General features: G+C 45.3%; 5 protein-coding genes across 7 annotated transcripts in view; 3 read left to right on the top strand and 2 right to left on the bottom strand.

Moving 5' to 3' along the window:
• adarb1b (adenosine deaminase RNA specific B1b) overlaps window positions 1–22609 on the top strand; it is a 148557-nt gene extending 125948 nt beyond the window's left edge. Inside the window, exons 5-12 of the mRNA XM_084451624.1 lie at window positions 5115–6034; window positions 10383–10497; window positions 11177–11345; window positions 11681–11832; window positions 12970–13138; window positions 18200–18381; window positions 20847–21025; window positions 21978–22609. Coding sequence (XP_084307750.1) covers window positions 5115–6034; window positions 10383–10497; window positions 11177–11345; window positions 11681–11832; window positions 12970–13138; window positions 18200–18381; window positions 20847–21025; window positions 21978–22154 — 2063 coding nt within the window. The 3' untranslated portion in view covers window positions 22155–22609. The remainder of the gene's footprint in view (window positions 1–5114; window positions 6035–10382; window positions 10498–11176; window positions 11346–11680; window positions 11833–12969; window positions 13139–18199; window positions 18382–20846; window positions 21026–21977) is intronic.
• Window positions 22610–62681: 40072 nt separating this feature from the next.
• LOC311328749 (putative rRNA-processing protein EBP2) lies at window positions 62682–65983 on the bottom strand. Its single transcript, XM_084461315.1, has 9 exons — window positions 65806–65983; window positions 65581–65664; window positions 64971–65143; window positions 64723–64846; window positions 64492–64581; window positions 64300–64375; window positions 64102–64213; window positions 63628–63808; window positions 62682–63500 (listed from the first exon to the last, which is right to left on the bottom strand). Exons 1-9 carry the CDS (start codon window positions 65899–65901, stop codon window positions 63453–63455), a joined length of 984 nt encoding a protein of 327 aa, XP_084317441.1. The 5' UTR covers window positions 65902–65983; the 3' UTR covers window positions 62682–63452.
• A 3209-nt stretch (window positions 65984–69192) lies between these two features.
• On the bottom strand, window positions 69193–73728 carry agr1 (anterior gradient 1; the record flags this gene model as incomplete). The annotated part of the gene is made up of 7 exons (XM_084461446.1): window positions 69193–69242; window positions 70813–70896; window positions 71742–71805; window positions 72140–72216; window positions 72860–72912; window positions 73408–73471; window positions 73632–73728. 7 exons carry the CDS (start codon window positions 73726–73728, stop codon window positions 69193–69195), a joined length of 489 nt encoding a protein of 162 aa, XP_084317572.1.
• A 5005-nt stretch (window positions 73729–78733) lies between these two features.
• traf3ip1 (TNF receptor-associated factor 3 interacting protein 1) lies at window positions 78734–110127 on the top strand. Of its 3 annotated transcripts, none has more exons than XM_084461254.1 (16): window positions 78734–78955; window positions 80665–80733; window positions 85007–85168; window positions 88936–89064; window positions 89571–89963; window positions 90149–90220; window positions 90299–90322; window positions 90698–90773; window positions 91813–91833; window positions 92302–92386; window positions 93611–93703; window positions 94266–94401; window positions 94889–94925; window positions 95211–95287; window positions 107057–107280; window positions 108364–110127. In XM_084461254.1, exons 1-16 carry the CDS (start codon window positions 78833–78835, stop codon window positions 108524–108526), a joined length of 1884 nt encoding a protein of 627 aa, XP_084317380.1. In that variant the 5' UTR covers window positions 78734–78832; the 3' UTR covers window positions 108527–110127. The 3 variants fall into 3 exon arrangements, with proteins under 3 accessions (XP_084317380.1, XP_084317381.1, XP_084317382.1); XM_084461256.1 differs by having other exon boundaries at window positions 78880–78955; window positions 80644–80733; XM_084461255.1 differs by lacking the exon at window positions 90299–90322.
• Window positions 110128–111529: 1402 nt separating this feature from the next.
• asb1 (ankyrin repeat and SOCS box containing 1) lies at window positions 111530–120309 on the top strand. The gene is made up of 5 exons (XM_084452177.1): window positions 111530–111713; window positions 111994–112135; window positions 112456–112758; window positions 116831–117213; window positions 119071–120309. The coding sequence occupies exons 1-5, from the start codon at window positions 111608–111610 to the stop codon at window positions 119199–119201; spliced, it is 1065 nt and encodes a 354-aa protein (XP_084308303.1). The 5' UTR covers window positions 111530–111607; the 3' UTR covers window positions 119202–120309.
• The last annotated feature ends 9691 nt before the right edge of the window (window positions 120310–130000 follow it).

Genomic DNA, 130000 nt, shown 5'->3' with positions numbered 1-130000 from the left:
ACTGACTGGCAATGTGCTCCCGTTCCTCTCAATGTCTCTGGCTTGAACACTTTCTCTCTACTCACTCAACACACACACACACGCGTACACACACGCGCACACACGCACACACACACACCTTTTCAGAGGCCCCCTACCTTAAAAACTCTAAGTCAAATCCTTCATGTCCAATTTTATTGCTCTTTTCCACATCCCCTTTTGAAAATCTCATGCTCACAGACACATTAAAATTTAATTGGAGCTTTTTGGTTAAATTCAAACGCAGAGTTTGAGGTGCCACTCATGTGAAAGGCCACCTTCTCCCTTCCCTCAAATCCGTCACTCGGAACAGACATTAAAAGATTGCTGCCCGTTCTAGTGGCCCCTTGTCCTGGGCTAGACCAGTAGACCATTGCAGTGTCACTCTCCAGCTTCACATATTATTGAGCACTGCTGATGTGAGGTTAGTTCTTTTGCAACTTCTCAGATATGACATCAGTCTGATTCCTACTTTCCCACAGAATTTAAGATTTGTTATTCTGTTTGTTTTCGAAGTTTAATGTTTTCAAAAATAGATTAATTGCAGCAATTTATTATGTAACTATAATGTGTTTTTTTTTCTCAAATCCCAACACCAAGTGAAGATACTGACTGTGTTCCTGTGTCAGGGCTTGATGGGGACTGTGTAATGTTACTTACACACGCACTTTGCAGTCATTTTGATTCTAACTTAAATTAAGACTAGCTCCTTCAAAGCTATAAAAATGATCAGATACAGTACATACCATGGTTGTCTGTCCCCAAGTATGTTTCTTTGTCCATCGTGTTTGTCTCTGTCATCTAAATACAGTACGGTATACGCACAGTAGACAGTAGGCCTACATTGCATACAGCGCATGTGTGAGCTGTTTCTTTGATACTTATTAACCACACAGTATCTGTATCAGTCATCTCACTCTTCTCTCTGCTCAAATACATGAAAATTGATACACACATTACAAGTCTCAATATAAGTCTCAGCCATACCCCTCAGTAGAATGAAAATGTATTCATCCACTACTAAGAAGGGCCTCTTTTATTATTATTATTATTATTAACAATATTATTACTATTATTATTATTATTACTAACTATTATTACTATTATTAATGTTATTATTATTATTATTCTAGTTATTATTATTATTGTCACCAGTCTTACCCTCAGCTGTCAGTGTCTGTTACTTTTGAATTTCAGTCATGACTACAGCCAATATTGTAGTGTTTGAAGGTCTTCTGGTGTGTTCTAACCAGCCCTACCAGCCCCGTTGAGGGCTCCCTCTGCTTGGCTTGTGCATGGCTTCCTCTCAGCTCTGTACCTCGTAGCGCTCAGACTGTCTGCACACTCAAAACACTGCTGTCAGTTTGTACCTCGCCTTCAAACACATTTGAGGGCCCAGCATGTAGGTAGATGTGCCACTGATGATCAGGGATGCACAGACCGAGAATAGAGTTGAGACACGTTAAATCAAAATGTGTTTTGTTTGTTATGTTTTGAGATGCAGCCTTTGTTTGTTATGCTTTTGGGATGCAGCCTTTATTTTAAGATGCAGACGTTTGATGCCTCAGCAGTGTCTGTAAACCATGATTATAATGTGGCTGTTGGACTTGGATGTGTGAGCTTTGTTCTGAGGTTGTTGCGGTGTTGGACTGTGTCAGAAGCCCATCGCTTCTTCAAGGGTTTGGTTTTGATTTTGCTCATTTTCAGTAAAGCTCCACAATGTTTCTGATATTCCAATGAAAGCCCAGATTTGGACCTGATCAGCGATGGCATCTGGCATTTTGTTGAATGGTCTTGCAGAATGTGTCCTCGTCCTCTGTTTTCTCTTCTGCCTGCCTGCCTCTGAGATACCCTGCTGCTTCTACCCTACCCTCCTCTACCTCTCTATACCTCCCTCCATCCCTTCATCCCTTCACCCTCCTCTACCCCTCTATACCTCAATCCATGCCTTCATCCCTTTACCCTCCTCTACCTCTCTATACCTCCCTCCATCCCTTCATCCCTTTACCCTCCTCTACCTCTCTATACCTCCCTCCATCCCTTCATCCCTTTACCCTCCTCTACCTCTCTATACCTCCCTCCATCCCTTCTACCCTCCTCTACCTCTCTATACCTCCCTCCATCCCTCTATCCCTTTACCCTCCTCTACCTCTCTATATCTCCCTCCATTCCTCCATCCCTTTACCCTCCTCTACCTCTCTATACCTCCCTCCATCCCTCCGTCCCTTCTACCCTCCTCTACCTCTCTATACCTCCCTCCATCCCTTTACCCTCCTCTACCTCTCTATACCTCCCTTCATCCCTTTATCCTCCTCTACCTCTCTATACCTCCCACCATCCCTTCATCCCTTTACCCTCCTCTACCTCTCTATACCTCCCTCCATCCCTTCATCCCTTTACCCTCCTCTACCTCTCTATACCTCCCTCCATCCCTTCTACCCTCCTCTACCTCTCTATACATCCCTCCATCCCTTCATCCCTTTACCCTCCTCTACCTCTCTATACCTCCCTCCATCCCTTTACCCTCTTCTACCTCTCTATACCTCCCTCCATCCCTTCTACCCTCCTCTACCTCTCTATCCCTCCCTCCATCCCTTCTACCCTCTCCTCTACCTCTCTATACTGTACCTCCCTCTATCCCTTCTACCCTCCTCTACCTCTTTATACCTCCCTCCATCCCTTCTACCCTCTTCCACCTCTCTATCCGTCCCTCCATCCCTTCTACCCTCCTCTACCTCTCTATACCTCCCTCCATCCCTTCATCCCTTTACCCTCCTCTACCTCTATCCCTCCCTCCATCCCTTCTACCCTCCTCTACCTCTGTATACCTCCCTCCATCCCTTCTACCCTCCTCTACCTCTCTATACCTCCCACCATCCCTTCATCCCTTTACCCTCCTCTACCTCTCTATACCTCCCTCCATCCCTTCATCCCTTTACCCTCCTCTACCTCTCTATACCTCCCTCCATCCCTTCTACCCTCCTCTACCTCTCTATACATCCCTCTATCCCTTCATCCCTTTACCCTCCTCTACCTCTCTATACCTCCCTCCATCCCTTTACCCTCTTCTACCTCTCTATACCTCCCTCCATCCCTTCTACCCTCCTCTACCTCTCTATCCCTCCCTCCATCCCTTCTACCCTCTCCTCTACCTCTCTATACTGTACCTCCCTCTATCCCTTCTACCCTCCTCTACCTCTTTATACCTCCCTCCATCCCTTCTACCCTCCTCCACCTCTCTATCCGTCCCTCCATCCCTTCTACCCTCCTCTACCTCTCTATACCTCCCTCCATCCCTTCATCCCTTTACCCTCCTCTACCTCTATCCCTCCCTCCATCCCTTCTACCCTCCTCTACCTCTGTATACCTCCCTCCATCCCTTCTACCCTCCTCTACCTCTCTATACCTCCCTCCATCCCTTCATCCCTTTACCCTCCTCTACCTCTCTATACCTCCCTCCATCCCTTCATCCCTTTACCCTCCTCTACCTCTCTATACCTCCCTCCATCCCTTCTACCCTCCTCTACCTCTCTATACATCCCTCCATCCCTTCATCCCTTTACCCTCCTCTACCTCTCTATACCTCCCTCCATCCCTTTACCCTCTTCTACCTCTCTATACCTCCCTCCATCCCTTCTACCCTCCTCTACCTCTCTATCCCTCCCTCCATCCCTTCTACCCTCTCCTCTACCTCTCTATACTGTACCTCCCTCTATCCCTTCTACCCTCCTCTACCTCTTTATACCTCCCTCCATCCCTTCTACCCTCCTCCACCTCTCTATCCGTCCCTCCATCCCTTCTACCCTCCTCTACCTCTCTATACCTCCCTCCATCCCTTCATCCCTTTACCCTCCTCTACCTCTATCCCTCCCTCCATCCCTTCTACCCTCCTCTACCTCTGTATACCTCCCTCCATCCCTTCTACCCTCCTCTACCTCTCTATACCTCCCTCCATCCCTTCATCCCTTTACCCTCCTCTACCTCTCTATACCTCCCTCCATCCCTTCATCCCTTTACCCTCCTCTACCTCTCTATACCTCCCTCCATCCCTTCTACCCTCCTCTACCTCTCTATACCTCCCTCCATCTCTTCTACCCTGCCCTCCTCTTCCTCTCTATACCTCCCTCCATCCCTTCTACCTCTCTCCATCCCTTCTACCTCTCTATACCTCCCTCCATCCCTTCCTCCGAACATACTCTCATTACACTGTTGATTCTCTCTCCCCTGAGTACCGCAAGGAGTAACCTATCAAGCCTTTGCTGGAGGATGTTATAAATGAAAATTTTGCCAACATTCCATCCACTTTGCTAACAGGACCTGGTGATGTGTGTTCCTTGGACTGTCTCAGAGAGTGACAAACCTTCACAACACGACGATGGCTCTCACGCCAGCTCAACACTAATTAGCAGCATCTGAACCATCATCATTAAAATCATTAAAACTGCCAGCAAAGGGAAGATCGTTAAAAGACTGTGTGTGTGTGTGTCTGTGTTTGTGCACGTTTGTGTATAAAACTCTTGATCTCACAATGTGAAATGTGTAGATACTGTAACTACACTACAAGTCTGCATATTTCCCCCTCTGTTAGCTGACACACGTGTGGAGATCCCTCCATGCCTTCACTAATACAGCACTTGATCATGCTAGCCTTTACCTCATTGCCCCTTACTGAACATTCAATCTCATTCATATAAAAACACAACAGTTCATGTTATCTATGATGGATGTACAGTATAGGATATTAATTCAGGTTCCTATAAATATGCAATGAGTTCAGACCACTCTTTGAGGCTTTCATAAATGTTCTGTCAATACAACTGCTGAATTATGAATATTTGCTTCCATACCGATCACTTATTCTTATGAGAAGCAATGAATGATTCAGTGAATGAAATTTCTTATTACTGTATGTATATATATATATATATATATATATATATATATTTATATATATATAAGTTCAGCCTAAATAAACGTAGTAAAAGGAACACACATCACTGGCCCAGTTCCAAATAGTGATAAAGGAATCTATCAATTTTGCATTTACAAGATCCTGCGACGAAGGCGTTGTAAGTTACTCTTTCTGGGCACCGCAGGTTCAAGCAGCACCGACGTAAAGGAAAACCGCAACCTGGACAACGTGTCCTCCAAAGAGGGGGCAGGTGTGGCCGAGCAGCTCCCTAACGGCAGTGGCGGGGGTGGCAGAAAGCGCCCCCTAGAGGAGGGCAATAATGCACACTCAAAGTTTCGAGCCAAGAAGCGTAAGAAAACGCCGGGGCCGGTCTTACCCAAGAACGCGCTGATGCAGCTGAACGAGATCAAGCCGGGGCTGCAGTACAAGCTGCTGTCCCAGACCGGCCCGGTCCACGCGCCCGTGTTTGTCATGACCGTGGAGGTCAACGGACAGTCGTTTGAAGGCACAGGCCCCACCAAGAAGAAGGCCAAGCTCAACGCAGCTGAAAAGGCACTGCGTTCCTTCGTCCAGTTCCCTAACGCCTCCGAGGCGCACCTAGCCATGGGCCGGACACTGACGGTCAACACGGACTTCACCTCCGATCAGGCCGATTTCCCAGACATGCTCTTCAACGGGTTTGAGACGCCCGCCGTGCCCGAGGACTCTTTCTACCTGGGCTCCAACGGCAGCGGGCCCTTGAACTCACTGGGGGAGTACCCCCTGCCCGCCCCGCCAGGGAGCACCCTGGTCCAGGCCCCCTTGCCCCCGCCGGCCTCCTTCAGCTCCCCCTCCAGCGGGAAGAACCCGGTCATGATCCTCAACGAGCTGCGGCCGGGCCTGAAGTACGACTTCGTGTCGGAGAGCGGCGAGAGCCACGCCAAGAACTTTGTGATGTCGGTGACGGTGGACGCGCAGATGTTCGAGGGCTCGGGACGCAACAAGAAGCTGGCGAAGGCTCGGGCAGCGCAGGCGGCGCTGGCGGCGCTCTTCAACATGCAGCTGGACCAGACGCCCTCGCGCCAGCCCATCCCCAGTGAGGGCCTGCAGCTGCACCTGCCTCAGGTAACCATCCGCCCCCTGAACACCCGTATCCCCCTGTACACCCATACATGTTCTCATACATGTGGTACTTCTACTACTTTTAAAAGTGGTTCCTTGTGCAATTCTCACTTGGAACATTTCATGCCTCTCCGTCATCACTGTGTGAATTATTGAATATTGAAATGAAAACTGAAGAATAATAGAAGATGAAATGATAATAATAATAATAATAATACACTTATAAAGCGCTTTTCAAAACAAAGTTACAAAGTGCTTTACAATGTCAGGATAAAAATGCAATCAGGTAGATAAGTAAGGCAAGGCAAGGCAAGTTTATTTATATAGCACATTTCAGCCACAGGGCAATTCAAGGTGCTTTACATGAGACATTAAAAGCATTAAAACAAAAAGCAAGACATTATAGACATTTAAAACAAAAGGCAGGACAAATTAAAAGCATTAAAACAAAAAGCAAGTCATTATAGACATTTAAACAAAAAGCAGGACAAATAGAATACAGGAATAAAAGTTACAGTGCAGTATACTGATAAACATAGCTCCTCTTAGAAAGCAGTGGCAAAAAGAAGTCTTCAGGCTTGTTTTAAAAGAACCAAGAGTTGCAGCAGACCTGCAGTTTTCTGGAAGTTTGTTCCAGATATGTGGAGCATAAAAATTGAATGCTGCTTCTCCATGTTTTGTTTTAACTCTGGGGACAGAAAGCAGACCTGTGCCGGACGACCTGAGGGGTCTGGATGGTTCATAGCATATGAGCAGATCAGAAATATATTTTGGCCCTAGACCATTCAGTGCTTTATAAACCAACAGCAGTATTTTAAAGTCAATTCTTTGACAGACAGGAAGCCAGTGTAAAGACCTTAGTACTGGTGTGATATGCTCCACTTTCTTAGTCTTAGTGAGGACTCGAGCAGCAGCGTTCTGAATCAGCTGCAGCTGTCTGATCGATTTTTTAGAGAGACCTGTATACATGCCGTTACAGTAGTCGAGTCTACTGAAGATAAACGCATGGACAAGTTTTTCCAAATCCTTCTGGGACATAAATCCTTTGATCCTTGATATATTCTTCAGGTGATAGTAGGCTGACTTTGTAATTGACTTAATGTGGCTGTTGAAATTCAGGTCTGAGTCCATGACTACACCAAGATTTCTGGCTTCGTTTGTGGTTTTTAGCATTACTGATTGAAGTTGAGCACTGACTTTTAATTGTTCTTCTTTGGCTCCAAAGACAATTACTTCAGTTTTATTTTTGTTTAGTTGGAGAAAGTTCTGGCACATCCAATCATTGATTTGTTGAATGCACTTACTCAGCGCTTGTATGGGATTATAGTCTCCTGGTGATATAGTGATATAAATTTGTGTGTCATCTGCTTAGCTATGGTAACATATTTTGTTGTTTTCCATAATTTGAGTTAGTGGGAGCATGTAAATGTTGAACAGAAGAGGCCCCAGGATGGAGCCTTGGGGAACTCCACAGGTCATTTTTGTCAGCTCAGATTTGTAATTGCCTATAGACACAAAATAATCCCTGTCCTTTAAGTAGGATTCAAACCAATCTAACACTGTACCAGAAATTCCCAACCAATTTTCCAGTCGGCCTAGTAGTATGTTGTGGTCTACCGTGTCGAACGCAGCGCTGAGATCCAGTAATACTAAGACTGAGATTTTGCCATTATCTGTGTTTAAATGGATGTCATTAAATATCTTAAAGTAACAACAATCAATAACAAATTACAAAAGCAATTTCAACAAAGAATTTCAACAAAACCAACGAAAGAAAAAAATAACGTAAAGATAACAATAAAAATAGGACAATCGAGAATCAGAAGGAAGGATGAAAAAGATGGAAAGGGTAGACACTACAGGAAGGCCTTGGAAAACAGATGTTCTTTTAAATCAGAAGGGATTTAAAAGAAGATAGCGAGGCTGATAGCCTCAGGTTCTCAGGCTCATTCCATGGCTTAGGTGCCTGGGCTCAAAAGGCACGGTCTCCCTTGGTGACAAGTCGAGTCTTTGGAACAGTAAGGAGAGCCCCGCCTGAGGATCTGAGGCAGTTACAGTAACATTAAAATCTTAAAATCAACCCTACACTTGACAGGTAACCAGTGTAGAGAGGCCAGGATAGGTGTAATATGGACACTCCTTCTAGACTGTGTTAAAAGCCTGACTGCTTTTAGTAAAGGGAGTAAAGGGAGTTGCAGTAAGCGAGAAGAAATGAAGGCATGAATGACCTTTTCAAGGTCACTAAAAGATAGAAATGACTTAATTTTGGAGATATTTCTAAGCTGGAGAAAGCAGGACTGTACCACTTTGGTAACCTGACCATCAAAGGACAGGTCGGGGTCAAACAGGCCTAGGTTGCGGGCAGAGGACTTGACATTAGTAGACAGGTTGCCATGATGGAGGTAGGGTACAGCTGGAAGAAAAGTTAGGCAAGTATCCTGCTCATCTGTGATGTCTGTGTCCGAGACATCTATTTACACATCTGCTAATCATGCTCCCATAATCCCTTGCAGTGATAACACAGAAGCTAAAGCCGTCTCTGTATCTTAATTAACATCTGCTGTCCACCTGGAAAGTCCAAGCAAGTACTACAGATGTGAGATAGTGGTTTCAACAGAATCTACTGTACTTTGGAAAAGTTAGCATTTCATTTCATTTCAAACCTTTATTTAAACTCGTGGGGCAATTGAGGTTTCCCTCATTTCCAATGCCGACGAGCTCACAAGCAAACACAAACATTAACAAAACATAAGCTATTTACAACAATAATACTATTAAAATCCAAATCAGTGACAAGTTGAGGAAAAAATGTCTAGAGCCATGGCTCTGAACTCCGTATCGGAGGGAAGCAGCTCTAGCTTCAATGTCTGTTGGAGAGAGTTCCAGGTATACGGAGCATCATAACTGAATGCAGTCCGTCCAAGTTCTGTACGAGAACGAGGGACCTTAAAAACAAGAAGGTAATTCGATCCAGTCTGATGAGTGCCGACACTCAAAACCAGCAGAGATTGCTTGCTACGCCTGCTCAGATTTAGCAGCACCCTTATACTGTAGTTTCTGGAAAACTATCTGGGAGTCTGGTAAGTTGGATTTGGGCTTTAATCAGTGGCGAGGTCTAAGATCTAAAGATTTCTCAAGATATGCGCATAAAAGCTTTGAACTCAAAACTTTGATCTTAGTACCTCGCCACAGATTAAAGCTCAAATCCAACTCTTTCCTCACTCCCAGATCAAATCCAACTCTTTCCCCACTCCCAGATAGTTTTTCCAGAAACGACAGTACCGTGCTCCAGTTCTTTCCCAGAAAGGTTCCAACTCTTTCACCTTTCATAGACCTGGCTTTACATAGACATCAGTAAAGCTTTGGTATGTTTGAGTAGAGACGTGGGTTACAGGAATTTACCTTTGAGTCCGTTACTGAAGAAGTGACTGTCAAAGACATGCAGGTGTTTGAAGAGAGAGAGAGAGAGAGAGAGAGAGAGCAGCCTGTGAAGATAAGCAGCAGCGTTCTCAGTCAACAGCTCACAACGTCTCCTCTAAGAAAATTGTCTAGCTTTTTAAATGATTATTCTTTGCCCTGTCTCAACCTGTCGGTCTGCCTCACCGCTGACCGCCTTGTGCACCCGCTAATTGGTCTATTAATTCCCTGTCCGTTAATATTTATTAAATTTACCTTCAGCGGTGCTTGCACGTCTCCTCCATCTGGACAAGGCTAATGAGAACATCTCTGAAACATTAGCGATGGCATACTGTGAGTTTGTGTAGCCTGTGTAAAATATGATGTTATGTGAGACGGGTGGGTTTGAATAGCTATACTGTACGTCTCCACCGCAACTGACTCCCAACATTCACAAGTCAAATTATCCCATTATAACCGAGCAGCTTTGAAGTAGCGGGGGAAGTAATATTGGACTAATCTCTTTAATTTGTGACCACTCAGCCATCGCCTCTGCTTGGCTGTAATCATTTTCTACCATATTAGCACTGGATAAAAGCCTGTGATGGAAAGGCAGTTGACAGGGAAGAGAGATGTGTGTGAAGTTCATTTGAGGTTTCCACTGCAAAAGCCTAAAGCGATGCATTTCTAACGGGGGAGCGCGAAATACTTGAAAGGCACCGTACTTCAAAGAGTACAAATACCAGTGTCTTAATCCAGATTTTAGTTTTGTCTTTGAAATTCTCATCTGTTGATTTATGGTGAAACCTGTCAGAGGTCTGTGGTGGGGGTGTTCTACCTCGGCTGTGCATGGGAGCAACGTGACAGGCTTGTGCTGTATTTGCATGCTGGCATGTCTTATGTCTTATCCCTATTATTGAATCCTGTGCGTGTGTGTGTGTGTGCGGGGGGGCAGGTTTTGGCAGACGCGGTCTCTCGTCTGGTCGTGGACAAGTTCAGCGAGCTGACGGACAACTTCTCCTCCCCCCACGCACGGCGGAAAGTTCTGGCGGGGGTAGTCATGACAACAGGTACGCTCTATCATCCCGTTTAATGTGAAAGCTGCATTCTCCGTCTCTGAAACTGAGCAAACCAAACGGCACATCGCTCAACCATAAAATACGCACCGGGCTGTCCACAAGAGACAAACACATTGTGTTGATGGGAGTCAGTGAAGCTTCTCAAACAGGAAGAGTTAGAGTAGCTGCTTTCAATCATGCCCTGTCCACATCCAGAGACTCGATATCCTTCAGAGTTTTTATCTTATCTTTTATCTTTTTATCTTTGCTCCCTGAACTCCTTTACCTACAGGTGAGGTAGTGATGTATAGTTTTCATTTCTGTTTCTGCATGTATGGTACAAGTACAGTATGTCCAAGAATCGATCAGTTAAAAGGCTGTAGGCTCACAGCTTGTTTTTCATCTAATTTGGAGTGCACTAACCAGTGTGAAATCGATATACTGTACATCATATTTTTCCTGCATCTAGAATTGTCCACCTGTCCTGTTTGACCTCTGTTCTGTCAACCGGTCCTGTTTGACCGTTCTTTCAACCTGTCCTGTTTGATCATTCTCTCAACCTGTCCTGTTTGACCTCTGTTCTGTCAACCGGTCCTGTTTGACCGTTCTTTCAACCTGTCCTGTTTGACCTCTGTTCGGTCCTGTTTGACCGTTCTTTCAACCTGTCCTGTTTGACCATTCTTTCAACCAGGCACGGACGTGAAAGAGGCCCAGGTCATCTGCGTCTCCACAGGGACCAAGTGCATCAACGGGGAGTACATGAGCGACCGCGGCCTGGCGCTCAACGACTGCCACGCCGAGATCATCGCTCGCCGCTCGCTCATCAGATACCTGTACACCCAGCTGGAGTTCTTCCTGAGGTGAGAGGTCAAAGGGTCAGGAGGAACATGGAGGTGAACTCAGTAGGTTGACAGTGATGACGGTCTTATGTTAATGAAAATAGGCTGGCCAGACAAATGCATGTAGTTTCGGCTTCGGAAAAAGAAAAAAAACATCTTGTAAGATTTTGATATCCCGATACTGCAGCTTTTGTAAAGCCTCATGAATTAATACATGTTTAGATGTTGTATATGAATTAATACATGTTTAGATGTTGTATATAATGAATTAATACATGTTTAGATGTTGTATAGAATGTCAGAGCGTTTCACAGTTTGAGTGTGATGTTTTTATTTCACCTCGCTCTTCCCCGCAGTAACAATAAAGAGGAGCATCAGAAGTCCATGTTTGTGCGCTGTGACAAGCGAGGGTTCCGGCTAAAAGACAACGTCCAGTTTCACCTCTACATCAGTACCTCGCCCTGCGGAGACGCACGCATCTTCTCCCCGCATGAGGCTGGTGTGGAAGGTACGGGATGAGACACACACATGCTCGCTCGCTCACTCACTCACTCACTCACTCACTCACTCACTCTCGCTCGCTCGCTCGCTCACTCACTCACTCACTCGCTTACTCGTAAATTAACCAATCACATCTGTGAAAACAGTGGCTATCTCTGGTTCTTCAACTCAACCAGGGTACGGGTCACTTTTCCATTCTCACAGATTAGATGTGTTTGTTCATGGCGGTGACTCTAAAATGAGCACTTATGCTAATCTCACAGGAAAAGCTTTTCTATTAGCAGAAGAGGTCACATGACTGTCCCTTCTGACAGCCAGACTCAATCTACTCCTCCGTTTGAGTCCTCTGTCCTCTTTCTTAGCCACGCTTTTCATTTAATCTTACGCTTGTTGAGAATTCAATATCTGCACTTGTTTATTTTATTCAATTAACTTTGAGTGTTTTCCTCTTATGCTTGGTTTCATTTAATTAGAATCTCACTCACATGTCCAAATGTGTGTTACAAACACATTTCAACAAAGCCAATAATCTCTCTCGCTCTCTCTCTCTCTCTCTCTCTCTCTCGCTCTTTCTGATTAACCACTCTCTTTGTATGTGACATAAATTATTTTGCCAAATGTACAGTACAGGGAAATACAATATAAATAGTGTTGTGCAGTTAATCAGTGGAATGATGGCTGTTGACTTGTACATTTGAAAATGTAAAGAAATTACGTACATTTCCTATATTCCTTAACCAATTTCCTTAAACTACTGTATATGTTATATTTATAATTTTTTTCCATCAAACATCTATATTAGCAAATTAATCATAACCCTACAGATTTAACATATAAAGGGATAATCCAGGAACTCCAGCAAATATATCAACGAGGAAGGAAAAATAGAAAGCCTTTATTGTAGTGGCTAAATCATTAAAAAGCCAACATGTTTGGACCACTGAAGGTCTTCTTCAGGCCATTAAACCCTGGAGGTTGAACCTGGTTAATTTGCTAATATAGATATGAGGAGGAAACCATGTAGCACCTTTATTACAGGTAGCACCTTTAATGACCCAGGGTTTAAACATCAGTGCCTGATCTACCCCCCCCCCCCCCCCACACACACACACACACCTACCCCACCCCCGTCTCCCTCACACAGACCAGGGAGACAGACACCCCAACCGGAAGGCCCGGGGGCAGCTGAGGACCAAGATCGAGTCGGGGGAGGGGACCATCCCCGTGAGGACCAGCAACACCCTCCAGACCTGGGACGGGGTTCTGCAGGGGGAGAGGCTGCTCACCATGTCCTGCAGCGACAAGATCGCCAGGTAACCTGACCGCTACGGCACGGGCTAGGACCTGAACACAGGGCTAGGACCTGACCACAGGGCTAGGACCTGAACACAGGGCTAGGACCTGACCACAGGGCTAGGATGGACCTGACCACAGGGCTAGGACCTGACCACAGGGCTAGGACCTGACCACAGGGCTAGGACCTGAACACAGGGCTAGGACCTGAACACAGGGCTAGGACCTGACCACAGGGCTAGGACCTGACCACAGGGCTAGGACCTGACCACAGGGCTAGGACCTGAACACAGGGCTAGGACCTGACCACAGGGCTAGGACATGACCACAGGGCTAGGACATGACCACAGGGAGGACGGGCTAGGACCTGACCACAGGGACCTTACCGCTACGGCACGGGCTACGACCTGACCACAGGGCTAGGACCTGACCACAGGGCTAGGACCTGACCACAGGGACCTGACCGCTACGGCACGGGCTACGACCTGACCACAGGGCTAGGACCTGACCACAGGGCTAGGACCTGACCACAGGGCTAGGACCTGAACACAGGGCTAGGACCTGACCACAGGGACCAGACCACAGGGAGGACGGGCTAGGACCTGACCACAGGGCTAGGACCTGACCACAGGGACCAGACCACAGGGAGGACGGGCTAGGACCTGACCACAGGGCTAGGACCTGACCACAGGGACCAGACCACAGGGAGGACGGGCTAGGACCTGACCACAGGGCTAGGACCTGACCACAGGGCTAGGACCTGACCACAGGGACCAGACCACAGGGAGGACGGGCTAGGACCTGACCACAGGGACCTGACTGCTACGGCACAGGCTATGATCTGACCACAGGGAGGAGGGAGGAGGGGTGAGGGAAGGAAGGAGGAGGGAAGGAAGGAGGAGGGGAGGAAGGATGAGGGGAGGAGGGATGAGGGAAGGAGGGAGGAGGGAAGGATGAGGGGAGGAGGGATGAGGGAAGGAGGGGTGAGAGAAGGAAGGGTGAGGGGAGGAGGGATGAGGGAAGGAGGGGTGAGGGAAGGAAGGATGAGGGGAGGAGGGATGAGGGAAGGAAGGATGAGGGGAGGAGGGAGGAAGAAGGATAGGAGGAAGGATGAGGGAGGAGGGATGAGGGAAGGAGGGGTGAGGGGAGGAAGGATGAGGGGAGGAGGGATGAGGGAAGGAAGGATGAGGGGAGGAGGGATGAGGGAAGGAAGGAGGAGGGAGGAAGGAGGAGGGGAGGAAGGATGAGGGAAGGAGGGAGGGAGGGTTGAGGGGAGGAGCTGAAGACCAAAACATGCCCTCTGAACGTTTACAATGCGTTTACTATTACCTCGGGCCAGCATTCAAGTTATCAGCCGTTGAGACGTTTCCTCAAACCACTTGCTGAGGTGGTCTGGTGGTGCCCACATATCTTTAGTAGTCTAAACGCTAATGCATCCACCCTCCCTGAATAAGACGTAACAGGAAAACTCGTCAACAACGCAGGATAATATTTCTCCTTTTTGGCCTTATCCTGCGCTCTTATGCACGTTGCAAATGACTTTGTCCTGTTAATCGGAATGTTTGGAATAGTCCTATTATGTACATTAGTTCTTCAAACATCTTCTGTTGCTTTCACGCACACGTTTTAAAAATCTACATGGAACAGCTGTGTGACACGCATGCAGACAGGAGTGAGTGAGTTACTATGGTTACTGTATGAACACAAGTGGTCATCTGGACACGTTTGAAGATGCATGATTGACAGGTGTAAATGATAGACAGGTGTAAATGATAGACAGGTGTAAATGATAGACGGGTGTAAATGGCCATGTGTTTCTCTGTCCACGCTGCCCTAAACGCATTCTAAAACGTCTAAACAGCGTCTCTGAATGGTCTTGCAGCTGGTGTTCTTAATACAGGGCGGGGTTCTGTTCTTCTTTTTTTTTTATTATTATTATTATTTTTAGACCTTTATTGAACCAGGTAAGCTTATTGAGATAAAGAATCTCTTTTTCAAAAGCGACCTGGCCAAGAGGCAGCAAATTACAATACAAAAGGTTACAATACAAATAGCATGCATTCAATAAATAAAATAAGCTCAAGTTAGAAGTATAACAACTGATTTAAAAGCAGTGACAAACCCTAATGCCTTCAAGTTCCTTATCCTTGAGAATGTCAACAAAGCTGTCAAATGGGATCAGTTCAGACAATTTTAAGTCAGCTTGCAAGGAATTCCATGCAGAGGGAGCAGCATAGCGAAATGCCTTTTTCCCCAGTTCTGTGAACACTCGAGGGACAGTCAGTGTAAAGAAGTCAGATGATCATAAGATGTAATGTCCTTGATTCCTAATTGGGTAGTTTCCCAGATAGGACGGGACAACACCAAGGAGAGCTTTATGAATAAAAGTCAACCAATGAGTGTATCGCCTATCAATCAAAGATGACCATTCTGCTTTTTTATACAAAGTGCAATGAAGGGTCAGATTTTTACAACCAGTGACAAACCGCAAAGCACAGTGATACACAGTGTCCAGTTCTGAGCAGTATCTATTCAATTGGCAGGCCTGGCTTGACTTGCAGTAAATATGCAGACCGGAGCAGCGCATTGTGAAAGAACAGGCAGCCCCGGATCTTAAAATGAGCCAAGAAGATGTAAATTAATTAAAAATCCGCCCCCATCAGCGTCTGCCCGGGATACGTGCCGGTCCACATGCCAGAGATGAACGCTGTCAGCCCAACGCTGTCCGGGGAAACAGATCTACGTCTGTTATTTATGTGTTAGCATGGCCTAGAGCACAGTTCATAATTGTATAGTTTAGAACCTCGATAAAAATACATAGAGAGTGTTCCAACATTGTGAGTACATCAGCCATAAAACTGCTGTGTTTTATATACTGGTCCTCCTCCTCCATCATAGCTCCTATCTATAGGTCAAGTGGGCGGTATTTTATCCAGGCATTGTCAAGGACAGCAGAATGATGGCGGCCCACAATCCCGCTCACCGTCCATGTTCAACACAAAGCCATTCCTCCCTCGTGATGTAGTGGATGAGGGCTCTGGACCATAACTCTCTACTCCTTTAGCACCAGAACCTTTCACTGCTTCCCCGTCAACAAGAGGTGTCGCACAGCCAGATAGGGACATTTTGAATAACCCATTCTGATTAACATTGACAGTCTGGAAGAAGAGGCGTTGTGGAGCAGAGGTCAGTGGCCAGGTGGACAGTGACAGGGGATCATACTAATCCTAGCCCCAACACTAACCCTAGCCCCAACACTAGTCCTCACCCTCACCTGGACATACATTTCATGGCTGTCTCTGGAGCAGCGCGTTCGAAGGCTCGAGGTCTGCTGCTCTTTCAATGTCGCGTGGCTCGCCTTTTATCGGCACTGAGAAGTTGAAAATATTTCTATTTCTGTGCGGATTACGGAGGAAGTGATCTGCGACCGTTGTGTTCTGTTACTTGGCAAAGCAAAGCGTCGGGACCTGGGTGGGACCTGGGTGGGACTACGCTTCCTTATCAGCCGTGGGAACGCAGCCAAATGCACTTAGTGTGAAAATGACTGAAGACACTGAGGGTTTTCAAATGGTTCAAACAACTTTCACATTTTTTAAATTTTTGACATTACAGCACATGATTGTGTATGGATGGAGATGAGCTCCACGTGCCGGTCGGCCCTGTAGAGTGTTTGTCCTCAGCCCTCACCTCTCTGAACAAAGTGAACTACAACAGGACTCAGCATCCTGGCTTCAGTCAGCCTCTCCCAACATGGCCGCCATCCAGGTGGAGAAACCTCCCAGCGCGTGTTCCCAGAATGAATGATCATTAGCTTCAGGGCGCTATTTAGCAGAGTTTGTTTGTGCTGTTGGATTGAGCCCCTGTGTGTTCCTTCCCCCATAGTTACACAGTTCTCCTTTGATTAGGCTACTTGCCCTGCGGCACCGAAGTACAAATAGGGGCCTGGCTGACACCTCCCTCCCGTTCCCCGGCTTCTTAAACACCCTCATTAGGGCTGCTACCCTCTTTACGCTTGTTTTCAAAGAGCTGCTGATTGTGAAGCCCAATCACTTCAGCTCGCCATGCTCAGTACAAGTACGCCATCACACGTGTGTGCGCGCGTGTCTGTGTGTGTGAGAGAGAGGGACAGAGAGAAAGTGACAAAGAGTGTGTTCTGGAGGTGGAGAAGTGTGTGTGTGTGTGTGTGCGCGCATGTGCATGGATGTGTGCGTGCTCATAGCTCAGAAATGTATGATGTGTAGATTGATTGGGCCCTTTGATTATGCGCCGAAGGCGGACTGTAGCCCCGGTAGGAGATGTCTGAGGTTCATGTTGAGCTGAATCACAGCCAGGACTGAGCACCAGTAATGATCTGCCTCGCCTCTCCACGGCCCCCTCCTGCCTCTCTCTCTCCACTCCTGCTGCATATGGACGCCATCATCACCGGAGGTAGCCAGAGGTCCTCTACCCTCTTTCCATTCTGGTCCCATTCGGCCTTAATTTCACACACTCTCACACACACTGCCCGAGGTCAAGAGAGAGACTAGAGCAAGCGTGCGCTAGCAGAGCTGTTTGTCAGAGTCTTGTTTCTGTCGTCCCGGTAATGGTCTTTTAACCGCGCGTCTCTCTCTCGCCCTGGTGCCTTCTGGGATGTCCTGTCAGAGACGGAGAAGTGCGCCAGAGGACATGAACATGGAGACGCTAATATAACAGGAATCAGGAAATGACATTGAAGAAATGAAATTGGATAGTTTCAGTGCTCATCACTGTTATTGTGTGTGTGTGCGTGTGTGTGCGTGTGTGTGCGTGTGTGTGTGTGCGTGCAAGCGCGCGTGCGTGCTCATGCCTGTGTGTGTACAGTAGATGTTTGTGTGTGTTTGTGTTTGTTTGCAAACGCGCGTGTGTGTGCCCATGCCTGTGTGTGCAGATGTTTGTGTGTGTGTGTGTGTGTGTGTGTGTACTCAAAGTACTACCTTTGCAATGCTTAGATTTGAGGGTCGCTGTATTCACACTGTGTGTGTGTCTAAATGCAAACACGGTTGGTCTATAAAGTGTGTGTGTGTCTGTGTGCGTGTGTGTGCGTGCGTGTTCCTCCTCTGCAGATGGAACGTGGTGGGCATCCAGGGCTCCCTGATGAGCTACTTCTCTGAGCCCATCTACTTCTCCAGCATCATCCTGGGCAGCCTGTACCACGGCGACCACCTGTCCCGCGCCATGTACCAGCGCATCGCCGACATCGAGGACCTGCCGCAGCAGTTCAGCCTCAACAAACCTCTGCTCAGCGGTCAGTGCCTCTCATGACTTCAACATTGAAGCTTTAAAACCTCACACAAGCAACAGGGGTTTATTTCTGCTCTTCTAAGGCAGTGGTTCTCAACCTGGGGGGTCGGGACCCCTGTGGGGGTCGCAGTTTGTTTTTTTCCTCACTGATGCCGTGATGTACCAAAAATTGTAGGTTTAGCTTCGGGACCCCTCCCTCTCGATTCGTGATTGAAATACATTTCTCCCATACCAATGATGTACAGTATAGAGTCAATATTGCCTATTCTTTTAAAAACATTTGAGAAAGTGAAATGAGCGTGCGCGCCTGCGGAGGCCGCCAAAACGTGTTCTGAGTCTGAGGGCCGCACTGCTAGGCTTGCCTGACCTGCTGAGCGATGACGGCTAACGCTACTCGCATTCTCCGTTTACTAACGAATATCAACTGTCTGATCACGGAGCGGTGGCTCCTCAAAAAAGGTTTGTCAAAAAATGCAGACCAAGAAGAGGTGTGTAGGTAGGCCTACGCCCGCTGAAACTAACCTGGCAACCGAAAAACGCAAAGCAACTGAGGACCCGAAAGAGACTGGCCTCCACCAAGCGAAGGAAATATCACCCTGACTTCCTGCAGTATGGATTTACGGGCCTTATTAAATGAAAGAAGATATTGCTAATCATCTCAGAAGCTTGCTGGGCCATTTCAACAGGTACTTCCCAGAAGACGACACCCCAGAGAGAAATGACTGGATACCTCAGCCTTTCACCAACTCCACTGGCCAACACCTTCCATCTGAGCTCCAGGATGCACTTTTAGACCTCTCCTCTGACCGCAGTTTACAAGCTACCTTTGCGCTTCGCACGCTGGAGGAGTTTTGGTTATCAGTGGCTGCAGAATACACAGGACTGTCGGAGGCTGCGATGGATATTTTTATTCCTGTTGGAAGCTCAATATCTGTGCGAGAAGACCTTCTCCTCACTGACATTTATCAAGAACAAAAACAGATCATGACTCATCAGAGTTGAAGATGATCTTCGTGTCGCAGTCTCAAACATCAAACCAAGAATACAGCTACTTTGTTCAAAGAAACAGGCCCAGCCATCCCACTAACTTAAGTAAGTGTCCCACTTACCAACCAACCCACCCACCAACCAACCAACCAACCCACCAACCAACCAACCAACCAACCAACCAACCAACCCACCAACCCACCAACCAACCCACCAACCAACCCACCCACCAACCAACCCACCCACCAACCAACCAACCAACCCGCCAACCAACCAACCCACCAACCAACCCACCCACCCACCCACCCACCAACCCACCCACCCACCAACCAACCAACCAACCCACCAACCAACCCACCCACCCACCCACCAACCAACCAACCCACCCACCAACCCACCAACCCACCCACCCACCAACCAACCAACCCACCAACCAACCCACCCACCAACCAACCAGCCAACCCGCCAACCCGCCAACCAACCAACCAACCCACCCACCAACCCACCCACCAACCCACCCACCAACCCACCCACCAACCCACCCACCCACCAACCAACCCACCAACCCACCCACCCACCCACCAACCAACCCACCAACCCACCAACCCACCCACCAACCAACCAACCAACCCACCAACCAACCCACCCACCCACCCACCAACCAACCAACCAACCAACCAACCCACCCACCCACCCACCCACCCACCCACCAACCAACCCGCCAACCAACCAACCCACCCACCCACCCACCCACCCACCCACCCACCCACCAACCAACCCACCAACCCACCAACCAACCCACCCACCCACCCACCCACCAACCCACCAACCAACCCACCCACCCACCCACCAACCCACCAACCAACCCGCCAACCAACCAACCCACCCACCCACCAACCCACCAACCAACCCACCCACCCACCAACCAACCAACCCACCAACCAACCAACCCACCCACCCACCAACCCACCAACCAACCCACCCACCAACCAACCAACCCACCAACCCACCCACCCACCCACCCGCTTTAGGGGGTTTTGCGGCGGAGGTTTTTCCACGCGGCCGTTCAGCGCTAAATCATAATCCCACCCGACCCCCCGCTGTGCTGCCACATGGAACCAAGGACTTTAACACCACCACCAACACACACACACACACACACACACTCACACACACACACACACAGACTGGACTTGCACTCGGGCAGAAATTAGACTCATCAACTGGTGCATGTTTGGTGGGCGTTGAGCTGTAACATTTTACCATTTTTATAAAAGTTGCTTTTGCTTTGCCATCCATTGTGTAGTGAAGCTGGATTACAGTGAACTGCGTCGACAATTAATAGTTTCCTGTGATGTGTAATGATGTCCTGAATAGGTTCATTTTGATTTCAGTCAGGAAGACGACCTGGGGGAGTGGGCAGGGTTTATACCGGGACGACTGTGTGAGTGAACAAACTTGTGTTTGTGATTCTGACATCAGGTATCAGCAACGCAGAAGCGAGGCAGCCGGGCAAGGCGCCCAACTTCAGTGTGAACTGGGCAGTGGGTGACCAGGCCCTGGAGGTCATCAACGCCACTACAGGCAAAGACGACATGAGCCGGGCCTCGCGCCTCTGCAAGCACGCCCTCTACAGCCGCTGGGGGCGACTGTACACCAAGGTAGGGGATGGGCTCAGCTCACAGACACTCGCTCGCTCGCTCGCACACACACACACACACATTTGATTGTTGGCTTATACACTGGCATTCTCATTCACATGCATGTGCAGACTTTTTTTAAATAGAAATTACCCCAACCTTGACAAGCAGATCTTTTTCGCTCGCCATGGCTCCCTGACTAGTTAATAAAGATGACAGACAGTATGTTAGTGTCCTAAAGTATGTTTCTGGTATTTGTTTATGGCGTCCCCATACACAAATGAGTGCACTAGCTCCTCTTTCAGTGATACTACGTTTCATATCTCTAGAGGACTTGTGCATGAAAGGTGCCCTATAAACTATGGCTGCCAACATTACTGCAATAACGCGTTAATGCTCGCGATTAAACTGGAAACTTTAACACGTAAAAAAAAAAAGAAGAAGTTAATTAATCATATTACCAAATTTGAACCCAACTTCCTCCCACAATTCCCAACGCGCGTGTTTACCTGGCTGAATTACTGGAAGGCCTTTCATGAGCACAGAAAATTTTGTTTGAAAAAGCTTCCAGATTGTAGTTTAGATAAAACCGAAGTTGTGTGCACATATGTCAGTGATGTCGGCTACTCTGTCTTTCCCCCGAAGCAAGTTGAGTAGAAACCAGGCCAGGTCCAGCCTGGCTTATGGCTGATGGGCATACATACAGCTGTTCTTTTGATAGTTCTAACCACTTTGTCATGCATTTCTTTTTTCTAACATCACAAATATGCCTAATTGTTTTATTTCCCCAAAAAAATACAAGTAAATACTAGTATTTTAAGCTTGTGATTAATCATAATTAATCACAGCCTATTATTGTGATGAACTCAATTCATTTTTTAAATCGATTGGCAACACTAACAAACACTTAAAATGACTGTTGATATTTGTGAGCCAGTATTGGTGGTTGACCCTTCTCCCTTACTCCACTCAGCTCTCGTCCACACTGAGGATCAAGGTGTCCAAGCCCAGCTCGTACCACGAAGCCAAGCAGGCAGCGCTGGAGTACCACTCAGCCAAGCAGAGCCTGATCAAGGCCTTTCACAAGGCCGGTCTGGGGGCCTGGGTCAAGAAGCCCAGTGAGCAGGACCAGTTCACCCTCAACTCCTGAGGGGGGGGAGGAGACCCCGCCTAATCCAGAGAGACCCTCCCCGAACAACAAAACCCACCAGCCACTGAGACTTCACTTCTCTCTGTCTGTATGCGTGCATGTGTGTGTGAATGTGTGTTTGTGTGAATGTGTGTTTGTGTAAATGTGGGTGTGAGAAATTGCGATGTGGTTTCCGGTCACCTCCCTACCGTCCTCATCGTTTCCTGTTCATTCCTGGGTTTTTTCTCATGCCGTTGTTCATTTTGTCATTCTTTTCGTCTCTTTGAATCAACAGTAGTGGGACTTAGTCTCCCTTTCATGAAGATTGACTATGGAATCATTTGGTTTTATCAACCATTCATGTTTTATCCCTAATACAAATAGAATGTTTATTGGATTGATTTTGATCTATATATCAGGTTGATGCAGGACCATAGTGAGTAGAATAGTTCAACTGAATTATGGACCTACCATATAGACAGAATTGTAAATGCAAACATGATTATGATTATGAACATGTAAAATGTATATTATAGTTTACATTTTTATTGGATTTTATTCAATCTACTGTAACTGAAACTGATGAAGCGCCGGCATAGCCTACCATGGGGCCCTGACTGAAAAAAATCTTATTATTATTATATATTTACAAATTTGTTTCCCCCTGTATTAAAAGATACAACATGACTAAGATTCTACACACCTTATTCAATTTGACCGCTGATTAAGTGTTGGCTACTGTCCTAAAGCTGAAGTAGAGCAGTTTGATTGGAAATTCTCTCAAATTGAACATGTCAGCCATATAACTGTATTCGTACAGTAGGTGGGACTTTTTTGTCATTCCCATTCCTTCATGAACTAGGGGCCATATTGAAGCGAGGCACAAGTGTCCCTTCTGGTCCGTCTGCTGGAGGGTTGTGGGGGCGTTTGGTGGTGCTGGAGGGTTGTGGGGGCGTTTGGTGGTGCTGGAGGGTTGTGGGGGCGTTTGGTGGTGCTGGAGGGTTATGGGGGCGTTTGGTGGTGCTGGAGGGTTGTGGGGGCGTTTGGTGGTGCTGGAGGGTTGTGGGGGCGTTTGGTGGTGCTGGAGGGTTATGGGGGCGTTTGGTGGTGCTGCACGTTTTTCCTTACTGACCTAAGCCATGGCTTTGCATGGGAACTGTTTCTGACGTCTGCAGAGCCGATTGGGACTAGCCAGGTCGTCTTCAAGTGAATTTTGAATGAATGCCAGCATCTTCCTGCACAGGCAGCTTTTAATCATGTTTAAATTTTCTGTACTTTTGATATTTACTTTAGGTCAACATTAGGTCTTCGGGATTGGGGATAACACAATTCCAATAGAGACAGCACTTAAATGTATGGCAACATGTCAACTTATGGCTGTTTATAAAGGTGCAATGTAGTCTGCAAACTTCCAGGGGAATCCAAAGAGGTGCATGCTTTTTGGATGTTTTGAAGTTTTGAGTTTGGTACCCAAGTGACCAATATATGCTCGCTCTAAATCCAGAGGATGAGTTAATCTGGGTCTGCCCTCAACCCGTCTCCTCACTATCCTGTGTGTGCTGGTTTTCTACTTCTATTACATGGTGAATACTGGACACCAGTCTGACAACCTGCTACTGTAACTGTGTTTTCCTGTAGCCTGGTCATATGTAAAATCAGCTGTGTGAGTTCTCTGTTTTTGACCTCTGCACTCTGGTAAATGACCAACCATTGTCAGCTGTCTCACTGCAAAGACTTGGTTATTCTAGATATCTGACTTGATCTATTTTGATATCTGATATTTGGTCATACATGTAAATACCAGGTGAAAGAGCATAGTTTTTGTGTCCCAACAATGTGTTTTGTGTGTGTGTCTGTGTTTGTGTGTGTCTGTGTCTGTCTGTGTGTGCGCGTGCGTGCGTGCGTTGGAGAGATATACGTGTGAAGTTTTGCGATCCCCTACAGCAGAGGTCATGCAGACACATGGCAAAAGGACACTGGAGATCGCTGGGAAATCTTCACCAAAGATGATGTCCTCACAGTATATGTTTCCTACTCTTTACTTTATCAAGCAAAAAAAGAACATATTTTTTCAAACCTGTGTTTCTCGTGCACAGATTGCTGGGTATTACAATTTGTCAATTTATTGTTTTTCTGTTGTATTTTTCTGTTGTAGATCTGTTAATGTATTATTTTCTATTTGTACATAAGATGGTGTGTGTTCAGTTGTATTCCAGCTTTCATGATGGAATTTGTGTCAGGCTAATTCAGTATCTGTAGCGGTTGACTACCAGGTGTACAGTAAATATTGTGAAACCTCTCTAATATTATTGCTAAGGTAACTGCATATACAGTAATGCCAATGACATTCAACAACTCCTGTACAATGATTTCTCCTTCAGGAACACAGACTAAGTTATTATCCACTCCTTACCCATCAAACTGCTGGGATATAATGTAGGCTACTTATTAGTTTATCATGATTGATTTTTTACCCACTGATTGAAAATGTTGTTCTTTCACCAAACCAAGGGATTTGCAGGGATGTGGTCATTGTTGAGCAGCAGTCAAGGGGGCAACTCGTCACGCTCTGAAGCATGTCCCTGGAAAACCTCGACCACAAAAAGGACAGTGGTCATTGTGGTCAGTAACTCAGTCTGCAGGATAAAGACCTGAGTTTCTTAGTCGTCCAGTACATGCTTGTAACGGTCCCCTCCTCCAGCGGTGGGTGGGAGTCCGTCCTGGGGTCAGTGATGGAGGGAAGGAACGCACTTCTGGGCCTCCTTCAGCGAAGACAACCTGACCCAAGTCATGAGCAATACCCCCAATGCCCCCTTTAACGAAGCCCTAACAGGAAGAGGAGTAGAGAGGAGGATTTCCCTCCTCAATCTGTTCCTCCCCTGGTCAACTCTTTTAAACTGTCTGAATCTTTGTTTTTCTAAAGACTGCCTGCTTATTCTAGTTTGTTTTTTTGACTGCACACTAAAGATGTCAACTGATGATGTCATGATACAAAACCGTCTCCCTAAATGGACTAGATGGAACAATATAGCAAGAACTAAACCACTTCCCTTAAGAGTGATCCCAATCATTAATCCCATAGTTGGACTACTGACTACGATGTATCTGACTGTTGTGTGGTCTGGGTCCGGCCTGCTGCGGTTCAGAACCCTCCAGGCCCGTCTCATGAGCGGTCCGCTGTGATGTCGCCACCTGACCCCTCTTGCATGTGCTCCACACCGAAGCTGCTCCCAGCATGAAGACTCACCTCTTAAGGACTTGTATGTAGAAACAGATCTAATAAAATATATATAAAATGAACAAAAATGATTAAAGAATATCTTAGTTTACTTTTTCAGAGGGATCTGGTTCTTTGTGATGTGATGATTGTGTTTGTATGTGTGTGCGTGTGACTGCTAAATTGTATAATATAAACTTTTCCTATGTAGAAATTAAAATCGATTTGAAACTGATACAGTATGCATAGCTTCAAATAACCACCATACATGGTAGAGAAATGGGAGGAATGAAGTGGGAATCCTGTAGCATTCCCATGCAAATGTTTTACATTCAAACATACTTTTATAGCACTTGTACAGCAGGCTATTTAGAAAAGATTGGATAAAATAGATATATCAAATATATAAAATGACCACAAAAAGACCTTAGTTACTTTTGCGGTTGGTAGTGGTTCTTTCTGATTCAGTGATTATGTGAGTACGTGTGTACTAAAATGTTAACCATTAATAATTTTTCTCATGTCAAAATCATACAATATGTTTGACACTGAAATGAATATCCTCATGCAACTGGGTAGAGCAAATTATTTATGGAGCTCCTAAACTATGCATGAATCCCAAACTTACAGGCCAGGCCATTTCCCCAAAGTCTGAAAGAAACATTTGGGCCACAGATACAACTAGGACACACACTTGTTTCCAGCATCCTCTCCTCATACCTGCCCGTGCCAAGGCCAGACCTTGACGAGCTGCCAAGCTCAGCTTTGCACGCCAGATACAGTTTCTTGTTTTGTTAGGAATCGGGGGAAGGTAAACCCAGGACGATTTTCTGTCACGACAAACACAAGTTTTCTGAATCTTAATCTGAAACATCAATACCTACTTAACAGATCCAGGGACTGATAGCACTGCCCCACAATAATCTTTCCTACTGACTCCAATTACTACCACTGTATACGACTAATAATAATAACATTCCCATATGCTCTTGTAGACAGCCGTAACATTTGCATGTAACATCTGCCACAAAACTATGGGGTTCATTCGGGTAGTTTTAGACAACGTCCAGAATTTCTCAAGCCAGGCTAATCCCAAAGGTGAACAGAGCCGTGAAACTAACTTCCAAATTGATGCAAACTGCATGGAAGAACATAGCGGTTAGACAGCCACCATCCTTGCAGTCTATAAGAACAGACTTCCCTAAGGCCAGCCGATGGGCGAGTTACTGACCCACCCATGTTTGTTTTTTCTGCTTGTCTATAGGTGTTTTCAGGAACCTTACTGTATGTTTTTATTCACTAACATCTTTGGATGTTTTTATATGTGGAATGTTTGTCTTTTATATCTGTCGCATGGGTGAAAGCCCAAGCCAAATTATCTACTTTGTGGAGAAATAATCTTGAATCTTGAATAGTACCTGTTTAGCCTACTCGAGCCTTCAATTAAAGTTCAAAAGTTATTTACCTGAGACCCCTCCTTAAAGTTGTCTGAAGTCTTAGCCATGAACCCCCCCCCCCCCCCCCAACACAGATACATATACTGTACAAGGTCACTTGGCATGCTGGACATGAATAACCGCGAGACGAATCTGACCGCAGTGGAGAGTGGGCTCGCGCTGTGATTCGCCACATACATCAACTCTGCTGAGCAGAAAATTGAAATGGAAATGTGGGCCTTGAATGAGTGCGAGTTCCATTCTGAAGATTTATCATGTCTCTCCGGAGCACCAGCTCGCTCCCTCTGCCACGTTCAATACACTGCAACTCTAGAGGGCGCCTGGGGTGTCCCCTATGGAAGTGTGTTGGTGTCTTTATTCAAATGGCAATGCATTTTTCAATTGGCAATTAAATGTTCTATTTTGTCATGCAATTTGAAAATGCAAATTGGAATTGCATTTTCATTTTCAACTTCTGCGTGCATTATTTCACTCAATATTCAAATTAAAATGCAATTGTGTAATTTGCATTTACATTTTCATGTACCTGCATGTATTGAAGTTTGAAATGCAATAAGGGATTGCAAATGAAAAAGCCTTTAATAATGTTAATTGGTCTACCCAAAGGAGGTCAAAGTAACAAATGTACCCTTGCCATAATCTATACCTACAGTATTCCATGACTCAGTTTAATTCACAATTCTGCCACAGCTGAACAACAATCAATGGATATATTTTAAATAAATAAATACATAAGGTACTTCCTCCAGTAACATAGCTAATTTATCCCCTAAATTGGTCACCTGTCTATTTTCCTGGGCCCAGTGTCAGACGTCTCTCTACACAAGTTCATTTTTGAAGAAGACTTCCGAAACGGAGGTAAGTTCATAGGCTACTGTATTAATACCTGCATGTTATATCTAACATAACAATACTGTATTAATACCCGCATGTTATATCTAACATAACAATACTGTATTAATACCCGCATGTTATATCTAACATAACAATACTGTATTAATACCCGCATGTTATATCTAACATTTTTTGTTTTGTTTTGTTATATCTAACAAGTGCAAAGTGAAATGGTTGTCCCCCACTCAAGATGCATGTCGTCAGTATGTACAGTTACTGAATGAAATGTTAAAAGCAAATTCTCAGCTAATGAGTGGATCTCCAGGAGAGGAAGCAGACGGCCTCTTGGGTAGAATAGACTATACTTTACTGAGACACCAACATATTGTCTTTGTACAAAGAAAAATGTACTTGGCAATGGGAAAAATGAATTGTGGCGACCGCCCCTCGGCGGTGAGCTCTGGTACATGTGTGTTGTGCGCATACACGCACGTACCGAACTTCAGTGTTGCCAGTTGGAAGACAATAATCAAATCTAATTATATAACCATCTTCTCTATGATCCATCCCTCACACTGATGTCTGTAGCCTAGCTGTTGGCTGTAGCCAGAGAGAAAATATCCCCATGGGCGATGGGCTCGGTGGGAGAACACGTGAGGTCTGTCTGAGAACACGTGAGGTCTGTCTGAGAACACGTGAGGTCTGGTTGAGAACACGTGCAGGTCTGGTTGAGAACACGTGAGGTCTGTCTGAGAACACGTGAGGTCTGTCTGAGAACACGTGAGGTCTGTCTGAGAACATGTGAGGTCTGGTTGAGAACACGTGAGGTCTGGTTGAGAACACGTGAGGTCTGGTTGAGAACACATGAGGTCTGGTTGAGAACACGTGAGGTCTGGTTGAGAACACGTGAGGTCTGTCTGAGAACACGTGAGGTCTGTCAGAGAACACGTGAGGTCTGTCTGAGAACATGTGAGGTCTGGTTGAGAACACGTGAGGTCTGTCTGAGAACACGTGAGGTCTGTCTGAGAACATGTGAGGTCTGGTTGAGAACACGTGAGGTCTGGTTGAGAACACGTGAGGTCTGGTTGAGAACACGTGAGGTCTGGTTGAGAACACGTGAGGTCTGGTTGAGAACATGTGAGGTCTGGTTGAGAACACGTGAGGTCTGTCTGAGAACACGTGAGGTCTGGTTGAGAACATGTGAGGTCTGGTTGAGAACACGTGAGGTCTGGTTGAGGAACAGGTGAGGTCTGTCTGAGAACATGTGAGGTCTGTCAGAACACGTGAGGTCTGGTTGAGAACACATGAGGTCTGTCTGAGAACACGTGAGGTCTGGTTGAGAACACGTGCAGGTCTGGTTGAGATTCTGGTAGTCTGCTTATTATTGCGTTGATTGAAGTACGGTAACCAATAGTGTTTTTTCATGTAAGCACCATTTTTGCCTGTTTTGCTATTGTTATCAATGGAGGTATGCCACCTCAGCACAGCGGTACTGTAGGTTAACCTCTGGCCAGGCGCTCACATTTTTATGAGAACTAAATCTTCTTCCCAAAAAGCTTTAATGACCACGGCCTTCCCCAATATCAGCCACACACACCTTCATCCACAGTGGACATAATCGTAATTGTCAGTGCTCTCCCTTTACACTCTGCTAACAAACGCTAATTTACTTTGAGGTGAGGCTCCTCGGCTAAATGGCAGTTTGTGAGCAAAGGGGGATTGTGGAGGAGGGGTGGGTGTGGACATTTCTGTCACACAGTATTGTTCAGGAGAGATTCGAAGCCAACATTCAAATTTAATGTTTATTACACGCAAGCAGCACAGTAGCCACATATAATACATACAAACACCCCCAATACCCCGTCTAGAGAAGGGGACAGTCAAATCTAATTCCGTTGCTTCATGCACACAGCAGTCTGCAATGTGAGAAATGGCGGCCCAGATCTGCGGTTACAGTCAATATTTATACAGTCAAAGAGAGAAACCGTGGTGTCTGAGTTACTTCTCAGCCCCCGCTCCCCACTGCCCAGTCTAGCTGGATTCCTATTTTGTCGACAGAGAGGGTTGGTGGCGAGGACCGTGTGAGCGAAGACAATCAAGGCGCTTAGTTCTACAAGATAGTAGATGCACAATATTCTGTCTGTGCAAGGAACGAGAGGCCAGCTCTAACTGACCAAAACAACACAGTCTGTTAAATTACTTCAACTAAGGTCTAATAATACAGAATTTCCATTACAGGGGAAGACAGAGTCAGAGGAAAAACAGATATTGTTTATTGTAGAACTCCAGCCATCTTCACAGCTGGTTCTTACCAGGATTCTTTGAGCATGACTGAATAATTAACAATGCCAAGCCCTGTTCTCTGCGCTCGTTAGGGGAGAGGATAGGGGAGGTGAGGTGAGTATGAAAGAGCTGACCTTTTCGATATGATCTTATTTCCTTCGGGCCATCGTTACTCATCAAACTATCCTTTCTGGAAGATTCATGGCATATAACCCATTCACCTGCTCATTACAAACAGTTCCTGGTGAACAGAACAGGGTTATTTGAATAGCTAAATTGCCCCAGCGCTGTGGAAACGAGCTCTAATGGCCCTCTGTCCTTGGCCCCGGCTGCAGGGTGTCAATGTCAGACGGGAGAACTGAGGCCCTGTAGCTGGGAACCACATCTCGCCAATTTCAACAATGAGGAAATATTCTATCAATCAATCAATCAAAGCTTTATTTATATAGCGCATTTCATACCCAGAGGCAACACAATGCGCTTTACAGAGAACAAGGGAGGTGGGCAGACATCCCACCCCTACATATTCCAGAGGGAAGCAAAAAAACAGTAATCACCCGGGGGCCAGATAAGTGAGCTGTAAAAATTCTTCCCTGACCCCTCTCAACGAGGCGATCGAGCAAGCTCCTGGAGTATGTTTGTCTACCGGCTAAGAACATTTATAGAGCAATAAATAACATTAAATTACATTTTCAGAGTAAGAGAGGCTAATAACATCATAGGAGAGACATGGCAAACATTGGTGTATGTCTGTGTGTGCATAAATGTGCCTGGGCCCAGATAGAGGCAGGGTCAGGGGTAGGATCGGGGTAGGAAAAGGATACGGACCCGGGTTAGGGTGAGGGGAAGGGGATCTGAGCCCAGGACTGGTGTCTGTCAGTGTGTGTGTGAGTGTGCCTGGGTCCAGGTAGAGGCAGGGGTCAGGGGTAGGGTGGGGGTAGGAAGAGGATACGGACCCGGGTTAGGGTGAGGGGAAGGGGGTACTGGGCCCAGGCCTAAGGCCGGAAGTGGACTGTTGTATGTCTGTGTGTGCGTGTGTGTGTGTTAACTAATTTGCTACGACATCTGCAGCAGACACAGGGGTATCTATCGGACTCAGGGTGGTCTACTGGTGACAGTGGGGCATCCACTGGACCTGGTTAGAAGATAGGAGGGAGAGAGAGAGGTACTAGGGAGAGGGGAGGCAGAACAGGGTTAGTAGCACACGGAGCCATATATAGAGCAATACATTACGTCAAACTACATTTTCAGAGCAAGAAAGGCTAAGAGCATCATGGGAGAGGTTCTACCCATGAGGATAAGCACACAAGTTAGGAACTGAATACAAATAGAACCCGTACAGAAAACAACACAGCAGATCCTTGTTTTGGTTGCTCTCTGCCACTTAGGTTATAACATAAACACACCTATATTGCAGCAAGATGCTGCTCGTAATATTTTCATTATTAGGGGCCAGGCAGCGTAGCTGCCGGAACCCTATTGTATTTGTCTATATTATTATTATTTATATTCTCCATCTCCTTCTGAAGTCTGACTTCCCATGGACAAAAAATCACCAAACTTTGCACATAGCTCCAGTACTATACCCAAAGTCCTCAACCTGCATTGTAAGTCAATAAACCTGAAGGTGGCGCTACAGCAAGTCTAAAATGTAAAACTTAAAAAAAAATCATAACAAATCATCCATAGGTTCTATCACTGTAAAACCACCATGTGAATGTAGTCCCAAGTGAGACAAAACTTTCCTACATTCTGACCTTGCAGGAATTTTGATTTCACTCTGATTTTCAAGCCTATCTCCTCCCACATTTTTTGTTCAATTGACACCAAAATTGATATACTGTATCTTCAGACTGTCCTTACCAAACAATCCTCACAGATTTTTGAAATATGAAAAATTGAGCCCACAGCGCATCAAAAGGTTTTACTGTTAACAGTTCTGTATACAGTTCCTACGAATTCTTGCCAAATCAATGTCTGATCATCCTCATAAAAAGTGACAACGTCGGCAACATATCCAAGATGTAGTGTGATTTATTTCAGAATTTTATGTAAAAAAAGTTTTTTTTTTGTTTTTTTTACAGTATTCTGAATTATACCCTCAAATGGTCAATAGAAAAGAACATATCTAAACCTAACTCCTCCCACATTTTGTTTTCAATTGCAACCAAAATGGACACACTCCCATCATCAGACAGCCCACACCAAATGATCCTGACAGATTTTTGAAATATCAAAAACTGAGCACATGATGCATCAAAATGTTTTACTATTAGCAATACTGTACATTTACTACAAATTCTTGCTCAATAAATGTCCAATGTTCATGAAAAATCAGGGCAAAATTGTCATGACATGGTAGGTGTAGTGTGATTTTTTTCAGAATTGTATGTGAAAAAAATGAATTCTGTCCTCTGAAACCAACACTTTATACTGAGAAAACTACACTACCCACAATCCAACGCAAGCTCCACCAACCTCCAGAGACATCGCTGTTGGCAACCCTACCCAGCCCCCGCCGAGGATTACAATGACTAAATTCATTGATTGGCCACTGACAGAGCACACAGCTTCTGAAGTTAATGTTTAATTATGAAGAAAAGCAAACAAATCCTGTAAAAATGAATAAACATATCTCATCTCACATTTTTCAATCAATTAACACCAAACTTGCTACACTGGATCTGCAGACTGTCATTCACAAACTCATTGACCAAATTGTTGAATTATCAAAATTGAACTTACAATGCATCAAAATGTTTTACAATACACAGCACTGTCAACAGCTTTCTCTTTCCTTTGTTGTATATTATGAGACTCTGATCACTTCAGCCACTCATCCACATTTTGAAGGGCATAGCATCATTATATGACACAACTTCTATTGTTATATCCTTTGTTTCAGTGTGTATACTTTAATCAACAAACATCTTTTCGTGGGCTTTTACATATACCACCCGTTCAGTGTTTTATCTTATCATGCACCCTGGTGACTGGCTTAGTCAATTTGTGAAGCCAAATGTGAGTTGTTGCTAATTAGCTCAGTGAGATAGAGGATGTTGCTTGGTGTCAGAGGTTCCAAATTCAATCCTCAACTAATGCAAAATGAACATTGGAATGTCAACTTTCTTGTTGTCTTCCTATTCTCTCGCTTATTGCTCCTAAATTTGCCTAAACTTGCCTTGCCCCGCCTCATCGCTGCGTAGCAGCTTTCATTTTTTTTAGTTTAAAAATATATATATTTTTGTATAATTTTGTTCAGTTCTAAATATTGTTCTCAGATATGACTGTATTTGTCACATTTCAGGAGAAAGTGCTTTTTTGCCTTCATCTCATCTACAGTGACCACATGTAGCATGGTCCACCTTAGAACTCGGTCCACCTTAGAACTCATTCAATTATGGAGCAGGTCCGAATCACGGGGCGGGTCCCCGCGCCGCCCAAAAACGGCCGGCCATTCAGCTCCATTCATTTTTTGGACTTGGTCTCAGGAGCAAAAAATTCCCCACATTGACAATGAATGGATTGAAACAGCCTTTATCTGGACATGGGAAGGTCACAGAGACAGGGTTTGGACTGGCATATGGGAAGGTCACAGAGACGGGGTTTGGACTGGCATATGGGAAGGTCACAGAGACGAGGTTTGGACTGGCATATGGGAAGGTCACAGAGACGGGGTTTGGACTGGCATATGGGAAGGTCACAGAGATGAGGTTTGGACTGGCATATGGGAAGCTCACAGAGACGGGGTTTGGACTGGCATATGGGAAGGTCACAGAGACGGGGTTTGGACTGGCATATGGGAAGGTCACAGAGATGGGGTTTGGACTGGCAGAAAGCTCTCCACAAATGCAGCAATACCAACCAGGTTCTACGTGCAGAGCTACGAAATGCATTCATGGGCAGAGGTCTGTGCTCACCGAGCACCAATTCTAATTCTAATTGTTGTTTGCAGTGGAATGCATTACATTTACTGTACACATTACATGCAAAATAATGTGTTAGTCTCAGAGCCAGCTGGCTATGGGGACTCTTTTCAGGGTTATAAGAGTTTTGAAGTGCAGCATTTCTTCAGGAATCCTAGGTGGTCTCTATCTATGCTTTTCCCACCTAGTGTAGCCATGACGACTGAGTGGGTCCCATACTTCACTGTAACACACATCACTGACCCTTCGCTAAAACCCTCCCCCTCTCCCCACTTTCTCTTTCACTTTCAACTCCGTTACTGACATTGTGTGATTAACAGCCTGTACTTTGCATAAAGTCAGTCTTGTGAGACAATATAACTCTCCAACTATCTGCTGTTCTCTCACCTTCTTAAACTGACCTTCAGAGTGTGTGCTTCTCCAGACTAGTGGATCTGGACTAAATCAGCCCTGAGCAGCTGAAAGGTGCTCTGTTACCAAATATGAGCCATTGTCAGCTCACCTCAAAAAGCCATTTGTCCAAGGTTGAAACAAAGTTGGAAGATTTACTGTAGAAAATTCCAGAGAAATGTGGCTTCCAGGTTTCAGCGGGGGAGGAATAACCTGACCTTCATGATGAAGAGAGAGAGAGAATGTGTTCTATGAATGCAAAGGCATGTGCATTCTGTGTGTGTGTGTGTGTGTGTGTGTGTGTGTGTGTGTGTGTGTGTGTGTGTGAGAGAGAGAGAGACACGTATAATGTGTGCACCAGCTTGGGGATGGAGTGAAATGGCCCTGAAAATGTTGAGAGATCTCTAAAAGAGGAAGGACAAAATACAACCATATTTTTCACATATCCAATATCTCCTACCTGAACATCATATCAATTGAATACACACTGAATGTGTATATATAAGAATATATATATGAATATTAAATTCTTCAGCCTCCTCAATATTCTGGACCTGATGGTGTACTGTAAGCCGATGCATTGGTTTGTTTTGTAATGTCTCATTCCACATATTAAAGGCTTTTTTTTCTTTTTCATTTGCAAACCCATATATATATATATATATACACAGACGTGGACAAAATTGTTGGTACCCTTCCGTTAAAGAAAGAAAACCCCACAATGGTCACTGAAATAACTTGAAACTGACAAAAGTAATAATAAATAAAAATGACTGAAAATTAACTAATGAAAATCAGACATTGCTTTTGAATTGTGTTTCAACAGAATCGTAAAAAAAAAAACAATGAATCTTGCCTGGGCACAAATGATGGTACTGCTAGAAAAGATAATAATAATTTGACCATAGGGACATGATAAACTAAGGTGTGTCCTCTAATTAGCATCACAGGTGTCTTCAAACGTGTAATCAGTCAGTCTGCCTATTTAAAGAGTGAAAAGTAGTCACTGTGCTGTTTGGTATCATGGCATTTACCACACTCAACATGGACCACAGAAAGCTAAGGAGAGTTGTCTCAGGAGATTAGAAAGAAAATTATACACAAGCATGTTAAAGGTAAAGGATTTAAGACCATCTCCAAGCAGTATGATGTTCCTGTGACTACAGTTGCAGATTATTCAGAAGTTTGAAGTCCATGGGACTGTAGCCAACCTCCCTGGACGTGGCCGCAAGAGGAAAACTGATGACAAATTGAAGAGACGGATAATACGAATGGTTTATCCAAAAGCCAAATTTGAGGACACATTTTCTCATTATGATTAATGTGGCCACAGGTTTGTGTGCACTTTTATTGATTTGTGGAAGTACACTGATAACTGTTCCCACTGTCAGTCTCACAAGATAACAATGTTCAATGTTTTAATGAGCTTTTCTGTGGCAACATGGTGCATCAAATATGAGCTGGTTAAAACATGGGAGGTGAAGGCCAGATCAGGGAAGAATATTATAGTGTTTGTGAAACAGTAATGTTTGTGAATATGGTAAACCTGTGTGTGTGTGGATATTTATGTTTTCATGTGCACAGGCAGGTTTTCAAAGGGGAGTTTCCATAAAGCATCCAGCATTTTTTTTGTCTTTTCAGTATCAAGCCATGGATGATGTTTAGCCTACTGCATATGTAGGCTACTGTGAGCTACACAATGCTTCTTAGTCTCTTACAGTACCACGGAGCATTTGTTTTATATGGTGCCACCTAGTGGATAAAACACCTTATGCCTTATCCCGTAGAACAATTTAGTCAACTGACTTATGAAATGTACCAATACTTCATAATGCTAGTCCTATCAACTTGCAGTAGTGACCATAATTTCCTTCAAGATGTTTTACTTGTTACTCCTTTACACTGGTATAATGATGTATCTATCTATCTGGGCATTTAGCAGCGGAAGAGGAAGAGATGACAAATGACAAATGACAAATACAGTAGGACAACATTAAAACACCTTTACCACATGTCAGGCCTTGAAGAGAAACAAGCAAGTCACTGACTTTTAGAAAAACAGTTTAAGGCAAATGTGTTGTGTGTTATAACGAAACATAATACGAAAAATAACGATACACAATCCAGACATAACACAACGAAGACGCATATTACCGTGTACACAAGTGCGTTGCGCAGTCTCTATAAGCTGCAGGCCAGTCAACACGAGCACTCGTTTCTTTAGGCCGACAGAGGCTCTACTATCAGGGCCACCACTACAGGTGCCTTATAGGAGCACCTGATACTGTATATACTAAATGTACTCGACAAGGCACTGTAGTATGTACTATCTGTTAAAGGCACTGTAGTATGTACTATCTGTTAAAGGCACTGTAGTATGTACTATCTGTTAAAGGCACTGTAGTATGTACTATCTGTTAAAGGCACTGTAGTATGTACCATCTGTTAAAGGCACTGTAGTATGTACTATATGTTAAAGGTACTGTAGTATGTACTATCTGTTAAAGGTACTGTAGTATGTACTATCTGTTAAAGGCACTGTAGTATGTACTATTTGTTAAATGCACTGTAGTATGTACTATCTGTTAAAGGTACTGTAGTATGTACTATCTGTTAAAGGCACTGTAGTATGTACTATCTGTTAAATGTACTGTAGTATGTACTATCTGTTAAAGGTACTGTAGTATGTACTATCTGTTAAAGGTACTGTAGTATGTACCATCTGTTAAAGGCACTGTAGTATGTACCATCTGTTAAAGGCACTGTAGTATGTACTATCTGTTAAAGGCACTGTAGTATGTACTATCTGTTAAAGGCACTGTAGTATGTACTATCTGTTAAATGTACTGTAGTATGTACTATCTGTTAAATGTACTGTAGTATGTACTATCTGTTAAATGTACTGTAGTATGTACTATCTGTTAAAGGCACTGTAGTATGTACCATCTGTTAAAGGCACTGTAGTATGTACTATCTGTTAAAGGCACTGTAGTATGTACTATCTGTTAAAGGGACTGTAGTATGTACTATCTGTTAAAGGCACTGTAGTATGTACTATCTGTTAAAGGCACTGTAGTATGTACTATCTGTTAAAGGTACTGTAGTATGTACCATCTGTTAAAGGCACTGTAGTATGTACTATCTGTTAAAGGAACTGTAGTATGTACTATTTGTTAAAGGCACTGTAGTATGTACTATCGGTTAAAGGTACTGTAGTAAATTATGGAACAGTCTACTGCTTCCAGTAATGTCCCACTTATCACTTTTTTACAAATCACCCCTAATCCACCCCTGGCTGTCTGGTGATGCCTTCTGCCCTGAGCTGGGCCACATCTCAATGCTTTTCAGTCCTTGAGCTGGGCCACATCTCAATGCTTTTCAGTCCTTGAGCTGGGCCACATCTCAATGCTCGTTCTGTCCCTGAGCTGGGCCACATCTCAATGCTCTTTCTGTCCCCGAGCTGGGCCACATCTCAATGCTCTTTCTGTCCTGCCTGTTTTTGCTGTATGTTTGTGTTGCACACCATGTATATTTATGGATGTTTTTAGTTAATGTTTTTACTGTAACACCTACCTGCCTATGGGACTGCTGACATAAATTAGCCTTTGGCTACACTCAGGCATACTGTACTTACATTTCTTGTCCAATGTTAATTAATATGCACTGACCCCACTTACAGACAAATAAATTAATAAATTAATAATGCACTGCTGTTGAGAGCAGACCTCTCCCAGCCTGTACAGAAATGCTAATAAAAATAAAAGTAGTCAAGTAAAGTGTGGGCCAGATCCAAAATTGAATTTATTTTAAAATGTACAAAACATTAAGAGTATATTATAACTTAAAGAAAGAAAACTGTACAAAGAACAGCTCAACATAACAAAAACCCAATTATAAACAATATCAGTATTGATAAGCTGCAGGCCACAGAAAATTGTATATTCCCCAGCTCTGGGACTGGTGTGTGTGTGGGGGAGGGGGCTAGGGGCAGTGTGTCCACAGCTCGCTGGCCCAGGAGCGGTTGAGTCTGAGCCAGCGCTGGGCTGAGAGGGTCTGCACAGTGAACAGCTGCTCCTGTGAGGAGCTGACCGCCTGGTAGCGGACTGTGAGCGCTGGTCTGAGGATGACCGCTGCAGAAAGAAGACTACTACCAGCTGACAGGTACTCACTCTCAGAGTCACAAGTCCTGCAGAGAGAGAGAGAGAGAGACGGAGAGGGAGGGGGAGAGAGAGGGAGGGAGAGGGGGAGAGATAGAGAGAGAGGCAGCAAAGTTTACTACAAGTCCAGGACTTGAGTCCTAATTTTCACGTCTTGTTACTCGACTTGGACTACTAGTTGGACTACGAGTACTTCTTATTCATCGCGTGGGTACGTTGTTGTCGTCCTCTCCCCCCTGGGCCGAGGGGCTATCCTTTTACCACCCCGAGCCTGGGTGAAAGGTCACCCGGGCTATATATCCGGGCACACATCCAGGAGCCATGTCACCGTTTCGTCATCCACAACCGTCAGGCAACGCATTCCGCTGGGAGTCCGATATATCGGACAGTCCTGGATGACGTGGTCTGCAGGTTTGCTCCTCAGCGCCACACTTGCACGCCGCACAGGATGCCAAGCCCCATCTGTGTATTGATGAGCGGAAGTGTCCGACGCTGGTCCGGAGGCGATTAAGCCCCACCCACGCCGGTCTGGGTAAATCCATCCCGGGAGGGGAAGGACCGGTGGCCGTGATGAAATGACGGAGTCTGGAGGTGTTTGCCTCCCACTCCGCATGCAAGGTGTGATCCGCCCATCCTGCCTCGCTGATATATCTCTGCACTGCTGCAGGAGATCTCGTGCGGCACAAAACGGTGTCACGACTTGAGACGCCAGGGAGGCTCTGCTGTTGCAATGAGCCTGTCGTGGAGCAGGTGGGTTATAGCCTGGTACGACAATCCCGTTCTCGCGAGCTCACATTCTGTTTCACTAACGCATAACGGTCTGGCCTTCGCCTCCTCCAGAGCAAATGTGCCAAAATCCAGACCAGACCGGGTCAATCAGGGACTGCGTTTTAACTGCTGTCCCGCCCCACAGTGGAAAGCAGCCCCTGATTGGTTTCGTGTCCCTGCCGCTCACTAAACAAACATGGTGGCTCCCGAAGCCGAGTGGTAACGTTAACGTTAGAAGAATAAACGCATAAGTGCAGTTATTGCAGAAATAGACTTAATCACAACACTTAAACGAGAACAAGAGTATGCACTAGCGGAGTTTCTCGGTGGAAAAGACGTCTGCCGTTCTTCTGACTGGATTTGGCAAAAGTTTGCTGAACGCTCATTGTCTGAAGGTGTTTCTCTGTCAAGGCAAGTACCCCCTCCCACATAATCGCTCTCTATGGGGCGAAGGCCAGACCGATATTGCGGAGCGAAGCAGTGAGCTCGCTAGATGGGGATGGTCATACCAGGCTAGGTGGGTTAGGCTCCACGGCCCGGCAGGCGAGATGTGCTGTGGTTCCTGTGAGGCGGAGGCCAGTGGGCTGAATGCCTGCAAAGATGGGAAGGTTGTCCACAGGAGTGGGACGCAGGCATCCTGTCACGATTCTATTCTATGCTTTTCCCACCTAGCGTAGCCATGACCACTGAGTGGGTCCCATACTTCACTGTAACACACTTCACTGACCCTTCGCTAAAACCTCTCCCCTCTTTCACTTTCAACTCCATTACTGTCATTGTGTGATTAACAGCCTGTACTTTGCATAAAGTCAGTCTTGTGAGACAATATAACTCTCTGACTATCTGCTGTTCTCTCACCTTCTTAAACTGTCCTTCAGAGTGTGTGCTGCACCAGACTACTGGAGCCTTGAGCAGCTGAAAGGTGCTCTGTTACCAAATATGAGCCATCGGCCACGTTTGACTTCCTTGTTGTTAAGGTGGAAGGCCGCCGAGCTTCAATCTCCATTTCCGGAGGTATGCTGCTAGTGTCTGCATGTCCTGGCTCAGTGTCTCCTCCACGGCCTGCCAGTCTCCAGCTGAGTACACCAGCGCAAGGTCATACTTCCTGGAGACTGTGTTCGGCAGGTCGTAGGTGTACCTACGAGTACTGATGACTTAATTGACAAAAACAGACTTTTTTGTATTAGGCCCTAATAATTTAGCATAATATCTTGATAGCCATGGACCGCGGAACACACTCAAAGTAGGTCGGGCCCAACCTCAAGTTAGTTTAGAGATTTTTTTTTTTTTTTTTTAAATTGGTCGTCGTTCATACTAATAAAGTTAGCTAACGTTTAGTTCTTGGCTACTCTTTGATGAAGTGAATTACAGGTCACACACAGGTCATGACGTAGCCTATAGCCAATACATTTTTGTGTGAAAGTTTGTGTAAAATAACGAGGCAGGAGATGAGCATAATCTACTGTGCGTATGTACTGTATATTGTAACTCTGCGCATGGACATCACATATAGGCTACCGCCACTTCTCAATACTGCTGGGACGTACCATTGCAACGTAACTATATAGGGGGGTCTAATACAACAGTCCCATAACAATAACTGCATTTATCGCTTCCACTATGTAGCCTACACAGCGGCTAGAAATTGAGTTCCGTTTCCCCCCCCCCCCCCCGTTGATGTACTTTTTAACGAACATTTCATGCTTTTATGTACTTTTCATGCTCAAAAGTAGGTAGGGCCTGGGCCCTACCGGTTCCGCAGTTCATGTTGATAGCTATATTAATACCGTAACATTATTCAATTTCGTGCAAGCGCAGGCACGTGTTCCACCTCCATGAGGACTGATTCACAGGCTTACCCTTGTGTTCAGTTTGTGCTGAAATGACCACAAGCCAATCAAACCGAGGAGGGCATGCGAAAACCAATCAAATCTTTTCACCGCTGCATAATGGGCCACAACACTGAATATGCCTAAAGAGATGCCCAGAATCAAGCATTTACTTGACTTTACTATAAATTCCAGCAAGAGTGCTGCTAGATGTTCGATGTAGACTATTTTGAGGAGAAGACAGGGGCAACCTCAAACTTCAACATCTGTCAAGGATGCACCCAGAAAAGTAAGTGAGATGCAATCAGTTGATGACTGATTTGATGATGACTAGTTAGTGATTAACTAGCGCCAATACTTGCAAGTGCATTCGTTTGGCTATTGTGTCATGATGAAAGTAAATAAATCTCCCCCCTCTGACTTTGTCCTTTTTGCACTAATTGCACATAACTACTGACCGTACCTTACTGTACGTACTGTAGGCTCGCACTGCACACACATATTACAACAGCTCACACGTTGTATATATAAAAGCATCGCACTCACATTAACACTCTGTACACACTGCATATACACACACGATACACCATGCTGTGTCTTGTATTTTGTACTGTTCATTTACACTGTCTCGTCTCGTCCTTGCACCCTGTCTAATGTCCACTCATCAGTGTTACAGAACGCACCAACTGAACAGAACAGATTCCTACATTAGTACAGCATGTGTGAAAACTACCTGGCAATAAAACTGATTCTGATTCTTTGAAATGGTGATGGTTGTGTCCCTTTTGTTTAATGTAGACCTTTTTAATCAGTATTCAGCTCTGATTGTCATAATGGAGCACTGGAGATCACCATGGAGCTGATTCAGACTCAACCTTGATGACTCTGACTAGGCTGATGAGGACTCAACTCTGACCTGAACACAGGGGACTTCACACTCCACTCTGACTAGGCTGATGAGGACTCAACTCTGACCTGAACACAGGGGACTTCACACTCCACTCTGACCAAGGTAACGGGGCTTGACTCAGGACTCTTATTTTGCGACTCAGACTCGAACACCGGGTCATCTCGACTTGGTCTCGATATTTAAAGACTGGACTACAACACTGGGTAGAGTGTGAGGATCTCACATCGATGGCCGCAGCTAAACATGTCATTATTTATGATCATGTACAGGGTTGACATGAGCACTGGTCCGCTGCTGTCTTGAGCATCTCTGACCCAGTAAATAAGGCTTTTCAATGGCCCGCTCGGGCCAGAGCAAATATAACTGAGATAATATATATACCAGCTTATAATAGTCTTCTAATAATAAAACACATTTTTGAGATTCGCGGCTACGAATGGTTTTGGGAGAATAGGCAGGCACAGCGGCTGCTGTCACATTCCACAAACAAGGCACCTTTTAACATTTGCTACATTTTGTCGGGGCTGAAGTTCAACTCGCCCTAGCTGTAAGCTTTGCGTGACATAAAAACAAACCTCCGAGCCTTTGCTCTGATTGGCCGCGGTAACGCGCCAGCGCGAGAACTTGAATGTGAAGACAAGCAGTCGAATACCTTGTACATAGCCGCTAACCAATAACCGCTCATAAAGATTTCTGAAGCCACCTGCTGCCGGCCAAAAACCTGGCAAAAAAAACAAGTGAAAAAAGAAACCACCTTTCACCAGAAGCACTGCGTGATAATGACAGGGAGTATGAGAAAAAACGAAAGAGTTTTCCAGCCTCACTGGCCAGATCGCTGGCCTTGGCTAGGGTATGAGGAGGAGAAGGGAGAAGTATTTTGAAAGCTTTGCCGATCTATGCCAGCGTATGCAGACAAGTGAGTGAAAACATTAGACAGCTCTTAAGTGAAATAGCTCGCTAACTTGCTTGAAGGTTTAGTTCTTAGTAATTGCTGACTAGATCCCATCATCACAAACATTGACTTTACATGAACTTGTATCATGTCCTTCTTCTGAGGCATGATGATGATCAACCACTTGTAGAAGCACTCTTCACTCAGTGACAAACCACTGATATCCGATTCTAGAAAATGCTTGCCATGTATGTCCTGTTTAAGCTTTATTGTTATTTATTTATAATTTGGCTATATCTTCCAGGCTAGTGATACAACATTGGGTCAGTAACTTTGAGAAAATTCAACTATGTCAAGCCCTGATGTATATATGAGAAATATGCAATTTCTTTACACACAAGCTGTCCCACAGAGCAGAACAGTCAAGTGTATACCTCACCTCTTGAGTGTGATGCCAAGACAGGCAGTTTTGTCTGTGGTGTTGAGTACAGCAGCAGCGTTGACGGAGATGAACATCTCGAGGGCCAGAGCCAGCTCCGTCTCTCCCAGACAGGGGACAGTCAGGTCCAGGGAGCCTGGGGGGGCCCACACACCGGGGTAGTAGCCCACACACAGCGCACCTGGAACACACACACACTAGGGATGTAACGACAACCGGTATGATAAACCGTGATAAAAATCGATTCATTTTGTGGTGATAAAATTATCATTAAAACAGTTTGATTTCCACACTTTTAAAAACTCACTGTAAATACTGTCCATCAAAGTCAGCAACAGTCTCCAAGATTCATTCTTTTAATGTTTATGCAAACAAAAAGTGCACAGTGCTGCAAATTGTATTTGTGGTTTTCAATATAGAACTTGGTGAAACAATTTCAGTGTCTATATCAGTAGTTTTTGAACATTTTCAGCACATTTTTTAATACCGCAATAATACCGATAACGTTGATCATTTTGGTAACTATAATCATGTGAAATTTTCAAACCGTTACATCTCTAACACACACTTTTGTCAAGTCCATATTCACACTGTAAACACAAGCTAACAAGGCTCTGACATCTGTTCACAGCAGCTGGTGAAAGCAAAGTGTTCAAGCGTACGTTTGAAGAGGGCCCGTGCCCTCAGCCAGTTGTTGGTCTTGCCCAGCTTGTGCAGCAGCGTGTGTAGGAGAGGAGGGTCCGGGGACAGGGCCTTGGACAGCATGAAGTCCAGGGTGTCCGCAGCCACGGTCAGGGTCTGTCTCTCCACACACGCCTGCAGGTGGTCGTTGAACAGGGCCGCGTACCGGGACGCATCTGCAACGTCTGAAACCGCCGAGCAGGGGAAGGTTAGACACACGCACGCACGCACGCACACACACACGCACACACACACGCACACACACACACACGCACACACACCATAGACTTAGTATGAAGGCGGGCGGGTGTGTGTGTGTGTGTGTGTGTGTGTGTCTGACCGGTGGGATCCTTCAGTCCAGGCAGGTTGGTGAGGACCTCCAGCGTGTCTCTGTGGGACGTTTTCTCAGCCAGACAGACCAACATGCTGCTCCTCTCAGCCACGTCAGCGGCCTCGCAAGGCCATGAACTGGAGCTCAGGAACCACTCGTTATCTAGGACACACATACACCCGCAAACGTTTAGGGACCACAGCGCTTTGGCCTGGGCCGGGGACCGGGGGGGGTTACCTCGGAGTGTATTGAGTTACCTCGGAGTGTGTCGAGTTACCTCGGAGTGTGTCGAGTTACCTCGGAGTGTGTCGAGTTACCTCGGAGTGTGTCGAGTTACCTCGGAGTGTGTCGAGTTACCTCGGAGTGTGTCGAGTTACCTCGGAGTGTGTTGAGTTACCTCGGAGTGTGTCGAGTTACCTCGGAGTGTGTTGAGAGCCCCCTCCACACTCCCGCTGTGGACGAAGAGCTCGGCCGCCAGCGTGACCAGGCGGCAGCGCGACGCCCCGTCCTCGTTACCCAGCAGGCCGTTCAGCGTGGAGTAGTTCACCTTCAGCCTGGACAGCACCTCCACCACCTTACGACCCTGCGTACACGATCACCCCCCCCCGGTCAGTCTCCCGCTCTCCTTCGCCGGCCCGTGGACCCCGAAAACCCCACGCTCCCAGAGGGTTACCTTGGCCCACTGCTGGGTCTGGTGGTATCTGGACATCAGGGAGACTCCGATCCTGCCCAGGAACGCCATGACCACGGCATCCTCACAGGCCCCCTGACTCACTGAGACACAGGACAGTTACGCGTTAGTAATAATTACTGACTGATAAAAACCATCTCAACAGTCAGGTAAATCCCGTCTGTCTGACTCACCTGTCTGTCTGACTCACCAGTCTGTCTGACTCACCAGTCTGTCTGACTCACCCGTCTGTCTGTCTGTCTGTCTGACTCGCCCGTCTGTCTGTCTGACTCGCCCGTCTGTCTGTCTGACTCGCCCGTCTGTCTGTCTGACTCGCCCTTCTGTCTGACTCGCCCGTCTGTCTGTCTGACTCGCCCGTCTGACTCGCCCGTCTGTCTGTCTGACTCGCCCGTCTGTCTGACTCGCCCGTCTGTCTGACTCACCCGTCTGTCTGACTCACCCGTCTGTCTGACTCACCCGTCTGTCTGACTCACCTGTCTCAGAGAAGGTGGCAAAAGGCAGCACCAGCCTGTCTTTGGTTTCCGGGAGCAACGCTCTGGCAACGCAGCCGCTGAAGTGCTGTAATTGGCCAACCCCTCTGTGGGAGTGGCCGACTGACAGGAAGACGGCTCCCATCCGGGCCCAGTCCTCCTGCTCCGTACACAGCTGAGGAAGAGGACAGAGAGCAGCATGGAGGAAGGCTGGATCAAAGGGGAGGGGCCTCGGTCAGGGAGGTGACCAAGAACCCCATGGTCGCTCTGACAGAACTCCAGCGTTCCTCTGTGGAGATGGGAGAACCTTCCAGAGGGACAACCATCTCTGCAGCGCTCCACCAATCAGGCCTTTATGGTGGAGGGACCAGACGGAAGCCTCTCCTCAGTAAAAGGCACAAGACTTGGAGGCTTGGAGTTCGCCAAAAGGCACCTAAAGGATCTTGGGATATTGTCTATGCACCCATGGATCCATTGATTGTCTTAGCGGCGACAGGCTATATCTCGAGAATGCACCGTTTAACAAAACTTTGATATCGGCCATTGTTTATGATCGTAAATAACCTTTTAACCTGGCTTATAATGCTAAATTCCAAACCTGTTCTTTAACATTACAGCCTTGTTCCAGTACTACATCCTTCATTGAGAGCCAGAGTTACATCTTTCCTCAATGTATAACTTGAACCAAAAACTATACATTTGGTTTTGGATATATTTAGCACTAATTGTGTTGTTTTCAACCCACACAGTCAAGTTCATTCTTTAGAGCACAATTTAGTTCAATACTATAAAGTGGAATCGTTCGCATACCCAGTCATGACGGCCCGATTCAGAGAGCCAATGGTAGGTCATTTGTAAAAAGTGAAAATAGTAATGGGCCTAGGCACTTTTTTTCTTTGATATATTCAATTTCTTAAAATTGTATCTAGGTCTTCTGTAATTTATCCAATCAATAGGATCTTTAGATATGGAAGCTGACAATTTTAAATAATCTTGCTGAGTCAGTTTTTCATAATTTATTGTCAATCCAAGGAGCAGAATTGCCTCGAACAGTGAACTTTCTGAGAAGAGCATCTTCATTAATTACTTTCAATAGCATATCTGTAAACAATGTCAGTGCAAAATCACCATCCTTAATGACACAGACCGGCTCCCAATTCAACTCAACTCAAATCATGGTTAGATGGGAGACACTGACCTCCACCTCCAGGATGGCATGGGCCACATTCAGGGGCTCTGCCTTGGGGGTCTTCATAGATGGAGACCTGCAGGGATTGGACACGTCACTCAACCACCCACCCACCAAACCAACCAACCACCCACCCACCCAACCAACCAGCCAACCACCCAACCACCCAACCACCCACCCACCCACCCAACCAACCAACCAACCACCCACCCACCCAACCAACCACCCACCCAACCAACCACCCACCCACCCAACCAACCACACACCCAACCAACCACCCACCCACCCACCCAACCAACCACGCACCCAACCAACCAACCACCCAACCAACCAACCACCCACCCACCCAACCAACCACCCAACCAACCACCCACCCACCCACCCACCCAACCAACCAACCACCCACCCAACCAACCACCCAACCAGTCAAGTTACTTGACTTGACCCACCCAACCAACCACACAACCACCCACCCAACCAACCACCCACCCACCCACCCAATGAACCAACCAACCACACACCCAACCAACCAGCCACCCAACCAACCACCCATCCAACCAACCACCTACCCACCCACCCAACCAACCAACTACCCACCCACCCAAACAACCAACCAACCAATCCCTCATCACTTTTTTGTATGCTGTGTTGTTTTTTTAACCTGCAACCTACTGTAATTGCCCTCGAGGATTACAATACACTGAACTGGACACCTGACGTGCATCTCAATAGTCTTTGAATCTCATCCTTTCCACCATTACTTTCCACAAACCCTTGACCTGTCACTGTTGGGTCTCCTTGACAGGTCCTTGATGAGGGACCATGGCGCTGGGCGAGAGCGTTCTACTCACCGGAGGTCAGCGGACGCAGGGACGAGGGCGTCCAACTGAGACGCCTTGTGGAAGTCCAGACTGTGAAGGACACGCTCACAGTAATCCACACTCAACACCAGGCCTGCCTCCACCATCTGCAAACAGAAGAAAACCTCAAGTCCAAGACCGCTCGGTACAGTCCGGCGAGGGCGCTGACATCTCTTCCCTACAACGAGATGACCCAACCCCTCTCAGGATCCTCACAGTACCTCCCTACAGGGAGATGACCCAGAACCTCCCTACAGAGAGATGACCCAGAACCTCCCTACAGGGAGATGACCCAGTACCTCCCTACAGAGAGATGACCCAGAACCTCCCTACAGAGAGATGACCCAGAACCTCCCTACAGAGAGATGACCCAGTACCTCCCTACAGAGAGATGACCCAGAACCTCCCTACAGAGAGATGACCCAGTACCTCCCTACAGAGAGATGACCCAGAACCTCCCTACAGAGAGATGACCCAGAACCTCCCTACAGAGAGATGACCCAGTACCTCCCTACAGAGAGATGACCCAGTACCTCCCTACAGAGAGATGACCCAGTACCTCCCCACAGAGAGATGACCCAGAACCTCCCTACAGAGAGATGACCCAGTACCGCCCTACAGAGAGATGACCCAGTACCTCCCTACAGAGCGATTACCCAGTACCTCCCTACAGGGAGATGACCCAGAACCTCTCAGTATCCTCACAGTACCTTAGATGTGAGCTGCATGAGCTCGGGCACGGGGGAGCGCAGGCCGTTCTGCCTCACGTAGTCAAACAGAGTCAGGAGGAAGTTCGGATTGGGCTGGGGGGGGGTGCAGAGAGAAACAGGGGGGGATATTGAAAGGATATCCAAAGAGTAATAATGGTTAAAGGACCATACCGGTCTAAATATGATGTGATCTCCTAAAACTACTCACCCAACGTTTAATTAACTGGGACGAGTGTGTCAGCGCAACGAGGGAACAATTTAAAAATAAGTTTTAAAGCCATCATGTTCAACTTTTGAAATGTAAGTAAAACACGAAAATGCAAACATCTTTTAACATGAGCTTTACTTCGGAAAATGGATTGCGGTAATGCGATATACTGTACGTTGGGTGACTAGTTTAAGGAGATCAAATCCTTTTTAGCGTATGTTCCTTTAAGTTTACAACAGTGTGTCAAGCGTGTGCACGGTGCAGAGGCGAGGTCCCACCAGGATCTTGTGCGCGACGCTGACGTTGAGGACAGCCATGATGTCGGAGACGAAGCCCGCATTCAGCAGTGCGGCTAGCAGGGAGTTCAGCACCAGGGGGGTGAAGTGCTCCCCCGGTGGGCTGCTCCGGTAGTAGCCTGTAAACACAGCCACTGCACGCACACAGAAGGACGGAGGAATGAGAATATGGGGGGAGGGGAAGGGAGGTGAGGGAAGTGGTAGTCAGAGAAAGATAAGAGGAGGGAGTACACTCCGTTTGGGTGTCCCAGGTGAAATATAGGGGGGGGGGGCAGTCAAGAACAGTTTACTGAAGTATGTATCAACAAATAGAAAGCACCCGTGCACATCCAAAGTGGGAGGTGCTGATCGAAACGAGCAAAGTCAAAAACAGAGTTAAAGGTATAACAGCAATTTTCACTTTATTTTAGTTTGTACGTGCTATTTGAATAATTGAATAGTTGCAATCTCTCTCAATGACCACCTCTAATTTTAATATATTTTGTGCATACATTTTATAACTGTATTTGTGGTAGTCATACAAATTGGGAGGTTTTTACCATGATCTCCATCTTTGATTAGTATCAAACCTAGCTAATGTTAGATAAACTAACCATTACGTTAGCTGTAATTGGCAACAGTTTTTAAATAGCTGTCTGATCCAGCTAGCTATTTGTCTTTATCCAGCATGTTAACGTTAGCTAGCCTAAAGTTAGGTACGTTAGCTAGCTGTGTTAGTTATCCTAGCATGCTAACGCTAGCTCTCAATGCATTTGCTTTTGGTAACGTTAGCCCTCCTGTGCAATGGCAAAAACACAGCGCACCATACTGTACCCTTCCTGGCATTAAACACAGAATAAATCAGGTGCAAACTGCTGTAAGGTTTCCGAAGTGATAGTCAAAGTTGGTTAGAAGTCAGTTTGTCTCCTCAAGAATCTCCCGATTGTTATCTCTCGCTCAACCTACATTCGATATATACTGTAGACTTACTGACAAATAGCCTATTGTTGTGATTTATGCTGTTTTGTATATGCAAAATAACGATGCTATTACTAATCGCTTTTATAATTTGTCCCCTTTTCTTGTAGCCCGATCACTAACTACATTTCGAATACTGGGACTCGGGAGGTCCAGGTCCCGCGCTTCAGGGCTCTGGAGGTGTGCAGGTCCTGGAGGGCAGGTTGCAGCCAATGTCATCTAATGATATTATAAATATGTTACAACACCCCCCTGTTTTATGAGAAAGTATCCTATTCATTTAATGTCTTGTTGATGCGCAACAATTACCTCGGAAAATAAAGACGTAGGCAAACAGTACCAGTGCAGTTTTTTGTCATGTATTTATTCTAGAAAGCATAGCCTATTCTCACAATGAGATCTTCACTTGATCAAACACATGTGTACTGAATCGTTTGTCCTAAGGCCTTGTATTGCAGCGTTGTGCTGCGCGTATAGAGGCTATTGTGATAAAATTATTACTACATTTTGGGGTGGGGGGGAGGTGAAGATATTAAGTCAAGTTATTATTTTCGTTTCGTAATTTACAGTATAACGTTAGTCTAATAGCCCAAGCCTCCAAACTTGCGTGGCCGGCTGCAGGGTGCTTTTCCTCGGTGTCGTGGGGGAGACGCACCATCGTTATAACTTTATCGTACTTTTTCCAAATAATGCAAATTCGAGGATATGGCCTGTTAGGGAGCGTGTATCTTTATATTGTTTGGGGTTTAAAAGGTAGTGTGACATTTTATGTTTCTTATATTAAGGACTTTGTAAATGCCTGTACACTTCCTGGTGTCGAGGTAACTATGGTTACCAACAACAGATGTGTGGAAGTTGGGGCCGCGGCCTGTCAATCATTTCTGACTGACGCCCTATTTGACACGCCCACAAAACGAGGAGAGGGGGAAATTTGGGCACATAAAAAGGGTGTTTTATAGTACTTAAAAATGACGGAATAACAACACTTATGGACATATTCACTTTGATTTTACCTAAAGATAACTGGCATGTGTCATGTTCAACCACTGTGTTATTCATTTAGGGTTTCCCTGGATTCAATGGAAGGGACACACCCAAAACCCACACCATGGACTGACTTGCTTCAAGCGCACAGCTCATCAATTAATCAATTGGTAAAATAGTTACGCAAAGACCAAATATAGAAAATGTAGCCCAAGTGTTAAGCAGTAGACAGGGCTGTATAATATAAATACATAGATTAAAAACATATCGTTAGAGAAAACCTTCAATAGGCAATAATCAGTGACCCTCATTTACTAAGCGACAGAAAACTGGGCGCATGGTCATTTCCACGCCAAGTTCAACATTTAACAATTTGGACGTGAGCGGAGATTGGGACCAAATCTCATGTCATGTCTCAGACCTGTAGCAAGTTGGAGAATATGAGACTGATTCTGACTGGCATCCAAGTGCAGCACAGCCACTCCTATTCATCACTTCAAAATATTTAGGCTACCCCATGGCAAAATATTACATTTTGTAAAGCCCTCTTCTGTGTCATGTACCTCTAACATAAATGGGTATTTTCCAATTTCCAACGGGGTAAACAGGTTTTGGTGTAAGAATAATTTCACTTTCATTTTGAGCCTACTTAGACTATGCAGCCTTACAATTTCACATTCATTTTAATTACAATTAGGGCTGCACAATATCATGTATGCATCGCCATCACAATGTGCACATGCACAATAATCACATCGCAAGGGCCTGCAATGTTCTTCTCTTTTTCCCCCTGCTATGTTAACTCAAAACATGTCATGCTACAAACTTTTTTCTCAATTTTTAATTTTGATGACTGTCAAAAACTAAGAGACGCATTATTAGTAGGCGTTTTGGAACACAGTCAAGACACTGGCTACCGGTGTAAGCAAACGCGAGGATCACTGTTTAGTTCTAACCTCATATAGGACATAGGCCTGTGTGTTTACAAGTTTGCTTATTTCTGTTTTAAACAAACAAAATATATTGCAATATATATCGCAAAAAATTGCATCGCTGCAATGTATGTTTTTGTCAATATCGCCCAGCCCTAATTACAATTATTAAAACTGGTGACATAATTACTAGCAATCAAAATTAACAAATGAAAAGCAATGGGTAGGCTTCAGTCACTTATTTAAATAAGAGCTCTGACAGTCATATGGGTAATGCCATGCTCTGTAAAAGACCCATGCACGTCCTATCGAGGTGAGAGGAGAGGGCGAGCAAGGTAGGCTATTAACCGCCTGATTGATATTTTACATTCACACAGGTGTTACCTCTAATTTGAGATTTTGTTACTTTGTAATTCATTGTCACAATAATATTTTTTTCTGTATGGACGGTAAAATAAAGTATTATTACAATTATTATTATTATTATAAATGCTCAAATTGACAGCAATGTGCAATGGTTTTTGTATAGGCTACACAATTAAACAAGGAAGCTGCCGAGCTCGAGCTCGTCTGATTGTGTTAACGACCCCTTAAAGGAGGGTTCAAAAACATGTTCAACTCTCCATTTCAAAGACAAGAAGCTCACCGAGGGTGTAATTGGTGTCTGTTGGTGTTCTGACATCAAATTTGCCGCAAAGTATGAATCCTGTAGGGTTTTATTGATCATTTTATGAAATCCATTGACTTGTATTGACGCGACCGTTGTAGATATGTAGATCAATCCGCAGAGGGGATTCAGGAAGCCGAACTACTTACGGTAGCTATTGTTATTGTTTATGTTGCTAGGCTACCTAGTTTGCGGATGTTTACACACGTATGTGCTGCGACTAAATCGTTCTATGCTAAATATTTTAAAAAGCCTTTCCAGATGAACTAGAATCTTACTTTATGGCGAATTATATGTCAGAACACCAACTAACACCTAGGTGAGTTTCTTGTCTTTGAAATCGAGAGTTTAACATGTTTTTGAATGATTTTTCAAGATGCCCATCCACATCCATTGTATGACCAAAACGGTGGTAGAGCAATTATCAACTTTCTCGAAAGTGCTAGTTTTGTCAACGTTTTGATCTGAACCATTGTATATGATCATAAGTAACCTTAAAACAGGGCTAAACATGCATTTTCCATTTACTACTTTACCTTTAAAATAAAATTGTAAAATGCAAGATGGGTTTCGGGAATCCTTCCATGGAGAGTGAAGAGTTATTGGACGAGAGTCAGATAAACTTCTAGTTTTGGCCGTATTTCGTATCTCCATGCCGTTAACGACATGGGCGAGGCCAGAATATGTAGGGTTAGGGTTATATGTAGGGGCGTGGTATTTAAATGACGATTGTTTCCATCAATCCAAGCCACATTTATTAGCGGCCGATCATTCATACGATGGGATTGGCGGCATACGAATGTTTGATAAATCATGTGGACGCTGGCCTACCATCATTTCTGCGCTCAGATCTGCGCTCCTTTGATAAATGAGGTTCCAATGACACTTCCCTCAAGGAGAAATGCACCTCATGAAGCCCTGGTGAACGCATCGTCCAGCTGGTATTAACATGCATCACTGAAGCAAGTCAGTGTATAGCGTTGGTTTTTGGTGTGCTGCCCCATTCAATGAATCCAGAGGTTAAACTCTTGTTTTTACACATCAACAAATATTCACAATTCCGAATGTAGGAATGCAATAAGAATGAACTCACTGAAACGTCATTAAGCTTACAGACTCACCAGCTTTTTGCAGGACCGACAGACTCTGATAATTACTGAACCTCAGCACAGTGTCCACACACAACTACAGGGGAGAAACAACATCTTAAAACCTCAAGTCACCAGCAGAGGGCGCTGTTACATCTGACATGGACCGAAAACCTCTCAGCAAAAGCTCAGAAAAATACAGTTGACTGAGTGTAGCGAAAGTAAACATGTCGAGCAAACTGCAGCGATCAAGTAGGGGAGTGAGCTCTTCTCTCTGAACGTACCTTCTCGTCTCCCTCCCTGGGCAGGTGCAGGAACCAGCAGTTCTGGTAAAAGCAGGTGCTGTTCGCTTTGAAGTAGTACCTGCAGTACTGCAGAGACCGGGACAGGGGGTTTGGACCAGGCCTGGTCAACCCAGCTTTCCCAAGAATTAAAAAGCTGTTGACGGCACCTAACACTTACTTCACTGGACTTCTGTGTTGTGTCTCGAATAGCTCCACTGGGGTTCTTGCGCCGAGATGCTCGCTCTATGAAACGGAGCAGCATGAAATCTATCTCCTTACAGAGCAGCCAGTGTGTCATTCAGCCTGTCAATATCTGTGTGTGTACATGTTCTGAGCCTCACCATCACACCCATCCATAGGCATCTGACAAGGAATGGTGCTGTTGGAGGAGTTCAGGGTCTGGATGTCCAGGGTCCTACAACACACACACACACACACACACACACACACACACACAACACACAACACACAACACACACACACACACACACACACACACACACGCTGTGAGTGGGTGGAGTGTAGTCTTATCTCTGAGGGTTCTAGAATAATGCTGAGTGGAGGGAGTGTAGTGTTATCTCTGAGGGTTCTAGAATAATGCTGAGTGGAGGGAGTGTAGTCTGAGGGTTCTAGAATAATGCTGAGTGGAGGGAGTGTAGTCTGTTGTCTGAGGGTTCTAGAAAAATGCTGAGTGGAGGGAGTGTAGTCTGTTGTCTGAGGGTTCTAGAATAATGCTGAGTGGAGGGAGTGTAGTCTGAGGGTTCTAGAATAATTCTGAGTGGAGGGAGTGTAGTCTATTGTCTGAGGGTTCTAGAATAATGCTGAGTGGAGGGAGTGTAGTCTATTGTCTGAGGGTTCTAGAATAATGCTGAGTGGAGGGAGTGTACAGTAGTCTGAGGGTTCTAGAATAATGCTGAGTGGAGGGAGTGTAGTCTTACCTCTCAGAGGGTTCTTTAACTCTGTTGTTGTTGTTGCTGTCCAGTTGGTCCTGAGCAAACACACAAGGGGATATGTCACAGTGTAGGATAGGGAGGCCCACCTGTCATATTCCATGACTTTTGCAGTGGCTTCTCTAAAAAATGGCGGACCTGAGCGCATACCTTGGTGTCCACAGGAGGCCGGCTGTTGCTGTGCTTTAGAGAGGGGTGGGAACTTGACTCATCTGCAAAATACACCAACATTATCACATGGATGTCATGTAATACCTTTGAAAATGGATTATCTACAACTGGAAGCAGCATTCTAAGTGTGTGGGTGTGTGCAACGCGAATACCCATCCACAATACAAACCATTGAAACGGATCACTTTTCTTTGATTAGTCTTGGCACCATTGATCTCTATGGCATCAGTGGTCAAACTATGAGACAAAACACAGGAAAAAATAAACTTCTATATAATAAAAGACATTGTATACTGTACAAAAAAATATAATTAAATGCTGTCAGTATGTTAAAACCAATGTACCTTTTCTTGGTCGCACATAAGGGTCCACCACTCCTGAACGAGGGGGCTATCACCTCTCTAGTGGTCCTGCCTCCAGGCACCCCTGCTCCTCTTGTAGGGCCCAGGCCCAGCACACTCATCTCAGGCAGGTTTCCAAACAGCTCTGGGTCATCCTGAACACACACCACCAGGATGTCCTGCTCATAGGCGGTGAACTCATCCAAGAGTTCAACACTGGGGTCCCCAACCGACCCCGACTCCGACCCCTGATCTCCGGAGGAGGAAGGTTGAGATTCACCATACACGTCCTCCTCACTGCCCTCCTCTTCACCCGAGTAGCTCCGAGTTTGAAGGAGCTCCCTCTCTACTTGGGTTAAAAAGAGGGAGGATTTAGATGAATGAAAGGAGTCCTCCGGTGAGTGCAGATGGGAATCGGGAGGAGGAGAGGAGCTAGAGTCTGTTTCGCTGTAGTCGCCTGAAGGGTTGAAATCTGAGGCAGCGTCTGCCTCATCCCCGTGTTCGGAGGCAGGCGACGAGGACGAAGGTGACGGTGTGGAGGTCGTTCCTCGGGTCACGTCTTTGTTTGGGGAGGGTGAAGCAGAAGAGGGTGCGAGGCCGTGGATGTTGTCAGGTGTGGAGGTGGTCAGCCTGGGAGAGGAGGCCGTGGCGATGTCCGTGTCACTGAGGCCGACGGCTGAGGGGGTAGGGGCCGGGTCAGCTGACCGCTCAACAGGCCGCGCTGGGAGTGTTTCGTTGCCGTCACGCACATATGTCACCGACGGCGAATGGAGGAAGGGCCAGGACATGGCTGTGCGAGCGCAGGACAGCTGTGGTCGTTTCACACGGGGAATCACCCTCTGACAGGGAAGCAGATCTTCAGACCCGCTGTTGTCCGGTGTGGAAGAGAACAGCACGGGGGTCAAGGCCGTGGCGGAGGCCGGGTCACTGAGGCCCACGGCGGTGGGGGTAGAGGCCGGGTCACTGAGGCCCACGGCGGTGGGGGTAGAGGCCGGGTCACTGAGGCCCACGGCGGTGGGGGTAGAGGCCGGGTCACTGAGGCCCACGGCGGTGGGGGTAGAGGCCGGGTCACTGAGGCCCACGGGGGTGGGGGTAGAGGCCGGGTCACTGAGGCCCACGGGGGTGGGGGTAGAGGCCGGGTCACTGAGGCCCACGGCCTGGTCTGGGGCGACGTCCATCTCGGCTCCGTCTTTGAGCGGAGAGAGGATGGCGGCGGCGTCCGCATCCGTTTCCAGGAGGTCTTTGGTTGGGGAGGGGGCGTCGGTTTTGGCTACGGGAGGAAACAAGGACGTAGCCTTGCTTGGTCTGTCAGAAAAGGGCGAGGGCGGCTTCTTCTCCCCACCTTCGTCCATCTCATCCCCACCTTCGTCCATCTCACTCACACCTCCCTCCTCTTCGTCTCCCTCTGTAACGTCACTCTTCTTCCGATTATTCCCTTCTCTCTGTGGAGAGCGACGATGGCTTGTACTTGGGGTAGTGTCTGTAGCTCCATGAGTGGGGATGACAGTTGTTCTCTCTGCTGAAACGGATGAGTCTCTGTCTCTACTACCCAGAACGCAGTTGACAGTGTCAGCTGACGAGTCAACCGGCCGGGCTGGGTGTGTTTCGTTACTGTCATGCGCACACATCACAGACGGAGGACCGCTCTTGGGGAAGGGCCAGGTGATGTAGGTGCGAGCGCAGGACTGCTGTAGTCGTTTTACATGGGGAGTCACCCTCTGACAGGAAGACACATTTTCAGACTCGCTTCCCGAGTCGTGTCCGATCTTGTTCTCATCCGGGCCGAGGGAGCACAGTCCGCTCTCAGACGACTCCTGGGATGCGTCACTTCCTCCAGGGTCTTTCCTCTGGCCATTGGCTTGTCTTACTGAGCCATGCGTTCTCACATGAGTGTCTGAAGCATCACTAGAACCGTTTCCAGTGTCTAAACATGATTGGCTATCGCTGGACACCACAGACCCCCCCCCTCCCCCTCCAGGCATGCTCATTCCAGTAGGCCATTCTAAGTCAGTGACACTAGAACTGTCTTGATTTGGGCCCAGAGACGCAGTTTCTTCTCTGCCACTTCTGACCAGCCTTATCCTCTTAGCACCCCACTTCTCTGTGGCTATGCAGTCATTTCCTGCTCCACAGTCTTCCTCAACGTCTCTGTTCAACATGGCTGCTCCGCTAACCCACCTAACCCGCAAGTGAGAAGCAGAGTGATTGGTCGGATCTTCACTCGTCCCGCCCTCCGGGGAGAGAGAAGCTGTGGGATTGGTGGTAGCTGCCTTAGCTATGTGTTCCCCTGTGGGGGTTTGTCGATGGACTGTCCGCCTCTGAGGATCGCTGGTCCCTAAATCTCGTTTGAAGCAGCGAATCACCTTGGTTGTCAGCCCAAACGACAGCACACAGCAAAGATCCTGCCCTGAGACGTCACATGCACATTTAGCTAGGTTACAAAGCTTGACCATGGGATACATTCCTGTCCATATGGTCAACTTCTTTGGGGCCGTATTGATTGAGTTGGTCGTCCTGGTCTTAACCCTAACTTTGGGCTGCTCAGGCCCTGTGCTTCTGCTCTTGGCCTGAACCCGATTCTTCCTTTTTGGAGGGGTGTATCTGATATCTCCACAGAGAGCACAGAAAGAGGGCTTCACTCTTCTTCTTGCAGAATTCCCTAATTTGACGAGCAAGTTGGGTCTGGGGCAGTTTGGTGCAACGTTGGCCCTCTGATCTGCAAGTGGAAATAGACAGGCCAGTTCATGTCAAAACACTTAACAATTATTTCAGGATTAAGTCTTACAACTTCAACTCACTATGCTGCTAATTAAACTGTTTTGCAATTAGTTCCTTCGAGATTCATCGAACATGACAGCAAGTAAATAATTCTTGACCGTCTGCTAAACGTGTTCTACTGAACACGTGTTAACATTACGTAGCTAACATTACGTAGCTAGCTATATACATATGTCCAATAACTGAATATGTTAATAATATGTATTCATGTTACAAAACTGAGGATCTAGAAATGAACATGGTCTATAGCCTAGTTCATCATGTAGTTGGCCTAGTTAACGACCAGCCTACATTTGGTTAAGCAAGCCTTGCTGACATGACCGAGCCGCATGGTCAGCTAACGTTTGCTAGCCAGGCGGTGAGCCATTTAGCCATCTAGCTAAATGACTTTAGCAAGCCTACTCTGACGATCTAACGTTAGCTAAAGTTAGCGGCTGGTCAAGTAAGCTGTTGTTGCTGACTTTAATAGTTAGTCATCAAATGTCAATAAATCCATCTTACTTGAAACTGTGTGCTTCTCTATGTAGCCGTTACCATCTGGTCCAGAACGGGGAGCAGGCCCGCGGAGCTCTGATACACTCAGGCCCGGTGGAGCATGTCTGATCTGTCCCTCTAACTTCACCCTATCCCCTCTCTCCAACTTCACGCTGGCCTTACTGTTTATTTTCCGTGGCCGAAGGTTATAGACCTTATAAACCTTATGAGGTTTTCGACGGACACGTGTGTTAACGTTACTATTCTTGTCCATGGCCGTATGCGAGTAGTGCGCTGCCATGTCCGCACAATAAAGTTTGTGACTGTTACTTTTGTTCAGTCGAGGAGCGTCGTCTCGGTCTCTTCTGATCGGCAAGAGCGCACAAACGCGATTTTTCACACTATCGTTATGATTTCTAGCTGGAGAGAAACAATATGCTTTTTTTGTATGTCGGACTGCGCCATGCCTTCATAATGGCTCACAGCTGACGGACTTTTCCCCCAATAGTTGTCCTGAAGTCGGAAACCTGAAGCTTTTCTCTACACCAGAGAGTGCAACATGCACTGCACTTCACTTACATATGGGAGTTCTGCTCGTTAATCGAGTATAACGGTAGAGGCACCTCCGTCTTGGCAGTCCATTACAATCTTTGAACGTATCTCGGTTTAATTTCACCTTCCTAGGTGCTACCGCGCTATATCCTGGTAACTTCGGCCTACTCGGCGACAGGTGGATGGGTCAAGTGTATGGCGGGACAAACGCGCAACAGCACAACAACGTCTGCTTCCTCAATTTGAATTAAATGAAACGCAAACCTAATTAAGTCACGAAAGGAAGAGGGAGCTGACGAAAAAACACCACATGGGCAACAGAGATTATGTGCTTCCAACTAGTTTAGTGACTCTCTTGCTATAGCCTAAGTCAGGGTTTTTCTTTCGACGCAAAGGCTAGCCTACTGTATTTATGCATGCAAAATGTCGAAATTCTCAAAGCTATGTCAAGATTCAAGATCTGTTTATTAGCCATGTAGCCTATGATTTACACATACTAGGAATTTTACTAGGGTTGTACGCTGTTGCAGACCACATGTAGTGTATGCACTCTTAACAAAGATGTGTCAATATCAGCACAACTCGTGTTAAATTCCTACACATTAATGCACACAAAGTGGGTCAAGGGCATTAACACAGTGACTGTGTCAGGTGGATGGGTTAACACAGAGATGTGTAATGATGTGTAAATACTAACACAGGCTGTGTGTTGATGTATAATGCGCAAATATTAACACATTCATGTGTTGTTCACAAATCTCACTCCATCCAACACAAAACATGTTACACTACAGAAATTGTTAAATACAATGAATAAAATGCCACTGAATTATTTAAATACATTATTAATTCTAAGTACTTAAAATACATTATCAACGGTTCATGTAAACAAATGCATTTTGTCAAAATTGTATAAACAAATTAAAATTACTTTTTTTATTTTATTTACAAAACCATATACCTCAGATTGATATAGATCTCATTTCTTTTAAAACGTGAAAATCAAGTTGTCTAAAATAAGCCAAATCACCAGGAATCTGTATAAGTTCTGTATAGTTTGAACTCATCAGCCCTTTTAACTGAATAAGCATAAAAGTGGTCCTCAAACAATTGACATTCACTACCTGTACAAAAGCTAGAGCAGTGCCTTTGTCCTTTGTAATTATTTCTCCAAAGACTGGGTCATCAGCTTTAGTAGCCATCTATTATAACAGCCCGTTATGCATGTCTGTCCACACAAAGTCACCATGTGAGAAACACATTGGACCTCATTCCTGAACATTTTCTTAAGTCTTCTAAATGTCTTCTTACGAACTTCGTAAACCCTAAGGCCGGAGACACACTGGCAGCTTGCACACGTCTTCGACACGTTTTCGACACGTCTTCGAATCTCAGGTTTTTTCGATGCCGTGTTATCCAACGGGGCTGTTCACAGTGCCTTCGTACGAAGGACGTTTCTGAAGTCTTTGTACGTCCCCAGCTCCATCTTTTCGTACTGAATTGGTTCTGATCGATTTTTTCTCGTTTCGTATGCCCGTGAACCAAGCGAAATTATTAGAAAATGCATTGTTTTCAATAATAAATCACAATCATGATACAAAATCTATGATTATTACTGCATTGACTTTTCAAGTCTGTGCTGTGACAATGTAGGCTACTTTTCATGGCTGGCTGAGTTGCCAACTGTAAATTAAAGCGAAATTAATAAGAAATGCATTGCTTTCAGTAATAAATCACAGTCATGATACAAAATCAATGATGATTGCATTGACTTTTCAAGTAGGCTATGTTCTGTGACAAACTACTTTTCATGGCTTTGGCTGAGTTTCCAACTCTGATTGGTAGTTTAAGCGGACCTGGCAAACTGACAAATTAATTAAGGCGTTGTTGTTGTCGTAGTTGTTGGGTCAATTTCTGGAACAGCGAACATGTCGCACACATTGCGCACGGTGTCGCGCACGATTCATTAAAGAAGTGGAAAAATAGAGTTGTAGGCTACGATGCATCACTCACTACCTCAAAACTCAGAAATAGAAGAAAATATCGGCATAATGCGGAAATTGGGGGATTAGAGTGTAAGTTATCGGCCATCTGTAGGCCTACTATATTGTCTGACTTTTATGCATATTTCCCCCCTTCCATAGGACGACGCTGAAGTTAGAACCCGTTTCTCAGAACCCGTTTGGAATTATGCGGTCCACCTTAAAAAACGGTTCAAATCGGGATTGAATCAAGATTAAAAGAAAACTACCCAAAATGTCACGGGTTCTATACAACACAGTGGTAGTAGACCCCCTCCCGGTCTGACTCGTGGAGATTCACGAGATTCTGATGTGGCATTTCAAAATAAAAGCCTTCTAAAGTCTCAAAAACTGCTTAAATCAGGATTAAAAGAAAACTACCCAAAATGCCACGGGTTAATGTAAAAAGTGAAGCTCGAGGTGGAGAAGTAGGCTCTAATGGCGCGTTCCAGGCATGGATGTATTATATAAACTGGATACAGCCACTCCATTCACTGGCCGCTATCAACAATGAAGCCCTATTGAACCGCGCCATCTTGGCAAAATTTGTAGTCATTTGACTATTTCCGGTTACTTTTGACTTGCGCAGTTGTGCTTTTCTGGCCTTCCGGTTACTTTTGACTTGCGCAGTTGAGCTTCTCTGGCCGACGCGCGTCCACGAAAAAGTTCACATTTTTTAATGAAAATGACCACAAGACAACCTCCTGTGCATAGTTGAAATGGTAGTGGGATACGGTGATAAACTGGAGTGATCATTTGACAGCAATGATTAGCCTTTTCCAGGAATGGACAGAAATGGGATATTTTTAGAATAACAGGAATTTATTCACATACAATGTAAAGGAGTTGATGTGTAGCATGAAGATGAAACGATACACTGAGTTTGGGTGTTTTCAGTCAACGTTGGCGTTGACCGCTTCCAGCTATCGAATGGCCGACTGGTGTAAAATGGATAGCCTAACGTTAGAGAGATAAATGTAGGCTATGGTTATGTTAATAAAGCTAACAATGATGTTGTAACATGCATGCAGCACTGCCGATCTGATCTGAACGATTGATTCATTATTACCATGGATCGGTATTGGGATTGATCAAGGGCGAGTGTGAAATAGCAGCCACGAACTCAGCGGGTTTTCCGAGATGCGGTAGCCGCGGCCAGAGCTCCTGCTGGCGGGGAGTGAAGCTCTTCAACTCGCCTGTCACTGGCTCCCTGGAGGAATTTAGCCTGGCTGCAATAACGTTATCGCGAACGGAATGAATACCATCTACTAGCAAACAAAACATGTTCAATTAAAACTAAGATGCCAGGATCAAAAAATAATTTCTCCAATTGATATATTTGACAAAAACAGGTTAATATGCAAGCCGGTTTTCATTGCTAAATCAAAGCGGGGAGAGCCGGGAACGCGCGTCTACATTTCAGAGAAATGTGAACTTTTTCGTGGACGCGCGTCGGCCAGAGAAGCTCAACTGCGCAAGTCAAAAGTAACCGGAAATAGCCAAGTGACTACAAATCTAGCCAAGATGGCGCGGTTCAATAGGCCTTCACTTTAGATTTCGATTCCTGGGGGCTTGGGTTCCAGGCAACCCGTAACTCGTGTTTTCCGACCTCCTACACGTGAAAATGCTCTGGAATGGCAGTCAAACCCGTAACTTCCCACCCGTGAACTCGTACAGATCGATGTACTCCCAGTTGCCGGGTGGGAAGTTAGGGGTATCTCGCTCGACATTAGAGTAACAAAGAAATGAAACGTGACAGTAGGCTACAGCCTACAGGCAACATGTAGGTCTACATACAGTTGTTTTTATTCACAGTAGGGTACAGTACTGTAATGAAAATCCCACCAGTAACCAGATAGCAGGCAAAAAAAACAAAAAACGTTTTTTAAGCCTGTCCGGTAGACCGGGAGGTTCGGATCTCTGAGGCTCGGATGAGTGGGGTCCTACTGTACATGAAATCTGAGGGAATGTTCGATAGCTATGTTAGCCGAACACATTTGTCTCAACACCAACGGATGTGATTGGCGTGGTGATATTCAAATGTAGCTGATCATTGAAAATATACATTTCACCTTGACATTTTTTATTTATATGTGAACTTGAGTACCTTTAGATATAAAAAATAACTAGCTTCGAAAATTACCAAACTTTTATTTCATTTTTTTCTTAACATTTGGCAGTACCACTGCCTCCACGGCCCACTGGATGGCGCTCTGTGAACCACCGGTGGGCCCGCTGTTTGAGAATGGCTGTTCTAGACAATGATTGTGTTTCCACCAGATGCGCTGCGGCACGTTTCAGAAGCATCCCAGAGCCGGCTCTCCGTGGAAATCCAGTAGTAATAGACAGCAGGCCTATTTTTGGCGGATGCTGAATCTGGGATGCATCAAATAGTAGTAGAAGAAATGGGTAGTAAAGTCCCACCCCCAGACGGCCTGTCAAAATATCAAACAATATGCTCGCTCCTGAAACGTAACCGGGGAGAGTTGAGAGTTGAAGCTGTGAGGAGGACGGAGGAGGAGTCAGTGGAATTGAGACGTGAGTGGAACATCTGCACGGCGGAACCTTCCAGAGCCAGGCTGTTACGACTGCCCCTTCATCTTCTTGCGTACTGCCTTGCCTGGTCTTTTCTGAGGGTCATAAGCAAGAAGTGCAACATGAGAAGTGTACCTTGTCCGTTTTCATTTGTTGACAACATTTTAAAATGGAGTACAAAACTCATTTGTTCATTCTAAACGGCAGGTGGTTGGGACTTACGTTAGGCTTCTGTTTGCCTCCTTTAGCCCCGCCCCTCCCTCCTTTGCCTCCTTTCCCATGAGCCACCTTGGAGCGGAACCCTGAGACGTCGTTGTGGCTCTCCTTGGTGTTCCACTTCTTCCCGGTCTTCTTTCCGCCGAAGCCAAACTTCTGGTCCTTAAATTTCCTCTTGGCATTAGGGCTGTGGAGAAGATTTCAAATGACTTCCCTGACACGTGCCACGCAAATCGCACGGAACACGCGCGCGCACAGCTGGCCCGCCACACACAACGTTTACAGAACATTCACCAGGAGTCTCACACACACAAGAGTAGAGAACTACCTTCCAATTTCTTGTGTTAAGAACCAGGATATTTACATCCAGTCACTGAGATCCACTTTTTTGAGATGTAAACAAACAGCTGGTGGAAGAACACTGAATATAATTGACAAAGTAACACTCCTGTGTATTATACTGTGTCTACAGGGACTTACCCTTTTTTGTTCACTGCGTTTTTAGGTGTCTGTGCAGAACCTTTTTTAGGTGTCTGTGCAGCTCCTTTAGTCTTCTGATCCCCTTCCAGGAAATCCAGTTTGTCAGTCATTCCTACGAGGGACGAGGAGGAGCATGAAGGGAAATTCAACAGATAAGAGTGGGAATGAGTGGCGATGGGATCAGCTGTTGGAACCCACCTTGTTGATACTTCTTTACAGCAGTCATCATTGCCTTCTTCTCCTTCTGTCTCTTCTGTATGACCTCCACTTGCACCTGGAACAAGGGGAGACCAAGATGAGGAAAACCACTGAGTAGATCATTTTAGACAGTGATATCCACAAGTGCACCAACACTGCTGTCGTCAGGAAATGCATTAAGGCAGAACCAACCTTCTTTCCAAACTTCCTCTGTTCTCTCAGCTTCTTGGCCTTTTCTGATTTCTCCAACATGTCCTGTTTTGTGATCAACTTTTTCCTGATCTAAAAGGCAGGGGAGATTTAATAAAACATGAAGTTGCACAGGTTTAATAAATGTCAAACTAACATTTTACATATGAAGATGAGTACTAAAATGATTTTAAGACTGACAGTGGAATATCTTTCCTAGTAAATGCATTTTACCTTCTGCATCTGTTGATCTGACTTGGCCATTTCTGCAAAGTAGTCCTCCGGTCTCTTGGTGGCGATCTTGAGTTTCTTTAGGCGGGGGAGTGCTTCAAGAACAGCTGCTTGAGCTTGGCGATAGCTGAAAGACATCAAACAAGATTGCATTAGTGTCATGAGTGAATGGCTGCTTAATGCTAGGTGTAGACTAGGATTTTACGCCCGATTTTGAACCTGAACTATTCTGAACCTGTATGGACACTCACAAGAACATCTCCCTCTGGAAGTCATCATCTGCGTTCATCTCTCCACTGGCCTTGTTGGTCAGCGTGCCCTCCGCCTTTGCAACAATGTCATCTGCAGGGAGGTTGACCAGGTCCAACCTTTCCACCCAGGGAAGGGTCTTACGGAAGTCAGCAAGGCACTGTTTCATGGCCTCCTGAGCAAGCATTGACACATGCAAGTGGTTAAAGACACTGAGCTGGCGTGTGAAACAAATGACAGGGTTCCCACTCTAAAGTCAAATTCCCTGTCTTTCAATGACTAATAAGCTGAATTTAAATGACCTATAATGTGCGGAATAACGGTTGACGAGCAGGAAGGAGGAAAATGGGCGCTGAAAAATCAAGTAACCATAAACTACAAACAAAATTCCCTGACATTCCATGACATCGTTCCAAAATGATCAAATCCCCTGACTTTACATGTCTGGAACTTTGGATAGATATTTAGAAAACAAGTTTTAACTCCATGACCAGTGGGAACCCTGACATGAAATTGGCGTTAATTTCCACTAACGTTAATATCCATTTTGGTTATTTTCTATAACAGACTACAAATAGATAGCTGGTAAGATAGCTTTAAGTTCACACTTACCTCATTGTTGGCCAGTTTCTTTGGTTTGTCGGTGGGAATGTTCAAACCAGGTTTTAACAGGCCTTTGGCGAAGGCTTCTTGGAGCTAATAGGAATAAGTGTAAGCAAATATGGTTTGGTTAATCGTATGGCAGAAAGGTAAGTGCTAAGGATGCACGGATAATTAGGATAGCAATCTGGCTTCCTCTCTAGCTAATGTTAGCACTAGCTAGCTGGCAGCACTTACCTCTCTATCAGACAATTCGCTGTTTTCTTCCTCGGATTCTTCACCTAACTGAATATCCTCGTCAGAAGACTCCATTATATTATCTACTACAAGCATAAGAAACAAATAACTTAAAAATATATAGGGGTATAGGGTTAACCAGTTCGCTGACTGTAATGTGCTTGTTCTCGTTCACATGGATGAGACACGAGAAGGAAGTGATCGTAGTAAACGTTCCGTCAGACATAACTTCCGGTAGAACCACAATCATAACATTGATAGGTTCCTATCATGGAGCTTTTAGGTTCCTATCCAGCCTTTTAACCCAAGAAACACTACTACCTCCATGAGTAGGACGCGTGGAAACAACGATGAGCGGGTTGTGGCTACAGCTGGGATACAGCTAAGGTCTGTGTAGAAGGCTAGAAGCCAAAGGCCTGATTCATAGTCGACGTAAACAACGCAAGCTACGTTGTGAACGCAAGCTCCAACATGACTCGAGAGCTTGCGTTCTGTGTTTTGTTTTGTGGAAACGCAAGGAATTGCACTATTGCTTGCGTCAAGTGACAAATTTCGGCATGACACACGCAAGGACGCAACGAGATCTTGCGTGGCGTCGAATATGAATCCGGCCTAACTCTAACCTAAACCCTAAATGGCCCCTGCGTCTATGGGAACTAGCCTTTACCATCCCTCTACACCGACCATAGCTGTTCTGTCCTTTCTAGCCACGAGCAAATGAGCAGCTATCTCTCATCTGTAATGAGGAGGCTAAAGCAGAGTAGTCGTCGAGTAGTGAAACTCACTCCCAAAGAGTGTCTGTGTGTATCCATTTTTCTGAATTGAGTTTCACTAAAAGCTCAATGTTGTTAGGCTGATAATCAATTCTCTCTGCAGAAGGATATTTTGAATAAATGCTTAATTGAGAAACAAGGCTCTTCCTCAGTCTTTCTGACTTTCCATTTGTAGCCTATGTAGTTAAGAAAACTATTTTTCCACAACACTATCTCCCCCATCTCTCTCCTCCCCCATCTCTCTATCCACCCCCATATCCTCCCCCATCTCTCTCCTCCCTGTGTGTTGCAGGTCCGTTCCTGGGCTCAGTGACTCTCTCTAATACACCTCTCCTCCCCTCTCCTGTCCTCTCCAGACTGTGAGGAGTGTGAGTCATCTTCATGGAGGAGTGTGAGCTCCACCCCGGTGTTCTGTGACTGACCCTCCCATCTGGCCTGGAGGTCAGGGGGTCAAGGATACCCGGGGTGGTTTCCAAGGGAACCCACTACGGCCCCTATGAGGGGAAGATTATGGACAAGTAGGAGGTCATCAAGAGCAGATACTCCTGGGTGGTGAGTATGAGGGGGGTGGTGGTGCGTGTGTGTGTGTGAGTTTTTTTTTTTTGATGACCCTCATGAACTAATGTTTTATTTAAAAAAAATTGATCTCAGGAGTTTTTTTTTTTCTTTCTCTGTGTCAAATCTACAAGAGCAAAAACTGTGACAACGAGTACATTGATGCCAAAAGAGAGACGCACTCCAACTGGATGAGGTGAGAAACCGAGTAAAGTGGCCTCTATCTACTTCGCTCCTCTCTCTATCACTCCAAATAAACCATCTCTACAGTCTTGAGAACCCTTTTATATATCTTTCTCTCCTCTCCTCATTCTGAAGTCGTGGTGTGGTTTTGTCACCCCCCCCCACCCCACTAGCTAGATATAATCACCCTACATTTGAACTTGTACTACAGGTGTGAGATTCCTTTTTATGTTCACAATCACTTCCTATCACCACCTCCAACACCCCCCTCACCCCAGCTCCCGCCTGGAGACGAGGACATGGACAATCCAAGACAATCCAAGACAAATCCAATTCAATCCTGTGACCAGCGTGGTAAGAACTTCACTCGTTCAGGAGACAAGAAACATTAGCATGTTCATACAGGAGAGACACTATACCAGTGTGACCTTCATCAGAAAGGACAATCTCAGGACACACCAACGTGTTCATACAGGAGAGAAGCTGTACCACTGACAACTGTGGAAAGAGCTTCAATCGAGAGTCTAATCTCAGGACACACCAGCGTGTTCATACAGGAAAGAAGCCGTACCACTGTGACCAGTGTGGAAAGAACTTCAGTCAGTTAGGAGAATTAAAGAGACACCAGTGTGTTCATACAGTTCACCCAAGAGCTTCACAGAGTTCACTGAGGCCTGCCTCAACAAGGATCCTGTCTTTGTAAGTAGTAGTATGTCTGTGTGTGTGTGTTAGGGATGCAAACAATTAATCGAAAATCAATTCATAGATCGTTAAGGATTTGTTTGAGCACGTGAAATTTACTCGATCTACTATCAAACCACGTGGTAGTGAAGCAGCCATCTCGGGAGAAATGCAGAGAAATCAACAGCAGCATATTTTGAAAAATGAAGTGGGCCAAGCAAAACATTGTGTGGGACCACTTCGAAAAGTTTGTCCGTAATAAAGCGTTGATTAAGAAAAAAAAGCGCTTTTGGTGTTTTGGAAATGTCTGTATTTTAAAACCAATTAATCGATTGATTGATTGTTAACATTACCAATGATCGATTCAGGGACGTGCCTACAATTTGCAACCCTAGTGTGTGTGCGTGTGTGTGTGAGAGGGAGGTATGTGTATGTGTGTGTGTGTGAGAGGGAGGAGTGTGTATGTGTGTGTGTGTGTGTGTGTGTGTGAGAGAGAGAGAGAGAGAGGGACAGAGAGAGAGCACTGGTGCTGCCCCCTGGTGGATTAATTGATATCAAATTGTATTTTATAGTCCAGAGAAGTCAGTCAGCTTTATTTATATAGCACTGTTCATACAAACAAATGTTGCACACTGTGCTTTACAGAATAATGAAAAACAGTTAAAATAGTAGATAAAAATTAGAGAATAAAACACGACAGATAATATATGGTAAAAGGGAATAGAAAGTAAGATACTGTAATAGAAAGTAAGTAAAAAAGTTAAACGTATGTAAAAAAAAAAAAAAGAAGAAAAAAAAAGAATATAGGTAAAACTACATGATGAAAGCAAGATTAAGGTAAGTCTTTAGATCTTGCTTAAAAGTTCCCACAATGATCTTTATTGTTTATATTCTGAAGATCTTTATTGTCCCTGAGGGGTAACTAGACACTAGACCGTACAACTACACATACTGCACATTCGGAACATTCAACAGCTGTTCTTGTTGTAGCCTATATGACTTGAGCAGAGGAGTTGCATAGACAAATTAAAATATGGCAACTGCTCATACCACTTTAATGATCATCTATATATTTGTATGTAAAAAAAGAAAAGAAAAACAAGTCTGAGACCTGAAAAGGCAGCCTGGTTTCATATTGGTGCAGTGACTAGGTGCAGGTTCCAGAGCAGTAACATCAGGGTCAGAGGTTATGAGGTCACAGTTCAGTGTGCAGCAGCAGCATGGCTCTCCTCATGTTCTTGGCCACTGGGGAGAGATGAGTACAGTCAACGTACTACCTACAACATACTACTGCTGAGTATCCCAATGCCCCCCCCCCCTCCCTCTGTCACACACAAATACACACACACATGCACACATACACACTCCAATGTGTGCTCCAATGGAATCTGAAAGCAATGGCAAAAGATTTGTACAGTCAATTAATTGCCAACACCTGCTGCTGTGCAATTTGGAAGTAAGGTGATTTTGTGCACTGCACAGAACTATCTGCTCTAGTAGAACCAGAACTATCTGCTCTAGTAGACCCAGAACAATCTGCTCTAGTAGAACCAGAACTATCTGCTCTAGTAGAAGCAGAACTATCTGCTCTAGTATCTGCTTGACTATAATTAATACTATAGCAGTGCCTTTGCTACTACAGGACAGTACTGTATATCCAAATAGACTACTGAAGTCATGTGCGTATGGTGCGTTCGTTTGTGGTCGGAGGTGGAAAGTCGCAAGTGGCAAAATACCTACCTCCGACCTGTGTGCATTCGAGCTATATACCATTATATCACAGTTACCTAGTTATATCTAGTGCATTCGAGCAACTGGGGGCTGAGAAACATATCCAAATTTGCGACGAGGAAGTGCGAGTTCATGCGGTGTTTTATTTAATAATTCCTAGTAGCAAGTCGCAATTTGCCACCTCCCAGTTATACACGAACGCACCATTAGTGTAACAAACAGTTTGAATTGTCTTTTAAAGGGTTAGTTCGGAATTTTGGACATAGAACGTCATTTATGACATAGATATAGAGCCTCATTTATGACATAGACATAGAGCCTCATTTATGACATAGACATAGACCCTCATTTATGATAAGCCCAGTTCACATACAAGATTTGCAACGCGATGAAACCGTTTTAGAATGTTGCAGAGGAAAATTGCAGCGGTGTGAATTACCCCACCGCAGGTCGGCTGAAGCCGGCTGATTGAGTCTCAAGAGACTCGACTTGTCCAATTGCAAGCTTTTACAATGTACCATAATGTCAGGGCCTTTGTTACGATTTTTTAACCAATCAGCGACTGAACAATTAGTGCCCGTGTGCTGGCACGAGCGTGTGTCAGGCTCTCTGGCTTCACACAAGGGCTAGTAGGCTACCGGCTAGTTAGTAACCAGTAACGGCCAGTTCACGTTAACGAGAGGCTACTTTACATTGATTTTAGAACAGAAAAGGCAGACGATCGATCGCAGAATAGACTAAACAAATGCGGACAAAATATAATAATAACGGGTTGCTGGATAAGGTTGAGTGACGAGCCGTTGTTAAGGAAACGGTAAACGGTCTCCGCTCGTTGCTTTGGTGTGAATAGTTCAGTTGTAGAATGTTGCAAAGCACAGTTTTGGGTTACTGTTGCAGGTGGTTGCAAGTTGCAACCAGTCTCGTTGCGAATCTTGTATGTGAACTGGGCTTTATGAGCTATAATGTTGTTGATTGATGGAGAACATTTTTAGCTGATTCCATGCTGTCCTTCATTCGGGTGGTCATGGCATGCTAATGCTAATACTCTCCTAAGACCTTATTAGGGAAAAAGAGAGCTACTCACAGTTTGCAATATCGCTGGGCGTGTAGGTGTAGAGATGATTGGAGTACTTGCCAACGATATCTGTACGCACAGTCATGGATGGATCTATGGGAGTTGATGGAAAGATATGTGTGTGTGTGTGTGTGTGTGTGAGAGAGAGAGAGAGAGTGTGTGTGTGTGTGTGTGACAGTGGTGGGCATAAGGGGAGAGGGGATACATGTGAAATTAGCCAGACTTAGCTGGTGAGAACTGTTTTATAGTGATGAAAATCTAGTCCAAATATTCCAAATGATGAAATTGCATACAGATGTGTGATTTTACAGAAATGGTGCAAATTGAGGAAATAAGAATAAAACAATAAAACATGAAAATAGACAATAAATTGTGCATATACTTATAGATATATAATATAATAGATATATTTCACCATTCTTATCTCCATTCTAATCAAATAATATTTTGAATAGGCCAACATACAATATCAATGTTTACTGTACAAGGGGTGGTATGGCAATATCAATGAGGATGTGATTGTCCCTTTAAAAAAAATGACTGTTCTCTTAAAAAGATTAACTCAAGATGAACTAAACTACTTTCAATACCAAACACATTATTTTTCAAAGACAGTCAAGTTTGGTTTTCAGGGCCGTAGTGAAAATCTATCCAGAGAGATGATTGTAAGCCATGAACTACAGTAACTCTGGTAATTACTTTATGACCAATTTTCCCAATTACCAAAGTCTTCAAATCTGATGCATTTTTATTTTATTTTATTTATTTCAATATGGACATGTATGCATATTTTATGACAATTGTGATTTTTTGTATTTTGTAAAGATAATTATTTACTTTTAAAACATGAATAATCTAGATACAAAGTGGTTATGTAAGTGTGAATACAACACAGTGCAAGAGGTACAGTATATGAAAAGTGATGTTGAAAAACATACCAACAAACAGGATTCTTGGAGCATAGGCGCCATCTGGTTTTAGATTCTTGTCAGTGGTCTCATGCTGATGACAACAACATAGTTGCATTATATACTGTATACATATACCGTAGTTGCATTGAACAACTGTGCTCAGACCTTCTAATGCCAAATGCCAAATGGATATTACTTAATTCAATTGTATGAGTATGTCATGCCAGTATTAGGAAATTAGGCACCAGAATGCGTTTAAATACTTGTAATTGGACCATACTGTATATATATATATATATACAAACACACACCACACCTTATGCATGTAAAGTATTTGGGTATACACATGGCATAATGTACATGACAACATTTCATTCCTCAACAAAAGTGAAAAGTTTTCAAAACATCAACAATGTATCTATTACCATGAGATTGAGCATGATGAAATCCTCTTTTGCCATTTTCTGGATGGCCTTGTGAATTGCAAACACTGCTTTTAGAGCTGTGGAAATGATTTGACATGAATGTACTGGTATATTGTATAATGTAATATTTTGTGATATTATATTATGTATTACTGTACATTTGTAATGCAATTGATCCTTTTTAAAGGAGGTGACTGTTTCATAGAGGGAAATACATATTTCTCAGTAAGAACATGAGAAAAATAAAAGAGGGTTAGGGAATAAGAGTCCAGATGTAAAGTGAAAGAGCACAGATATAAAGTAAAGGTGTACAGATATAAAGTTGTCTATAGCTGTGTATAAAGTATACATTTTACTTATTGTGTAATTTGTAAATTTGTAACTTGTAAATTTGTAATTTGTAAATTGTGTATTGGAGTCTATCTGTTATAGAGCATAATCTTAGAGTCGGCAGCAGCATTTCACTGTGACTGCACACGTACATTGTGACAAATAAAGACATCTTGATCTTGATCTAAAGTGAAAGAGTACAGACTACAGAATATAAAGTGCAGGGCAAGGGAGCAGACATGTATTTTCTTTGGCAATGCCTTTATCAAGATATTTCACCAGGAATGCAATGAGGAACTATCTCAAACTGAATTGCTTCAGCTGTTGGGTGATAATGTTTGGACAGTGTTACTAAAGGAAATATGCGATTTGAAAGGACAGGATTATGACCTTGACTGTAGGGGCATTCTGCCAGGTGATGGATGACCATCAGTGGCTTCTTTCTGTGGGAACATAGAGATACACAAACCCTGAATACATTCCACAGCTCAATAGGTGCAATACTGTAGGTACAATAGTTGTGTGTGTAAATATGGCAAAGCACAACATACAGTATTTAACCAGGCTATACTGTCATAACTGAGTTATATATATTTCTCTCCTATGGCATGTTTATGACAACACTAACTCACATTGGGTATGTACTATGTACAAGACACAATTCCACTAATGGGTTATAACGTGTCAACATAATAATTAAGACAAAATAGTGTGCCTAATCATTCTAGCTGGTTTTGACCACGAATTGGTAATGGAATGCAGGTCGCTGGCTGCAAACACGTTGTAGTCCCATCCATCCTTCCCAGCCTACAGTACCACCATGCTGTTTCTACTCATTATACAGCCTGCAACCTGCTAGAATATCTACTGAATTAAAAAATAATAATGTCCAATTCCAAATTCCACTAACTAAATGTATAAGAATTAGACAAAGTTACCTGTCAACCATTTTCGTAAGGCCTTCCTCATAGGTTTGGACCCAATCGATGTCATCTCCCCATCCTGACAAAGATGTTTATATGTGAACATGGGATTGGGTGTTATAGTATCTTATCAAATACCCTGTTATAATGGATTCTTTATAAAGACCCAAGAACCAATGAGAATCAAACAGATACACGTGGTATATGTCAGAATACAAGGACTAGCCTTGTTCACATACCTCTAGAGAGAGTCTGAGGGGGCTGTGGTGCTTTTTCTAGTAAGGAGACGTACACACATGATGCCAAGACCAGAGTGTACAGAGACCAGTGATGCATTGTCATCAGTTCTAAGAGAGTGTACAAATTCAAGTTAATTGTCATTTTGTCAAACAGAAATTACTGCCAAAATGTAAAGACAATGATCAAACATGGTCAGTAAATAAAACTGTTTTCAAAGGGTTCCCTTACAGGGACAACCGAATAACCTTCAATTGTTGAAGTTAGCACTTTTTTCTAAGATTTTAAGCAACATACTGTAGTATTTTTGACAGTTTTAGTAGACTATTGATTGTGTTTATTAATGTTTTTCTAGAAAATAAAACCAAGACATCAGTCTGCAGAGCGCCATCCAGTGGGCCGCAGAGGCAGTGATAGCCTACTGCCAAATGGTTAGAAAAAAATGTAATATAAGTTTAGTAATTTACAAAGTTAGTTGTTTTATATCTAAATGTACTCAAGAATTCACATATAAATAAAATATGTAAAAATGTATTATTTCAATGATCAGTTCCGTTTGAATATCACCACGCCAATCACATCTGTTGGTGTTGAGACAAATATGTTCAGCTAACGTAGCTAGCGAACATTCCCTCAGATCTCATGTATTTTGGAAGGTGGTCCTTGGATTTTTTTTTATCAATCAAAAGTGGGCCTTAAGTTATAAAAGGTTGAGAACCCCTGTCTTAAGTTATACATGATAAACTCCTGTTTTATTTATCAGCACTCAAGTTATTCCATTAGGTTACATTTGCCAAAATTAATTGTTCTGGAACTAGGCCAATATTAAACCAAAGGCAAAGAATGTGCCCCAATGTTGCAGAAAACAAGGTACCTATCAAATGTTCACGATGTGAACGTATAAATGTGCTACTCAGGAAAAAAATGATTAAATCAGTATAAATTAAATTAATATCATATAGATGTCTTACCTAATGAAACAGGCTGTAAGGAGCAGCTGTAGCCTACTTCCAAAGCACACTAACTTTTCTTGCAAGGAAACAGAACTCACCAAACGGGTCGAGCTGTGGTGCGTCATACGACCTAATTTGCATAAGAATTAATGGTCTACATGCATGCACGCACGCACGCACACACACACACACACACACACTCCACCCCACAGGGCTCGCTCCTATTGGCCTAGGCAGAGCAGAGCGATCCGCACAATGTACTCTTACTGAACCTACTTCGTCAAGTAGGTCAGCCTGGTCCAAGGCCAAGACCCAAAAGTACAGCAAGCACACTCAAGGGTGGTATGTACTCGGTATCCTGCCCACTCGCCACCTTTAATCAACCAGGCCAGGTCCAGCCTGGCTTATGTGCGTGGCTGGCTAGTTTCTGTTCAGGACTGGTAGGACAGAAGCTAGTCACGCCACTGAAATAGCTGTGAATTGAAATGACATGAAATAATGTCTGATCAATTAAGATAGGTCTTGTCGCCTGGACACATCAGTTCCAATGCTTCCAATGCTAATCCAGCACAATAAGAGCGAGACAGCCAGTTAGCTCATGAGCTCACAACAACTAGCAGCAGCTTCGATAACATTAATGGTAGCAGTCAGGGACCAAACCGGAAGGCAAGAGGAGTCATAGGTAAAGTTTAGAAAACTAGGGTTTTTATTTACCCAAAAACATAACAAGAATGAGACAAAGTGCTGGTCCCATAAAAGCGGTCAAATTAATCAAAGGGTTGCCACAAACAGAATATAACAGACCTCCTAAACTGAAGACAAAGGGGAACTTATATACTGGCTGATCAGACCATTAAGAAACAATAGGGGTTAACCAATAGACAAATATACAACCTAACCCACAAATAACCAAAATAAGGCAACTATGAAAAAGGATTCACATAATTACAATATACTATAAATCATAACAAAAGATCCAAATACAAAGATCCAAAGAAATAACTGAAATACTCAGACTAAACATAACACTCCCCCCACAATGCAGCAACATTTGGACTCGGCCAAATTGGCCGCCTCCTCTATTTAAGGGTGGAGACTGGCGGGGCGTGTCCTTTTTGTTCCCGTCTGGCATGTCGTCCCTCCACAGCACTGGTAACTCCAAACAAACACAAATTAGACACCATACCTAAGATCTTAACATAGCCTATTGAACTGTACAAAAGTAACTAAATGTGCATGCTACAAATAGAACTAATGTACTGTCAAACTGCTAAATAAAGATAGTGTAATGTATGAACAAAACCTGTGTCATGTGATTTGTTTGTTTGACCATGTGGTGTGCCTGCAACAAAGGAAACTTCTCAATAATAACTAAATGACTGAATATAAAGTGAGTTAATGTACTGTCAGAGGGTTACCAGACCAGTTGTGTGGCTGTGGTGTGGCTGTGGATGCGGCCATCACAGTAGCGCAGTGGCTAAAGCAGTTACACTGATAACTTTAAAGTCATCCCCACCGGGTCTTGAACCTCAGTCTCCGGGCGGGAGTCCAATGCTCTGACCACTACTCTACTTGTGCAGTGGAGATTGGAGGGTTGGTTTTGGTGTTGTCCTTCCAGTCCCGAGTGTGGGTTGGGGTTAGAATAAAGGTTGGGGTTGGGACAGGATCTGACCTATAAGGCAAGGGGTAAAGGTTGGAGTGAAAGGATGAACGTGTGGAGGTTTGGGTATAGTCCCATTAAGTCATCCCCACCGGGTCTTGAACCTCAGTCTCCCGGGTGGGAGTCCAATGCTCTGACCACTATACTTGTGCAGTGGAGATCGACAGGTTGATTTTGGTGTGCTGGGACTACTGCCTCTTGTGGTGTCAACAGAGAGATGCAGGCCAACATTGTCTAGAGTAAGGGAGGGAGTGATAACCGGACAAACGCTATACTAGGTGCGCTGGCTTATAGCCACGCACAAAAAAGAACTAAAAGCAAACGTGCCGAACTAATATACAATTACTTGTAAAGTTCTGTGTTACAACAACCAATAAAACACAAGAAATCAACAAAACCAATAGGAATAAGGGCTCCACCTGTCCACACATCGAAGTGTCCCTTGGGCAAGACACTGAACCCCAAGTTGCTTCCAGTGAGCAGGCCAGCACCTTGCATGGCAGTTGCCGCCATTGGTGTGTAAATGTGTGTGTGGATGGTTGAATGAGAGGCCATTGTAATGAACTTTGGATAAAAGTGCTATAAGTGCAGCCCATTTACCATTACATTAAACATGTTAAGTTTCAGTTGTTTAATTTAATCTTCGACAGGTAATAGTTCAACTTCCTTCTTCTCTACAGGCCCTGTGTCCTTGGAGGAGCATTGAGCATGCATCTGATAACATTATTCTGAGCAAAGTGGGAGAGTCCACTATACCTAATGTATACTATGTGGAGCAGGCATAGTCGAAGTGGCGTTATATATAAGTGCAGTCCAGAAGTGCTACAGTATTGCTACAGTCCATGTGGTTCCACGTTCATCGCATTTATCTACCACCTAAATACTTCCTACTTCCTTTTCACATTGCTGAAACCTTTTAGACGTGAACTGAAAGCATGTGTGGTATGATGAATCAGATACACGCCCCAAACGGCTCCTAGGGCTGCCGACGAAGTAGGGGCATTCCACCAGGTAATGGATGACCATCAGTAGCTTCTTTCTGTGGGAACATAGAGATACACAAACCCTGAATACATTCCACAGCTCAATAGGTGCAATAGGCACAATAGGTACAATAGTTGTGTGTGTAAATATGGCAAAGCACAACATACAGTATTTAACCAGGCTATACTGTCATAACTGAGTTATATATATTTGACTCCTATGGCACGTTTATGACAACACTAACTCACATTGGGTATGTACTATGTACATTGTCGAGATACACGCCCCAAACGGTTCCTAGGGCTGGCAACTCCTACGCATTCACTCCCAGACAGGGGTCATCCCTATATTCCCCGGGTCCTATGTTCCCCCTAAAAAGCGTTCTATGTTCCCCGGGTACTATGTTCCCCGCGAAACGCCAAAGATAAACGTGATTATGCCATCGCATGATTTAATGCCAAAAGGGGCAGATTATGCGCCTATTTTAGAAAGGTTGCATTTTCACCACAATAATCGCCGAATTCCGTGCAAATATACTAGGCATTTTTTCACATGAAGTTTCAAAAATGTTGCATAAACTTGACATGGATCAGACGTAGCCTAGCCTATGTGATGCGCAACGCGTATCGCCTCAGTAGGCTACTCTACTGGAGGCCGAGTGTGCCGTTTCTTGTTTTCTTACACAAAAAATGCACTGATTATGCAATGGAATATGCAGGGTTGAATGTTTTAGTTCTTCTCTTTTTTAAAATTATTTTTTATTTTCTGAAGTTAGGCATATCACCAAATTAGATAACTGTTGTCTATATTTTTTCATAGGCCTATACAGTATGTGTGTGATGGCCTATTTATTAAACTTCAGTTATTTCAAGCGCATAATGGTTGAGTGACTATCATTTCTACTGCGACCGGATCCTCTCTCCACGGAGATTTCCCCCCCAACGGATTTGCGCCTCTCATGAGCCATATCCAAACTCACAGCAGGATGGGTTTGGACTGGGACACTGTCAACTTCACGAAGGCATCAAGCAGCTTCTCCATTCATTGACATAAAACCAATAGTAGGCTAGCCTTACAATCTAGAATAGCCTACATTATAGTCAGAGCTACTTTGGGTAGCCTACTGAGGCGATATGTGTTGCGCGTCACAGGCTAGCTACGTCCCATGTCAAGTTAATAATGAGGCTATGATATAATAATAATGTAGCTAATTCTTGCCTAATTTATACTTCATAAAACGGCTCGTGGCTCATGTCTCTTGGTTGCCATGGAATGGAATGCCTGGCCATTGTCTTTGGCTTCCATTCCATGGCAACCAAGAGCCATGAGCCGTTTTATGAAGTATAAATTAGGCTTAAAATTCAAATTATTCTAACAGCATTGATTGTTAGTTGTTGCTATGGGTAGCACCAGCGCATGGCAACGGTGAACACTTGACGCAAGCGCATTACATGTAAATGATGCATTGTGGGATTGGAGACTGTTGACAGGGACGACAGGAGCAACCTTCTTGGGCAGGAGAGCTCAGCTCGCTAAATTAATTTACTCGAACTCAGTTTTTGATTTCATCAAGACGTTGTTTTAGAAATTGACATCAACAGCTGCTATGAATGGGACAGTGGCCAAAAAGACCCAGGATACTTTAGGGAAAGTAATCAAGAAACCGCCGCTCACTGAAAAACTGCTAAGCAAACCGCCGTTTCGGTACCTGCATGACATATTCAGTGAGGTGAGAATGAACTCTTATAATCTAGCTAACGTTAACTCCAGAGATGGATGGATGTGGGTGGGTGTGGATGGCATCTTGGTAGCCTGTAAACAGCCCTAACGTTAGCCACCTATCCACCTAGCCAGCTATAAAAGTATGTAGCTAGCTAAGTTTGAACTGGCTAGCCTGCTGACGTTACTGAACGATAACTAGCTAGCTATGTATCCGGGTGGTGAGCTGCCACAGTAACATCTAGCTTGTAGGATTAATGTTAGTATTTACATTAGGGTACCATTACTCAGATTGGGGTTAGGGGTAGCGTTAACGTTTCTTCAGTTTGAGCTAAGGTTAACGTTACTGGTGTCGCGAGCAGACCGAAGCTAAACGACGTAGCTAAGGTTAGGCTAGTCTCCGATTAGCCAGCCTGGAAGTATTTCCATCTAACGTTACTTATCGAACTTTGAATTTGAATTATTGGTAGCTAGCTAACTTAATTTAGGTAATTTAGTTAACGTCACCTAGTACGTGTATCAAGCTAGCCATATGGCATTCTACGTTGCTAACGTTAAGGCTAGCTAGCTAGCTAGCCCACCATTCGTTAGCTAGCTTGCTAGCTAAGTCTAGTAGCTAGCTAAATCGAATTGTAAAGCAGCATCCCTCTATCAGTACATTAGCCAGCTAGCTAGAAACATCTAGCTAACACTAACGTTAATACAATTCTATAGACCCTTTTAATGGAACCAATGGAATTTTTGGTCACTAGGGCAACGACTTAGTCCAAGTAAACTGTAGTATTATTGTTCTTAATATGAACATTCCATGAAATGGTCAATTGCAGGTCAGATAGCAGCTCCATCATCATCATGCCACTTTTCAAGCGTTGCTAGGCACTGCCCGTAACCATAAACAAACAACCTGACGTCACAGGTGGACAATATGCTTATGTTACTTGATGTAAGCTTGCGATGTCAGAGATGCAGCTAACTACCAGTATGCTAGTTTAGAATGACATACCGTTAGCAAGTGTTTAGATAAAGCTTTTATTGACAAATCGAGCTTTGAATTGAGTGTGTGTTACAGCCAATCCAAACCGTGTAACAGACACCTTTCACAGATTCAAGGTTCAAGGATGCTTATTTATTCAAGTAGAGGAGCGATAATTGGCGGTGTTCAGTCCAGTATGTCGAAACCAAGGCACCACTCAACAAATTAGCACTTTTTGGTTGTTTGCAAACAATTGTTAAGATAAAAAATAATTAAGATAAACAATTGTTAGAACAATAAATAGGCGTTTGCAATCCCTGTCCTTTCTGTCGCTCAAAACCGCCCGTTCACAAAGTCCTGTGTTTTTCTCGGTATACGTGCACATGCGTTACATTTGGGCCTCTCTTCTTGGCAACTGATATACAACTAGAGGGCCTGTTATTACGGTAGTTTGACACTGGTCACGCTGGCTTTTCAAATTGACTGTCTTAAACACTGAAATCACTGATCCCTGTTGTATCAGTGTATTTTGATGTAAAATAATAATAGTACAGGGGCTATGATTAGCATATGACATTGGTCATAAAATTCAGCTTCGATAACATATCAGTACAGGCAGTAGTCCCTAGCAAAAATGCAATTTTAGATATTTTCCAAGATCAATCTTGCCATATTGTGAATCACCACCAAACATCCTCCACCTACTTCAAGCTGACATGCTACAGTACTGTGTCTGACACCCACAGATAATCCGGACCACCGGCTTCATGAAAGGCCTGTATGGAGAAGCAGAGATGAAGTCAGACAATGTGAAGGTAAGACTTGTCTTGATCTAAATTTCAAACTATTACAGTAGGTCCTTAATCTAAAAATATATGATTTCCCTGTTTTTGATATACACATTTGTGTGACAGAAGCAGTATAGATATTTTAAGGGTCTGTGACACTACGACCTCTATATATCTATCTATCTATCTATAGATCTATATAGACTGGACCACATCGATCTGCATCCAGAATCTAATGTCCTTGCATTCACATGCAAGTTGCTTTTAGCCAACCACTTTCGTTCTATATTGTCTAATTACATTAGGACTGCATAGCAACAGTATTCCAAAGAAACACTCTTTCATAATGTCATAATGATTAAGCTACTTCTTTTGTTAACTTATTGCTTAGCAATAGGCTGTTATTGTGACCAAGTGATCCGCATCGCTCCAATACATTAACACAACACAAACTTGATGAGTCTATGAAACGATTCATCATAGAACTGTGGCTGGCTAAACCAGCTTTGTCTCTTAATTAAACTAGCACCATTTTGTTATTATCGAAATATATGATTTAGAGCTCAAAAGAGATCAGAACTTATACCAGTACTAGTTTAGTAAGTAAAGCGGACCAGCTGTCATTGTGGTGTAATCTACAGTATTTCACAGAATGCAAGTCTCCCTAAATGAAGGTAGTCTGTATGGCCTTTCCATCAACACATCTGGGAGGAGGACAGATGCCCAGACAGACCAACATCTTTCTGTTTGGCCAGATCATGCAGATACTAAGAGCCATTTACATTTACTTATCGTCTGCTTGTTAGTTGGATGTGCCCGGTGCGAATTAAGTGGGTGTGTCACATTTATTAAGTTGCTATAGCCTAAGCTAATCGCGACACATTGCATTCAGGGGATACTTGAATCTGATCGAACTATGATGTTATTAATAGTTTGTGATTTTTTGTGTAGGTTGATTGTGTTTTTTGTGTGACTTTGAGGACTTGTCCATTCTGTCAAGTTAAAGTGTCAATCTAGAATCTTCTTGTCTGGCTGGGCATGTTTCTTGTCCCTGAAACGTTAAATGTCGAGCCCTGGAGCTTCATAAGCATAGATAGATGAAGTAACCGTTACACACTCAACCATCTTCACACTGCAATGTGAAGTTCCCTGACTGGACTGTCTCACTGAAGGGTCCCCTAGTAGCCACTCGTGTGCGTCTCTGTGTCAGATCAGAAACACCCGACCATGACTTGGCTGTGTGTGTGTGTGTAACCTAACACACCCCCATGTGATGTCACCTTCTCACACGGTCAGAGGAGCTAGTGGACTGAGACTCAATCAGCCTGCGAGGTGTCACAGAGCACCAGTCTGCTGTGTCTAGCTGGCCAATCCAACTGACCGCAGATCAGTATCTGGTTTGCATGAGTGAGAGCCACTTATTTACCCCTGACTAGAGACTGTATGTAAATCTGAACAGATGGCCTTTTCAAAGTGACCTGAGGAGCAGGCAACCAACCCAAATTCATATAGGCATAGTCTAATCAATATTCTGATTAATGGCTCATAAGCAGACATGTGATCTGTTTTTGAATAGGCCCTAAAGTCTTTTCAAAAGCCATCTTGAGATAAGAAATGTTTTTTAAAGGTTGGAACAATAATAAATACAACAATATAATTACTGCAGGATATTTAGCTATCATAGCTGTATTAGCAGTATCAGAATTATTTTAATTACAGTTACAGTAAACATTCAAGAAATTGCTAGTTTTTGTAATACAGCATCTGACACAGAGTGGCTCAGTGAAGAGTCAACACAGTCTGTCTTTCAAGGAGTATGTCAATCTTCTATAGGAGTGCATGGTTATACAAATGTTATCTTTATGTATGACATCTTTCAGAATCATGACCATTATAGATAACCTTCTGACTGAGTTATGGGTATAGTCATTAGCTACAGTACATCCTGATGCCATGCCCTGCATCTTCATCACCAAAGGACAGACCTGGTAGGATCTTACAGATGTTTGAGATCGGGAGTGTTATTGAGTGAGATCATTTAATTTATTCCTCTTATACAGCACAGAATGCAGTACAATGTTTTGATGCACTGCTTCATTTTGAAGTTATCAACACCTGAAATCATTCATGGTATTTTGAGGAAGATCATTTGCCTTCAAATCAGCTTTAGGATTTTTGGTATGCCTTTGCCTGAGAGAAAACGTTTATTACAAGCCAAAAGTCAAGGCAAATTGTCTAGTGTTCAACTTGAGATCGGTGGAAGGGACATGAGCATAATGGAATTCTGGAGAGCGGACAAAATGAGGGCAAGCACGGACCAACGCTTTCACACCGGGACAGGAGTAGGGCTGCTAATGGCACCTCATTGATGCACTAACAGCATGCATTATAAAGGAGAGAGATGCATGCGCACACACACACACACACACACACACACACACACACACACACACACACACACACACACACAGGGTCCGTATCATCGGCTGTCTGAGGCTTGCACACTGCTATTTCTCCCTTGTTGTGAGGTATGAGACGGGAGTGCAGGGACTGATTGGAGATAAAATAGACTTTGAACATCACTGAGCCTCGCTGCCATCAGCGACAACACTAACATGATACAGTTGGCATGGAGCTGAGACCAAACAAGATAACTGTCAACCTTTTAGCCACCACACAGTGTAACGGAAGCTTGAGATGTGTCCCTTTCCCAGTTGGATTAAAACATTAGAACTTTTGAATTTCACGGTTGATAACACGTTAGTATTAAACCAGTTTGATACTGCAATGGAATAGAAAAGGGTAGAGCAGCTTGTGTATAAATCCAAGTATTAGTGTATTTGTATGTTTGGAGCATGAGCATCCTGTAGTGTACATATATTGCACATAACCCATATTGCATGTGCCCCAGTGAAAACACACCTTGACCCATTGCAACCCCTACAACCTCACTTAATGGTGTTAATTGAGGTTGTAGGGGTTGTGCAATGGGTCAAGGTGTTTTTTCATTGGGGTACGTGCAATACGGGTTATGTGCAATATATGTATTATGTGCAATATGTGGTATATATGCAATATGTGGGATATGTGTTTTCTGTTTCTGTATAGAGGCAGTCTTTACATGCGCAGTATTAAGTCCAAGACAAATTTCCCTAAGGGGACAATAAAGTATATGGTATCGCATAGTGTAGTAGATCTGCTGGACAGAAACGCATCTCAATGCATGCGTTGCTAGTAGCAGATAAACATTCCCTCTGAAGGGTTTCCAGAAGCTTCCATTCTCCTCCTCCTGATAGTCTGCCTCTCTCTTATATGAAAGAACCAAAGGAGGATTTAACGGGACGATGTGTAGGCTAGTCTTTGCCTGAAAACACCACCGCCTGCGAGGGTAAATTCAGTCCACTGTTTGATGCCTCGCTGGCTGGAGCAGTTTGGGTACACCCACACGCCCATATATGGCCATAGATGAACGCCCTGTGATGGCAATTTGTAAAAATGCGAAGGGTCTGGAACTGCTGAGTTTAGTCCGATTAAAACAGAATCGTAATTCCAATGGGTGTTATCAATGGTCGCAGATCAAAATGTCTCTGGATGCAATTGGATAGACCTACAACCAATCAGAGCAACGGAACTTGGGTTACAAGTGGGTACAGTCATTGTATGAAACCTGCCCTATATTAGATAAACAGTTGTGATTGGCCCGACAAATATCTGCCCGGTGGAACTCGGGCTGAATCAGAGCGTGACCAGACGGCTTTGTGGAGAGAAACAGAATGTGAGCATGTGATCAGGATGGCGTTGGCAGGCTAGCCCTGTGTAGCCCTGTGTTGCTCACCTACTGAATCTCAACCAAAGAGTTTATTATTATTGTATTGTATGTTTTATAGTTTATTTATAATATTATTATATAGATCTCAGCACTGATGCACTGTTTTAACCAGGTGTGGTCACACCTCAATGGGAGGAGCCACCGTCAGTATTCCAAGCTGCTTTATTTTTTTTATTTTTTTTTAAACCTTTTTTTTTTCTCTCAAACCTCACTTTTTCACAGAGGTCCTTATTGACTGATCACTCTCGATTGATCATAGCAATATAGAAATAATAATGCTTAAAATCCTACATATTGTACCTTTTGATGCTTAAAATCCTACAAATTGAAGGTTTAAAGGAGCAACCCAAGTTTACCAAGGCAATACACACGTTCCTCTGCCCCTTTCCTTTGGATCTCTCTCTCTCCCTCCCCCTCCCTCCCCTCCTGACCCCGGAGCACTTCCTGACTACTTCCTCTTCCTCTCCGCAGGATAAGGACTCTAAGATGGCCTTCCTGCAGAAGGCTGTGGACGTGGTGATGCTGGTGAGTGGGGAGCCCCTGTCGGTCAAGCCCGCGCGCATCGTGGCCGGTCACGAGCCCGAGAGGACCAACGAGCTCCTGCAGGCCATCGCAAAGTGCTGCATCAGCAAGGTCAGCGAGCAAGAGACGACACAAGCTCACCGTATTCAACACATCAGCACATGCATGTGCATAAACATGGGAACATGATAACATCAGCACACGCACCTGTATAAACATGGGAACATGTTAACATCAGCACATGCATGTGCATGAATATAGGAACATGTTAGCATCAGCACACGCATGTGCATAAACATGGGAACATGTTAACAAAAGCACACGCACCTGTATAAACATGGGAACATGTTATCAGCACAGCACACGCATGTGCATAAACATGGGGACATGTTAACATCAGCACACGCATGTGCATAAACATGGGGACATGTTAACATCAGCACATGCATGTGCATAAACATGGGAACATGTTAGCACACCCCTTTATCAAACACAATCGCACATGAACAGACACACATACAGTTTTACTCTCTTTCTCTCACACGCACACAATGCTATTGGCCGCGTTTCCCGATAAAGAACCTTCTTAAGGAACCCTTCTTAAGGAACCCTTCTTAAGCAACCCTTTGTATGGGAGTTAAGAAGTACTTTGGAGTTAAGTGCTTCTTAACTCGTTGGGGAAACCCGGCCATTATTAGATGAACTAATGATGTTTTGAGGTCTGAAGAGGATCATTTACTGTACAGCCTGGAGCATTTTAATGATGCATTTGGGAGCCAATGAAAACAAAGCAGGTTCGAGCCTAGGGGAGTCTAAATCCCAGACGTCAAACAGATGAGAGAGTTTCTGATCTAATGTAAAGCTCTAGAAGATGGTTCTGATCTAATGTAAAGCTCTAGAAGATGGGGCTGATCTAATGTAAAGCTCTAGAAGATGGGGCTGATCTAATGGAAAGCTCTAGAAGATGGGGCTGATCTAATGTAAAGCTCTAGAAGATGGGGCTGATCTAATGTAAAGCTCTAGAAGATGGTTCTGATCTAATGTAAAGCTCTAGAAGATGGGGCTGATCTAATGTAAAGCTCTAGAAGATGGGGCTGATCTAATGGAAAGCTCTAGAAGATGGGGCTGATCTAATGGAAAGCTCTAGAAGATAGGGCTGCTTCCTGAAAGATGACGAGGAGTCGGAGACCCTTATGTAGACTGGGATTGGTCAGGCCAGGATAGGCCAATCATTCGTTTTAATGCAAATGCCAATTGGGGAGGCAGACTATATTTGTCAAATCACCCAGCCCTAATGTAGGCTATGGAAAACACTGCATAAAAACAAGGGGTTATGCAAAGTAGATGGACAATGTGGGCTGGATGATGCATGATCAGCAGGAAAAATAGGCATTTTTATTGTGCTGCCTGCAAGTGTGAGTTTAAAGTTTGACTGCTGTCCCGAGTCCCGCCTCCCCTCGGCCATTAAGATTCCCACTGACCAAATCCTGACCGGGTGCAGCCCTAGAGGAAGAGGTTATAGAGGGATGATCATGGGGGTAAATGTTTTAGTGGAATTTCTGGATTATCCTTGCCTTTGAAAGTAATCCACTCACCCCTAAGGCTCCTTTTAATTGAATTTAATTTCAGATACCTGATCCAGCCAAATGTTAACAAATGTATGGTAGAATATGAATAAGGTCTGCAAGTACAATTTGCACTGGTATTGTCATTTGTGGTTTTCCTACATTGTCTTGCTTGATTGTTACACCCCTTCCACCTATACAGCGATCCGTGCATGCTGTCCAGACAACACAAGTTTTGGGCTATGCCTGGACCTGTACCTCACATCAGAAGAAAACCTAAAACAGCAGGAACTACCTAGATTGTGATTTCGCTCTGCCAGTCAATAAAAACATTAGCTGATACAATTCTTCTCATGGCTTGCTCGCTCCTACGCGTTCTATGTGGAATGGGTGTTTTCACTATATGGAGACTATATGTGGTGTGAGAACAACAACCTGGTCCTCAACACAGCTAAGACCAAGGAGCTTATAGGGGACTTCAGGAAAATGGCAGCCCTACACCTCCACTCTCCATCAATGGGCAGGTTGTAGAGAGGGTCTCCTTCTTCCGGTTCCTAGGTGTCACCATTCACCAGTCCCTCTCATGGGACCTGAACACCAGTTCCTCTCATGGGACCTGAACACCAGTCTGATTAGAGACCATCAGAGACTCTACTCCCTCCGTCAGCGGAGAAAATGTAGGGTCAGTCAGGAAGGCATGACTCACTTCTATCGGGCCACCATAGAAAGCGTGCTCATTTTCTCTATCCTATCTTGGTATGGTAACACGACCTGCCAGGACAAACAACAGCTAGAGAGAGTAGAGCGCAGAGCCTCTAAGATCATGGGCTGCAGTCTGCCCACCATAGCCTCACACTGCCCACCATAGCCTCACACTGCCCACCATAGCCTCACACTGCCCACCATAGCCTCACACTGCCCACCATAGCCTCACACTGCCCACCATAGCCTCACACTGCCCACCATAGCCTCACACTGCCTACCATAGCCTCACACTGCCTACCATAGCCTCACACTGCCCACCATAGCCTCACACTGCCCACCATAGCCTCACACTGCCCACCATAGCCTCACACTGCCCACCATAGCCTCACACTGCCCACCATAGCCTCACACTGCCCACTATAGCCTCACACTGCCCACCATAGCCTCACACTGCCCACCATAGCCTCACACTGCCCACCATAGCCTCACACTGCCCACTATAGCCTCACACTGCCTACCATAGCCTCACACTGCCCACCATAGCCTCACACTGCCTACCATAGCCTCACACTGCCCACCATAGCCTCACACTGCCCACCATAGCCTCACACTGCCTACCATAGCCTCACACTGCCCACCATAGCCTCACACTGCCCACCATAGCTTCACACTGCCCACCATAGCCTCACACTGCCCACCATAGCTTCACACTGCCCACCATAGCCTCACACTGCCCACCATAGCCTCACACTGCCCACCATAGCCTCACACTGCCCACCATAGCCTCACACTGCCCACCATAGCCTCACACTGCCCACCATAGCCTCACACTGCCCACCATAGCCTCACACTGCCTACCATAGCCTCACACTGCTCACCATAGCCTCACACTGCCCACCATAGCCTCACACTGCCCACCATAGCCTCACACTGCCCACCATAGCCTCACACTGCCCACTATAGCCTCACACTGCCCGCCATAGCCTCACACTGCCCACCATAGCCTCACACTGCCCACCATAGCCTCACACTGCCCACCATAGCCTCACACTGCCCACCATAGCCTCACACTGCCTACCATAGCCTCACACTTTGACACCAGAATCATCAGGAAGGCTAGAAACATCACCACTGACCCCTCCCACCCAGCACATCACCTGGTCACTCTTTAGCCATCAGGGAAGAGGTTCAGAAGTATCACCAGTAGAACATCTCTCTTTAGAGACAGCACCTACCTCCATGCCATACCATATTTAAATATAGTTGAACTCTTTCATAAGCCTCCAGACTGCCCCGCCTGCAATACAGAATGTCCCCCTGCACTAGGGACTGTCATTGTTTTTTACACTATGCACTGTCTGCACTCTGGCTTGTGCCTCCTGCGCCAAGCACTTTATGGACTGATTATACTTGAAAATTGAACTGCATTATGTGTTGTTTTTTGTTGTGTATGGATGTCTGGTTGTGGTATATAGCTGCCTGTATATGGTGTATGTGAACACACACCAAAAAACATTCCTATCAACTGTATTGTTGAAATGGCTAAATAAACTTGAATCTTGAATATTGAGACCGTCCATCGAGTGTCCTCTCTGCTGCCCTCCCCAGCTGTCCAGTGACGAGGCGGTCAAGCGGGTGCTGGCGGGGGACAAGCTGGACCCCAAGGGCAAGGCAAGTACCTCCCGGTCGCAGGACAAGGAGAACAGAGAGGGGCGTGAGAGCCACAGGGACAGAGAGGTGAGAATCACAGCACACTCATTTCCCTTTTAAGATGCTGTACCCACCATTAACTAACTCAATTGGTATTTTCTAAGCTCATTTTTGGGTCTGAAGTCAAATATGACATCAGTAGAACAGCTTTATGACATCATTAGAGCATCATGCCATTATGACACCATAAGGGCAACATTATGACATCAGTAGAACAGCATTATGACATTAGAACAGCATTATAACCTCATAAGGGCAGCTTTATCTGTCATTCAACAATATGAATTACTTTCATATCCTTTTCGCCAAGGATTTTTGGTTTAGATGTCTTAAAATTTGGAAACAATTTCCAGCCATTTCCTTTTAAAACACCTGGATAGATACTAGAATATCCGTCATAAAAGGCGTGTCCATCATACACCAGAAAGAGAACCCCCCTCCACTCTTATCCGTCATTAAGCAGGTTTGGTACTCTGTGCTCTTGGGTGTGTGTCTGGTACCGTGTGTGAACGTCTCTTCTCTGGTCTCCTCAGGAGAGGAAAGAGATCAGTGAGCAGAAGGACCCTGACCAGCCCAGAGACCAGGAGAGCTGGAGGGGGGAGAAGGAGCGCCACCGGGACGCAGAGCGAGAGAGGACCAAGGACAGGGACAAGGACAAGAGCCGCGACCGAGAACGAGATAAAGACAAAGGCCGAGAAAAAGACCGGGACAAGGACAAGGACCGAGGGAAGGACAGAGGGAGAGAGAAAGACCGAGACAGAGAGAAGACTAAAGACAGGGACTCACACAGGGATAAAGATCGAGACAGGGAGAGGGACAGAGACCGGGACAAACGGAGAGAAAGAGACAAAGAGAGCGAGAAGGACAAAGAGCGACACAAGGAGGGCGAGGAGAAAAGTAAAGTTGCGGAGAAAGGTGACAAAAAGGTACGTTGTTGTCACTGACTGGTTCACATAGTCCTCAATGCATGTCAGCAACAATTACTTTAATCAGAAGTGTCTGTCTGTCTGTCTGTCTGTCTGTCTGTCTGTCTGTCTGTCTGTCTGTCTCTGTCTGTCTCTGTCTGTCTGTGTGTGTGTGTGTGCGTGCGCGTGCGCGTGCGCGTGTTTAGGTCAGAGCATCAGAGCAGACACAACCAAATCCTCCAGAGGAGTCTAGTAAAACTACCAAACCAGAACCAGTGGTAAGCTGTCTTTTGCAAATCCTACCATTAATTACCATTCTACCTTCACTTCAACCGTCATCTTCCCTGTTTCTATAGCCAGCAGACGTCACAGATAACCAGGTAACCGTGGATGTTACCTGAAGCCTTCTGTCTTTTCGTTGTGTGTGTGTGTGTGTGTGAGAGAGTGAGAGTGAGAGTGAGAGTGAGAGTGAGAGTGAGAGTGAGTGTGAGTGTGAGTGTGAGAGTGAGAGTGAGTGTGAGCGAGCGTGTGTGAGCGTGTGCGTGCGTGCGTGCGTACTAGTTTAGTGTGTTTGAGTTCCTGCCCTTGATGGGGCACGTCAGATGCTCTCTCTGATTCCAATATTCTCCGTTGTGGTAACGGTCAACAGGACGTATCACTCACAGCCGTCTTCCTCTCCTCTCTCTCAACTCTCCCCACTCTCCCCCCTCTCCTCTCCTCTCTCTCAACTCTCCCCCCTCTCCCGCTCCCCGCAGTCGGACAGTCCAGCCAGAATACCTCGGCCCTCTTCTGCCAAGGGGCAGAGGAGCAAGCCCAAACCCAGAGGCCAAGGTAACAACCTCACACCCCTCTCGCCAGAAAGCTGCTTTGTATTATGGCAGCCTATTCATTACACTTCCATGAAATGCTAACGGTTTATTTATGGTCATACGATACACTTTAGACAAAAATTATGACATAATTTAAAAATGATGTTGTGGGGGGGGGGGGGTCTAGTCTTTAATCAACCCTAAAAAGTCATTTTGCGCACTAAAACCCCTACCAGCGCTAGACACACTCTAGCATTGCGAGTGTTGATCAGCCTAATCCCTGTCATGCCACCAGTGTGTGGTATATCTTTTTAACTGTACATTTATCATCAAACAGTGCTGGAAATTGCATATTTAGGATATGATCATGAGCTTATTATTTTGTGAATAGAAGAAGGACCAGCATGACAGTTTGGCATAACCTCCTTTTTGGCTCCTGACGACCGAAGACAGGTTATTTCTAAATTGGTGAGGGAGAGGGTTTGTGTTCCTCAAGCCTGTTTCAGCTTAACTATGACTGGGCCGTGAAACGGCTTTTTTGGGGTTGTTGTTGTTGTTGTTGATGCATTACAGCTTTTGATAAACAAACATATCTTTTCACACTATTACTGTTATTATTGTATTGACTTTTTTAAACAAGCGTTTTCATGTTATAACAAGCTAAGTAGCACATTTGTTCAAACAAAAACAGCGGTAGAATGGAATGGTCACACTAGCCTAGTAACACTAGCCCAGCTAACGCTATTTGAGTGACATTAAAAGTTTGCCAGTCTATTGTTCTAGCTAGCAAGCAATCATGGCAAACTTTTTGATTACAAGTTAAATCTAGCAAGAGGTAGGAGTACCATAAGGATGGTACCATCACACAAGTCAATTAGCCTACCTACTGTAAAGCACTGATATCACAACACAATTAGCCCAAATTGTTTCATGTTTACATTAAAATGAATGAGGATATGCAACTAGTGATTTTATATTATATTATGTTATATTGAAGTGTGTGCATCTCCATATTAAAAGAAGAGCAAGCTGACTTCTTTGTATTTTGTTCTTCTTTCCAGATGAATCGGACAGTGAAGGTGGTGAGTTAGTTTTTCGGTGCTTTTTTCTTTCACTTGAGGGCGCTGTTGCACCTCTCACATTCCCTGCTTTTAAACCTGTAATCCCATTTCACTCTGTCCCTACAACTCTATGCCCTTGGGATCTGAAAGGATTGGATTGGAAGTGGAAAGCAATAGTATTGCTTTTACTGTATGATTAGTGATCATGCAGTACCTGTACAGTCATGTTTGATCTCTACTGCGTAGGTAATAGGGTCAAGGTCTAGGAGGCAGTTTAGTATCTGCTGTGCAAAGATGTTTTGCTCTATTCTTAGATGGCTTTAACTTTCCATCTATTCACCACCCATCTTTTAGGATCATATAATGCACACTCTGTATTGTACTTGTACTAGTGTTAGTGAGGCTCAGTCAGGATTCCCTGGCCCACTGCAGGGTATGTAGAGGTCATAGGAGTCTGGAGGTCATGCCAGCCATGTTTTCTGGTCGTAGATGGAGACGCTCCGTTGGCCGAGAGGCCCGTCCTGCAGGAGAACGGGGAGGCGACCGACGCAGTGCCCTCCCACATGGCCCACAGGTGAGAGGACAGTCCTTCAGTGGGACAGCAGGGATGTCTCTTGGTGTCCTGGCTGATTGAGTGGTGCTCCTCAGGGGCTCGCTAGTCAGTGGAATGGTAAATGGACTGCACTTATATAGCGCTGTTATCCAAAGTGCTTTACAATGGCTTCATTCACCCATTCACACACCAATGGGGGTGTCACGCAAGGTGCTAGCCTGCTCAGTGGGAGCAATTTTGGGTTCAGTGTCTTGCTCAAGGACACTTGGACATGTGGACAGGAGGGGGCGGGATTAAAAGCGCTGACCCTGCTGTCATTGGACGACCTGCTCTACCTCCTGAGCCACAGCCGCCCCTAGATTTTGTTGTGGTCCCGGTCCAGGGGACCGACGGGCTGGATCACACACTCACTATCCCGGTCCAGGGGACCTACCGGCTGGATCACACACTCACTGTCCCGGTCCAGGGGACCTACAGGCTGGATCACACACTCACTGTCCCGGTCCAGGGGACCTACCGGCTGGATCACACACTCACTGTCCCGGTCCAGGGGACCTACGGGCTGGATCACACACTCACTGTCCCGGTCCAGGGGACCGACGGGCTGGATCACACACTCACTGTCCCGGTCCAGGGGACCGACGGGCTGGATCACACACTCACTGTCCCGGTCCAGGGGACCTACAGGCTGGATCACACACTCACTGTCCCGGTCCAGGGGACCGACGGGCTGGATCACACACTCACTGTCCCGGTCCAGGGGACCGACGGGCTGGATCACACACTCACTGTCCCGGTCCAGGGGACCTACCGGCTGGATCACACACTCACTGTCCCGGTCCAGGGGACCTACCGGCTGGATCACACACTCACTGTCCCGGTCCAGGGGACCTACCGGCTGGATCACACACTCACTGCCACCGATGAGTGACGCCTGTTTAACCTCGTAGCTGTAGGGGATTATTGTGATGGAGGAGGGAAAAATAGAGTCTGCACACCAGAAATATGCTCCCAGGAATATTTAATTGACACGAGGATTATTCTGATGGATCAGTGGAGGATGTTGGTGGAACTGGCTGTACTGTATTTGAACTGGCTGTACTGTATTTGAACTGGCTGTACTGTATTTGACCTGGCTGTACTGTATTTGAACTGGCTGTACTGTATTTGAACTGGCTGTACTGTATTTGAATGGACTGAGTGATTGCGGATGGTAACCCGTGGGTTCTCGCTCTCTCCTCACAGTACCAGGAGGATCCCTCGGCCTGGCAGCGCCCGCCCGGCGCCCCCCCGGGTCAGGAGACAGGAGAGCTGCGCTGACGTCACCCCGGCCGAGAGGTGCCCCCCCCCCCCCCCATTCACGCCCTGCATCACTCCAAGCATAACCTTACAGACATGCTCTGCACTACAATGCATTTCACATAATGCTCATCTTTAGTTCTTTAATCTGTTTAATCTGCGGGTATGGGGCGAGAACCTCAGGGAAAGTGTCGTTATTTGTGCACAAATGAAAAGACTTGGATTTCAAGTGTTGATTGGCCCGGGTAGACAGTGGGCTGTGTGGGGAGGCTGATCTGGCCTCTGATTGGTCGCTGACTGCATCGTTCCACTTTTCAAGTATCGCTAACGAGTTGAGCTGCCGGTAGCCTATCTGACACATAAAGTGCGATGTAGGTTACTTGGACTTTCAGCCACATAGCTTCACGGAGTTGTCTAGTTACAGTTTTATCCTTTTCTGGGCTGGATGAGTTATTCATTGAAATGATGAAATATGTTCAAATGCAGCTGGGTTTGAAAGGTAGGCGCTGGCTCCGCCCCTATGCCCATGTTTGGTTGTGTTAATGTGTGTGTGTTAACGTGCGTGTGTGTGCGTGTGTGTTTCCGTGTGTACTGGGAGCAGGCTGAACAGTGCCAAGCCCCCTGCAGCTGTCATCATGGAAGGGAAGAAACTCTCCGATGACGACGAGGAAGACGATGAACAGTTTGTGGTCGAGGAGGCGGCCCCCCTTCCCCCCGAAATGCCTGGGATGGAGGTGGTGAGTCTCTCTGGACCAAGGATGGAGAGAGCACAGCTGTGTTAGATTTCAATCAAGAATGAAGTTTGAAATTGTGTAAATCAGCTTCTTTGCCATCTTCCCCAGAGTCATACTCTTCTCTGTGCGTACTCAGCATTGAGACTCACGCCGTTAGCCTAGCTTAGCCGCAATCGCTGGAAGAGACCTGGCACCAGTAGCCAAGATCCCTCAAAAGTGATGAAATACACTTTCCAACAACTCCCAAACTTTCATATTTACATGTTGTGACTTGTGTATTTACCATGTGTAGAAATAACAATGTTTGGGGAAGATGGCAAATAAGCTAATTTCCCCAAATCTTGGCGTGTTCCTTGGCGTTCCTAAATGTAGTATCAGGGCATTTTGAAGTGTAGGCAACATTATTGTTATAATTCAGTAGAAATGTTTACTTTGAAGAACGAAGTAGTGTTGTATTCAGGAATGTTAAATGAATGATTTTATTCCACAGGAGCCCACAATAGAACTTCAAAGTGATGAGAAACATGGTAAGAAGCCGAGTGACTGAGCATTGCTAAGACTAGAGAGCCCCCATGTTTGTTTTTCTACCTTAGAGCACAGGACCTTTCACACCGGCACAAAGTGATCTGCATCAGTCCGCTACAGGACCTTTCACACCGGCACAAAGTGATCTGCATCAGTCCGCTACAGTCTGCCTTCTATGCGGTGTTGAGTGTGAGAGCTAGAGGACCGTTTCCAACCGGGACGAGTGTGACAGCTAGTGGAAGCCTCATTCTGAATCAGTTTGTCATCTCTGGTTTGCCTTTCCTCAGGTGGGCTGGTGAAAAAGATCCTTGAAACGAAGAAAGACTTTGAATCATCACCATCATCTCCCAAGTCAAAAGACCAGGTGAGACATGAGTTAGCCCCCACTAGAGGGCAGTGCAACAACAGATTTGACCCTCTCTCAATCATCCCTCTCTGTGACTCAATGGTAATGTCTCACGATTACCGTTCAAACCTTTATTTCTGTAAACCCGACGCCAACTGTACCTTGGGGATGTAGACGTAAACATTGCAAAGCCTGGAGCGTACAGTACAGTCAAAAGAACGATTTGGGGCAAATGGAGTGGAGAAGTGTAATTGCAAGGCCTTGAAACCCGTCCAAACCCTTTCTCTCCAGTGAAGCTGGAGCAACAACAACAGCAAAACAAGCATGACTTCACAGATCGTATCAGCAGGAGACCTGTTCCCCCTCAGCGCTGTAACATATCTGCTGTTTAGTCTTTGTGCAATGGGACAAAAACAAGGGTTCTGTGTTTGCTACATTTGGACTTGCTGGACTGAAGCCTAACTGTGGTTTTGAAAAGTGCCAGCCCCCCCAAAAAAACTATTTTTGGGAGATATTTATCTTGGCCGCCCACCCCAGGTTTGTAACCCACTTCCTTTAAAAGTGGCCAAATGACAGAATTGTATTATTTATGGGCGATAATGGTTTTTAAACACTGCACTGTGAAGTGGACACGGTGAATAACTGACTAACGGATAGTGAGTAGTTGCTCACTCACTGTTAGACGCGGTTTCTCATTGCTCCGAACATGAGTTCCCTTCTGAGGTAAAGAACTGTCACGCCTCATCCCTTCCCTCCCAGCATGTTTATCAGCCAGGGAGAGCTCCAACCGTCAATATTTGGATAGTGAATCAGTGTGAAGTCTCTTGTCCGTGCTCAGCGGTGGGGGGTAGCGTCCGCCATCTGTTTTGGGTGGTCTTCTCAGCTGAAGCGTGCGCTCCCCCCCCCAAGCCTCCCGACGACTCTGATGGATGTGATGTTGCTGCTGTCGCTCACGCAGAAAGACCCCCGTCTACCACCCCCTCTCACCCCAGACCTGATCCCTCTCTCTCTCACCCCAGACCTGATCCCTCCCCCTCTCTCACCCAGACTTGATCCCTCTCTCTCTCTCCCCCCAGACCTGATCTCTCTCTCTCTCTCACCCCAGACCTGATCTCTCTCTCTCTCTCACCCCAGACCTGATCCCTCCCCCTCTCTCACCCCAGACCTGATCCCTCCCCCTCTCTCACCCCAGACCTGATCCCTCTCTCTCTCACCCCAGACCTGATCCCTCTCTCTCTCACCCCAGACCTGATCCCTCCCCCTCTCTCACCCCAGACCTGATCCCTCCCCCTCTCTCACCCCAGACTTGATCCCTCTCTCTCTCTCCCCCCAGACCTGATCTCTCTCTCTCTCTCACCCCAGACCTGATCTCTCTCTCTCTCTCACCCCAGACCTGATCTCTCTCTCTCTCTCACCCCTGACCTGATCCCTCTCTCTCTCTCTCACCCCAGACCTGATCTCTCTCTCTCTCTCACCCCAGACCTGATCTCTCTCTCTCTCTCTCACCCCAGACCTGATCCCTCTCTCTCTCTCCCCCCAGACCTGATCTCTCTCTCTCTCTCACCCCAGACCTGATCCCTCCCCCTCTCTCACCCCAGACCTGATCCCTCTCTCTCTCTCCCCCCAGACCTGATCTCTCTCTCTCTCTCACCCCAGACTTGATCCCTCCCCCTCTCTCACCCAGACTTGATCCCTCTCTCTCTCTCACCCCGGACCTGATCCCTCTCTCTCTCTCTCACCCCAGACCTGATCCCTCTCTCTCTCTCACCCCAGACCTGATCTGTCTCTCTCTCTCACCCCAGACCTGATCTCTCTCTCTCTCACCCCAGACCTGATCCCTCTCTCTCTCTCTCTCACCCCAGACCTGATCCCTCCCCCTCTCTCACCCCAGACCTGATCCCTCTCTCTCTCACCCCAGACCTGATCTCTCTCTCTCTCTCTCACCCCAGACCTGATCCCTCTCTCTCACCCCAGACCTGATCCCTCTCTCTCTCTCTCACCCCAGACCTGATCTCTCTCTCTCACCCCAGACCTGATCTCTCTCTCTCACCCCAGACCTGATCCCTCTCTCTCACCCCAGACCTGATCCCTCTCTCTCTCTCTCTCTCTCTCTCTCTCTCGCCCCAGACCTGATCCCTCTCTCTCTCACCCCAGACCTGATCTCTCTCTCTCACCCCAGACCTGATCTCTCTCTCTCTCTCTCACCCCAGACCTGATCCCTCCCTCTCTCACCCCAGACCTGATCTCTCTCTCTCTCTCTCTCTCTCTCACCCCAGACCTGATCTCTCTCTCTCTCTCTCACCCCAGACCTGATCTCTCTCTCTCTCTCTCACCCCAGACCTGATCTCTCTCTCTCTCTCACCCCAGACCTGATCTCTCTCTCTCTCTCTCACCCCAGACCTGATCCCTCTCTCTCAATCTGACCCCAACCCCCCACCGTGTAGATTGTGCTGCGCCCCCCCCCCCTACCCTTCTATTCATCATTTAAAAAATAATCAGACTGGATTCCTCAGGGTTTCCAAATAATCAAGTGAGATTTCCCCCCTGTCAGATGTACCACGACTCTCTGGTGCAACTTGATCACAGCACAAAGGGGCTCTCCTAATTGACTTAATGCAGCCTCATCAGTTTCAGGATCCCAGACCCTTATTACAGGGCATCTTACGGCCGCATGGGCAGCCAGGGCACCCTTCAGTCCGAAGGGCGAGCAGGTCTGCTCAGACGAACCGCTACCCCCCTCCCTCCGCCCTGCTGGCCTTGCCTCGTCAGCTGTATAAAGCACTGGAATGACTTCCCTCCTGACATGAAAGGGTTGAGGGGTTAGCGTAATGGAGCCAATTCTTTCTTGTAATCACGGTGGAACATGGAGGGTTAAAAAATGTAAATATTGAGCTTCCGCATCCCAATGGCGTGACAGGATTGAAGTTAAAACGGGCTTGATTAACTCCTAAAAAAGCGTCCTGACGTTTATCAAACAGCCCGCTTAGAAATACGTTTTAAACTCTGATTTATAACAACTATACCACTGCAGTTTTACTGCGAGAGACACATTTAGTCCCGATTTTGGATCCATCTATGGATTTTTGTGTGTTGGCTGTAAGCCGACACACCAAGAAGAGGGAATCCTATTTGTCGCTCCTTGCCTCCCTCCGTTGTCGTTGTTGACCTGCAGTTCTATTGTTGCTACCACAAGAGGCAGTGGTCCCAGAACATCAAAACAAAAAGACTCCACAGATTTCCCAGGTCAGCGGTGGCCGAGTGGATAATGCGCTGTTTATATTATACCTCCATGTGCGCTGCCTATCACCGCGAAGGTTGTGAGTTCAATCCTTGGTGTGGACATACCAAGGTACCATGACATATTTTGTCACTGGATGTTATAGAAGTTATGTAACGAGCGTGGGTCATATTTGTTAATTATAGACCCTTTTACAGCCTAGTCAGCACAAGTATGCGCACGCATTCTTGAAACAGTAGCAGAGGAAGACAGATGAAATCGCCATTATTAAGCGTACGGACTGGACTGAGGAAATCATCAAAAATGCGTTTACGGTGCCCATTTTATATCAGGTAAGTTATTTTGACTACCTGGTTTCACTGGAATGTCTGGTTGAAATGTAGCCCTTCTCAGTCCCGTTGTCGCATTCCGCTCGCTCATGCCAGACAACAGTCCTTTGCTGGTCCATTCACTTTGCCGTCAAAATAAATCGGTGTCGGCCTAGTTAGGAGAGGCGCTCATATTTACAAGTGTCAGATAAACATGAAACTTCACTTACCTAAGCAAAAGTGTCTATTTTAACAAATGCTGGGTTGAAGCTTCAAAGCACCGCCACCACCACAGAAAAATAATTTCACTCGGACAGAACGCGTCTAAATAAATTATTTATTGGTAGCGCCGAGGCTTCAAAACCCAGCATTTGTTAAAATAGACCACTGTAAACTCGAACACTCGAACCAACACCTGACAACACTTGAGCAATTGAACACCTTGTCTATACAATAGACAACTGACTCTGTCAGTTGTCTATTGACTCTATTGAGTCTGTTGACTCTCTCTCTTCTATACAAAGATCGTCACAACCACAACATGTCCTGAGAGCACATGCAAAATAACAACTTATGGCTACTTTTAATGTGCATGTCTGTATGTTTAATAAAGCATTTAGGAAAAGTTTCAATCAAGACTTGAGTATTACCTATTCTGTTGAGTACTATGTTTACAATTGTTCATTCATGATATTATTACAATTGACCTTTCAAGTCTGCCTACACTTATGTTACTTAGCTAAGAACCATTTTAATTACAATTTACTTCTAAGGGCAAATACTTTACTTTCATATATAATCTCAAGATCCTAGTAGATGTCCAAATAACCCACTGTGTCTTGGGTCTACTTATTCACCACCTAAAGGGAAGTGCAAAACAGCAAGTTTTAGCATTGGAAGCATTGGAACTGATGTGTCCAGGTGACAAGACCCATCTTTATTTATCAGACATTACCGTCCTACCAGTCCCGCACAGAAACAAGCCAGCCAACACACATAAGCCAGGCAGGACCTAGCCTGGTTAGGAAACGCCAGCTGAAAGGTCTTTCCATGTCACCCCACCACACACACACACACACACACACACACACGCCCTGAATACGTACTGCTATTGTTAATGCCAAATCCCTCTCACCACATTGTTGAAATAGTGTAAATACAAGGACTTTTTGGATAGTTGAAGCACTTGTATTTTGCCATATCCTTCGACAGAGTATGCGACTGAAGAATTTGCTGTATATTTATGGGGACGACCTTCCCCGTGACCCCCTAGCACACTTGTATATTATTCTAAGATACTTCTCGGAGGGCGTCTTTTTATTTAGACAGCATTGGCCCCTCGCAGCAGCTGCGTTTTCATAAGATATTTTTTGTACCCTTTCTCCTTTTTCTTACCCCATCAAATTAGCCTTGATGAAGGTTTGCAATGGATAAATAAACCCCGTGGCACACAAATGGATGGCTGTTGAGTGAGAGTCACGGAGGAGAAAGGCCAGAAAATGTTCTACAGAATCGGCACAAAAATAAATACTCCTCCTGCAGGCCTGTGTCTTTGTAAACAGCCATCTTTTTTGTAACTCCACAGCATTCCATCAGCCATGTTGCCCTCAGAGAGAATGTAATAGAGAGAAATAGCAGGAAAACCGGCATCTGAAATTATAATTATATAGCACTGTCCACTACAAACACTCTGTTGGTTTCTACCTGACAACCTTGACAGCCCTGCTGAACTAGAGCTTTTCTCTATGCTTTTCAAATAAAGTCCCCTTTTCCTGTACGATTGAGAGTTGGAAAATGTCCCCGAGAGGGTTTCCCCTCTCCTGTCCAAGGCTGAGCGGTAGTGAGCTCAGCTGTGACCCCTGGGGGCTACATTGACCCTGAAACAACATCCTGGACCTCCCTAGACTTCTCGTCTTGTCACCTCACTGACTTTTAGCTATTTTTATGATCTAGCTGGAAGTTTTAACATCTTTCTCAGAAAAAGAGGAAGCCCCTCGACAACTTCTGGGCTAATTCTTGGTCCCTTGGTAAGCCTTGTTCCTTTGCCCATCTCTGAGGTCACTCTCTCTGGGGACACATTGAGGGAGTCTTGTCCATCCCGAATCCTCAACCTAACCAGTTGGCTCATATGCCTAAAGCTAACCAAAACACTGCCGTTTCTATTCCTAACCCCAGACCAGCCATGTCTGCAGGATCCAAAAACCGTGCCTGCGCAGGTCATTATGATGAATCAGAATTACGGTTCATTTTGATAAATCTGAATTATGTGAACAGGCAAGGTGTTTGGGCTGCTGCAGAAAAGAGACCCAAACACGTTTTCTTTGGCGACTGTGTTTAATAAAGCACAACCAGCAACGTAATCAAACGTAGTGAAGCTCGGAACTGTGGAGTGTTTTCTGACTGTTGCCTACTATCGGTAGTACTCGCGACAACCTCGCTGGATAATGTGAGCTTCCTACCCATGGATTTGAATTTGTTTTGTTTGAGGGAAATTGCAGTCATATTGTCGGCACACTAGTGTCTTGCTCAGGTGTTTCAATCCGTCTATCTGACTTTCCTGTCAATAACATAAGCCAGGCGGTGGAAACATAAGCTGAGTCCAACCCTAAACCCTGCCTCAGTGTGTGGAATGATGCAGTGGCACAGGCTGGCATAGCGACTGAAGTAACATTACTGAAGTCTAATGTGATGGATCCACTCAATAAGTTACATTACTCAAGTCTAATGTGATGGTTCCACTCCATAAGTAACATTACTCAAGTCTAATGTGATGGATCCACTCCATAAGTAACATTACTCAAGTCTAATGTGATGGATACTCTCCATAAGAAACATTACTCAAGTCTAATGTGATGGCCCTGATGGGCAAAGACTACTAGCTAGGTTATTGCTGTTCACTTGATGAGCAAACCTTGCTAGGACCTACAGTACTATAACCTAAAGGCAGTGACTAATCTTGCGGTGCCCGGAAGTACCAAACATTTTAGCCGTATATTTGCGGCTAAGGTTCGGGATAGAGTCGGGGCTGGTTAGGTTTAGAAAGAAACAAGATTCAGCGCTGTAAGAACAGCGAGCGTCTATTCCTACCGCCGTTGTGACTGTGAGGCTGCAGAAGTGCGCTGTGAGGATAGACGGTGCCTAACCTAAACGCAACAGCCAGTAGCAGCATTATATGTTAGCGCAGACAATGATTGGCTTTGATTTTATATCATTATTTATACAGTATACATAGCTCTTATTACAGTATTACTACAATGTTTAGTTGATGCTACTGTATTTAGTACTTTAATTTTGTGTCCTATGCAATATGGTTTGCAGCAAGGAAGCAAAGTATCTAGCTGGGGATTAAAGTTCAAGATCAATTAAAGTCTCTTGAGAACCACAAGTGGCTGGGAACTCTCCAAACTGTTTGGAAAAGGGCTGGCACATTCAAAAAATACTTGGCAGATGATTGGATGGACCATCTGTCTGTCACCATCTCTCACAAGCTAATTTCAACCGCTCTTCGCCGTCACCACCACCTAAACTGGCCCAGCATAGCTGTTTGTATTTCAAATTCCTCAAACCAATGCTGATTGGCCAGATTGTTTTCTGATCTGGCACAAACAGATCTCTATGGAGAGTATCCAGACTGTTTTGCGAAAGAAACTGAATGAGCTCGCTAAATCAGGATGGTCTCACAAGGCTACAGCTGGAACAATCTATATTCTCTGCAGGCGATAACTACAGCAAAAAAAAGAGTAATAGCTGTGTAGCGTGACAGGCCACCTATCACAGAGACCGCTGACTAGTCACGTGACAGGCCACCTATCACAGAGACCGCTGGCTAGTCAGGTGACAGGCCACCTATCACAGAGACCGCTGACTAGTCACGTGACAGGCTACCTATCACAGAGACCGCTGACTAGTCACGTGACAGGCCACCTATCACAGAGACCGCTGGCTAGTCACGTGACAGGCTACCTATCACAGAGACCGCTGACTAGTCACGTGACAGGCTACCTATCACAGAGACCGCTGGCTAGTCACGTGACAGGCCACCTGTATCACAGAGACCGCTGGCTAGTCACGTGACAGACCACCCATCACAGAGACCGCTGACTAGTCACGTGACAGGCCACCTATCACAGAGACCGCTGACTAGTCACGTGACAGGCCACCCATCACAGAGACCGCTGGCTAGTCACGTGACAGGCTACCCATCACAGAGACCGCTGACTAGTCACGTGACAGGCCACCCATTACAGAGACCGCTGACTAGTCACGTGACAGGCCACCCATCACAGAGACCGCTGGCTAGTCACGTGACAGGCCACCTATCACAGAGACTGCTGACTAGTCACATGACAGGCCACCCATCACATGACAGGCCACCCATCACAGAGACCGCTGACTAGTCACGTGACAGGCCACCCATCACAGAGACCGCTGGCTAGTCACGTGATAGACCACCCATCACAGAGACCGCTGGCTAGTCACAGGGCTGCTGTTGAGGGGGGGTTGTAAATTTGTCGACTCCATCGTTTTGCCTGATAGCTGAAGTTGATGAAGTGGCTTATTACATCATTATGGAAGCCAATACTTCATCCTGAAATAGTCCAGCAGCGGCTAAAACGAATGTTTCTTTAATGAAAGATGCCCAAGAGGGTGCTGGATCTCAACAGGTTTCATGCATCCGAGTCATTTTTCTTGTCAAAGTCCACTTTGAAGAATGTTATTCTCCCCCTAGTTCTCTCCAGGTCCATATTACCACCCCATCAATCAGGCGTTTAATACATTTTATCATTATGCTAATTAGGCATGAGATGAATCCCATATTGCAGGGTAACCATCCGTCAGACAGGCAGGTCTCTTCAGAACTTGGACACAGTTGTATGCCCCTGTCTTAAGACTAGGGGTCCTCTATTAAATTGAATTAAGGGTGACATCTTAAGTGTACTGTACATTAATATGTATGTTACTCTAGTACTTCCTGTAGTAACACCACTTTTGTTTCAGGAACTGCTCTGCAATTATATGCAGCACTTTAGTGGTATAGATAATCACACAAAAGTGGAACAAGGTACGGGGCAGGGGTGTCCACGGGTGAATGTTTACATTGATCTTGTTTTGGTAACACAACCTTCACCTGCCATTTTGTCCACTTACCCCTGGAGAGGCCTGCCTCCCACAGGTTTTTTCCACTTGGGTAATAACACACTGCTTAACCCTAATACCATGTCATTTCGTAGTAGTTCCAATAGAACTTAACTGTTGTTGTTACTACAGGTATTGCTTTGTAGCTACATAGTCACATAGACTTGAGATAAAGTGTAAGAATTAAGTAGCTGGATTTCGGGGTTATAAGATCTATAACTCAAACTTTTCACTGAGATTCAGACGGCAAACTGCACGGGGAATAACGGTGCATCCTCTACTCTCAACCACAGTCTGTGCTTTATATGATTATATGACTCCTGTGCAAACCTGGATCTGATTGCTGTCCCTTCAGAAGGAGAGAGAGTAGTGATGGATGCGTGTCTGTAAGCCACCTGCTCCAGGGAACCGGCCTGGGGGCTCCTGTCCTCCGTCACTGTCTGAGCTAATGGGAAAACCTGCCCCTTCTTTCCAGCCGCCATACTAAACAAATATTGTTCTTGGGTCGGGGTGAAAAAGAGGAAAGCTAGGAGTGCGCGGGGCTTGTAGACCTTGACAGAGGCCCCTATAAAGCCCTGATTTATGTCCGCCCGGACCGAGCGCATGCAGAACCGGGGACATGTTTTCACTCCGACTTTTCCGCGAGGCGGGGCGGGGAGTTCAGAGGCGCGAGGGGGCGGCGGCAAACAGAGCGAAGCCCGGTCCGTCTGCGGCCCGGTGGGGCCCAGGGAGCCGGGCCGTGTTTGTGTAGCCGGCGTGCCGATGGGCGCGGGGTGGTGGTGGGGGGGGGAAGCCACCCACCTCGAGGATGACCGTTAGACGTCTCAGTCTTCGCACACTTGGCGAACCGCAGGGAGAGGAGGAGAGAGACGGCTCGCCAGGACATTTTTTCGCCAGCTTCCTGATGTTTTGAAGTGTTTACCGTGTGGTTTAGTCCTCTCCGCTTGAGGGTTTCGAACGCTTTAATCATTGACCCGTGCGGCTTGTTTAAAGACCTAATTAATAAGGGACTAGATGATCGTGAATGTGGCACTAGCTGCGCTGAACGTGTTCAAAAAAATCCACACCTTCTAGCCAGCCGGTGTGACAGTTGGTGTGTTTTGGAGGGGAAGTTGTCAGTTAGTTTACACTGTCACTGTCACAAGTGTGATTTCTCCTACCTTGTAAAGGCAGGTGTTCCCACCTCGGTGTAGAATGACACAAATTGCCCCAAGAGTTTAACTTAAAAGGAGCATAAGTGTAGTAGTTGTTACTCAATACTGTAGTCAAATAAACCCAGTGCCACAACCTGTTACTAAAACAAACAAGACCAGGAGTGTGGGTGGGTGCCATGTGTGTGTCCAGTGTGTGCGTCTGTATGTGTGTGTGTGCGCGGTACTGTATGTGTGTGTGCCCAAGCACCTCTAGTTTATAGTTGTTTGGGCACATGTATGTTCTAGTCTTTTTAGATGTGTGTGCCTGTGTGTGGTTCTAGGCCAGGAAGACCTAGCTCTCAAGCTCATTGCCCCCACCCCCACACACACACACACACGTTGCCCACAGAACCCAGCTGAGTAAACATCCCCGTGCCAAGGGGAGGCCCCCCCTCACCCGTAGGGCTGGGGGGTGACTGGGGCACAGCAGCACCACGACCCCCAACCACACGCCACACAGAGGAGTCCTTCACCAATCCAGTCCCCTCATATTAGCCGGCACAATTCAGCCACACCTTTGATCTTTATATACACAGATAGGTCTGGCAAATTCCTGCCTAACATTTTTAGCCTTGAAATCCTAAACCGCTAAATGCAGCCTTGCGCTCGCTCTTGGCATTTGATACTTTGCTGGCGAGTGTAGAATTCTGTAAGAAGGTTTATTATGTTTCGGGTGAGGGAGAGTCTCGTGGTTGAGGTGTGCGTGCACACACACACACACACACACACACACACACACACACACACACATGCACACTCGCACTCAAAGGCATATAGCATTAGGCTTGCCACCCAAAGTGGATTTCAGAGTTTCTATTAATCTTTTTTAGTAGCTTAATCACTATTATATTACTACTATTATCTTGTATATTTATTATTATTCTGTTATTGCTGAGGAGCTCTCTCTCTCTCTCTCTCTCTCTCTCCAGACCCACAGCCTTGTGTTGGAGTCTCATCTCTCTCTGTCTCTCTCTCTCTCTCTCCCTCCCTCTCTCTCTCTCCAGATCCACAGCCTTGTGTTGGAGGCTCATCTCTCTCTCTCTCTCTCTCTCTCTCTCTCTCTCTCTCTCTCTCTCCAGACTCAGAGCCTTGTGTTGGAGGCTCATCTCTCTCTCTCTCTCTCTCTCTCTCTCTCTCCCTCCCTCTCTCTCTCTCCAGATCCACAGCCTTGTGTTGGAGGCTCATCTCTCTCTCTCTCTCTCTCTCTGTCTCTCTCTCTCTCTCCAGACTCAGAGCCTTGTGTCGGAGGCTCATCTCTCTCTCGGTCTCTCTCTCTCTCCAGACCCACAGCCTTGTGTTGGAGTCTCATCTCTCTCTGTCTCTCTCTCTCTCTCTCCCTCCCTCTCTCTCTCTCCAGATCCACAGCCTTGTGTTGGAGGCTCATCTCTCTCTCTCTCTCTCTCTCTCTCTCTCTCTCTCTCTCCAGACTCAGAGCCTTGTGTTGGAGGCTCATCTCTCTCTCTCTCTCTCTCTCTCTCTCTCCCTCCCTCTCTCTCTCTCCAGATCCACAGCCTTGTGTTGGAGGCTCATCTCTCTCTCTCTCTCTCTCTCTCTCTCTCTCTCCAGACTCAGAGCCTTGTGTTGGAGGCTCATCTCTCTCTCGGTCTTTCTCTCTCCAGACTCAGAGCCTTGTCCCATTGTCTCATCTCTCTCTGTCTCTCTCTCTCTCTCCAGACTCAGAGCCTTGTGTTGGAGGCTCATCTCTCTCTCGGTCTCTCTCTCCAGACTCAGACCCTTGTGTTGGAGGCTCATCTCTCTCTCGGTCTCTCTCTCTCTCTCTCTCTCTCTCCAGACTCAGAGCCTTGTGTTGGAGGCTCATCTCTCTCTCGGTCTTTCTCTCTCTCTCCAGACTCAGACCCTTGTGTTGGAGGCTCATCTCTCTCTCGGTCTCTCTCTCTCTCTCTCTCTCCAGACCCAGACCCTTGTGTCGGAGGCGTCCCGGAGGAAGGAGAGGGACCTGGTGTCCAGGGAGATCGAGCGGTTGCGCTCGTCCATCCAGACGGTGTGCCGCAGCGCTCTGCCCCTGGGGAAGATCATGGACTACATCCAGGAGGACATGGACGCCATGCAGAACGAGCTGACCACCTGGAGACGCGAGAACAAGGAGCACGCCCACGCCCTGCTGGAGGAGCAGAGGTAGAGCGGGCGGCCAGCGCACACACACACACATACACGCATATACACACACATATACACACACACATATAGACACACATATACAAACACACACACATACGCACACACGCACACATACACACACGCACACGCGCACACACACACATATACACACACATGCGCACACACACACATATATATATACACACACACACACACACATACACACACGCACACACATATACACAAACACGCACACACATATACACACACGAGCACACACACATGCGCACACACACGCACTTACACACATATACACACACACATACACACGTAGGCTAACGTGGCCTAGGCTGTAGGCTATTATTTAACAAATACAGTAGGCCTAGTAGACTAATCTACATGCTCACAACACGTCTGTGTTCCTGAAGTCCATTAACTGGGAACGAAAAATGACTCGATGCTCCTCTGCTTCAGGTTGCTGACGCGCTTTCTATAAAACCGTGCGATGTAAAGTGACTTTGGGTCCCCAGAAAAGCACTCCACAAGTTTGATATACTTATTATTATTATAGGACTGGCTGCAAATGAGCCACTATCACCTACAGTACCAACACCTTTGACTGTTCAAACAAAGCACTGAGAAAGATGAGAAAAGGCAGATCAGTGCTTGAATTAGATCTATTACGTCCTGATATGGCCAAATTGAACTATAGGGCAAACAGCATTGTTCTGCATTTTTTGTCTTTCGAATAAAATACAAATTTTCCAGTCATATATTCATCATTCAAGTTTTTGTTTAAAAAATATTATAAATATTGTATCGACATTGTGAACCCAGTATTGTGTATCGTATCGTGAGCTGAGTGTATTGTTACAACCCTGGTAGACAGACACACTACACACACACACACACTTTGCAGACTTGAAATGGAGGGAAAAGGAAGCACCCACTAACCCTGCGGCATGATGGGACATGACCTTGCATCCAAACATGATGGTTACCAGACCGTGGCCTGGCGGTGAGCCAACAGAAGAGACCACACACTCGCAAATAAACGCAAACAAACAAATTAATTCTTTAAATCTCCTGCGTGTTCCGCAGAGTAACAGACAGCGCCGTGGAGCCCCTGAAGACGGAGCTGGCCGAGCTTGAGCAGCTGATCAAAGACCAACGGGACAAGATCTGCGCCGTCAAGTCCAACATCCTGAAGAACGAGGAGAAGATCCAAAAGATGGTGACCGGTATCAACTTCTCCTCACAATGAGGCCATGAGACCAATGACCAAATAAACCCACTTCTCTGAAAATGCACTGAGGATTCAGGGAGGGTTCTTTGTAATGCTGGTGGCGTCTGATATGGGTTTTAGTGACACCGTTCTGAATTGCACTTTCACTGGGTTTCATACAAATACATCGGTCCTAAGTGTCCAGCTGTCCCCCACTTTTTGGTGCCTTTGTGGAATGCACGCATATGGAATCATCTCTCTCTATCTATCTCTCTCTTTCTCTCTCTCTCTTTCACTTACTCTATCATACACTATCTTTAAGGTGATATTTTCCACTCCTGGTTTTGGCTGAGTATACTGAGAGGATAGCCAGAATGCTTGTTATGAAGCACCACTGCACTTTGAGAAATGAGATGAGCGAAGTAGAGAGCTTGCTTTTTAGAGCAAGACACGGTCCACTCAGAGTTAGTTATGAAAGACACGGTCCACTCAGAGTTAGTTATGAAAGACACGGTCCACTCAGAGTTGGTTATGAAAGACACGGTCCACTCAGAGTTGGTTATGAAAGACACGGTCCACTCAGAGTTAGTTATGAAAGACACGGTCCACTCAGAGCTAGTTATGAAAAACACGGTCCAATCAGAGTTAGTTATGAAAGACACGGTCCACTCAGAGTTAGTTATGAAAAACACGGTCCAATCAGAGTTAGTTATGAAAGACACGGTCCACTCAGAGTTAGTTATGAAAGACACGGTCCACTCAGAGTTAGTTATGAAAGACACGGTCCACTCAGAGCTAGTTATGAAAGAGTGGCTTTGGAGACGAGTAATAGGATATTACCTAAATTGAAAACAAACAGAAAAGACGTGGATAATCTGACACTAGACACATAATGGGAGCTATTTTACGACTTCCATGTTTTTACACCCGTTTATACAACATTATAATACACAAATACAACATTGATACCTTCATCTGAGTTTTCATTCAGAAAAAAATCGATCCTCACCTAGTGGAGATTTAAAAGAAAAAATAGTATTATCAACTAAATGTTTTCTTATGAATCCTAACAACAACAAAGGTTTTCCATATGAATCATATAAGCAATATACCGTACAAAGAAGGTCAGGTTGCACTATGTAGTCAATAAAGGAATGGAAGTATATGTATGAGAGAAGTACTGAGCATAAGGCCGGCAGTAGTCATATTTCTATCCTACTGTATGAAACAGGCTTAATATGGTTGTCCGACATGACAAAATGTGAACAGTCACATCAATTGAAAAAAGATCTGAAACTTAGGGGAACTAATTATATACATTTACATACAGTAGCATTACATTGATTGTAGTAATTTGACAGATGCTCATTTACACAGCGACTAATAGCTACAGAATAATGTAATATTGTTTATTCAGAGTTTATTCTATCATTTCGTATCAATATTGTAGGTAACAAACTTTAATCTGAATGTTCTAGAATAATTAATTACAGAAAAGTGTGTACAGCACAGCAGAACATTTTAAGTAAGGGCCCATTTCTGAACTGTTAGTTCTTTAAACAATAATTATTATTTCTGTATTTTGTATGTTAAGGACCATTTACAGTGTACACTGTACTGTAACCACAGTTTCTCTTTAAAGCTGTATATTATGTATATTTTGAGTCTATCATAGTTCACTATTTTGTAGTGGAGTGAAATAAATGGTTAAATTTCAATAAAATAAACTCATTCTATCTGTGATTATTTTTACATCTCAAAAGAACCAAGGCACATGACCAAGTATTTTCCAGGGAGTTCTATAAACTCTTTTCTAACCTGATGTAATCATTTATGTGGTAATGAGCGGTTGGGAAATCTAATGTTGCATTATGAGCAAAATACTAAATTACAGTAGTTTGTGTTTTAGACAAGTTTGCAAAAAGTCTTTGAGGGCTGATGACATAACCATTTACATTTTCTGTGTAATGAGTATTATAACATCAACGCTGTGTGTTTTTTGGCAAGGCATAAAACAGCTGCAACAAACACAAAAAGCATTAGAAAACCCTTAAACCTGTATTACAGTATGTGAGCTTTAGACCAGGCATTTGTGAAGAGGACAGAGATTTAAAGGCCCCTCAGAGGAAGTGGTCACCTGCTTCAAGCAGCCTCTGGTCTCAGTCTTCACATGTGGATTAGTGCAGGCTGCAGTGAACTGTACTGGCAGCCACAGGTGCATTGTCCATTTCCCCTCTCATTAGGATGGAGGATCAACTCCTGCAGTGCCCAAAGTGAGCTTAGAGACACTTGTGCCACGTGTGGGTCTAGGAAATGTCTGCCCCTTCACTTTACTAATCCACCTCAAGTGTTTGGGTCTGTGAGATTTGCTCTTCTAATGAGTGACTTTATTTGACATGGGGTCGTCCCCTAACGTTTGCATCCTTCAACTGGCTACACTACCTTTCCTAGTAATCCCTGCAGTAGGTGAAGTTAACTTGATAGACTAGCCCTGTTTATATGTCAGATGTCGGGAGTGTTTATAATATACACTCAGTACATTTTCAGTGTCACAAGCTCAATTTACCACAGAGAGCATCACTGATGTATTATTTTTCCCCAGGGTTAAGTTGCCCACTGTTTACAGAGCTGGTGGGGCTCTGAGTCCCCATGGCCCTGTCCATTCAGAGTGACACATGGATCCGGCATGCCTATTTATTTTTAGAGCCCACAGCCCAGATCTAGGTTCAGCTGTCCTAATGTTTGCTCGTCTTATTTACTTGGGACTACCTTAAAACTTTACAACGCAAACGACATTATATTAATAGCTACTATTCTTGTATAGTTTACAGCAAAATACATATGAAGCAATTGCTGAAAAAAGTAGATGGTTATTATAGATAATTATTTACTTTATTGTAAGTAGGTTTATGTAGCATGGCACGCTCCTCATCGGTCCACCTTAAAATATTCTAACAGGAAGTCGCATCAGAAGCCCAGATGTCGTCAGAGATTATTATCATATCCATAATAATAATGCATCTAACACAGTTTACATTTTGAGGAATGTTGCTCTATTCTAGAACGTTGTTTTGTAAGTTCCATACCCCCATAGTAAAAGGTGGTGACGTTTTTCGATAAATGGCGGACGGCGGAATCGGAGACGAAGATGGTGATGTTGATGGCCTTCCCAATATTGGTTGTCCGCTGATCACCGTATCAGACTTACCTAATGCCACACCTGCAGGTAAAACACAGTAAATATACCACGTAAATATACGGAATGCATTTCATATCTGCCGTATTTAGAGGAGTTCTATTTTAAGTGGGGAATCTGTGTCGAAATAACAGAGGGTCTGCAAATCGATTGGCAAATCTCGTGCGCAATTTACGCAAAATCAATTTCAGTTCGTAGGCCAAGTAAACACGTTATGCGTTTTGATTTGATTGACAGCAGGGTAGCGAACGAACCCCTTAAATAGCAGGGAGCTTTGATCGGCTTTTAATTCACCCATCCTCTCATTTAGGTCGCAACCTCAAGGCTTGGCTCCAGGATCAGTTCAGCGACAAGCCCTCTGAGCAGGAGGAAGACTTGCGGCTCCACAATGCTGCCTATGTAGGAGACTTGGACTCGCTTAGGAACCTACTACAAGAGGACTGCTTCAAACGGTGGGGAGGGCTGCTGCCCAGTTAACATATACTAACCATGCCCCACATTCTACTGTATACATAACAGTTTACTTCCTGCTGAGGTCATGAGCAGGAAAATCTGCCATTTCCGCTATCCCAGTCACATACTTACGGTATATTTTGTAGACTCAAATAGGCAAATGTAACCCTTCACCCCATAGCTCAGATTTGCTAGCTTCCAATATTATTACTTTTTCTCAAGCGAGGCAATAGTCACTCACTTTTGCAATGTAGAGTAATCTGTTTAGACCAGTATAAGATTGATTACCCATAATGTACTGCTCTCCCATTTTGACCAGGCGGATCAATGAGAAGTCAGTGTGGTGTTGTGGGTGCCTGCCCTGCACCCCTTTGCGCATTGCAGCCACCGCAGGTCACAGCGACTGTGTGGCTTATCTGATTGACCAGGGCGCTGAGGTGGACCTTGTGGACGTCAAAGGACAGACAGCCCTGTATATGGCGGTGGTCAATGGACACCTGGACTGTGTACAGATCCTTCTCAAAGCCGGCGCGGATCCTAACGGAAGCCGGCATCACCGGAGCACGCCGATCTACCACGCGGCAAGGGTGGGCAGGATGGATCTAGTTCATGATCTAATCAGGTGAGGAGGTGGTGACTGCTGCCCTCGTGACCTCAGGTTTGTATTGCATCACTTCCTCTTCCCTTCAGGTCATTGGTTACATTTGAGATGGTTCGACGAGTTTGAGCAGGCCGTCTTCCATGATTGGCCAGGGCCGGATTTCACCATGCCATGGCGGCTAGAAGCATATTATTGAATTAGTATTAGTGACTATAGTGTCTGTCCTGTTGTAGGCTATACCCTAATCTATGTCACGTCCAGATAAATCATTTATTATATTGTTGTCTTAATTTGAGCGTTCGCTGAAACAGACTCCTGAAGAAAATGTAATGTTGTGGCGGCCCCAGCCTCTGAGTCCTACCTAGCCCCAGCCTCTCTCTCCCAGCCTCTCTCTCCCAGCCTCTCTCCCCCAGCCTCTCTCTCTCCCAGCCTCTCTCTCTCCCAGCCTCTCTCCCCCAGCCTCTCTCCCCCAGCCTCTCTCCCCCAGCCTCTCTCTCCCAGCCTCTCTCTCTCCCAGCCTCTCTCTCTCCCAGCCTCTCTCTCCCCTAGCCTCTCTCTCCCAGCCTCTCTCCCCCAGCCTCTCTCTCCCAGCCTCTCTGTCCCAGCCTCTCTCTCTCCCAGCCTCTCTCTCTCCCAGCCTCTCTCTCCCAGCCTCTCTCCCCCAGCCTCTCTCTCCCAGCCTCTCTCTCCCAGCCTCTCTCTCCCAGCCTCTCTCTCTCCCCTAGCCTCTCTCTCCCAGCCTCTCTCTCTCCCAGCCTCTCTCCCCCAGCCTCTCTCTCCCCCAGCCTCTCTCTCTCCCAGCCTCTCTCCCCCAGCCTCTCTCTCCCCTAGCCTCTCTCTCCCAGCCTCTCTCCCCCAGCCTCTCTCTCCCCTAGCCTCTCTCTCCCAGCCTCTCTCCCCCAGCTCCGGCCTCTCTCCCAGCCTCTCTCTCCTCTAGCTCCAGCCTCTCTCTCCTCTAGCTCCAGCCTCTCTCTCCCCTAGCTCCAGCCTCTCTCCCCCGGTTAAGTCACAGGCAGAGTTTAGGATAGTGAGGGCTGTGATGATTTGTTGAGTGTTCACAAGAATGACACTGTGTAAGTGGCCTAATGAGGTCTAAGCCCCTGCACAAGGTGACAAACTCATTTAAGACGCAAACCACGTTCTAATATTACAGTATTAGAACGTGGTTTGCGTCTTAAATTAGTTCATTAGGCCACTTACACATGTATTCATTCTTGTGAACACTCAGCAAATCCATCCATTTGGAGGAGAGAGCTGTGAGCAGCCTTCCTATACATAAAAACAAAAACCTGCATTCCCGCATTGCCCTGTTCCACCAATCGGAGGTAGAACAGCCGGCTGGGGATCTCAAGGTCCCCGGTCCGAGCCCAGCTCCCAGCAGTGTGCCGAAGTGTCCTTGAGCAAGACAATGAACCCCAAAATCGCTCACGTGTGGCATGGTTGTGCAGTACCTAGTACTGCTGCCTCACAACAAGAAGGCCTTTCTGTGCGGAGTTTGCATGTTCTCCCCGTTTTCGCAAGGGTCTCCTCCCAAAGAACTAGGACTGCCCCCTGAAAGTCGACGAGTTGAATCATCGGTCGAAGATCCTTAAGTCGACTGAGATTCTTGTAGTCGAGCAGTTTTTTGTTTTTTTTCTCCACTGTCAAGATGCGCTGGTGGGCTAAGACAACTCACCTGCCTTGTGATTTATATAGGACAGGCTAAACATTCATTTTAGACCCTGGCTATTAGCATAGCTATTTGTTGTGCAGAAAATGAAGACTTAAGACTGTGTAATGGCTAAGTCCTATACTCTTGCCGCTACTGGCTGCGAAAGCTAACTAGGCGAATTGTTTTGACGTGCACTCAGTAAAACCATGAGTCCTCCTTTAGACTTGCAGTTATCCGCCAGTTTATTTTCTTTTCACAAGGTTCCCTGAAGTCCATACAGTGTTCACTTAGCTGGCAATAACGTTTATCCAGTAATATACAAATAAAAACAAATAATAACGCGAATCACTGAGCACACTCGAAAACTGTTTGCTTCTCCCCAGATACAATTGGCAACATCTGTACACTGTTTGCACCAGGTTTAATAGCCTCAATAGAACCCATGTCAGCGTCAGCTGCCACAATACCAAATATACCCCCCTAGTGGTACGGAGGAACATATGAGTAAATGATAAATAGATGAAATATGGCTCATACAGACTGATATAGTGGAATGAAGAAGGTAGGGAGCCCCTCTCCCCACCGCTGTGCGCCTAGCCTACTGTGCGCCAGCAATCACACAATATCACAACACAAAACTGCTTTCCTAGATCAATCTTCTTGTATTAATTAAGAAATCCGCTGGAATTTTTTTTCTTCCCATAGACAGGTTGAGCTCTAACATCTGCGAATATGCTTCAGTGAAGCCAAAACATTTCCTTGTTGACTGCTGCCCAACGAATGAGCCTATTCACGCACACTTTCAAATGCACAGTTGAGACTCAACACATCGCCCAGTCCTAATGTAGGCTATGGGAAACACTGAATAAAAACATGGGAGCATCTGAAGTAGATGGACAGTGTGGGCTAGATGATTCATGTTTAGCAAGAAAAACAGGCGTCTTTTATTGTGCTGCCTGCGAGGCTGAGTTAGTCTGACAGCTGTCCCGACTCCTGCGGTCTCCCCTCAGCCTAACATTAGACATATGGGGAAAATAAGGAGGAATGAATCGTCAAATCTCTGGTTTGCATAGGCGAATCTGATTAGACTCACAAAATTCAGAGTCAGAGACAGCCCTACAAAGAACCCGATACAAAAAACATGCAGAAGAACAGATGCTCTTCAGTCCGGTCCCTGACCAGGACCTGGACTGAGCACTTGGACTTGGTCCCTGAGCAGGACCTGGACTGAGCACTTGGACTTGGTCCCCGGGGACCGATGAATGATGGCTGCCCCTGGAGGAGGACATCTTGGATGGGAGAATTCCAGAGAACAATTTCCACCGGCGACCACTGAAGACGTGTGTGTGTGTGTGTGTTGTGTGTGTGTGTGTGTGTTGTGTGTGCTGTGTTGCCCTTCACTCACATGTGTTGCATGTCTCACTGTGCGGCCATTAAAGGTCCTGGTCCAGAACGTTTTTGTTTTGTTTAGTTTTTTTGAATCCAGGACCAGCCTGAGGTCCGGCTCAGTAGCTCCGCTCCGCCAGCGACCGTTGAGCTGATATCCAGCTGCATACAATAGTACTACTGGGCCGGACATGCACTATATGGACAAAAGTATTGGGACACACCTCTTAGTGGTGGGGGCATAATGGTCTGGGTTTGTTTTTGTGCGTGGCTGGCCAGCTGCGTAGCTAGTATAGCGTTTGTCGGGTTATCACTCCCTCCCTCCCTTACTCCGTTACTCCCGACAATGTTGGCCTGCATCTCTCTGTTGACACCACAAGAGGCAGTAGTCCCAGCACACCAAAATCAAGAAGGACGAATGAAGCTTCTAACACAAAGAATGACAAACTAGATAACCAGCAAAGTTCTGAAGAGAATAATAAAGAAATAGTGACAATGTATAACTCGTCAACTCTCTCATTGTGAGAAGTGGTGTCTGATGAGCTCTCAGCTAATGGCTTGCGACAGTATTTGTAGAAAAACCCTCACCAGGCTGGTGGGGGTAGCGGCACTCCAAAAAGAGTAAAGGTGCAAGTCTTTCGGCTCGAGTTACATTTTTTACTCAGCCATCAGGCTGACACATTTCCGCATTGTTGTGCCTTCATGCGAAAACATGTCAGCCTGACAGACTACATCTCAATGGCTCGCTACAGAATGTTATCATAGTTGTGGAGCAGTCAGTCAGTCACTAGCTTTGGTAATTGGCTGAATCATATTTTTGTAAAATTGCATGAAATTACATTTTGATTGACCTTTTGATTCAGCATCTACAGTACTTTTGTTTGAGAGATCGGTGTTCTCCCTAGTGAAACCATCTAATGTAATAGATCTGACTACAATGCTATTCAGTACAATTGTCCTATCCCTATATTGTATTATGCTGACTGGAACCTGTAGGCCTATTTTGTCTATTTTAACTCTTTATCACCCTCCCTGTCACCACCACCACCTCTACAGGTTCAATGCAGATGTTGATGTGGACCACCAGCTGGGCCCGTACCCTCTGTTCAGTCCCCGAACCCTGAGCACTCTGGTAGCGTGCCCGCTCTACATCAGCGCTGCCTACCACCACCTCCACTGCTTCCAGCTGCTGCTCCAGGCCGGGGCCCAGCCCGACTACAACTACAACGGCCTGGTGTGCCGCGAGACTCTGGCCAAGGGCCTGGCGTCCTGCCTGCTGGACGCCGTCATGCGCCACGGCTGCGAGGCGGCGTTCGTCACCCTGCTGCTGGACCATGGGGCGGACCCCACCCTGGTGCCCTGGGAGGTGCCCGACACCGACGCCATGGGCAGGGTGAAGGTGGACCCCGAGGCCCTGCAGGTCTACCAGGAGGCCAGGAGTGAGTATGCTTTGCTAAACCGACCTGTAGTGAAGTCTGGTCTCCTGCTGTCGCTCTGTGTTCACCGCTGAGGGCGTTTCTCTGACCGGTAATGTGAAAGGAAAGTGTGGAACACCGATCCAGCACGGTGTCAAAGCTGGAGGAAAAAATCAATTCCCTCCCTGATTGGTTACCAATTCGCCTTATTCACCTCAGCTGCCATATTGGTCAGTCTGACATAATTAGGGGTGCGGATGCGGAAGTGCCCGTTGACTTCAATGTTAAAAGTTCACTGTAAAAACACCACTTCAAGAACCAAAATAGTCAAAATAACAGGCTGAATACACTATCGGGGTTACAAACTCATCATTACCAGACTCTGATTGTTTTTCACTGCCGTTGTTTTCGCGTTTGGAAATACATCGGAGAAAATGCAGCTGACGGCTAACTATGGCTCATTCACCTCCATGTATTTCCAAACGCGAAAACAACGGCAGTGAAAAACAATCGGAGTCTGGTAATGATGAGTTTGTAACCCCGATAGTGTATTCAGCCTGTTATTTTGACTATTTTGGTTCTTGAAGTGGTGTTTTTACAGTGAACTTCTAACATTGAAGTCAACGGGCACTTCCTTTCAGGTTTTGGTGAGTGTTAAACGAGTGTTCTGTAATGTCAGATAGCTAATATTAGCTTAGCGAGTTAAAATGTATGTTTTAAGTTGACAAACATCATACAGTATGTGTATGGTCATGGCCCAATTCAAAACAGTTATTTGTCTCCCGTCATTGACTGCCGTTCAAGGTCGATTCAAGGTCACATGGGGGTTCTCTTCCTGCTTCCGCTTAGGTACTCGCTCTCACTTCCTTGAAGTGAGGAGACATTACATTACAACTGTCATTTTCCTCACATGTCACATCCGTCACACGTTCCTGCAGATTCATGCTCTACAACATCAGGAGGATTCGCCCTTTCCTCACTAATGAAACGGCGCAGGTACTCATCCAGGCCCTGGTCATCTCCCGCCTGGACTACTGCAACTCCCTCCTCGCGGGGGCACCGGCGTCAGCCATTAAACCTCTGGAACTTGTCCAGAAAGCTGCTGCTCGCCTGGTGTTCAACCACCCCAAATTCTCCCACACAACTTCCCTCCTCCGTTCCCTACACTGGCTCCCTGTAGCGGCTCGCATCCAGTTTAAAACTCTGGCGCTAACCTACAGGGCAATGAAAGGAACAGCCCCCTCCTACCTCCAGGCCATGGTCAAACCCTACATCCCCTCCCGACCACTACGCTCTGCTACCTCAGGGCGACTGGTTGCCCCGTCACTCCGAGGCTCCTGCGGTCGATCGACACGGTCACGGCTCTTCTCTGTCCTGGCCCCGCAGTGGTGGAATGAGCTGCCCACTGATGTCAGGACAGCAGAGTCGCTGCCCATCTTTCGTCGCAGGCTCAAAACTCATCTCTTCAAGAAGTACTACAACAATCCTCCCACCTAAGCACTTATTATACTATATTGCACTGTACTTTAGATTGTGATTCTTGCACTTTGCCTTCAGCACTAGATTATGCTCTTAGTCACTTGTTTGTTTTAGAAAGAAGATGCACTTGTGAGTTCTGGCAAATAGTAGTACATTGGCTCTTCCTACGTTAAATGCAATTATTGTTAGTCGCTTTGGATAAAAGCGTCTGCTAAATGACTGTAATGTAAAGTGAGGAGACCAGAAGGAAGTTGATACTGGTTCTTTGATTTCTCCTGCATGTCTTGCTCATTGGTGCATATATGGGCTATTTGACTAGATGTGTTTGGATTTACATTGTCATATGATCCCGTTCATCTTAAATTCTTTTTTCAACAATTTGTTCTGTCCACCTTCCTCAAGGAGTTCCTGGCCGGCTGACCCACTTGTGTCGGATCGGGATCAGGAGGGTGATGGGGAAGAAACGACTGCAGTTCATCCCATCACTCCCACTCCCTCACCCTATTAGGAACTTCCTGCTTCACAACAACTGACCAGGCCTCGCTGACCGCTTCCCTCTCACGGACGGCTGATGGGAATCTCACCTGTTGGTCCTGACTCTACTGTGTTCAGCGCTCATCCCAAATGCCTTTCACCACTACTCTCCTCCCCTTCCCTGGTGGATGAAAGTATAAACAATAAACATCTAAATCACTATCCCTCTACTGAGAGTTTGGGAGACGAGCTTTAAGACTGATTTCATAGTGCCAAGGATGGAATTGGGATGAGGAAAATGAATGTTATTCATTATCATCATCATCATCGTTACAATGCCCTACTGTATAACTGGAAATGAATCACCTAGACTACAACAGGGCATAGATGGAGCTTACTGCTTGTTCCAAATGTTCTCTTACATGTCTCATCTTCATGCTCCAATGCCACGGAAGTTCTGATTCACACGTTTTGCATCACACCCTCTTTTAATTTTACTTAAATGTCTTGCCATACATGGACAACTTGTGTAGCTCCTTACTGCAGTACCTGTAGCTCCCCCCGTGTTGCTGCCTCTGCCGTCTCTCAAGTGAAAACATTTCAATCAATCCACAATTGAATTTGCCATCAACTATTATAAGTGATTAACATTCATACATGTCAACGCTTAAAATCCTACATATTGTTTCAAGTGCACACATGCTGATGTCCAATGTCAAAGGAGTAACAATGCTAGTTATATCTATATCTTTAGGGCATGTCACAGCTCTGTTGACCTTTTTCTCTTTGCCGCTACTGCTACATCCACTTGTTCTGATACATATTAGATAGGGATTACTTTATTTCAGGAACAGATCCCAGATGGAATCCACAGAGCAAGGCTGGGTTAGGGTTAGTGCTACTGTAGTCTAAAGATTGACTGCTATATGGTTTAGTAGTTGTGACCAGAAAGCTGCCTTTTCTTGCATTATTCTATTCTGGTTGGTGATGATACTGTAAGTCGGCCATATCAAATGTTTTCGGTTCAAGTTTACTTCGTGTCAAGTGTTCATGCGGCACCTGCTGCCACTTTTCTGTGCATATGTATATTTGCAATGTATACATGCTTATTCATGAATGTGCAATGATTCACACAGTGTAACTCAATAAAGTGCTGTTTAATTAGGACCTTTTGATTCTACTGAAACAGTTATTTCTGACTTCATGAACAACCTGCAACCCATTCTGTGGCAGAGGTATCGGTAATATCAAAATGATCAATTATCAAAACCATTCTGTGCCTCAATAAGTCTTTTCAACGAAAGACCATCAGAGAACAATTATTTCCCACTTCTCACAAACTAGTCCAAAATTATTGGGAAAAACTCCCAATTCAATAACCCCAAGTCTTGATTTAGAATTACAATTAGTTCATTACTGAAACTAAGGGTGTGACAATTTGCCTATACATCTCTGTACCCACCCTCAACAACCCACTAAAGATACAGTAGGACACAGTTCTGGATAGAAAGCCTTTCACTATCTCCCTTGTCAAACATTGACTTGGCCAACGGGAAATGGGAGCTAATGGCTGAGTCATGCATAATACATCATGATGATTAACATTGAACCGGGGAAGCAGAGACTGGGGCTGCTGCCCACAGCTCCAGCCACAAGACCCTAGGCAGATACAGGGATGACATTTCCCACCCTAAAAATAGGTCCTCTGATATAACAGACAGCTCCTTTGAGCTTTTTGGAAAGATGTAGAAATATTCTCATGCAAGCTACTCCACATGTCCAATAAGGACCGGTCCCTGGATGAGCCTCCTCGCCGTTAGATCGTCAATGTGCCTGGATGTTGTGACAGTTGTGACCACATCTTGGTGAAAACCACCACATTGTGGAAAAAGCAGGGCCTGGGAAATGTTGGGTCTGGCCAGCGGAACCAGAACAGAACAGCCATGCAGAGACCGAGTCTCTGGAACCAGCTGGTTCTACTGTGTTCCAAAAAGAAGAGAGTGGTATCTCTCTACTGTATGTCTCTCTCTTCCTCAAATGTATAGATGGACACGTTTTAGACCCTCTATCATCCCTCCCTCGGTCTGCAGTGGAGGGGTGTTGTAGGGCCTGATTCTCTCCAGCCTGACTTCTCCTTGTCCCTCGTCCTTCCCATCACCCCTTCTGTAGCACCTACAGACCTAAGTACTTTTAGACAGCGCTTCTTAAAAAGGTTTAATTTTCAAGACAGACTAACTGGAAGAGCGTTCCCCATTCTCCTATTTCATCTACCTTTTAGATGTTTTATTATATTAACTTATGCATACAGGTGAACATACAGGTAACAAACCTCTGGAACCCAGACATGGAGAAATCTACAGAGTCTGACTGAACCACCACTTAACCCACATTATCTTAGTGAGTGGATTTAGCTTCAAGCTAGAAGTTTAACACCCGATTCAATAGCCCCAAGTCTTGATTTAGAATTACAATTAGTTCATTACTGAAACTAAGGGTGTGACAATTTGGCTATACATCTCTGTACCCACCCTCAGCAACCCCCTAAAGATACAGTAGGACACAGTTCTGGATAGAAAGCTTTTCACCATCTCCCTTCTCAGGGAGCTGAGAGAACATGGGTCTTTGTGTTTGTTCGCACCAGGGTGAAACTCAATGTTGTCACAGGGAGGGCTCTAGATGGCACTCTCCTCATGTCAAGCATGGTCATCCAGGCCCTCATCCAGGCCCTCATCCCCTCCCCCGTTCCTCTCCTAAAGGGAAGAAGAGCGGCTGGAAACCTCAGCCTCTGTCCCACAGCGCTTCATCTCCCCAGCCCTCATTAAAGCAAGTCTGTCATTAACAGCACACACACACACACACACAAATGAGCTCCTTTGCACCAGTGAAAAATGAGTGAGGAATGGACAGTTGGCAAACCAATATCCTCCTGTGGTGAGTTTCCACTGCAAAACAGTTTCTTTCAAGTGAGGTTTATAGAATATCCCTTGATCCCATAGGAAGTGTTGCCCCAGTCAAGCACACCAACAGTTTGTATGTTTGCAGTGCATATATTCACATTTATTTAGTGTCTAAATAAATTTATATAACTGTTGCCCAGATTACCTTGTCACCCTGTAAATGAAATATATAGCTAGTGTACAACAAATAGTAGGTTATATTATGCTGTTACATTGTTCATTTCCGAGGCTATTTGTGCTAAAAATTCCAATCAAAATTTCAAAAGTATACAAACATACAATAGCCTAACTTTTAAGGTTTAAAATCAGCATGCAAGAGATGTGAAAAGCTGTGTCCTCCTTTTAAAGATGAGTTTCTCCTCATGAAACAACAGTGTTTAGTGAAGTGGAATATGAATTAAAGGACAAGTCGCACTATCAAGCTACAATTTAACATGTGTAGTTGTCAATTTCTTACCAAAAAGTTCCAATGTATCCCTCCACAACCGGGTCACTGTGTGTCGCTCGCATGCGGGTTCAGAATCATGTCGCTCGCTAGCAGTGAGCTAGCTACAGATATGGAGCTTTGTACAATCATTTGGGGGCAAATACAGTGCATCCGGAGAGTAGGCTATTCATATCCCTTCACTTTTTCCACATTTTGTTATGTTACAGCCTTATTCTAAAAATAGATTACATTCTTTTTTTCTCAACACACAATACCCCATAATGATAAAGTGCAAAAAGTATTTTTTTAGGTGACATTTTTAGTAATGCTTTTAGTTAAAAAACGAAAATATCACATGTAGGCTACATAAGTAGGCTATTCACTCCCTTTGCTATGACACTCAAATTGAGCTCAGGTGCATCCTGTTTCCACTCATCGTCCTTGAGATGTTTCTACAACTTGATTGGACCACCTGTGATAAATTCAATTGATTGGACATGATTTGGAAAGGCACCTGTCTATACAGTATAAGGTCCCACAGTTGACAGTGCATGTCAGAGCACAAACCAGGCCATGGGCGGGCAGGCGTACGGGATACCGGGGATTGGTGGTGGGCGGGGGAAAAAAAAGTCAGGCGCAACGGCCCTCAACAGGGTTATGGGCATAGGCGATTTTACCCTCTGAGAGTAGGGGGGGCAACATTTTGACGTGAGAAAAAAAAACTAAAAACTGTTCTGCCGTCTCGTCCCATCTATTTACAAAGAATACCAGTTGTGAACAGTATGCTAATGAGAAATCCGTATGACAATTCAATATTTACAACGCATCAAACTTCATCTAGACACCACGAGCATGTCAATATGACTTTATGACCGAGCACTAGGCCATACCCAACATCACAACATCAAACTGCAACTGCCTGCTGGTGCTAGCTTCCTCGCCGATGGTGATGTTGCTAGTGCTAGTGCTAGCTCCGATAGCCTCTGGAGCACTTCTGCATTCGATTGCACCTGCTGCGCTGTCATTTCGAGTGGTAGCTTCTTCATTAGCATTGCCAGATTTTATTTTATTTTATGAAGAAGTGGTAAATTGTTTTTATAGCTCTTTTTGCCATTATGAGCAGGTTGGCTAGTTGTAGCTTGTTGAGCACTGAGCAGTACAGTCAGATCTCATTTTTTTTCGACGGACGAGTTGTGCCATTAGTGGATTATGAATATATATATATTTTTAAAGGTAGCCTAGTTTAAGTAATAAATACACTTTTAAAATTAATGATGATCTAACACAAACTGGTACAAACCACAATTATGTATTTAATAATTGTGTTAATTAGTAAAAAAAAAAAAAGAGTTTTTTTTTTTTTTTTCTTTCTTTTTTTTAAAGAATCTGAGCAGAGTTGGGCTGTCCAATCAGGGGGGGCACTTGCCCCCCCTGCCCCCCCTATAAAATCGCCAATGGTTATGGGAGTGTGTTGTGTGTGTGTGTGTGTTGGGAGAGCAACACTTCCATAGACTTCTATTGTAATCGTGGAATGCGGAAGTATCGCGTGTCGTGGGGCTGCCTGAAAATCCAAAACACTAGTGTAGTTCCAGAGTGGACGCCTGCTCATCATGGGACACACTTGCTAGTAAATTGATTAAATTACTGCATTTTTGGACATTTTAACACATTGGCAAACCTCTCTTCAATTTACAAATGGTATTTTATGTAGCCCGCTTTAGTTAGATCATGTTTATCACTCGTTAGATTGGGAAATGCAGTTAGCTGACATAAGCAACGCTTGCTAGCCAACATAAGTTACCAGGATGTCAGCTGACCTACTTTCATTAAATTAGTCATTTAGCAGACGCTTTTATCCAAAGCGACTTACAATAACTGCATTGCAAGTGTCTAAGAGCATAATTTAGTGCTAAAGCAAAAGTGTGAGCAGCAAAATAAATACAATATACACACAATTTAAGCGAAGGGTCTGGGTAGGCTACTCTTGAAGGGGTGAGTTTTGCTATTCTTACAGCGCCCTGCGGCTTCACAATCACAGTCTTGTTTTGGGAAATTCTGCTTTCTAAACCTAACCAACACTAAACCAAATATACCATACTGGATATACAGTAAAACACCCTAAGAACAGCCACTGCCTTAGATTTATTGTTAAAGTTAACTACTCTGGGACAAAATGGTGATGGTTGACATATCATCTTCATGTATTTGTGAGCAATAGGCTATATGGGATGAGTTCCTTCTTTAACAAGACACATATCCTGCTGGAATTCAGAATGCTTTATTGAAATAAAGTTGAGAGTTGAACACAACTGACATGTTAACATGTTAATATTTGTGGAAGCTCCCCACTCAACTGAATGGACCATGACTACAGAGTCATGCAACATTTCATATACTAACATGTAGGGTAAATACAGACCAAAAAAAAATACAGATAAACCACATATGTGTTTGTACTACTAGTACTAGGGCCTATATTATTACACAAAATCAGTTCAAATCGGAGGGCCCGCCTGCGAGTGCCTGGTGGCCGGGCTTACCACGGAGCCCGGCCGGGCCCAGCCCGAAGAAGCAACGTGGAAACACCATCTCATCCTCCATTGTCCCGTGGACCCACCACCCTCGGGAGGAATTGTCGGGGTCGGGTGCGCTGCCAACTAGGTGGCGGTGAAGGTGGGGGGCACCGACGGACCTAGACCCAAGACCAAGTGGCGGGACTACATCTCCGTACTGGCCTGGGAGCGGCTAGAGATTCCCCAGGCAGAGCTGGTTGATGCTGCTAGGGAAAGGGATGTCTGGGGCCCCCTGCTGGAGCTGCTGCCTCCGCGACCCGACCCTGGATAAGCGGATGACGATGGATGGATGGATGGATGGATGGATGGATGGATGGATGGATGGATGGATGGATGGATGGATGGATGGATGGATGGATGGATGGATGGATGGATGGATGGATGGATGGATGGATGGATGGATGGATGGATGGATGGATGGATGGATGGATGGATGGATGGATGGATGGATGGATGGATGGATGGATGGATGGATGGATGGATGGATGGATGGATGGATGGATGGATGGATGGATGGATGGATGGATGGATGGATGGATGGATGGATGGATGGATGGATGGATGGATGGATGGATGGATGGATGGATGGATGGATGGATGGATGGATGGATGGATGGATGGATGGATGGATGGATGGATGGATGGATGGATGGATGGATGGATGGATGGATGGATGGATGGATGGATGGATGGATGGATGGATGGATGGATGGATGGATGGATGGATGGATGGATGGATGGATGGATGGATGGATGGATGGATGGATGGATGGATGGATGGATGGATGGATGGATGGATGGATGGATGGATGGATGGATGGATGGATGGATGGATGGATGGATGGATGGATGGATGGATGGATGGATGGATGGATGGATGGATGGATGGATGGATGGATGGATGGATGGATGGATGGATGGATGGATGGATGGATGGATGGATGGATGGATGGATGGATGGATGGATGGATGGATGGATGGATGGATGGATGGATGGATGGATGGATGGATGGATGGATGGATGGATGGATGGATGGATGGATGGATGGATGGATGGATGGATGGATGGATGGATGGATGGATGGATGGATGGATGGATGGATGGATGGATGGATGGATGGATGGATGGATGGATGGATGGATTTATGGATGGAGACACAGTCCAACAGCTTGTAAACAACATGATAATCTACGATAGGACCAAGATTGTGTAAAGAACTTGTGTGTAGGGAGCAAGATCTGTACATGAATTCCCAACAGGTAAACCTACTGTATGTAAATGTGGGCCCGTCAGAGGGGAAGAGTGTGATTTCAGTATCACCCCTACATAGGACAATGAAGTACTGGTTTCTGCCATGCCTGTGACAAGATGACGCTGGGCTATACCTACAATCAAATGTGATCCACGTGGTCCTATGTCCCACCCCTTTCCTGTTCATAGGCCGTCGCAGCTGTCAATCACACTGCGTAGGAACGAAGATGGTCTCGAGTCCTCTCTGAAAGAAAACCAGGCCAGGTCCAGCCTGGCTTATGTGTGTGGCTGGCTTGTTTCTGTTCAGGACTGGTAGGACAGAAGCTAGTCATGCCACTGAAATAGCTGTGAATTGAAATGACATGAAATAATGTCTGATAAATTAAGATAGGTCTTGTCACCTGGACACATCAGTTCCAATGCTTCCAATGCTAATCCAGCACAATAAGAGAGGGATAGCCAGTTAGCTCATGAGCTCACAACAACTACTGTAGCAGCAGCTTCCATAACATTAATAGCAATCAGTGGCTAAAGCAGTTACACTGATGATTCCTGTAACGTTAGCTATTTTGCTGCAATTGGTTCAACTTCTGTTTCTGGACAAAAGTCACCTGCTGTATGCACTTCCCTTTAGGTGGTGAAGTAAGTAGACGGTAATCTCTGAGAATGTCCTGTGTGCAAGTCCAATGCTCTGATCACTACTCTACTTGTGCAGTAGAGATTGGCGGGTTGGTTTTGGTGTCCCTCTTCCAGTCCCTAGTGTGGGTTGGGGTTAGAATAAGGGTTAGGGTTGGGACAGGATCTGACCTATAAGGCAAGGGGTAAAGGTTGGAGTGAAAGGATGAACATGTGGAGGTTTGGGGTTTAGTCCCATAAAGTCATCTCCACCAGGTCTTGCACCCCGGTCTTCCAAGTGGGAGTCCAATGCTCTGACCACTACTCTACTTGTGCAGTGGAGATCGGCAGGTTGATTTTGGTGTCCTTCTTGATTTTGGTGTGCTGGGACTACTTCTCCATTTTCCAAAGCAAAGCTCACGTAAAATATATTTTTTTCGCGTTTCACTTACATTTCAAAAGTTGAACGTGATGGCTTTAAACATTTTTTAAAATTGTTCTCTCATTGCGCTGACAAACTTGCCCCAGTTAGTTTCAAATAATTTTCAGTAGTTTTTTAATTTTATATCATTTTCGAATCCGTTGAACTCCTGAATCCGTTGAGCTCCTGCGCTATATTCTCTAATCCACCTACACTAAATTCTCTACCCAGCGTTCCTAGCAACGGCTACCATGTAAACAGGAAGAAGACAGACCATTGGTATAGGCTGCCCAAAGAGGGTTAAAATGAAAATAATAACTTCCTAAAATTATTACTACTAAAAATTATTGGTCGACGGCACTTGGCTGCGCCTCATGCCTATGACTGCAGCACAACCTGTGGTATATTGCCATATACCACACCCTCTCATGAGTTATTGCCTCAATAACTAGCCAGTATTACCTCTGACATAAACCTAGATGACCTCAGCAAACCCTGTAAAAAAGATGTAACCATGGGGAAATTCACACATATCACATTACCAGAGCTTTGTAAGATTGTCACTGAGTTTAACTCATCCACCTCATGTATTGACTCTGTACCTACAGAATTCCGACAACACCCAGAGGCATTCACTGGACTTTATTCTCCCAACTGGAGGACCTAGAGTTTGCCGATGACCTAGCTGTTCTCTCCTCAAAACACATACAGTACATATGCAGGAGAAAACTGACAGACTCAACAAGTTTGCAAAACAAACAGGTTTGAACATCAGTGCCCCCAAAACTAAAGTGATGTGTGTTAATACCACTCCAGAAGCACCAATCACTGTAAATGGGGACACCCTCGACTATGTCGAAGAGTTCACCTACCTTGGCAGTCTCGTCAGCAAAGACAACTCAACACAAAAGGACATCAGAGCAAGACTTGGGAAGGCCCACGGTACGTTTACAAAGCTCCAGCCCATCTGGAAGTCAAAGCAGTACAGCTTAAGAACAAAGGTCCGACTATATAGCAGCAATGTGAAATCAGTGCTGTTATACGGTTCTGAATGCTGGTGGGTAACATCACATGACATGAAAAAGGTTGATGCCTTCTATAATGGATACCTCAGGATAATCTGCTGCATCTTCTGGCCCGATAGGATCTCAAATGAAGAGCTGCAAGGCAAGGCAAGGCAAGGCAAGTTTATTTATATAGCACATTTCAGCCACAGGGCAATTCAAGGTGCTTTCCTTCCTGCTGCACAGGAAGACCAAATGCAACAGCATTGTGCTTGAGGTCAAACGCTGCTGAATTCGATGGCTGGGGCACATGTTCAGAATGGAGCAGGACCAAATTCCAAAGGTTGCACTACGATGGAGTCCAGCAGGGAAGAGGAAGCAGGGTCGGCCCAAAACAACCTGGCGGCGAACTGTGATGGCTGAGCTGAAGGAGATGAACCTTACATGGGGCGAGGCACAACATGCAGCACAAGACAGGTCCCGATGGAAGCTGATCATCAAAGCCTTATGTCCCATCTGGGACAAAGAGGATTAAGTTAAGTAAGTAAGTAAGCAGCGTTTGATACGATCAACCGTGACATCCTAATCAATCACCTTGAAGGGCTGGCTGGTCTCTCTGTGTGTTAAACTGGTTCAGAACATACTGTACTGTACCTGTACATCAAAAGGAGAAAGTTCTATATCAGGCTTGGAGATCATGTGTCTGAGAAACATGACACCAGATTTGGGGTTGCACAAGGAAGCGGCCTCGGTCCATTACTATTCTCACTATACATGCTGCCACTCAGGGATATCATTAGAGAGCACAAGGTATGTTTTCATAGTTGTGCGGATGACACACAACTGTACATATCGGCTGAACCATATAATGCTGCAGCTATAAACTATAAAGCTGCAGCTATAAAATAGGTGGTTCACTGTATTTGAAGGTGTCTAGGTTTTCTCTGCTGTCTTTATATATATTTTCACTTACTGTATTTTAACCCATGTTCTTTCACTTTCTACTTGTGATGTATTTGTATAATGTATTTGTATAATGTTGTTTTATCTGTATGAAACTATACTGCTTTTCTTGGTCAGGGCCCACCTGTAAAAGAGATCTCAGTGTGACTTTTCCCTGGTTAAATAAAGGTTAAATAAAAAAATAAAATAAAAAAAAGAATAAAAAAAAATACTCCATTACTACCTGTCTTCTAGCGATTCAAAAATAGATAACCAATAACTTCTTAAAGCTAAATGAGGACAAAACTTAAATCCTACTAATCGGTCCTAAAACAAAAAAGATAAATTATGTTTAAAAATCTGGGGAAACTGACATCCTGGATTAAGCCTGAGGATACAAGTCTTGGTGTTACCCTAGATTCAGATCTAAGCTTCAAGTCCCATATTAACAAGGTGACGAAAACCTAATTTTCCATCTTAGAAACATAGCTAAAGTACGGACATCTATAAATCAAATGAATGCAGAAAAATTGATTCACGCTTTTATTTCAAGCCGACTCGATAACTGTAATGCACTCTTCACTGGCCTCCCTCCAAAAAACACTGAGAGACTTCAGTTCATTCAAAACTCTGCATCCCAACTATTAACTAAAACCAAGAGGAGAGA

Source organism: Borostomias antarcticus (assembly GCF_949987555.1).
Source record: "Borostomias antarcticus genome assembly, chromosome: 2".
Lineage (NCBI taxonomy): Eukaryota > Metazoa > Chordata > Actinopteri > Stomiiformes > Stomiidae > Borostomias > Borostomias antarcticus.
The sequence above is the reverse complement of the archived record's forward strand: the minus strand, read 5'-3'. Positions and strand labels throughout refer to the sequence as shown.

What these genes read in the sequence shown, in the direction of transcription:
- LOC311328749 (XM_084461315.1), bottom strand. Translation starts at nt 65,901, where the DNA reads ATGCTTGTAGTAGATAATATAATGGAGTCTTCTGACGAGGATATTCAG. An exon ending in CAGATCAACAGATGCAGAAG is followed by an intron (nt 64,582 to 64,722) that starts GTAAAATGCATT and finishes CCTGCCTTTTAG; the next exon opens with ATCAGGAAAAAGTTGATCAC. An exon ending in AACGCAGTGAACAAAAAAGG is followed by an intron (nt 63,809 to 64,101) that starts GTAAGTCCCTGT and finishes TCTTCTCCACAG; the next exon opens with CCCTAATGCCAAGAGGAAAT.
- traf3ip1 (XM_084461254.1), top strand. Translation starts at nt 78,833, where the DNA reads ATGAATGGGACAGTGGCCAAAAAGACCCAGGATACTTTAGGGAAAGTA. An exon ending in GACGTCACCCCGGCCGAGAG is followed by an intron (nt 93,704 to 94,265) that starts GTGCCCCCCCCC and finishes TACTGGGAGCAG; the next exon opens with GCTGAACAGTGCCAAGCCCC. An exon ending in TCAAAGTGATGAGAAACATG is followed by an intron (nt 94,926 to 95,210) that starts GTAAGAAGCCGA and finishes GCCTTTCCTCAG; the next exon opens with GTGGGCTGGTGAAAAAGATC.
- asb1 (XM_084452177.1), top strand. Translation starts at nt 111,608, where the DNA reads ATGGCGGACGGCGGAATCGGAGACGAAGATGGTGATGTTGATGGCCTT. An exon ending in CAAGAGGACTGCTTCAAACG is followed by an intron (nt 112,136 to 112,455) that starts GTGGGGAGGGCT and finishes CATTTTGACCAG; the next exon opens with GCGGATCAATGAGAAGTCAG. An exon ending in CTAGTTCATGATCTAATCAG is followed by an intron (nt 112,759 to 116,830) that starts GTGAGGAGGTGG and finishes CCACCTCTACAG; the next exon opens with GTTCAATGCAGATGTTGATG.